At 40.7% G+C, this 131,185-nt stretch overlaps 5 protein-coding genes and 3 long non-coding RNA genes across 8 annotated transcripts; 6 read left to right on the top strand and 2 right to left on the bottom strand.

Moving 5' to 3' along the window:
• The first annotated feature begins 2,622 nt into the window (after positions 1–2,622).
• Positions 2,623–17,793, top strand: LOC143130961 (myosin-7-like). Its single transcript, XM_076290294.1, has 39 exons — positions 2,623–2,694; positions 2,963–3,014; positions 5,454–5,662; positions 5,944–6,087; positions 6,225–6,381; positions 6,561–6,588; positions 6,678–6,780; positions 7,735–7,827; positions 7,920–7,983; positions 8,062–8,160; positions 8,287–8,390; positions 8,476–8,614; positions 8,703–8,821; positions 9,070–9,219; positions 9,298–9,468; positions 9,670–9,979; positions 10,075–10,148; positions 10,293–10,498; positions 10,593–10,716; positions 10,893–11,029; positions 11,403–11,658; positions 11,828–12,070; positions 12,287–12,463; positions 12,550–12,695; positions 12,803–12,893; positions 13,007–13,396; positions 13,512–13,638; positions 13,741–13,859; positions 13,952–14,148; positions 14,241–14,424; positions 14,512–14,677; positions 14,773–14,897; positions 15,020–15,328; positions 15,935–16,138; positions 16,218–16,514; positions 16,632–16,736; positions 16,823–16,918; positions 17,057–17,191; positions 17,681–17,793. The coding sequence occupies exons 3-39, from the start codon at positions 5,462–5,464 to the stop codon at positions 17,699–17,701; spliced, it is 5,811 nt and encodes a 1,936-aa protein (XP_076146409.1). The 5' UTR covers positions 2,623–2,694; positions 2,963–3,014; positions 5,454–5,461; the 3' UTR covers positions 17,702–17,793.
• Positions 17,794–30,406: 12,613 nt separating this feature from the next.
• On the top strand, positions 30,407–44,888 carry LOC143130963 (myosin-7-like). The gene is made up of 39 exons (XM_076290296.1): positions 30,407–30,442; positions 30,712–30,763; positions 32,272–32,480; positions 32,735–32,878; positions 33,049–33,205; positions 33,353–33,380; positions 33,470–33,572; positions 34,124–34,216; positions 34,310–34,373; positions 34,461–34,559; positions 34,681–34,784; positions 34,875–35,013; positions 35,104–35,222; positions 35,513–35,662; positions 35,741–35,911; positions 36,043–36,352; positions 36,448–36,518; positions 37,239–37,444; positions 37,536–37,659; positions 37,835–37,971; positions 38,326–38,581; positions 38,778–39,020; positions 39,127–39,303; positions 39,390–39,535; positions 39,622–39,712; positions 39,850–40,239; positions 40,346–40,472; positions 40,576–40,694; positions 40,789–40,985; positions 41,081–41,264; positions 41,351–41,516; positions 41,602–41,726; positions 41,840–42,148; positions 43,234–43,437; positions 43,533–43,829; positions 43,942–44,046; positions 44,132–44,227; positions 44,367–44,501; positions 44,817–44,888. Exons 3-39 carry the CDS (start codon positions 32,280–32,282, stop codon positions 44,835–44,837), a joined length of 5,808 nt encoding a protein of 1,935 aa, XP_076146411.1. The 5' UTR covers positions 30,407–30,442; positions 30,712–30,763; positions 32,272–32,279; the 3' UTR covers positions 44,838–44,888.
• Positions 44,889–51,627: 6,739 nt separating this feature from the next.
• Positions 51,628–62,856, bottom strand: LOC143130983 (uncharacterized). The gene is made up of 4 exons (XR_012988024.1): positions 62,795–62,856; positions 56,820–56,977; positions 53,015–53,144; positions 51,628–51,745 (listed from the first exon to the last, which is right to left on the bottom strand). It is a non-coding gene; the product is annotated as an uncharacterized LOC143130983 (long non-coding RNA).
• Positions 58,534–77,911, top strand: LOC143130969 (myosin-7-like). The gene is made up of 37 exons (XM_076290301.1): positions 58,534–58,734; positions 58,937–59,080; positions 59,228–59,384; positions 59,553–59,580; positions 59,665–59,770; positions 60,314–60,406; positions 60,495–60,558; positions 60,645–60,743; positions 60,868–60,962; positions 61,053–61,191; positions 61,265–61,383; positions 61,603–61,752; positions 61,840–62,010; positions 62,122–62,431; positions 62,533–62,600; positions 62,753–62,958; positions 63,533–63,656; positions 63,793–63,929; positions 71,448–71,703; positions 71,900–72,142; positions 72,247–72,423; positions 72,511–72,656; positions 72,750–72,840; positions 72,939–73,328; positions 73,441–73,567; positions 73,679–73,797; positions 73,888–74,084; positions 74,177–74,360; positions 74,448–74,613; positions 74,696–74,820; positions 74,949–75,257; positions 75,925–76,128; positions 76,211–76,507; positions 76,608–76,712; positions 77,186–77,281; positions 77,418–77,552; positions 77,891–77,911. The coding sequence occupies exons 1-37, from the start codon at positions 58,534–58,536 to the stop codon at positions 77,909–77,911; spliced, it is 5,799 nt and encodes a 1,932-aa protein (XP_076146416.1).
• On the bottom strand, positions 63,888–79,289 carry LOC143130981 (uncharacterized). Its single transcript, XR_012988022.1, has 3 exons — positions 79,162–79,289; positions 77,171–77,256; positions 63,888–63,942 (listed from the first exon to the last, which is right to left on the bottom strand). It is a non-coding gene; the product is annotated as an uncharacterized LOC143130981 (long non-coding RNA).
• A 3,108-nt stretch (positions 79,290–82,397) lies between these two features.
• On the top strand, positions 82,398–95,947 carry LOC143130971 (myosin-7-like). The gene is made up of 38 exons (XM_076290303.1): positions 82,398–82,455; positions 83,946–84,154; positions 84,392–84,535; positions 84,793–84,949; positions 85,085–85,112; positions 85,202–85,304; positions 85,821–85,913; positions 86,006–86,069; positions 86,157–86,255; positions 86,380–86,483; positions 86,577–86,715; positions 86,806–86,924; positions 87,885–88,034; positions 88,113–88,283; positions 88,453–88,762; positions 88,855–88,925; positions 89,068–89,273; positions 89,368–89,491; positions 89,675–89,811; positions 90,156–90,411; positions 90,583–90,825; positions 90,927–91,103; positions 91,191–91,336; positions 91,452–91,542; positions 91,651–92,040; positions 92,154–92,280; positions 92,384–92,502; positions 92,592–92,788; positions 92,887–93,070; positions 93,157–93,322; positions 93,408–93,532; positions 93,646–93,954; positions 94,328–94,531; positions 94,633–94,929; positions 95,046–95,150; positions 95,236–95,331; positions 95,457–95,591; positions 95,835–95,947. The coding sequence occupies exons 2-38, from the start codon at positions 83,954–83,956 to the stop codon at positions 95,853–95,855; spliced, it is 5,808 nt and encodes a 1,935-aa protein (XP_076146418.1). The 5' UTR covers positions 82,398–82,455; positions 83,946–83,953; the 3' UTR covers positions 95,856–95,947.
• A 5,376-nt stretch (positions 95,948–101,323) lies between these two features.
• On the top strand, positions 101,324–114,875 carry LOC143130973 (myosin-7-like). Its single transcript, XM_076290305.1, has 39 exons — positions 101,324–101,341; positions 101,606–101,657; positions 102,148–102,356; positions 102,608–102,751; positions 102,880–103,036; positions 103,207–103,234; positions 103,324–103,426; positions 103,892–103,984; positions 104,077–104,140; positions 104,228–104,326; positions 104,450–104,553; positions 104,640–104,778; positions 104,869–104,987; positions 105,241–105,390; positions 106,213–106,383; positions 106,520–106,829; positions 106,925–106,992; positions 107,149–107,354; positions 107,449–107,572; positions 107,742–107,878; positions 108,242–108,497; positions 108,664–108,906; positions 109,016–109,192; positions 109,283–109,428; positions 109,515–109,605; positions 109,732–110,121; positions 110,228–110,354; positions 110,456–110,574; positions 110,670–110,866; positions 110,962–111,145; positions 111,232–111,397; positions 111,483–111,607; positions 111,720–112,028; positions 113,154–113,357; positions 113,453–113,749; positions 113,862–113,966; positions 114,053–114,148; positions 114,288–114,422; positions 114,733–114,875. Exons 3-39 carry the CDS (start codon positions 102,156–102,158, stop codon positions 114,751–114,753), a joined length of 5,805 nt encoding a protein of 1,934 aa, XP_076146420.1. The 5' UTR covers positions 101,324–101,341; positions 101,606–101,657; positions 102,148–102,155; the 3' UTR covers positions 114,754–114,875.
• Positions 114,876–122,500: 7,625 nt separating this feature from the next.
• Positions 122,501–124,365, top strand: LOC143131633 (uncharacterized). Its single transcript, XR_012988153.1, has 4 exons — positions 122,501–122,592; positions 123,232–123,600; positions 123,844–123,898; positions 124,007–124,365. It is a non-coding gene; the product is annotated as an uncharacterized LOC143131633 (long non-coding RNA).
• Positions 124,366–131,185: the final 6,820 nt, after the last annotated feature.

The raw sequence follows: 131,185 nt of genomic DNA, 5'->3' as shown, positions 1-131,185 counted from the left end.
TCCTCACAAGTTTCATATAGAAACCACACATCTGGTCTGAGTATTCATATTCCATGAGGAATATTCATTCATGTCCATAACAACAAAATAACTCAGTAAGCAAAATGGATTAACATTAGCATCTGCTGGGATTCAGCATATATCCCTGAGTACAGTTACATTGCAGTTCCTGTTTAGTGTAAATGAGTACGCCTATACATTTTCCAAACACATTAAACAAAAGTAGATATCACACAATACATAAATACAAAGCCTCTTCAGTGAGATTTACCTAAGTCAAAATAAAGGTACTTACTCAAGGTGTTGTGGTTCTTTGTGAGGGGTCAAAGGTCACCTTTTCATAATAGGAGACCATGAAACAAACCTAACAAAAGAAAAGAAAAAGACATTGCTTAATACACCACCATGAACAGAGTAAATATGATGAATAGATAGTTACATGTACTGAGTAAATCACTAAACTTGATATGATTTTTTTTAAAGTATATTTTTGGCACTTCTTTATTTGGACAGGACAATGAAGACAGACAAGAAGGGAGTGGGAGAGAAAGATGGGGTAGGATCGGGACATGACCGCAGGTCAGACTCGAACATTGGTCACCGTGGGCACTTGGACCCATTCATGGTATGAACGCTGTAGCCTGTTGCGCCACAGCGCCCCCCAATGAGGATATGAATAGAGAAACAAGCTCATGCATAGACAAGTCAACTTTATGATGCATTCAGTCAAGACACCTAATCCCGGTGGGCTTGAGCAGAATGTCACGGGAGTCTGTGTAGCCACCTGCCACAGCAAGTCCTCCCATGCCAATGATATCATTCCTCCAAGAGAAGATGTGATGACCTCCCGGCTGTAGTGGTGATGGCTCAAGGACTCTTGGCAGCTGAGACTGATCCCCATAAGGGTCACACAAGAGATGGAATGGCATGTCTGACATCTCACAGCTATCTAATTAAGGATTTTGGGAGAATAGAGGTTGCGTATCCTATGACCTCAAATGTCTCAGTGGGTGAAGAAAAATCACTCTCACTCATAGGACATCACAGTCACATTAACAGAACCTTGTGGGTGGCTTCACACTTTCTTTGGTGTGTAAACATGTCTTGACCCCAAGTCAAGTTACTTAACAGTGTAAGACCCAGTGGCCTATGGCTCAACACCTCGACTTCTTGGTGCAAACAGCTGAACTACTGTTCCTAGATGGATATCAGAGAGGTTAGGGGCCACATACCTAGTAGACTTAATGTCTTCAGTACTACGCAAGATGATTTTCTTGTGTAGTGGATTCAATTACATTTATTTCAGTTATCAGCAGACTTTCTGGATGTAGACACAAGGATTTGCATTGGTAGATTTGTAATTAAGCTAAGGCCAACTACCCAGTAGACTTAATGTCTTCAGTAGTATAATGGATGATTTCCCTTACATTTCATTTCAGATAACTAGTCTCTTATTTATAATCTTAATACACATTTGAACACAGACACAGAGCTTTTACATTTGTAGATCTGTAAGCACCTAGTGTGCATGTGTCACCATCAAATGCAAACATTTTGTGGTCATGTGAATCAGTTCAAAATGGCCAAACCCAGGTCTTCATCTCATTTTCAAATAAAATATGGATTAGGTATCTGTTCTTAATTCGTTTTTAATTGTTGTATGTGTTTCAGTACCATCTGTATAACACACAGAAGCAGCAGTTGTGTGTGCACTCAGACCTCTGAGTCCAAAGAGCAGCTGCTGTACAAATTCATAAGGGTGGGAAAGAACACTGACAAGTGCTCCAAAGGCTATCTACAGTTGATTGAGGAACCTGAGAGATACAATTCACAGGGTTATCTTTGTCCTCAAGGAAACAATGCAGTGACAGTAGGGCAGTGATTGGTCTACTGAAAAGACAGCTGTGGTTGTTGTTGTTGGACCAGTTTCAAAATTTGCAGAAGTTTAACGACTATAAGGCAAGATTTTTGTTTGTTATTGGTCCTCAAGAAATAATGATCTCTTACCCCCAAACAAAAGTTTGAGAGGGCAAAGGTCAAGCATCAGTTTATGTCAGCATCCATGCATTTGGCTCTATACAAAATTACAATAGTTGTTTCCAAAGAAACAGTTAACAGTACAATGTACATTTTAAAAATAACAAATCCACAAAAGAGAGATCCCGATGCATTTCTGTTTTCGAAAAATTACGTAGGCATCAAATAAAAACAAATGAATACAGACATAACTGATAGACTTTCAAAACAATTCTATGTCTTTTATGTACTGAAATGACGGCTGACCACAGACAACATGAGTGATATAGACAGTAAAAATTAAGTGCACATGGATCAGAAGGTTGGGATTTTCTGCTTGGCCAGCTAAACGTCAAGGAGGACACTGAAAGACAGAGTCAAAGATAAGGTCAGAGGGGCATCTCACAATAGCCAACTCCAAATAAGGGACCAAGTTCAGGTGCTGATGATGCTCTGCCAATCTCTCCCCCACTGTTTCTACATGTGCCTGCTCCCTCCTGTTTAGAGAAGCCTATTGTTGCCACATGCCTCCACCCTTTTGGCCAGTTTTCCTTTAACAAAACTCTGGTGTGGTGGGAGTCAGTTGATGCTCTGTCCATATTGGGATGGACCATCCCCTACAAAAAGGGTGAATCAACCATGGCCTTGACAGCAGATACAGCAAAGACCAACCTAAAGGTAAGTATTCAATCTGCTGCTACAGAGAGGAGCAGACAAACAGATGGATAGATAGACAGATAAATATATAGAGAGAGAGTTGGAGGAGAAAAGCAAGAATGATAGCTACATGTAAATGGATGGGCAGACATTTGAGTGGATGGCTACAGTCAGAGACAGACACATGGATCTGTTCAGTTAGCATTCTGTGCAAGGACTCAAAGTGTACCTGCAGCACTGCTGCTGTAACACTGTGTGATCTGATTGCTTCTTGTTTGTTCACTTACAGCAAGTGACATCATATCTGCGTAACAGACCGACTGAGGCTTGACGCAAACAAGGTGAGATTTACAACTGAAAATCACAACACAATAGTCAAGTCAAGTTTATTTATATAGCGCATTTCATACACAGGGATAATTCAATGCGCTTCACATAAGCGCATACAACAATGGGTTGTATTTCTCCTGAAACCTGAGAGGTCTGAAGGGTGTGTACTGGTAGACCATGTCTGATAGGTAATTTTGTCCAGTTCTATTTAGTGGTTTATAAACAAGCAATTCTGTGACTTACTGGAAGCCAGTGTAGGGACAGACTGTAGGTGTTGGAATAGTGTGGTCAGTTCTTTTTTAGTGAGTAATGTATTTTGTATCACCTGAAACAGTTTGATAGTCTTTAGAAAGGCCTGTGAAAAGCTTATTGCAGTAATCAAACCTGCCGGAGGTGATGAATGAGTTTTTCAAAATCATGTTTTGACATCAGAACTCTCAGTTTGGCAATGTTTTTGAAGTGGCAAAAAGCTGATTTAGTTATTGCTTTCATGTGGCTGTTAAAAGTTTGATCACTGTCAAGTGGCAACCCTAAGTCTTTCCTTCTTTTTACAAAATATAATAAAATAATAAAATAATACAATTATGAGACATCCATTTGATAATTTGATCAATATACTGAGGAAGAGATTCAAGAGGACCATAGTCATTAGGGGTAAATTTGGGTGTCATCAGCATAGCTATGAGGAAATCAAACTGTTCTTGAAGATTTCCCCAAGTTGAATAATAGTGGCTCCAAGATAGGCCCCTGGGGAACACCACAGGTCAAGGACGTTGGTGTTGAGGTACAGTACAGTTGCTGATGTTAACAAAGAAGATCCTCTGTTGTAGGTAGATTTTGAGCCAATTGATTACTTTACCTGTAAATCCAACCCAGTGTTCTAGTCTGTGTAGCAATATATTGTGATCAACAGTGTAAAAGGCTGCACTAAAGTATAATAACACTACATGTAGGAGTGATATTTTAAGATTAAGATTTAAGGTAAAACGCGGCCTCAGTGGACAGCCCAGGCTCCAAAAACGGCAACAAAAATAACCTGGTCCAGCCTGGACCATAAAATCATAACAAAGTGTTCCAGTCAATCACAGACGCAATTGCACAGGAGGGAGAGGGAGGGAGTAGCGAGCTAGCTGTATATAAGTATAAGTATAAGTATGTATCTTGAGTATGCCATTTAAAACTTTAATAAGAGCTGTTTCAGTGCTGTTTTTTTTGGCCTGAAAACCTGACTGAAGGTAATCAAAATACCCACTTGATATTGGGAAGGTTATTAGTTGATTAAAGGCTGTTGTCAATAATTATGACAACAAATGGTAGATTGGATATGGGCTTGTAATTGTTTAGCATGGAGTCATCAAGATTATTCTTCTTGAGAAGGGGCTTTGGAACAGCCATTATTAGGGACCTAGGAAAAGTGCCAGACAGCAATGATACACTTAAAATAGAAAGCACCTATGCTGCTATGAGATGAAAAACAGATTTAAAAAAAATGGTAGGTGTAGTGTCTAAGCCAAATCTGGAAGAGTTGAAGTCTATCAAGCTTAACTCTGACATCATAGCCAATGTCTGGATAGGTTTTAGAGCAGAGGTCTCCAACCTTTTATCCTCCAAGATCTACTTTGACCAGAGCTTTTATGTTAGTAGTAGCATGTGATGTATTCACATAGCTGATCTCCACCCAAAACTGCTGAATAAGATTTGTATGCTTTTTAAGGGTTCCTTTCAACTCATTTACCTTCTCTCTTTGTAGACTGTGAATTTGATTTCATAGGAATTTTAACATGTTTTCCCAAGTGACTGGGTTATCAGATTTACAGTATGAACATCTTCCTCAGACCTTTTGGAGAGCTACTTAGAAACAGGCTGGGAGCTAATGGTAGCTCGCGAGCTACCTGTTGGAGACCCCTGTTTTAGTACCAATAACTAAACCTTAATCATGAAACCAAGATACGTAGAACCTACTGGCTGTGGTTTATATTTTTGACCATTTTAACCTTTATGACCACACTTTTACTATAATATCTTATTTTAAACCAGGCAAACTTCACCAATCTGATTTTCCTGATCCACTTAATACATTTCAAATCTAAATATAAAACAACTCTCAACAACACTCATAGTATTGGACAAAGGACTAAAGGTCTGCCTGTCACATGGTAGTCTTAGGATTTAAAATTTAACTTTTTTGCCTATTCTGACTTCTCAGTGCTCTACATGTTGCTGTACAGTAATTTCCTGTGTATTAGCCGCATTGTGTATAAGCCACAGGGCAGTGTTTTATGCAAGTTAAAAGAAACAAAACCATATTAATACCATATTAACTGCCCCCATGTATTAACCTCATAGCTGAAGAAATTTTGCAAAATCAACGTATAAGCCGTGGCTAATAGTCTTCATCCATAAGGTCTCATGTTTTAGGAATTAATTAGTTCATATCATTTACATTGCAGACTTCACCATGGGTGATGCGGTGATGGCAGAGTTTGGGGGGGCGGCTTCTTTTCTGAGGAAGTCTGATATGGAGCGTCTGGAGGCCCAGACTCGCCCCTTTGACATTAAGAGGGCCTGCTTCGTGGTGGACCCTGAAGTTGAATTTGTGAAGGGCGTCGTCCAAAGCAGAGACGGTGACAAAGTCACTGTTCTTACTGAGTTTGATAAGGTAATGTATGGCAAATACTGTACATTTTAAACCTATTTCAGAGCTTTTACTTATTGACCTTACTGAATCACTTGCATTCTTATATATTTTCCCATTTAGTTTTTTTTTTAAAGAACTTACTGACAGCTAACTATATAAATGCAATTTTACGTTTTTTTAAGTTTTTTATACATTTCTTGGACTTGATTTGTGTTGAGCTGCTTAGATTTATAGCAAATATGTTACACAAAGATGAAGGAGAAAAAATTCTACAGAGACTGATTTTGCTTGTTATCACACAGACTGTCACTGTGAAAGAGGCAGATGTCCACCAACAGAACCCGCCAAAGTATGATAAAATTGAGGACATGGCGATGTTCACCTTCCTGCATGAGCCTGCTGTGCTGTTTAACCTCAAAGAGCGTTACGCAGCCTGGATGATCTATGTGAGTATAAACATGAGGCTCTGACCCATAGTAGCAAAAACAAATGTCCAAAATACCATATATTTATTTTTATAGACTTACCGGTACTCTGTTGCCTCAGTTGTTTTTCATAATCAATAGTATGTTCATTTGTACAGACCTACTCTGGGTTGTTCTGTGTCACTGTCAATCCCTACAAGTGGTTGCCAGTGTACGACAAGCAAGTCGTCGCTGCTTACAGAGGCAAGAAGAGGAGTGAAGCTCCTCCCCACATCTTCTCCATCTCTGACAATGCTTACCAGTACATGCTGACAGGTAAAGATATTCTGTTCAAGCAACCGCCTTAGCACTAAATGCGTATGCAGTATATTGAAAATTGATGACAAGGGGTCATCAACAATTCATAATGTTGAATTAAAATTAACAGCATTAATCATTATTATAACATATATTATTGGTTTTATATTGACATTTCACGCTTGTACATTACACAGACAGAGAGAACCAATCTGTCCTTATCACGTGAGTATAATTCAGTCTTTGATTCTAAATTTCTTGTTAACTTGCTGATGAGGGAGTGAACCTTTACATACTTTCATTTCCACCAACAGTGGAGAATCTGGTGCCGGAAAGACTGTGAACACCAAAAGGGTCATCCAGTACTTTGCTAGCATTGCAGCCTCTGGAAAGAAGGACCCCTCTCAGGAGAAAAAGGTAAATCACCTCAATGTGTGCTGGACATAATTTCCACTCCGGAGGCGTCTCCAAGTAACATGATTTCACCAGACTTACTTTGATAAAAGTGTCTGGGCACTCACAATTGGGAAATGTTTCCAACTTTAGCATCGTAATGACATTGATCAGTGATTCCTAACGTTATTTCCTACTTTGCCTAACCTCTACAAACTGCTAATAAATCACATTGGCAGTGAGGAAATAATGTATTTACCTTTGCTATATACACTGGATTAATGGGGTGTGGAGGAGGGGTAATGGAGTGTGTGTGTGTGTGGGAGGGGGATGATGAAATGGATCACACAAATATATTATTTCCTCACTGCCAATGTGGTTTATTAGCAGTTTGTAGAGGTTAGGCAAAGTAGGAAATAACGTCAGGAATCACTGATCAATGTGATGTCACCCCCCCCCCCCCCCCCCACACACACACACACACACACACTTACACACCATTACACCATACATCCCCAAACACACACACCATACCCACCCACACACAACATCCCCCATCCCCCCACGCACACTCAGGTATACCCCCATCCCCCACACACCCCATTATCCCCCCCCCACCCCCACACACACACACAAGCATTTCATTACTTATAATTCCTTTTATGAGTACATGACAATAAAACTACTTGACTTGACTTACATATTCTTCAAACTGCAAATTTTTGATGCAGGTATGGCTATTACCTTTTACCAAAGCCTTTTACTACACTTTTGATTACAAAATTAACATCATCCCCTCTCGCCGTTCATTGATCTGCCATCATGGTGGCTGAGGGAAACATAAACACATTGAAAGGAGCCAAACTAGTATCTCAGTAAAATGAAAATGAGCGGAGATGCTAGGTTGGTGGGGCCAGGCCAGTCTCCAAGACCTGGCATTTGAAAGGTGAGTTGATATATTGTGTTATATTTTGCCAGGGCACACTGGAAGATCAAATCATCCAGTGTAATCCTGCTCTGGAGGCTTTTGGTAACGCCAAGACCATCAGAAATGACAACTCCTCCCGATTCGTAAGCCCTCTATTGATTTTCAAATCGTTATCAACTCAAAATCCACTTTTCTATCACTGCCATGTTTAATTTTTATGTGTCACTCATGCTAGGGTAAATTCATCCGTATCCACTTCGGTGTGAGCGGCAAGCTGGCATCAGCAGATATTGAGACCTGTAAGTAAATAAGCCCTTTTTGATTGCCTTCATCTGTGGAGCCCGAATGTATGGCTTGAAAATTATTCAATCCCCCAGATCTTTTGGAGAAGTCCCGTGTCACTTTTCAGCTCAAGGCTGAGAGAGACTACCACATCTTCTATCAGATCCTGTCCCAACAGAAACCGGAGCTGTTGGGTGAGAAATGCATGTATATCTCTAGGCATTTGTTTGTGGGCATGAATGTGCAATAAGTGTCTACGTATTTGTTTCCTTAGCTCAGTTACAGTAGTGTTACTTAACCTTTGGTCTTGCTTTCTTCAGAGATGTTGCTGATCACCTCCAACCCCTATGACTACGCGTTCATCTCCCAAGGACAGACACAAGTAGCCTCTATTGTTGATGCTGATGAGCTGGTGGCTACTGATGTGAGTCGGCCTGCTTTCACTTTCTCATATACTCATAGAGAGGTACTTGGGCGATATTTGATTTGAAATATTTGATTTATTACAGGAAGCCTTTGATGTGCTGGGCTTTACTCAAGAGGAGAAGAACGGTATTTACAAGCTGACTGGTGCCATTATGCACTATGGCAACATGAAGTTCAAGCAGAAGCAGAGAGAGGAGCAGGCAGAAGCTGATGGCACTGAGGGTGTGTATTCATTTTTCATGTTGGATGTAATACCCACGTTATAGTTAAAAATGGGTAGAGAGGTGTAACTGTGAGGTTTTCACTACAGATGCTGACAAAGTCGCTTACCTCATGGGTTTGAACTCTGCTGACCTCATCAAGGGTCTGTGTCACCCAAGGGTCAAAGTAGGAAACGAGTGGGTCACCAAAGGACAGAATGTAAATCAGGTAATATCAGAATTCAGAATCAGAGCTCTTGTGATATTATGGTATTATAAATATTTATAGTAGTAAACTACACTGAGTCACTAATGTGTTATGTACAAGGTATAGCTATTAAATAACAGGGCTGTTATAAACCCATGCATGTATAACAATTTACTGGTAAGTGTTTAATTTTATACTATCATTATTACAGCTGCTACACCTCATCCATTGGCATTTTCCATGTTATGCATTTCCCCCTTCATCTTTAGGTGTACTACTCTATTGGAGCCCTGTCCAAGTCAGTGTATGAGAAGATGTTCAACTGGATGGTTGTCAAAATCAACATGACCTTGGAAACCAAACAGCCTCGCCAGCACTTCATTGGTGTGCTGGATATTGCTGGATTTGAGATTTTTGATGTGAGTCTTAAAGCTAAGACAAACACCATAATTTTAAGCAAAATATATAATATTAACAAAATCCCTATTCTCTTTCAGTTCAACACCTTTGAGCAACTGTGCATCAACTTCACTAATGAGAAGCTGCAGCAGTTCTTCAACCACCACATGTTTGTGCTGGAGCAAGAGGAGTACAAGAAGGAGGGCATTGAGTGGACGTTTATTGACTTTGGCATGGACTTGGCCGCCTGCATCGAGCTCATTGAGAAAGTAAGTGAAACATATTATTTACTTATTTCTCACTCACAGTTTTCTTTGACCACATAGATCACTACACTATTTTATTACTTGTCTGGTTGTAAAATGTTTTACATAGATCACTACATGGACCAACACTTTTGTGTTACTTGTCTTTAATAAATTAAATAAAAATGTTTTAATGTTGAATATTTCATATTCTTTTCTCCCTAGCCCATGGGTATCATGTCTATCCTTGAAGAGGAGTGCATGTTCCCCAAGGCCAGTGATTCAACATTCAAAGCTAAGCTTTATGACAACCACTTGGGCAAAAATGCCTGCTTCCAGAAGCCAAGGATTGTCAAGGGGAAACCAGAGGCCCATTTCTCCCTGGTTCACTATGCTGGCACTGTTGATTATAACATTGGCAACTGGCTGGTGAAGAACAAAGACCCTCTCAATGAGACTGTGGTCGGACTCTTTCAGAAGTCAAATCTTAAGATGTTGTGTGCTCTCTTCGCCAACTATGCTGGTGCTGATGCAGGTATTCTGTAAATATCTTACAAACTAATCCTGTGACATTAATGAATTAACATCATGTTTATGTGAAGATCTGATGAACATGTGATATTTTAATAGCCGCTGAGTCTGGTGGTGGTGGTGGCAAGAAGAAGAAGGGTTCTTCTTTCCAGACTGTATCTGCCCTTCACAGGGTAAGTGTGACAGGTTAAATTAACATACTAAAGTGAAGGCATTTATTAGTACCACATATCTTTCTTTTAAGTATATATAGATCAATACGCCTACTGGGATTCTGTGCAATCCTATTTGTTTTTATTTAAATGGCTGAACAACAGGAGAATCTGAACAAGTTGATGACCAACTTGAGGTCAACTCACCCCCACTTTGTGCGCTGCATCATCCCCAACGAGACCAAGACTCCTGGGGCCATGGAGAATCCTCTGGTCATGCACCAGCTGCGCTGTAACGGTGTGCTGGAAGGTATCAGGATCTGCAGAAAGGGCTTCCCCAACAGGATCCAGTATGCAGACTTCAAACAGAGGTAAAATCTGTTATGTTTTGTCCTAATAATTATATATTTCTCACAACAGTATTGGAAGAATACGTCTACACCAGGACTATTTTAACCTCTTCAGATACCGTATCCTGAATCCTGCAGCTGTCCCTGAAGGACAGTTCATTGACAACAAGAAAGGAGCAGAAAAACTGCTGGGATCCTTGGATATTGACCATGAGCAGTACAGATTCGGACACACTAAGGTGCTTTATAGTATAATGTTCCCATAATCCTTCCATGATAGAGCAAACACTGTGTGACAATCTGAAACTTTCTGAGGTATCTGTGTGTATGTCATATGTTTTGGTAGTTGAGGATTTCAGCTATACTTGTATAGTAAAATAGACTGTTATACGTTACCTGTTTTGACGCTTATCAGGTGTTCTTCAAAGCTGGTCTCCTGGGTGTCCTTGAGGAGATGAGAGACGACCGTCTCGCTCTTATCATCACTGGTCTACAGTCTAGTGCCCGTGGAATGATTGCCAGGATTGAGTTCAAGAAAATTGTAGAACGCAGGTAAGAATAACCTCTAAAAAAATAACAAATGGTATATAATATCAGTGGTACTAGGCACTCATTTGTACACATTAGAGTTATCCAATACCATACACAGATACAATGTATTGGTAACACTGCATTAATAACCATATGTTTTAAATTTATTTTTGATTGAAAATAATTTCCTGTTATACATTAATTTCATATTTATATTACGTTATTTTACATTACACTATCACTTTAATAACCACAACACATCATGGAAATAAAAACCTCTCTTCAAATTTGTTGAACATTGATAGTAATTACTATTTTAAAAGGTAGAAATACTGCCTACTCTTCAGAAGGAATCATCAGAGAAAGACTAATTTCAGCACAAATTATATTACAGGGATGCACTGCTGGTGATCCAGTGGAACGTCCGTGCATTCATGGGTGTCAAGAATTGGCCCTGGATGAAGATGTTCTTCAAGATCAAGCCCCTTTTGAAATCTGCTGATGCTGAGAAAGAGATGGCCAACATGAAGGAAGAATTCTTGAAGCTGAAGGAGGCCTATGCAAAATCTGAGGCTCGTAGAAAAGAGCTGGAGGAGAAAATGGTTTCTATTATCCAAGAGAAGAATGACCTGCAACTTCAAGTCCAGACTGTGAGTACACTAAACAATTTCACCAGCTAAAATGTATTAGTTGGTGAAAGATCTACTGATTTGAATTTAACTAATATTCAAAAGCACATGCAAATATGTCGGATATAGTACTAGTATATTTTATTTGGTAGCTTTAATCTATCAATCTACAATCTTTTCTTCATCCTAGGAACAAGACAGTCTTTGTGATGCTGAGGAGCGATGTGAAGGTCTGATCAAAAGCAAGATCCAGCTTGAGGCCAAATCCAAGGAGCTGGCTGAGAGACTAGAAGATGAAGAGGAGATGAATTCAGAGCTGACTGCAAAGAAGAGGAAGTTGGAGGATGAGTGCTCTGAGCTCAAGAAGGACATTGATGATCTGGAGCTCACACTGGCTAAAGTGGAGAAAGAGAAACATGCCACTGAGAATAAGGTCAGCAGGACTGAAAATCTTTCTAATCACCAAAGAAAATGTTCAAGTAATGAAGTCAAGGATACAAGGAGGTTTATTTGTCACATACATAGAAATACTAACGTAAAGCATGTAGTGAAATTCCGTTTGGTGTTCAGCTTTTTCTGTGCAAGTGTGAAGAAGTCAAGTGATCGAGTAATCAAGTAATCGTTTGACAATGGTCTACTTTACTTTTAGGTTAAAAACCTGACTGAGGAGATGGCAGCTCTTGATGAAATCATTGCCAAGCTGACTAAGGAGAAGAAAGCACTGCAGGAGGCTCACCAGCAAACGTTGGATGACCTTCAGAGTGAGGAGGACAAAGTCAACACTTTGACTAAGGCCAAAACCAAGTTGGAACAGCAAGTTGATGATGTAGGAAATACTAACAGGAACCTATGTCTCACTGCGTTAAATTAATGAAGACACTTACATAATTCCTTTTTTTTAATCTTCAATAGCTTGAAGGGTCCCTGGAACAGGAAAAGAAACTGAGGATGGATCTTGAGAGAGCTAAAAGAAAGCTTGAGGGTGACTTAAAGTTGACCCAGGAAAGTCTTATGGACTTGGAGAATGACAAACAGCAGCTTGAAGAGCGGATGAAGAAGTATGTACAAATCATCTATAATAAATAATAATTATACAGAGAAAAGATATATTCATGCCATTGATATTTTGCACTGGCCTGTTTTAACAAATCCTGTTTTAACACAGGAAAGACTTTGAGATCAGTCAACTTAATAGCAAGATTGAAGATGAACAAGCTATGGGTGCCCAGCTCCAGAAGAAACTGAAGGAGCTGCAGGTAAATTAAAAATAAAAATTGATAGGATAAAGAAAAATGTAAAAAATACATGTACTGTATGTTTCTCACAAGACAAAACGTTTTGAAAAATCTTACTATTTTACTATCCTTAGGCCCGCATTGAGGAGCTGGAGGAAGAGCTGGAGGCTGAGAGAGCTGCCCGAGCCAAAGTAGAGAAGCAGAGGGCAGACCTGGCCAGAGAGCTGGAGGAGATCAGTGAGAGGCTGGAGGAGGCTGGAGGTGCCACTGCTGCCCAGATAGAGATGAACAAGAAGAGGGAGGCTGAGTTCCAGAAGCTGCGCAGAGACCTTGAAGAGTCCACTCTGCAACATGAGGCCACTGCCTCCACACTGAGGAAGAAGCATGCAGACAGTGTAGCTGACCTCGGGGAGCAGATTGACAACCTTCAGAGAGTGAAACAAAAGCTTGAGAAGGAGAAGAGTGAGCTCCGTCTGGAGTTGGACGATGTAGTCTCCAACATGGAGCAGGTCTCCAAGGCCAAGGTTTGTACAAAATAGCTAAAGGCAGAACCTGTATAATGGTTGTCACTGAATTCTCTATACTGACAACAGTTTTCAAGAAATAGTATGTGAAAACAATGTTTTATTATTTTGTCAGACAAACTTGGAGAAGATGTGCAGAACACTGGAGGACCAGATGACTGAATACAGAACAAAGGCTGAGGAAGGCCAGCGCTCCATCAATGACTTCACCATGCAGAAAGCCAAGCTTCAAACTGAAAATGGTAAGTCAAAATGGTAAAACAACTTAGTGATTTGATACACGTATCAAGAAAAAAAGAAGAAAAGAAACAATATCATTGAAAATGTATATTCTGTTCATCAAGGTGAGCTTACAAGACAGCTGGAAGAGAAAGACTCACTTGTTTCTCAACTGACAAGAGGCAAACAGTCCTACACGCAGCAGGTTGAGGATCTCAAGAGGCAACTTGAGGAGGAAGTGAAGGTATTCATAACTGACTTGCAGAAGTCTTTTAATCGTTACTCTACAGCTATAATATACATATCTGATGGACTTGTATCTGATACTATCCACAGGCCAAGAATGCATTAGCCCATGCAGTGCAGTCTTCTCGCCATGATGCTGACCTCCTGAGGGAGCAGTATGAGGAGGAGCAGGAGGCCAAGGCTGAGCTGCAGCGCAGTCTCTCCAAGGCCAACTCTGAGGTGGCTCAGTGGAGAACCAAGTACGAGACTGATGCCATCCAGAGGACTGAGGAGCTGGAAGATGCCAAGTAAGGCCCCCTGAACTGACTGTATGAATTGTTTAAAATCAATGATTAGATATGGCATGCACATGTCAATTTCATTTTTTTTTTTTCCTCAGGAAAAAACTTGCTCAGCGTCTGCAAGATGCAGAGGAAGCTGTGGAGGCTGTCAATGCCAAATGCTCCTCCCTGGAGAAAACTAAGCATAGACTGCAGAATGAGATTGAAGATCTCATGGTAGATGTGGAGAGATCCAATGCTGCTGCTGCTGCTCTAGACAAGAGACAAAGAAACTTTGATAAGGTAAAAAAACCAAATGGTCAATACACCATTGTCAATATGCCTTAACACGGTTTTCAGACATGGACTTAAAGATTTTCGCCTTAACAGGTCTTGTCTGAGTGGAAACAGAAGTTTGAGGAGTCCCAGACTGAGCTGGAGAGTTCCCAGAAAGAGACCAGATCTCTTGGCACTGAGCTCTTCAAACTCAAGAACTCTTATGAGGAATCTTTGGATCACCTTGAGACCATGAAGAGGGAGAACAAAAATCTCCAAGGTCTGTTTGATCCTCCCTTAAGACAAACCTTATATGATTGTTTAAGTGACACAACAAATGATCACACAACTAACTACTGTTGGTCTGCTTTCCAGAGGAAATTTCTGATCTCACGGAGCAACTTGGTGAGACTGGAAAGAGCATTCATGAGCTTGAGAAGGTCAGGAAGACACTTGAGCAAGAAAAGGCAGAGATCCAGACTGCCCTAGAGGAAGCTGAGGTACATTCATGAAGATCAAAATAATTAGAAAACTAGTTTCCCTCATTCCAAGATAGCATAAGATGCTTGTGTTTACAGAAGTATATAACTAAGTAGATTATCCTGTTCCTATATCTCCACAGGGTACCCTTGAACATGAGGAGGGTAAGATACTCAGAGCTCAGCTGGAGTTCAATCAGGTGAAAGCTGACATTGAGCGTAAACTTGCTGAGAAGGATGAGGAAATGGAGCAGGCCAAGAGGAACCAGCAGAGAGTGGTGGATACCCTGCAGACCTCCCTGGAGTCTGAGACTCGCAGCAGGAATGAGGCTCTCAGGATCAAGAAGAAGATGGAGGGAGACCTCAATGAGATGGAGATCCAGCTCAGCCAGGCCAACAGGCAGGCATCTGAGGCCCAGAAGCAGCTCAAGGGTCTCCATGGACATCTGAAGGTAAAACAATGCAGCACAGAGCTCCATAATCCCATTGACTGTCAAGAAATCACTAACTGCATACTGTAGGTCTTATAGGAGTGCATTCCTACACCTGACGTGTGAAATATTCACCCTGTGAAAAGGCAGTCTCTCCGTTTTACTAAATAGTGCGCTCATTTCACTAAATTGTGCGCTCATTTCACTAAATTGTGCCCTCAATTTAGTAAATTGTGTGCATGTTTTACCAAATTGTGAGCACAATTCACTAAATTGTGCGCACGTTTTACTAAATAGTGCAGTCAAGAGGTCTAACCTGACCTGACCATAGGTCTAAATCTGACGTAACAGCTAATATTCACCTCTATCACTTTTTGCCCATACCCTACCAAAGATTTCCCTCATATATTTTTCCATCTTCTCTATTCACTTACTGGTAGTGGTGCATGTAGTCAAAGGTATCTTTAAAATAACCCATATACAGTATTAGCATATACCCCATACATCCATTTTGTCTGAAAAGTGCAACTTTGCTTTTTATTTCTGCTCTAGGTTAACTAACTTTTTGAATAAATAGCTGAATACAGAGAAATACAAGTTTGCATATTTAACATGTGTACATTGTAGGATGCTCAACTGCAATTGGATGACGCTCTACGTAATAATGATGATCTCAAAGAGAACACTGCTATTGTGGAGAGACGCAGCAATCTGCTGCAGGCTGAATTGGATGAGCTGAGGTCCCTGATGGAGCAGACTGAGAGAGGCCGGAAACTGGCTGAACAGGAGCTGCTGGACGTCAGTGAGAGGGTGCAGCTGCTGCACTCTCAGGTAAAATCTTAAATATAGTGTTTTTCAGATTTATTCATATGACTCAGACCATTGTTAACATTTCTGTCTTCCCACATAGAACACCAGCCTGCTGAACCAGAAGAAGAAGCTGGAGGGTGATACATCCCAGCTGCAGAATGAAGTAGAGGAGGCTGTGCAGGAGTGCCGGAATGCTGAGGAAAAGGCCAAGAAGGCCATCACTGATGCTGCAATGATGGCAGAGGAGCTGAAGAAGGAGCAGGACACCAGTTCTCACCTGGAGCGCATGAAGAAGAACATGGAGCAGACCATCAAGGACCTGCAGCACCGTCTGGATGAAGCTGAACAAATCGCCATGAAGGGTGGCAAGAAGCAGATCCAGAAGTTGGAGTCCAGGGTAAATGCTGTGTTTTTGCTAAAGAGCTTTTTCTAATAATCAGTGCTCAACTAGATATAATTACAGGTAGATATATCACCATTTTTTCCAATATTTGCTTTATTTGTCAACATTTAGGTGAGAGAGCTGGAAAGTGAGGTGGAAATAGAGCAACGGAAGGCCAGTGATTCTGTCAAAGGAATCCGTAAATATGAGCGCCGCATCAAGGAGCTCACCTACCAGGTATATTAAATTATACCATCCTAAAAATACTTTTTTATAATACATAATGCTAAATGATAAAATTCACCCACCTCTCCCATCTGTAGACTGAGGAGGACAAAAAGAATTTGAGCCGTCTTCAGGATCTGGTGGACAAACTGCAGCTGAAGGTCAAGTCCTACAAGAGAACATCAGAGGAGGCTGTAAGTGAACATTCTCTTCTCCTTAGTTTTTCCTTCTCTTCCTTGTTTTATCTATTATCAAAGTCTTTTAATCTATTAACTGCTGAACATGCAACTAAACAATAAACTAAAAACACTTCATTTGTGTGCACATTTCAGGAAGAGCAGGCCAATAGCAACCTGGGCAAGTTCCGCAAGCTGCAGCATGAGCTGGATGAGGCTGAGGAGAGAGCTGATATAGCTGAGTCTCAAGTTAACAAAATGAGAGCCAAGAGCCGTGATACTGGTGGCAAGGTGAGAGCAACAGTTGCCACTGTATTGAATATGAATATATTAATATCATTGTCATGACCAGCATACACATATTTCTATAATACATTGCACTATATTTGCAGCCTTTAGCAGTACTAAGCTCTCCCACAGTGACTATGAAATCATTCATAATCATGTCAAGTCAAGCCTACTTTATTTATAAAGCGCATTTCATACACAGAGGTCATTCAATATGCTTTACATAAACACAAGCAAACAGAAATAGCTAATAAAAGCATATAAGGGCAATAGTCTAGTAGAATAGTTTAAAAAATAAAGAATAATAATATAAAAAAGAAAACATAAAACACACAAGGTAATGGTAAGTCATGTCAACATCAAGGCTCAAAATTAGCCCTAGCCACCAGTGAAATGCTGGTAAAACGTGAAAGTGGCTGGTAGATTATTTTGACCCCTGTCAATCAAATTTATCCACATGTTGCTGAAATATTTTTTTTTGCTGTACCACAGAAAGGAGTCGCTGAAGAGTGAAGCTCTCATGATGGACATGTCTGAAAAGTTCTTGTTTGCTGTGTCTTAGTTTTCAGTATGGAATGCATTCCAATACAATCACTTAAAAAGTGTTTCTGTTGTTTGTATGTTCATAAGATACTTGCATGTAACATTCATCAAGGACCCCACCTATACATTCACAGCAGGCCTTCAGAGAACAAGACACATAACTCAAAAATCCTACTTATTCAGTACTAAGTACTACTACATTCACCTGGGACAAATATGGCAAAGATACAATCAACCATCACCCTCTAGACAACATGCATGCTCTCTCTCTCTCTCTCTCTCTCACACACACACACACACACACACACACACACACACACACACACACACACAAACCTTATGTTGAAAGGTCACAGGTTTTTAAAGGTACACTGTGCAAGATTTTTACCTTAATACACAAAGCCAATTTGATGGTAAATAAACTTGTAGTAGGGGAATCGTTCACCTAGCATGATTACCATAGAGCATAGCCGTAGCAGGTCGCTACCGAGAGAATCAGCAATGCAACTTCAAGAATTGCCGACCCGAAGAAATCTAATTAGAATCGTGAAACATTACCTTGTCAGTAGATATAGCAATTTGGAGATAGTTTTTGCCTGTTGTTAGTCCTATGCCTAAAGCATTTTCATTGTGTACAGGGGGGACAAGCCATGAGAAGTAGGCTATTTACAACGGCAAAATAATATATCGTGACTCTAAGGGGAGCTCTACAGTCGCCAAAAATACCTGAAACTGCATAGTACACCTTTAAAAGATGTGAGATCCAGCTCCCAACCGCCAGCTTTTTTCAGTCTCTCAAATATAAAGTGCAAAATGCACAAGTAGCCTTGGCATAGTGCATCTAGCTACAGTGCCCTTACCACAGTCAAGCTCAAGTTGCCACGGGGACCTGGGTTGTTTCCCGATCCCACCTGATCCCGCCTTCAAATGTGTTTGTAGACAGAGAATAACTGCAATAGGAATGTAAGTCAACTGTAAACATACATTACCGTGGCAATGATAAACGACTATGACAGAAATGTCAGACTTGGCAGTTGTCATCCACACATCAAGCTAATTCAATTAAAGATAAAATAAAAAGAATATACAGTATTTTACGATCAGCTTTGGTGAATTCAAAACCTGTCTGTAAACTTTCCGTAACAATCCATACTATCATTATTAAGACCTTGACTTACAACTGTTATCTAGGCTATTAACCTTGAGATAGTGGCCATCCCTGAGCAAGCAATGATGTTCAGGTTGTGTCCCTTATCTTCTGATGATATCTGTGATGTAGGAGCGCTTTTTAAGGGCTGCAACAGACAGAAAAAGCAAGCCATTATAATACATCATACATCTTTTAAAACACAATTAATATATAACAAATAATATTCAATACAATATTAATGCCCTGTATTGAAGCAGCTGCTCATTGCAGTCTTGTCAAGTTGCTGGATGCAGTTTAAATGCATGTAGCCAACGGAGATTCGCTTAGACTGGACTGAAACACAAGGGTCTTTGGAATGTCTTGGACATAGTCCTAAGACTGACATCACCTTCTACGGTTTCTACCAATAGCAGGCTCAGAAGAGCAAGTATGGCATGGCAAGGAGCATTATGGGCTTTTTTAATGGGGGTTAAGTCTGCTTTTGTTCTTACACCTCTAGTCTCCATTACTACTGAGGCCAAGGAGAGGTTACAGCTCCCTGACCTCTCGCTAGCTTGAGGAATCTGGTCATGCATTCTAGTGCTCATATAAAAGGAGCTATATAGAGAAGTGGGAGAGTGGGTGTCCAGTCTCCAAACATATTAAAATGTGCATTGCATCATGTACATCATGTATATGCATCTAAGATGTCGTATTGGTTAATACTGTACAGCAGTGTTACTAATTATATTGGGGATATACAAAGACCCCCCCCCCCCACACACACACACAATTGTATCTACTGTATATATTCAACAGGGAGAAATGATACGTTTTATGGTCTTATGGGCCCCCACCATCGACTTCAAGGCAGCGCCACCTGGAAGGCACTGGAGTTAGATCCCTTCAAGTTGACGGTAGCAGCGCTGCCGTAAAATCTACGGAGGGGGCCCAAAAGACCACCTAGCAAACGATAACAGGTGTGGGATAATGATGTCTGAAATACCACAACATTTCTAACGTTGGGAACGCAAGTTAATGCGAGGGTATGCAAAAGTATTGTGAAGGAATGCAGAAGAAGCTCAAAATAGGTACTGTTGGTGAATAGTAATGGTCATATAGTTTTACATTTATATCGCCCATCACTACTGTCAAACAAATGCAGTGGAGTAGAAAGTACATTATTTTCCACTGTAATGGAGTGTAATGTAACCTGCATTGTTGTTGACCATGCATTCTAGCCACACAGGGAGGTGGGCGTACTATAGCAAGTAGGCTTAAACCCATGAGTTAGTGGAGATATAAAATGGAAAAACTCCAGGTATAGGCACACAAGGACCTCAAAATGTTTTAGTATGTATAGTACTGGAATAAATGTACTGTACGTTGTACCACTGAGTAGGAGTATTGCTGTTCTTTAAGGAAAATAATACCACAGATATTTTTGTTGTTTTGTTTGCTTTTATGCTATTAATATCCAATCACAATAGGTTTGAAAAAACATGTTAAAACAAATCTGTTCTATTACATTCTTGAAATTATATGTTTATTACTGAACACTCTAACCACTGGTTCGAGCATGAGATTTTTACATGCAATTATAAACTTTACTTAGTGTGGGAATAACTATCACAAGTCTGCTTAAGTGATAAAAGGGTGAAAGGTCTTTAGAAATGATAATAAAACAATAATAATATTTTTAAAAATACTGCAAATTTAATAATACAAATAACATGTCATACTATTTTAAAAAGACTGAAGACATAAACTATAAACAAATTACCACAGTCAAATCAAGAACATTATATCACAGCACGTTTAATATAGTGAAGCTCTGCTACACTGACCTGATATTAAGTGAGCCCATCTGGTACGGGGTAAAAAGAATAAGAATCTCTACACGTCCTTGTGATTGTCTTAGGCTGATCCTACACTGAAATGTCTGTCCATTGAAATGAATGCTCTGTCTCCTCAGAGTGTCTCAAGGTGATGCTGAGGGTGACTGGTCACAGAGGAGGAGTCTATTGGCTGTAACAGCTGTTCCACTAAGACTCTCCAAGGAGATGACAAGGTGACACCTGTTGTGCTCCCCTTCACAACGCAGCTCTCAACACACACGCATACACACATCCAAGAATTTCACAGGGTTATCTTTGTACTCAAGGACAAAGGGAAGGAGACATTCATGTGCATCATAAACAAAACAGCACTAAGTCACTTTCTTAACAACTTTGGCTACAAGGCAACAGGGCCTCACTGTGTTCTATCTCACAAATTGCAGCATCCCATAAACACCACTGTACCCTAAACAATGCTGAAACCACACCACTTGACACATATTTGTAAAATGAATGTAAAAAATGTTGCAGTTAGAAATATACTGATACAGCAGTTTCATATAGAAACCACACATCTGGTCTGATAACAGTAAAATGACTCGGTAAGCATAAAACATTAACATTACCATCTGCTGGGATTCAGCATCCCTGTTGCATTGCAGTGTCTGTTAAGTGTTAACCCTGCTCTATTTTCAGGGCTTTCTCACTTTCTCACGTTTAGTTATAAGTATTTATCCTGGTCATTGTGCCATTCACACATGCTATATATTGTTTTTTTTTTTTTTTTCAGCAGAGTCTAGGCTATCCAGATCTGCCACCATCTAATATAATGCTACATAATACATAATACTTGCATTGATTTGATTTCACTTTTTGAAATGTATTTCATGACAGCAAGCTGCCAGCTGGACATGAATTTTATGGGTGTGTAAGGCAGACTGTCTTGAATCTGGCAATATAAGAACCATGGTGGATGGACAGTCTGGGGCTGAGCAATTTACAGAAATATGTGGTGTGTGCCTTACAGAAATAAATGCCATTTTTTTAATTTAGTGATGAAAAAATGTGATCAGTGTCTACTATCACTATGACCTTTCTGCGCTCCACATCTGTGACACAAACTGATCTGACCTGACTTGACCTCAGCATGTGTAGTAGCCTGTGTGTGTACTCATGACGATTCTCTGCTCAACACCTTTTTACTGCATTGCAATTAACAAAGTAAAGGCAAAAAAAGTGTTTCTTTGTCAAAGTGGGATGCCATGTGAGCCTTGAATTGGATACCATGCAGGAATTTGCTAGGATCTTAAACCGGATTATGAACATGCTTTTCCAGGGAGAAACACAGGAAAACATATGAAGTTATAGCTCAACCTACCCAACAGATTATGTCAGATTATGAACATGCTTTGCCATAGAGAAACACACAAAAACGTTGGGTAGGTTAAGCTATATGAAGTTATTATTTTGCTGTCACTTCGTCAGTTTTTATAACGTGATCCCTTTGCCGCAGAAGGATGTACTTGGTATCAATGGATAGCTCTGTCTCCTCTTTTATGTGACATGCGTGCCATATCTATCCAATCATTCGCGGGTAATTCAAATAAGAGCAATGGGTGCCCAGGTGAACGCAGAGTGGTATAAACTGTGAATATGATGCAATTTGATTTAATTTCATGATTTTTTTAAATTTAATTTAACAGAGAAGAATGGTGTAGTTTTTTGACACACTTTGTGTCAATAGGCGCGTAAGGGTTAATGAGTACGCCTACATTTTTCCAACACATTAAACAAAAGATATCATGCAATATATAATTACAAACCCTCTTCAGTTAGATGTATCTATTTCATGTAGTAGCAGTCAAAATAAAGGTGCTTACAGTACTCTACAGCATCAGCAGCTGAGCCGGCAAAGCCAAGTTCACTTGGTTGAATGGTAATGCTGTGGTTCTTTGTGAGGGGTCAAAGGTCACTTTTTCACAATAGGAGACCATGAAACAAACCTAGTGAGATAAAAAATTTAAAAATAATTAAAAAACAGTGTCTTACACCACCATGAGTATGCATTGAATAGAAAGTTACTGAAAACTGTACTGTAAATTCAACAACACTGAACTTATTATGGCCAGGCCAAATACTGTATGCTTATAGCCTAGAAATCTAGACGCGCCCCTAGCGGCAGCAAATTATATTTGCTGCCAGGGCTAGTCTAGCAACTCTCTGTTGGCTTGTAAGCTCCAGAAATTGAAACTCAATCAGGCCAATGAAATCGTGTATAGAGTCGTTAGGTGGGCTTAACATAATGATTGATGGCAGAGTTGCAACGGTTTGGCTTGAATTCCCTGCTACTTGAAAACAAATAAGATGGATGTGATGAACAGTGTGACACGAGTTAAGCTTTTATTAAGTTGGCAAACGTTTGAACTAGCCAACTAGCTCCGCTGGTGGGAAACGCATGGGTCTCATAGCGCTGCCGCTGTCCTATTGCGTGCAGAGGGGATATTTGAAAGACAACTGATTATCCCGCCCCTCGGACTGAGCACTGCGAACGGTGAGTGCCCAGACCCTACATTTTAATGTGGGTCTGGCTCATCAGGCTAGTATGCTTATGGTCCTTAGCAAACAAATTCCCACAGGATTACTACTTCTCTGTCCCTCTTCCATGGGTTAGTCTTTGAATTTATGTGGACATGGATAGAGAAACAAGCTCATGCATAGACAAGTAAACTTTATGATGCATTCAGAATCCAGACATCTTATCCCAGTGGGCTTGAGCAGGGTGTCACAGGAGTCTGTGTAGCCACCTGCCACAGCAAGTCCTCCCATCCCAATAATATCAATCCTCCAAGAGAGTATGTTGTGATGACCTCCCGGCAGTAGTGGTGATGGCTCTTGGCAGCTGACTGGTCCCCATAAGGGTCACACAAGAGATGGAATGGCATATCTAACATCCCACAGCTATCTAATTAAGGATTTGGGAGAATAGAGGTTGCGTATCCTGTGACCTCAAATGTCCCACAGTGGGTGAAGAAAAATCACTCTCACTCTTAGGCCATCACAGTCACATTAACCGAACCTTGTGGGTGGCTTCACACTTTCTTTGGTGTGTAAACATGTCTTGACCCCAAGTCAAGTTGCTTAACAGTGTAAGACCCAGTGGCCTATGGCTAAACACCTCCTTGATGTCTTGGTGCAAACAGCTGAACTACTGTTTGTACTGTAGATGGATATCAGAGAGGTTAGGGGCCACATACCTAGTAGACTTAATGGTGATTTCAACATCCATGTCAATAAGACCATTGATGCTAAAGCCAGTAAGTTCCTTAATGTATTGGACAGTTCAGACCTAAAGCATATTACAGGGTTCACCCATTTTCCAAAATGGCCACCATGAAAAACTCTAAAAATTGGTTTGTTGTACAGTATTGACAAAGGAAATTATGATACAGCCATGAAATTTGGCAGGTATGTGCTTAAGACCAACACAATACATTCTAACTGATTTTCCAGTTTAAATGACGGCCATTTTCCAAGATGGCCACCAAAAAATACCATAGAAATGGATTTGTTGCACAGAATTGATCAAGCAAGTTATTATACAAGCATGAATTTTGGCATGAATGTGCTAAAAAAACAATACAATCAAATCTACCTGTAACGATCCTGTGTTCCCTGTCCCTCCTTTGTTTACTTCCTGTCAGCCATGTGCTCCTTTGTTTGTCTTGCCATGTCCCAGTTCCCTGTGTCTCCGCCCCTCACCTGTTTGTCATTATTAGTCTGCTCATTTAATTATGATTTCCAGCCCTGTGTTCACCTGTCTCTCGTTTTACCTTGTTTCGTGTCCACCTGTGCCTTGTTAAGTCCCTGTGTATTTAAACCCTCTGTCTCCCCTCAGTCCCCTGTCGGTCTTTGATGTTGTTTCGTGGTTGTAGTGTGCATTTTGTATTAAAGATTCCTGTTCTGACGTTTACGTGTGCCTCGATCGCTACTTGCCCTGCGCCTCGGTCCAGCTCTCCATACTGCAACCCTGACAGAAAGACCGACCGACAAGCATGGAAGAAGGCAAGTTTTTTGATTTTAATTCTGACTTGCCACTGCACCTAATGCCCTGGGAGCTGTTCTGGGAGGATGAAGAGGAGGGGGAAACCTCTGAGGATGACTGGTCCTCTGAGGAGGAGGGACCAGGCCCCTCTCCAGTCCCAACTCCCCAACGCCCTGGGCCTGCAGTTCTTCCGGTAGCTCCCGCTCCAGCCCCGATTCCGGTGCCAGCCCCGCGCTCTCAGGCACCTCCGAGTTCCAGTCCCGAGTCCCTGCGCTCTGAAGCGCCTCCGAGTTCCAGTCCCGAGTCCCCGCGCTCTGAAGCGCCTCCGAGTTCTAGTCCCGATTCCCCGCGCTCTGAAGCGCCTCCGAGTTCCAGTCCCGAGTCCCCGCGCTCTGAAGCGCCTCCGAGTTCCAGTCCCGAGTCCCCGCGCTCTGAAGCGCCTCCGAGTTCCAGTCCCGAGTCCCCGCGCTCTGAAGCGCCTCCGAGTTCTAGTCCCGAGTCCCCGCGCTCTGAAGCGCCTCCGAGTTCTAGTCCCGAGTCCCCGCGCTCTGAAGCGCCTCCGAGTTCTAGTCCCGAGTCCCCGCGCTCTGAAGCGCCTCCGAGTTCTAGTCCCGAGTCCCCGCGCTCTGAAGCGCCTCCGAGTTCTAGTCCCGAGTCCCCGCGCTCTGAAGCGCCTCCGAGTTCTAGTCCCGAGTCCCCGCGCTCTGAAGCGCCTCCGAGTTCTAGTCCCGAGTCCCCGCGCTCTGAAGCGCCTCCGGCTCCAGTCCCGATTCTGGCTCCAGCCCCGGTCCCGATTCCGGCTCCAGCCCCAGTCCCGATTCCGGTTCCAGCTCCCTCTCCAGCCCCGAATCAGACTCCTACACTGGCTCAGGCTCCAGTCCCAACTCCGACTCCAGCTCCAGTCCCGACTCTGGCTCCAGTCGCGGTTTCGACTCCGGCTCCAGTCGCGGTTTCGACTCCGGCTCCAGCTCCCGCTCCTGATCCAGCTCCCGATCCAGCCCTGATTCAGACTCCTGCGCCGGCTCCCGCTCCAGCCCCGATTCTGGCTCCAGCCCCGATTCCGGCTCCAGCCCTGATTCCGGCCCCAGCCCTGATTCCAGCTCAAGCCCTGATTCCAGCTCCAGCTCAAGCTCTGATTCCGGCTCCAGCTTCAGTCCCGACTCAGGTTCCAGTCCCGACTCAGGTTCCAGTCCCGACTCAGGTTCCAGTCCCGACTCAGGTTCCAGTCCCGACTCAGGTTCTAGTCCCGACTCCGGTTCCAGCTCCCTCTCCATCCCTGAGTCAAGCTCCTGTGCCAGCTCGTGCTCCAGTTCTGACTCCGGCTCCCATGACTCCAGTCCCGGCTCCGCCTCCCGCGTCGAGTCCGGCTCCTGCTCCGGCTCCGCCTCCCGCGCCGGCTCCTGCTCCAGCTCCGCCGGCAGCGCCTCCTGCTCCAGCTCCGCAGAGTCCGGCTCCGGCTCCGAGCCCGGCTTCTGCTCCGGCTCCTGCACCGGCTCCTCCGGCTCCTGCTCCCGCTCCTCCGAGTCCAGCTCCCGCTCCGCCGAGTCCGGCTCCTGCTCCGGCTCCGCCTCCCGCGCCGAGTCCTGCTCCTGCTCTGGCTCCGCCGAGTCTAGCTCCTGCTCCTGCTCCGGCTCCTCCGAGTCCGGCTCCTGCTCCGGCTCCTCCGAGTCCGGCTCCTGCTCCGGCTCCTCCGAGTCCGGCTCCTGCTCCGGCTCCGCCGAGTCCGGCTCCTGCTCCGGCTCCGGCTCCTGCGCCGAGTCCGGCTCCTGCTCCTGCGCCGAGTCCGGCTCCTGCGCCGAGTCCGGCTCCAGTCCCCGCTCTGGCTCCAGCACCCGCTCCTGTCCTGGGTTTGACTCTGGCTCCGGCTCCAGGCCAGGCTCCGGCTCCAGTACCCCCTCCGGCTCCAGGCCTGGCTCCAGTCCCTACTCCGGTGCCTGCAGCCCAGTCGCCTGAAACGCAGTCCCTGACCGGCCATCCGCCCGGCCGCCTGCCTGAACCGCCGTCCCTGACCGGCCATCCACCCGGCCGTCCGCCCGGCCGCCTGCCTGAACTGCCGTCCCTGACCGGCCGTCCGCCCGGCCGCCCGCCTGAACCGCCGTCCCTGTCCGGCCGCCCGCCTGAACCGCCGTCCCTGTCCGGCCGCCCGCCTGGCCCTCCTGCCTTTGGCCCCCTCCACCCACCCTGCTTGGACTTCTTTTTTTTCTGTTGGGCCGTCTGGAATCCGGCCCTTAAAGGGGGGGGTACTGTAACGATCCTGTGTTCCCTGTCCCTCCTTTGTTTACTTCCTGTCAGCCATGTGCTCCTTTGTTTGTCTTGCCATGTCCCAGTTCCCTGTGTCTCCGCCCCTCACCTGTTTGTCATTATTAGTCTGCTCATTTAATTATGATTTCCAGCCCTGTGTTCACCTGTCTCTCGTTTTACCTTGTTTCGTGTCCACCTGTGCCTTGTTAAGTCCCTGTGTATTTAAACCCTCTGTCTCCCCTCAGTCCCCTGTCGGTCTTTAATGTTGTTTCGTGGTTGTAGTGTGCATTTTGTATTAAAGATTCCTGTTCTGACGTTTACGTGTGCCTCGATCGCTACTTGCCCTGCGCCTCGGTCCAGCTCTCCATACTGCAACCCTGACACTACCTGACTTGCCACTTGAAATGGAAGCCATTTTACAATATGGCCGCCAAAAGACTGAATGTAGCCCAGAAGTGAGCAAGAAAATGATGATACAAGTATGTAATTTTGTGTGTTTGTGCTAAAGAGCAATATAATGAAATCCACCTCATTTGCACCTTTTTCGCATGCCCAAATTTCCGTCAATGATTCCCGGGACACTGAAAGACCGGGGTACACAAAGCTTGGTGGGCATGTAACCCCACATGGATAGCATGGAACCATTGTTTTTTCGTTTTGATCTGTAGCCCCCCCGCTGGACTGGACCCCCCGAAAGGAGGGTAGGGCAGACACAGTTTTCTATGAATATCTCGAGAACCGTAGGGTTTAGGAGGACCATTTATTTTTTGTATGTTGATCTCAAGGGGCCATGTCAACTCATTACATAACCACTCATTTCATGTATAGCGCCACCTAGTTAAACACAAAAAAGTAAAAATGAGGTGTTGTAATCGCAGGTATCTGTGACCTAACATAGTCAAAACTGCACGAAATTGGAAGTGTAGGATCATTATGACACCCTCTGTATGCACGCCAAGTTTTGTGGAATTCCGTTCATGGGGGGCCACACAATAAATTCATTTATGTTACTATACACCAACTGGCCTGTAGGTGGCCGGAGACAGTTTTCTGTGAATATCTCGAGAACCGTAGGGCCTAGGAGGTCCACCTTTTTTATGTTGGTCTTAAGGGGGCACGTCAACCCATCCCATTACCACTTATTTCATGTATAGCGCCACCTAGTTAAAAATTAGAAAGCAAAAAAGTAGGTGTTTTCACCACAATATCTATGGCTGACAAGGTCAAAACTGCACGAAATTAAAAGTGTAGGATCATTATGACACCCTCCGAATGCATGCCAAGTTTTGTGTACTTTCGTTCATGGGGGGCCTTACAATAAAATAATTTATGTGTACATTTAGTGACGTACACCAACAAGGATTCCCGGGACACTGAAAGACTGGGGTACACAAAACTTGGTGGGCATATACCCCCACATGGATAGCATGGAACCGTCATTTTTCGTTTTGATCTGTAGCCCCCCCGCTGGACTGGACCCCCCGAAAGGAGGGTAGGGCAGACACAGTTCTCTGTGAATATCTTGAGAACTGTAGGGCATAGGATGACCATTTTTTTCAAGCACGCACACACACACACACACACACACACACACACACACACACACACTCACACACACACACACCCACACACATAACATAAACATACTGTAACACAAACAATCAAGAATTTCTCAGAATTATGAACAGGCAAGATGGAGGTGGGGTTGTATAAAATGAATTTTACATGTAAAATCTATGAACTAATCATGTTTTGGTACTTGTTGTCTAGCAGATACCAGTGAGAATTGAGTGTGGATAATGCAATTTAGTGAGACAGTTAGAATCATATAGGCCTTTCAGCGTGATTTCTTTTTGTGGAAAAAATGTGCTGGACTGGGCGGCGGTCATATTTTGTACCGCTCTGCGGTACATCTAGTTGTTGTTGTTGTTATTCTTATTATTATTGTTTTCTTCTCTATTATTGTGTTAAATGTTCCACATGAAAAGTACTTTGAGCTGCATTCTGTGTATGACAGGTGCTATACAAATAACACTTATTATTATTATTATTATTATTATTATTATTATTATTATTATTATCATTATTATTATTATTATTATAATGTATTCAGTAGTACGCAAGATGATTTTCTTTTGTAGTGGATTCAATTACCGTCCGGTACATTTATTTCAGTTATCAGCAGACTTTTTGGATGTAGACACAAGGATGTGCATTTGTAGATTTGTAATTAAGCTATGGCCAATTATCCAGTAGACTTAATTTCTGCAGTAGTATAATGGATGTTTTCCCTTACATTTCTACATAACTACTGTCTTTTATTTATAATCTTTATATATATTTGAAACAGGCACAAAGCTTTTACATTTGTAGATCTGAAAGCACCTAGTTTGCATGTGTCACTATCAAGTGCAAACGTTTTGTGGTCATGCGAATCAGTTGAAAATGACCAATCCCAGGTCTTCCTGTCATTTTCAAATAAAATATGAACTAGGTATTTGATCTATATTAATTCTGAAAAAATAATTGTTGTATGTGTTTCAGTACCATCTGTATAACACACAGTATCAGCATTTGGTGTGTGCACTCAGGCCTCTGAGTCCAAAGAGCAGCTGCTGTACAAATTCATAAGGGTGGGAAGGAACACTGACGGATACTCCAAAGGCTATCTACGGTTGATGGAGGAACCTGAGACTAAATCACAGGGTTATCTTTGTCCTCAAGGAAACAATGCAATGACAGTAGTGCAGTTCTAGGTCTACTGAAAAGACAGCTGTCGTTGTTGTTGGATCAGTTTCCAAATTGCAGAAGTTTAGGGGGTATGAGGCAAGAATTTTATTTGTTATTGGTCCTCAAGAGACTCTATACACAATGACAATAGTTGTTTCCAAAGAAACAATTAACAATACAATGTACAGTTTAAAAATAGCCTAACAAATCCACAAAAGAGAGATCCATATGAATTTCTGTTTTCTAAAATTACATAGGCATCAAATAAAAAAAAAAACTTAATACAGACCTCACTGATAGGCTTCCAAAAGGATGCTAAATCCTTTATGTACTGAAAGGACAGCTGACCACAGACAGCATGAGTGATGTAGACAGTAAAAATGAAGTGCACATGGATCAGCAGGTTGGGATTTTCTTCTTGGTCAGGCAGATGACAAGGAGGACACTGAAAGACAGAGTCAAAGACAAGGTCAGAGGGGCATCTCACAATAGCAAACTCCAAATTAGGGACCAAGTTCAGGTGCTGATGATGCTCTGCCATTCCAGCTCCCTCCTGTCTAGAGAAGCCTATTGCCACATGCCTCCACCCTTTTGGCCAGTTTTCCTTTAACAAAACTCTGGTGTGGTGGGAGTCAGTTGATGCTCTGTCCATATTGGGATGGACCATCCCCTACAAAAAGGGTGAATCAACCGTGGCCTTGACAGCAGATACAGCAAAGACCAACCTTGAGGTAAGTAGTCAATCTACTGCTACTGAGAGGAGCAGACAAATGGATGGATAGATAGATAGAGAGAGTTAGATGGAGGAGGATAGTAAGAATGATAGCTAAATGCATAGACAGACATTTGGATAGTGGATACAGAGGCATGTCTGACTACAGTCAGAGACAGACACATGGATCTGTTCAGTTAGCATTCTGTGCAAGGACTCAAATTGTACCTGCAGCACTGCCGCTGTAACACTGTGTGATCTGAATGTTTCTTGTTTGTTCACTTACAGCAAGTGTCATCATATCTGTATAACAGACCAACTAAGGCTTGACCCAAACAAGGTGAGATTTACAGGGACAAGGGAGATTTACATACACAGGGATAATTCAGTATGCTTCACATAAGCACATACAACAGCGGGTTGTCTGAACCATGTCTGATAGGTAATTTTGTCCCATTCCATTTAGCGATTTATAAACAAGCAATTATGTTACTTACTGGAATCCAGTGCAGGGACAGACTGAAGGTATTGGGTTGTTATACAAAATATAATTACTTTAGTTTATTCTATGTTTTGAGACAATTTTGAAAATTATGCGACATCCATTTGCTAATTTGATCAATACACTGAATACGAGATTCAAGACCATAGTCATTAGGGGACAGGGCCAATTAAATTTGTGTGTCATCACATAGCTATGAGGAAATCAAATTGTTCAACAAATTGTTCTTGAAGATTTGTCCAATCGGGAGCATATACACGTTGAATAATAGTTGCCTCAAGATAGACCCCTGGGGAACACCACAAGTCAAGGACGTTGGTGTTGAGGTACAGTTGCCGAAGTTAACAAAGAAGCTCCTCTGTTGTAGGTATTACTTGAACCAATTAATAATTGTACCTGTAAATCCAACCCAGTGTTCTATTCTGTGTAGCAGTATGTTGTGATCAACAGTGTCAAAGTCTGCACTAAGGTACAATAACACTAGGACTGATATTTTTAAACCTAAATAAGAGCTGTTTCAATGCTGTTATTTGCCTGAAAACCTGACTGAAGGTAATCAAAATACCCATTTCACATTAGGAAGGTTCAAGATTGTAAATTGATTAAAGACTGTTTTTAATCATTTCAATTTATAACAAATGGTAGATCGGATATGGGTCTGTTATTGTTTAGCATGGAGGCATCCAGATAAGTCTTCTTGAGAAGAGGCTTTAAAACAGACATTATTAGGGACTTCAATGATACATTCAAAATCTGAAGCGCCTATGTTGCTATGAGGTGAAAAGCTGATTTGAAAAAAAATTTGGTAGGTGACGGTGTAGTGTCTAAGCCAAATCTGGAAGAGTTGACATTACATTTTGTAGTCTATCAAGCTGAACTCTGGCTATGTTTTAGAGTATGTACCAATAACTAACCCCTCCTTGTGAAACCAAGATACATATCTACATACCATATACTAGTGTATATTTTTGACCATTTTAACCTGTATGGCCACAATTTTACTATACTATCTTATTAAACCAGGCAAACGTCACCAATCTGATTCTCCTGATCCACTTCATACATTTCAAATCTTGCAACTCAAACAACTCAACAACACTTACCTCAGTTTCTTAACAGTATTGGCCAAAGGACTTAAGGTCTGTAAGTCGCTTTGGTTAAAAAATGTGTCAGCCAAATGTAATGTAATGTCTGCCTGTCATATGCTAGTCTTAGGATATAAAGTTGAAATGTTTTGCCTATTCTGACTTGTCAGTGCTCTACATGTTGCTATAATCATGTTCTTCATCCATAAGGTCTCATGGTTTAGGAATTACTGTAATTAGTTTATATCATTTACATTGCAGTCTTCACCATGGGTGATGCGTTGATGGCAGAGTTTGGGGAGGCGGCTTCTTTTCTGAGGAAGTCGGATATGGAGCGTCTAGAGGCCCAGACTCGCCCCTTTGACATTAAGAGGGCCTGCTTCGTGGTGGACCCTGAAGTTGAATTTGTGAAGGGCATCGTCCAAAGCAGAGACGGTGACAAAGTCACTGTTCTTACTGAATTTGATAAGGTAATGCATGATACATTTTAAACCTATTTCAGAGTTTTTATTTACTGACCTTACTGAATCACTTGCACTTGCATTGTTATATATTTTTCCATTTAGCTATTCTTTTTCATTTGAAAGCTCACTTACTGACAGCTTACTATTTAAATGCAATTTTGCCAATTTTGTGTTGAGCTGCTTACATTTATAACAAATATGTAACATAAAGATGAAGGACAGAATTCTCTAAAGAGACTGATTTTGTTTCTATTACACAGACTGTCACTGTGAAAGATATAGATTGCCACCAACAAAACCCGCCTAAGTATGACAAAATTGAGGACATGGCGATGTTCACCTTCCTGCATGAGCCTGCTGTGCTGTTTAACCTCAAAGAGCGTTATGCAGCCTGGATGATTTACGTGAGTACAAACATGAGGCTCTGGCCCATAGTATCAATAACAAATGTCCAAAATTACCATATATTTCTGTCTTTAGACTTACTCTGATGCCTTATTTGTTCATAATCAATAATATGTTTATTTTGTTAATATAATATATGTTTATTATGTTAATATGTTTATTTGTACAGACCTACTCTGGCCTGTTCTGTGTCACTGTCAATCCCTACAAGTTTTTGCCAGTGTACAACAAGGGCGTTGTCAATGCCTACAGAGGCAAGAAGAGATCAGAAGCCCCTCCCCACATCTTCTCCATCTCTGATAATGCTTACCAGTACATGCTAACAGGTAAAGATTCTCTGTTAAAGCAACCACTTTAGCATTAAATGGGTATGCAGTGTATTGAAAATTGATGAAAATTAACAGCATGAATTTATAAATAATAACGTATGTTTTTGGGTTTATATTGACATTCAATGCTTGTACATTACACAGACAGAGAGAACCAGTCTGTCCTTATCACGTGAGTATAATCCATTCTTTGATTCTATATTTCTTGTTAACTTGTTGATGAGGGAGTGAACCTTTGCATACTTTCATTTCCACCAATAGTGGAGAATCTGGTGCCGGAAAGACAGTAAACACCAAAAGAGTCATCCAGTACTTTGCTAGCATTGCAGCCTCTGGAAAGAAGGACCCCTCTCAGGAGAAAAAGGTAAATCACCTCAATGTGTGCTGGACATAATTTCCACTTCAGAGGCATCTCCAAGTAACCTAATTTTACCAGTCTCACTCAATTTGTTAAGAAAGTCTGGGCACTCACAATTGTGAACTGTTTCCTACTTTAGCATCGTAATGGACGTAGATTTTACGTTAACTTAGAAATCACATTGATCAGTGATTCCTAACATTATTTCCTATTTTGTCTAACATCTACAAACTGCTAATAAACCACATTGGCAGTGAGGAAATAACATATTACCTTTGCTATATACGTGTACATATTTTTCAAACTGCAACTTTTTAATGTTTGCAGGTATGGCTATTACCTTTTACCACGGCCACTTTTGATTTCAAAATTAACGTCATCACCCCTCGTCGTTCACTGACCTGCCATCATGGTGGGAAACATAAACACATTGAAAGAAGCCAAACTAGTATCTCAGTAAAATGAAAATAAGTGGAGATACTAGGTGGGTGTGGCCAGGCCAGTCTCCAACACCTGGCATTTGAAAGGTGAGTTGATATATTGTTTTATTTTCCCAGGGCACACTGGAAGATCAAATCATCCAGTGTAATCCTGCTTTGGAAGCTTTTGGTAACGCCAAGACCATCAGAAATGACAACTCCTCCCGATTCGTATGCCCTCTATTGATTTTCAACTCGTTATCAACTCAAAATTCCACGCTTTTATCACTGCCATGTTTCATTTTTATGTGTCACTCATTCTAGGGTAAATTCATCCGTATCCACTTCGGTGTGAGCGGCAAGCTGGCATCAGCAGATATTGAGACCTGTAAGTAAATAATCCCTTTTTGATTGCCTTCACCTGTGGAGACCGAATGTATAGCTTTAAAGTTATAATTACTCTGCAATCCCCCAGATCTGCTGGAGAAGTCCCGTGTCACTTTTCAGCTCAAGGCTGAGAGAGACTACCACATCTTCTACCAGATCCTGTCCCAACAGAAACCGGAGCTGTTGGGTGAGAACTGCATGCATATCTCCAGTCATTGTGGACATGAATGTGAAATAAGTGTCTACTTATTTGTGTCCTTAGCTCAGTTACAGTAGTGTTTCTTGACCTATGGTCTTGCTTTCTTCAGAGATGTTGTTGATCACCTCCAACCCCTATGACTACGCGTTCATCTCCCAAGGACAGACACAAGTAGCCTCTATTGTTGATGCTGATGAGCTGGTGGCTACTGATGTGAGTAGCCCTGCTTTCACTTTCTCATTTACTTATACAGAGGTACGTTGGGAGATGTAGTTACTGAATGTAATATTTTACTTGTTACAGGAAGCCTTTGATGTGCTGGGCTTTACTCAAGAGGAAAAGAACGGTATTTACAAGCTGACTGGTTCCATTATGCACTATGGCAACATGAAGTTCAAGCAGAAGCAAAGAGAGGAGCAGGCAGAAGCAGACGGAACTGAGGGTGTGTATTCATTTTTCTTGTTGGATGTAATACCTACTTGTTACAGTTAAATATGGGTAGAGAGGTGTAACTGTGAGGTTTTCACTCCAGATGCCGACAAAGTCGCTTATCTCATGGGTCTGAACTCTGCTGACCTCATTAAGGGTCTGTGTCACCCAAGGGTCAAAGTAGGAAACGAGTGGGTCACCAAAGGACAGAATGAGAATCAGGTAATATCAGAATTCAGAATCAGATATTATAGTATTATAAATATTATAAATATTGATTGTAGTTAACTACACTTAGACAATAATGTGTTACGTACAAGGTGTAGCCATGAGAAGTAGGCTATTTACAACTGCAAAGTAAAATATAAATATATTGTGACTAGGGTCAGCTGTAGAGTCGCTAAAATACCTGAAACTGCATAGTATACCTTTAAATTACAGGACTGTTATAAACCCATGCCTGTTTAACAAATTCAAGTTTTCCATGTTATTCATTTCCATTTTATCTTTAGGTGTACTACTCTATTGGAGCCCTGTCCAAGTCAGTGTATGAGAAGATGTTCAACTGGATGGTTGTCAAAATCAATCTGACCTTGGAAACCAAACAGCCTCGCCAGCACTACATTGGTGTGCTGGATATTGCTGGATTTGAGATCTTTGATGTGAGTCTTAAAGCTATGACAAACACTATCATTTTAAGCAAAATATATGATATTAACAAAATTCCTATTGTCTTTCAGTTCAACACCTTTGAGCAACTGTGCATCAACTTTACTAATGAGAAGCTGCAACAGTTCTTTAACCACCACATGTTTGTGTTGGAGCAAGAGGAGTACAAGAAGGAGGGCATTGAGTGGACATTCATTGACTTCGGCATGGACTTGGCCGCTTGCATTGAGCTCATTGAGAAAGTGAGTGACACTTTATTTACTCATATTTTTCTTTGAAGGCATCGATCACTACATGGAGAACCACTCTTTTATTATTTGTGTGGTTGTAAAATGGTTTTAATCATCATGCTTCCATATTATTTCCTCCATAGCCCATGGGTATCATGTCCATCCTTGAAGAGGAGTGCATGTTCCCCAAAGCCAGTGATACTACATTTAAATCAAAGCTTTATGACAACCACTTGGGCAAAAACGCCTGCTTCCAGAAGCCAAGGATTATCAAGGGGAGACCAGAGGCCCATTTCTCCCTGGTTCACTATGCTGGCACTGTTGATTATAATATTGGCAACTGGCTGGTGAAGAACAAAGACCCTCTCAATGAGACTGTGGTCGGACTATTTCAGAAGTCAAATCTTAAGATGTTGTGTGCTCTCTTCGCCAACTATGCCGGTGCTGACGCAGGTATTCTGTCAATCCCTTACTAACTAATCCCGTGACATTAATTAATTAACATTATTTTTATGAGAAGAGCTGATGGACATGTGCTATTTTAATAGCCGCTGATTCTGGTGGTGGTGGCAAGAAGAAGAAGGGTTCTTCTTTCCAGACTGTATCTGCCCTTCACAGGGTAAGTGTGACAGGTTAAATTAAAATACTAAAGTGAAGGCATGTTTTAGTACCACATATCTTTCTTTTGAAGGAAAATTGTGGTATTTAGCAATTTGAGTCCCTTTTCTGGTTTGTTTTGGATGAACTGGAGTGGTGGACACCGAAATTTTGATGATTGGTCCTGTCTCGACTTTTCTGACTCGTTTTGAATCGCCTTTGACTACTCAGAGTGGCTGCCTACAGGCATGCTCAAACATGTCCTAAAATAACCATTATCGTTCGTTTTCAAAACTGTGCAACTCACCGAGTGGTTAGTGGTGTTCGTTGATGTTCCAAAAAGAAGTAGCGTAGCGAAATACAGTTTCTGTCGTGTTTTATTTGCCATTTTGTAAAATCCCATTGATTTCTGTTGGAAGACTCATTGACTCAAGACTCATTGCAGTTTTGAAAACGAACGTTAAGGGTTGTTTTAGGACATGTTTGAGCATGCCTGTAGGCACCACCCTGAGTAGTCAAAGGCGAACTACTACTCGTTCAAAACGTGTCAGAAAAGTCGAGACAGGATCAATCGTTAAAATCTCGGTGAACACCACTATAGTTCTTCCAAAACAAACCAGAAAAGGGACTCAAAGTGCTAAATACTGGAATTTTCCTTTAAGTATATATATAGATCAATGGTCCAACTTGGATTCTGTGCAGTCTTCCTGAAATTTTTTTTTATTTAAATGTATGGACACAGGAGAATCTGAACAAGCTGATGACCAACTTGAGGTCAACTCACCCCCACTTTGTGCGCTGCATCATCCCCAACGAGACCAAGACTCCTGGGGCCATGGAGAATCCTCTGGTCATGCACCAGCTGCGCTGTAACGGTGTGCTGGAAGGCATCAGGATCTGCAGAAAGGGCTTCCCCAACAGGATCCAGTATGCAGACTTCAAACAGAGGTAAAATCTGTTATTTGTCCTAATAATTATATATTTCTCACAACAATATTGGAAGAATATGTCTATACCAGGACTACTTTAACCTCTTCAGATACCGTATCCTGAATCCTGCAGCTATCCCTGAGGGACAGTTCATTGACAACAAGAAAGGAGCAGAAAAACTGCTTGGATCCCTGGATATTGACCATGAACAGTACAGATTCGGACACACTAAGGTGCTTTATAGTATAATGTTCCCATAATCCTTTCATGATAAAGCAAACACTGTTTGACAATCTGACACTTTCTGAGGTATCTTTTTTCTATGTCATACCGTATGTTTTGGTAGATGAGGATTTCACCTATACTTGTATAGTAAAATAGACTGTTACCTGTTTTGACTCTTATCAGGTGTTCTTCAAAGCTGGTCTCCTGGGTGTCCTTGAGGAGATGAGAGACGACCGTCTCGCTCTTATCATCACTGGTCTACAGTCTAGTGCCCGTGGAATGATTGCCAGGGTTGAATTCAAGAAAATCGTAGAACGCAGGTGATAATAACCTCTAAAAAAAATAGTATATAATATCAGTGGTACTAGGCTCTCATATATTTGTACATATACACTTACACATATTTGGTAACATTGCATTAATAACCATATGTTTTACATTTATTTTTGATTGAAAAGAACTTTTAATCTTTTAATTATAATATTTTATAATTTAATATTAATATTACGTTATTCTTTATTACACTATCACTGGAATTACATTACACATCATGGAAATAAATCCTCTTTTCAAATTTGTGGAACATTGATAGTAATTACTATTTTAAAAGGTAGAAATACTCTTAAGAAGGAATTATCAGAGAAAGACTAATTTCAGCACAAATTATATTACAGGGATGCACTGCTGGTGATCCAGTGGAACGTCCGTGCATTCATGGGTGTCAAGAATTGGCCCTGGATGAAGATGTACTTCAAGATCAAGCCCCTCTTGAAATCTGCTGATGCTGAGAAAGAGATGGCCAACATGAAGGAAGAATTCCTGAAGCTGAAGGAGGCCTATGCAAAATCTGAGGCTCGTAGAAAAGAGCTGGAGGAGAAAATGGTTTCTATTCTCCAAGAGAAGAATGACCTACAACTTCAAGTCCAGACTGTGAGTACACTAAACAATTTAGACAAGTATACTACTGTGAGTATACTAAACAATTTATTAGTCAGTGAAAGATCTACCTATTTGAATTTAACTAATATTCAAAAGCTCATGCAAATGTGTCAGATTTAGTAGTCGTACTGTATCTACTTTTATTTGTAGCTTCAATCTATCAATCCACATCTTTTCTTCATCCTAGGAACAAGACAGTCTTTGTGATGCTGAGGAGCGATGTGAAGGGCTGATCAAGAGTAAGATCCAGCTTGAGGCCAAATCCAAGGAGCTGGCTGAGAGACTGGAAGATGAGGAGGAGATGAATTCAGAGCTGACAGCAAAGAAGAGGAAGTTGGAGGATGAATGCTCTGAGCTCAAGAAGGACATTGATGATCTGGAGCTCACTCTAGCTAAAGTAGAGAAAGAGAAACATGCCACTGAGAATAAGGTCAGCAGGACTGAAAATCCTAATCACCAAGGAAAATGTTCCAGTAATGAAGTCAAGTAATCGAGTAATCAAATAATCGTTTGACAATGGTCTACTTTACTTTTAGGTTAAAAACCTGACTGAGGAGATGGCAGCTCTTGATGAAATCATTGCCAAGCTGACTAAGGAGAAGAAAGCATTGCAGGAGGCTCACCAGCAAACGTTGGATGACCTTCAGAGTGAGGAGGACAAAGTCAACACTCTGACTAAGGCCAAAACCAAGTTGGAACAGCAAGTTGATGATGTAGGAAATACTAACAGGAACCTATGTCTCACTGCGTTAAATTAATGAAGACACTTACATAATTCCTTTTTTTTAATCTTCAATAGCTTGAAGGGTCCCTGGAACAGGAAAAGAAACTGAGGATGGATCTTGAGAGAGCTAAAAGAAAGCTTGAGGGTGACTTAAAGTTGACCCAGGAAAGTCTTATGGACTTGGAGAATGACAAACAGCAGCTTGAAGAGCGGATGAAGAAGTATGTACAAATCATCTATAATAAATAATAAGTATACAGAGAAAAGATATATTCATTTAATTTTTTAATGGCCTATTTTAACACAGGAAAGACTTTGAGATCAGTCAACTTAATAGCAAGATTGAAGATGAACAAGCTATGAGTGCCCAGCTCCAGAAGAAACTAAAGGAGTTGCAGGTAAAACAAAGAATTGAAATTGATAGGAAAGAAAACATAAAAAAATATTGTAATAAAATACATGTATGTTTCTTATGAGGAAAATATTTTAAAAATGTACAAATAAAATATACTTCCTACTTCTTTACTTTCCTTAGGCCCGCATTGAGGAGCTGGAGGAAGAGCTGGAGGCTGAGAGAGCTGCCCGAGCCAAAGTAGAGAAGCAGAGGGCAGACCTGGCCAGAGAGCTGGAGGAGATCAGTGAGAGGCTGGAGGAGGCTGGAGGTGCCACTGCTGCCCAGATTGAGATGAACAAGAAGAGGGAGGCTGAGTTCCAGAAGCTGCGCAGAGACCTTGAAGAGTCCACTCTGCAACATGAAGCCACTTCCTCCACACTGAGGAAGAAGCAAGCAGACACTGTAGCTGACCTCGGGGAGCAGATTGACAACCTTCAGAGAGTGAAACAAAAGCTTGAGAAGGAGAAGAGTGAGCTCCGTCTTGAGTTGGACGATGTTGTCTCCAACATGGAGCAGGTCTCCAAGGCCAAGGTTTGTACAAAATGGCTAAAGAAAGAACCTGTATAATGGGTCTGACTGATTCTGACAGTTTTCAAGAAATAGTACACGAGAACAACATTCTGTATTATTTTGTCAGACAAACTTGGAGAAGATGTGCAGAACACTGGAGGACCAGATGACTGAATACAGAACGAAGGCTGAGGAAGGCCAGCGCTCCATCAATGACTTCACCATGCAGAAAGCCAAGCTTCAAACTGAAAATGGTAAGTCAAAATGGTAAAACAACTTAGTGATTTGATACACATAGTAAGAAAAAAAGAAGACAAGAAGCATTATCATTGAAAAATGTATATTCTGTTTATCAAGGTGAGCTTACAAGACAGCTGGAAGAGAAAGACTCACTTGTTTCTCAACTGACAAGAGGCAAACAGTCCTACACGCAGCAGGTTGAGGATCTCAAGAGGCAACTTGAGGAGGAAGTGAAGGTATTTATAACTGACTTGCAGAAAAAGTCTTTCAGATGAGAGTTACTTTAAAGCTATGAAATATCTGATGGACTTGTATCTGATATATCCTCAGGCCAAGAATGCCCTAGCCCATGCAGTGCAGTCTTCTCGTCATGATGCTGACCTCCTGAGGGAGCAGTATGAGGAGGAGCAGGAGGCCAAGGCTGAGCTGCAGCGCAGTCTCTCCAAGGCCAACTCTGAGGTGGCTCAGTGGAGAACCAAGTACGAGACTGATGCCATCCAGAGGACTGAAGAGCTGGAAGATGCCAAGTAAGGCCCCCTGAATTGACTGTATGAATTGTTTAAAATCAATAGTTAGACATGGCATGTAAATTCATCACTCACCTTTAATTATTTTTCCTCAGGAAAAAGCTTGCTCAGCGTCTGCAAGATGCAGAGGAAGCTGTGGAGGCTGTCAATGCCAAATGCTCCTCCCTGGAGAAAACTAAGCATAGACTGCAGAATGAGATTGAAGATCTCATGGTAGATGTGGAGAGATCCAATGCTGCTGCTGCTGCTCTAGACAAGAGACAAAGAAACTTTGATAAGGTAAGAAAACAAATGATCAAAACATCATTGCCAATATGCCTTAACACAATTCTCAGACTTGCATTTAAAGATTTTCACCTTAACAGGTCTTGTCTGAGTGGAAGCAAAAGTTTGAGGAGTCCCAGACTGAGCTGGAGAGTTCTCAGAAAGAGTCCAGATCTCTTGGCACTGAGCTCTTCAAACTCAAGAACTCTTATGAGGAATCTTTAGATCACCTTGAAACCATGAAGAGGGAGAACAAAAATCTCCAAGGTCTGTTTGATCCTCCCTTAAGACAAAGCTTATATGATTGTTAAAGTGACATCACACAACTAACTAATCTTTGTCTGCTTTGCAGAGGAAATTTCTGATCTCACTGAGCAACTCGGTGAGACTGGAAAGAGCATCCATGAGCTTGAGAAGGTCAGGAAGACACTTGAGCAAGAGAAGGCAGAGATCCAGACTGCCCTTGAGGAAGCTGAGGTACATTCATAAAGATCAAAATAATCAGAAAACTAGTTTCCCTCATTCAAAGACATCAAGGAAGCTTATGTTTACAGAACTAAGTAGATTATCATGTTCCTATATCTCCACAGGGTACCCTTGAACATGAGGAGGGTAAGATACTCAGAGCTCAGCTGGAGTTCAATCAGATCAAAGCTGACATTGAGCGTAAACTTGCTGAGAAGGATGAGGAGATGGAGCAGGCCAAGAGGAACCAGCAGAGAGTGGTGGATACCCTGCAGACCTCCCTGGAGTCTGAGACTCGCAGCAGGAATGAGGCTCTCAGAGTAAAGAAGAAGATGGAGGGAGACCTCAATGAGATGGAGATCCAGCTCAGTCAGGCCAACAGGCAGGCATCTGAGGCCCAGAAGCAGCTCAAGGGTCTCCATGGACATATGAAGGTAAAACAATGTAGCACAGAATTCCATAATCCCATTGACTGTCAAGAATTCACTTACTGTAACTCAATCACTTGGGGCAGCCGTGGACTACTGGTTAGCGCTTCGGACTTGTAACAGGAGGGTTGCCGGTTCGAACCCCGACCAGTAGGCACGGCTAACCCCTCACTGGTCCCCGAGCGCCGCTGTTGTTGCAGGCAGCTCACTGCGCCGGGATTAGTGTGTGCTTCACCTCACTGTGTGTTCACTGTGTGCTGAGTGTGTTTCACTAATTCACGGATTGGGATAAATGCAGAGACCAAATTTCCCTCACGGGATCAAAAGAGTATATATACTTCTACTTAACTGCATAGGTCTTACAGGAGTGCATTCCTACACCTGATGTAACAGCTAATACACACAGCTAATACAGCCCCTAAGTTTTACTCAATAGTGCGCTCATTTGACTAAATTGTGCTCTTTACTAAATTGAGCGCACAATCTACTAAAATGAGACCACAATTTAGTAAAACAAGAGCACTATCTAGCAAAATGAGCACATAATATATTACTGTAAATTGGCCACACAATCTAGTAAAATGAGACCACAAGTTAGTAAAATGAGTGCACATACTCTCAATATACAAAAATATTTTGCATTGACACCTCCCGTGCTCTATCCAACTCACCAAACAACACAACGCAAGCCCCATAGCATTGGCTAGTTTATGCCCTGTTTAGAAAAGTGTTGCGGGGAAGTTATTGATGCCATAGTAAACTTATTGTTTATATTGTAGCGTTATTATTATTAATAATGAAATTTATGTTTCAATGTAGGTTTAAACCTGTGATTGTGTACTGCACATGTACATGGGTTAGCTGGATGCCCTGTTAAGTTGGTTTCTACCAATTTTGTAGAAATATATTAGAGTATATCCCAAACATCCATCTTATCTGAAAGGTGCAACTTTGCTTTTTATTTCTGCTATAGGTTAACTATCTTTTTGGATAGCTAGCTGTATACACTCAAACAAGAGTTAACAAGGTTAGGCTGTATATTAGCAATCTATAAAATACAGGTTTACATTTCTAACATGTGTAAATTGCAGGATGCCCAACTGCAGCTGGATGATGCTCTACGTAGTAATGATGATCTCAAAGAGAACACTGCTATTGTGGAGAGACGCAGCAATCTGATGCAGGCTGAATTGGAAGAGCTCAGGTCCATAGTGGAGCAGACTGAGAGAGGCCGGAAACTGGCTGAACAGGAGCTGCTGGACGTCAGTGAGAGGGTGCAGCTGCTGCACTCTCAGGTAAAATCCTAAATATGGTGATTTTCAGTATTTATTCATATGAAACAGATTGTCACAATGTGACACAGACCATCGTGAACATTTCTATCACATAGAACACCAGCCTGCTGAACCAGAAGAAGAAACTGGAGGGTGATACAGCCCAGCTGCAGAATGAAGTAGAGGAGGCTGTGCAGGAGTGCAGGAATGCTGAGGAAAAGGCCAAGAAGGCCATCACTGATGCTGCCATGATGGCAGAGGAGCTGAAGAAGGAGCAGGACACCAGTTCTCACCTGGAGCGCATGAAGAAGAACATGGAGCAGACCATCAAGGACCTGCAGCACCGTCTGGATGAAGCTGAACAAATCGCCATGAAAGGTGGCAAGAAGCAGATCCAGAAGTTGGAGTCCAGAGTAAGTGCTGTGTTTTTGCTAAAGAGCTTTTTTCTAATAATCAGAACTAGATATGGTTACAGGTAGACATATCACCATGTGTTCAGTATTTGCTTTATTTGTCAACATTTAGGTGAGAGAGCTGGAATGTGAGGTGGAAATAGAGCAACGGAAGGCCAGTGATTCTGTCAAAGGAATCCGTAAATATGAGCGTCGCATCAAGGAGCTCACCTATCAGGTATATTAAATTATACCACCCTAAAAAGACTTTTTATAATACATAGTGCTAAATGCTAAAATCCACTCACCTCTCTCATCTGTAGACTGAGGAGGACAAAAAGAATTTGAGCCGTCTTCAGGATCTGGTGGACAAACTGCAGCTGAAGGTCAAGTCCTACAAGAGAACATCAGAGGAGGCTGTAAGTGAACATCCTCTTCTCCTTAGTTTTCTTCTTCTTTTCCTTGCTTTATCTATTATCAAAGTCATTTAATCTATTAAGTGCTGAACATGTAAATAAACAATAAACAAAATACACTTAATTTGTGTACACATTTCAGGAAGAGCAGGCCAATAGCAACCTGGGCAAGTTCCGCAAAATTCAGCATGAGCTGGATGAGGCTGAGGAGAGAGCTGATATAGCTGAGTCTCAGGTCAACAAAATGAGAACCAAGAGCCGTGATACCGGTGGCAAGGTGAGAGCAACAGTAGTCACTGTATTGAATACAAATACATTACTATCATTGTCATGACCAGTACTGTATATATTACTATAATACATTGGGCTATATTTGCAGCCTTTAGCAATACTACGCTGATTACAATGTTAAAATCCGGTTTGAAATCATTCACTATCATTGGGGCTAAAAATTGGCCCTATCCATCAGTGAAATGCTGGTAAAACGTGAAAGTGGTTCGTAGATTAATATAAGTTAATTTCAGACCCCTGACAATCAAATTTAGCCACATATTACTGACAATGTTCTTTTTTTTTTTTTGCTGTATCACAGAAAGGAGTCGCTGAAGAGTGAAGCTCTCATGATGGACATGTCTGAAAAGTTCTTGTTTGCTGTGTCTTAGTTTCTAGTATGGAATGCATTCCAATACAATCACTTAAAAAGTGTTTCTGTTGTTTTTTTGTTCATAAGATACTTGCATGTAACATTCATCAAGGACCCCACCTATACATTCATAACAGGCCTACATAGAAAGGGGGGTGGGGGCTCAACTAAGGGCTTTCTTCTTCTATGATGATGCTATGAAGAGAATTGGCCCATTAAACTTCATTAAACTGACAGTCATGCCTGCTGAGACCAAATCAGCAGTAGTTGTTATACCCATACAGCAGATTAACAGGTCAAAATGAGTTCCTTATTTAGATAAAATCTCATAAAAAATAAACCTTCTTACTTTTTTGCTCTCTATCTTCCTAATATAGGCACATGACTTGAAAAGCCACTTAATTGGTATTGTTTTTAAGTATAGAGTTACTTACCTAGCTCTCTCGTAAGATCATTTTGGCTTAATTTAATAAGAGTTTGACTTTTTTCAAGGCATCTTGTCCAGACAAATTATATTATAATTATAATTATAATATTAAAGCACTGACAGCCAAAATTACTTGTTGTCATGATGAGACGTCTTAAAAGAGAATTCCTGAGGTTTTTCACATAGATCTCTGTTCCTCGAGGTCACTGAGTACTGTCGGTACATGACAAAATACAATATAAGCAAGCAATAGAAATCATGGACCAGAAACCACTAAAATGGCATCACTGCCACATTTTAAGGAAACACAACTTTCTCACTTTTGACATTTTTACCAGTTTTAGTACTCTAAGATTCTTTTTTAAATGTCTAAATAATCATGTGTCAAGACTGTTTTCTGAAGTTGCCATCAGGCATCAGAGCTATCACAGAGCGATCACACGAGCCTCCACCTGTGGTGATTGTCTCATCCCAAGATGCAAGACTTCTTTCTGCCAGTCTGCTGTAAAGGGGGGCAAACTTTGGAACTCTCTACCCACTGAGCTAAAACTAGAAACCAACAGTAAAGCTTTTAACAAAGGACTCAAACAATGGCTACAGTCTAAACAACAGTGCTCACATGAATAGTCCTTAACCGGTTGATTGCTTGCTCATATTGCCTTTGCTCTGTATCCTATTTATGTTCCTTACATTTAAATTGCTTGCATTTCTTTGATTTCTTTTTCCTTTGATTTGTTGTTGGTTTTTTCTATCTTTGTCTGGTGTTTTCTCTTTCCTTTCTTGATATTTTAATTGCTCTATCTTTTCAAAAGCCGCCTATGGACAAGTGTTGCGAATTAGCACCTGTGCTAAAACACTCAAACAATGCATCTGGTTTGTCCAATGTAATTGCTATGTCCATATCAAATAAACATTAATAATAATAATAATAATAATAATAATAATAATAATAAAAAGGAATTAAAAAATCAGTATTACATAGCTTTGGGCATTCTTATGGGGGCCAAGTCTGCTGTGATCTTAGATGTCACATCTCCATTACTACTGAGGCCAAGGAGAGGTTATAGCTCTCTGACCTGTTGCTAGCTTGAGGAATCTGGTCATGCCTACTAGCACTGACTGTATATATACAGTCAATGCTTTCTAGTGTTCATATAAAAGGAGTTGCCTATATAACTGTTTCTTTAACCCTGAGGATGAAAACAATGCTAGACTAGCCATGACATTAGCGGTTCTTTGGTCATTTCTGTCAAACTTAGATACAGGGGTGTCCACACATATTTACCATTATACCATGCAGATGCAAGATGAAAAGGTTGATTTTTTAAGATTTCTTACTGGTTAATACTGTTTATACAGCAGTGTTACTAATTATTATAAAAACAAAGCATCTGCTAAATTAATAAACATATGGAAATGTTTTGGAAATTTGAAATGCATGCAAGTTGTTAACCTTAAAGCAACACTAAAGCACTTTTCCTCTGTCACACGCACGCTATTTGTTTATCTAGCACCGGCTTTGCAAATAATGATGTCCACAGACACGGTAGAGTATGTTGCATGATTTAATGAAAGTATGATGGATTGCGACATCAGAAGCAAGTCAAATTTGTAGTTTCTTATGTCTCATTCCATCGAACTACAGATCCGCTACCCGATCTGGCAAACTTACATAGTACGATATAGCCGATAGAGGGCCGCAAAGCGAATTGGATTTTGGAAACATTACATTAAGGTACAAAAAACTCTTTGGTGTTGCTTTAATATAACAGCTTCTAAGTCATTTTGATGGTGAACAAATTTGTAATAGGGAGAATCGCAGGCCCTCTACAGCTCCAGCCTAGCCAGCTACGGAGAATCGGCCTTTGCTCTCCCCGACCCAGAGGATCACGAATTGCTGTACGCCAATTGTGCAATAGCCTACTATTTGTATTACATTGTGTAATATTACCTTGTCAGTCGACATGGCTCTTCAGAAATGATCTTTGCTGGTTTGTAAACAACATATCCAAGAGAAAGTGTGCTAGTAAGAGTGGTATTTACAACCTTTGTGTAAAATACTCACATGGGGGAGCCCAGTAGCAAAACAAAAAAACCCTAGACTGCATTGGATACCTTCAAAAGAATGCTATATAATCCACTGTCCATAATATTTCTCTTAAAGGTAACTGGACCTAACTAAAGGTGTCAAAAAGGGATGTGGCATATTAGTGAGGGGAATCGTGTTATTTTAGAAACGGCTCAATATAGATTTTTGCAACTGGCAGGGATGGATTACTGCACGCACCTACCGGGCCCAGGCCAGGGGCCCAAGAAGTCAGGGGGCCCTGAAGCCCAAGCCTTTGCATGGAATCATTGCCTCAATATCAACAAATCAGGATGTAGGCTATGAATCTGATTGAATTTAGCATTGGCCATCCCCAAAATGCACCAGAATACAGGAAATAACATCAAACAAATTAAAAAAATTCTGGGGGAGGACCCCCAAACCCCCCCTCCCACATATATGACAATTAGTGGGGGGCCCTTAATACATCTGGGCCCAGGGGGCCGAAAGTTCATAATCCGCCCATGGCAACTGGTGATGTTTTACTTGCTAGGACCCCATTGAATACAAAACAACCTGTTTCCGATATTTTTTCTTCGCCAAAATTTAAGATGACAGACAATATATGCAGTCTTCTATAAAGGCCTTAAAACGGTCAACTTTTTGATAAATGTACTCCTAATAAGGTAGACAGAAAGAGTGCTATATTATCCATTGTCTATAGGCCTAATAGTTCTCTTAAAGGTATCTAGACTAACTAAAGGTGTCAAATAGGGATGTGTCATATCATATCAATATAGATATACTGTATACTGTACTGTACTGTAGGCCTACATATAATGTACTGTGTCTATACTGTGTCTGTACTGTGTCTATACAGAATTATTTCCTTTGGTAAGAGTTTGTCATATTGTGATATTAATGAAATAATTAATGACATTATTCACATAAATGCTGCAAGGTGGGCAGCTCACATGTAGACAAAGTAGAGCAAGAACAAGCATTAGGGCAGAGATCAAAGTATAGATGAGGAAGTTGAGTTGATTACTAATGTTGGTCTAGATCAAGTTTTACCTCTTTGTGTTTGCACATCTTTCAAGACTACAAGCCGATATGATTTGTGGCTGAGATAGCAGTGGTGAATAGTACCATTTTCATATTGTCATGTGTAATGTTATTGTTAAAAAATACTATGAAGTATGGTGATACACTATCTCAAATGGTGTGTATGAGTGCGTTCACACTGAAAATTCAGACGACGCTAAGTGAACTCGGATGGTGCACTCATAATAGTCAAAAAGTTGAGTGTGGAAAGATGGACACTTCTCGCCCTCAGCGGGCGCCATCTTGACTACATAGCGGAAAGGAGGGAGCATTTTCAAACACGGTTGAAGGAACTGGACCAGCAGCAGTGGAAAACACATTTTGAACTTTCTGTATTAAGGGCCCCCCGTTTATTGTCGTATATGTGGGAGGGGGAGGGTTGGGGGTCCTCCCCCAGAAAATTTTTCATTTGTTTGATGTGATTTCCTGTATTCTGGTGCATTTTGGGGATGGCCAATACTAAATTCAATCAGATTCATAGCCTACATCCTGATTTGTTGATATTGAGGCAATGATTCCATGCAAAGGCTTGGGCTTCAGGGCCCCCTGACCCCTTGGGCCCCTGGGCCTGGGCCCGGTAGGCCCGTGCAGTAATCCATCCCTGATTTTACCGAAGTACAAGTAACTTGACCATTGACCATGTCATTGATGAATAGAGTACACATAAGTTATATTTAAATGCTGCGATGGTCATTTCTGTTAAATGCACGGAGTTGGTGTTCGTTTTGAGACTACACTATTCTGTTGAATTTTACACACTATGGGAGGCGCTATGGGGCAACTGGTTACAACGCCCCTACTATATTCGTGTCCATGTGCCCACAGGGATCCGGGTTCGAGTCTGACCTGGGTCATTTCCTGGTCCCACCCCATCTCTCTCTCCTGCTCGCTTCCTGTCACTCTCTCTCCTGTCCTGTCCGATTAAAGGCATAAAAAAGCCCCCCACCCACCCACCCAATATATACACTACCAGTCAAAAGTTAAGACACACACACACACACACACTTATTCATAGTCCATTCCAGCTTACTAAATACAGTTGTTTAAGAGACTGAGCAAAAGGTCTGAACCTTAAAGAATTTAAAATATTGAAAATATAGCTTTATTTACACTTTTTGCTTGCTTACAACATGAATCCATGTGGGCTATTTCATAATAATAACCACCTACTCAGATAAATAAAGATACAGACAAAAAACAACACACCACCTCTTCCCTGCTTACTTGATCTATTTACTGAAAGATTGTTAAATAATGATATGAGATATTTCTGTGCTATTACTGAAATAACACTGATTTATTATCATAGATTTAAACATTTCTCAGTCTCATTGACATTAAGCAAGAATTTCATACTACTGTAGATGGTCTGGAAATTTCACATGAGTTTGTTTAAGACAATGACTAACCATATCTAAAATTAAATGAAATACAAAAAAGTCAATTGTTTCAACCACCATCATGACTAAGAAGCAACCTGCAGACCACTGTTATGGAGTGTGAGGTGCACATAATGATGCCCTGCCCACAGTGAAGCTGCAGTGTTGGATACATGATGGTCAGGGACCACTTGCAATGCCTTCGCAAACCACCAGAGCACTGCCTTGCAGCATATCAAAGCTCAACTTGATGGATGTTCACTCATCATGAGAAATTGCTAAATAAATACCTGAGATGCTACTGAGCTATTAATGAAATAACACTGATATATTGTCAAAGATAATATTATCATATATTGTCATAGATAATAAATAAACTAGATGTACCGCAGAGCGGTACAAAATATGACCGCCGCCCAGTCCAGCACATTTTTTCCACAAAAAGAAATCACGCTGAAAAGCCTATATGATTCTAACTGTCTCACTAAATTGCATTATCCACACTCAATTCTCACTGGTATCTGCTAGACAACAAGTACCAAAACATGATTAGTTCATAGATTTCACATGTAAAATTAATTTTATACAACCCCACCTCCATCTTGCCTGTTCATAATTCTGAGAAATTCTTGATTGTTTGTGTTATGTTTATGTTATGTGTGTGGGTGTGTGTGTGTGCGTGCTTGTGTGTGTGCCTGCGTATGTGCCTGTGCATGCAAGCGTACATATGTCTACTGTGTGAGTATGTGTCATACGTATGATTACTGTGAATGTGTGTGTGTGTGTGTGTATCTGTTTGTGCACATGTGTGCACATGGAATGGGTTAACATGACCCCTGGAGGCAAACATACGGAAAAAAATGGTCATCCTAGGCCCTACAGTTCTCAAGATATTCACAGAGAACTGTGTCTGCCCCTACCCTCCTTTCGGGGGGGCCAGTCCAGCGGGGGGGCTACAGATCAAAACGAAAAACGATGGTTCCATGCTATCCATATGGGGTTACATGCCCACCAAGTTTCGTGTACCCCGGTCTTTCAGTGTCCCGGGAATCATTGACGGAAATATGGGCATGCGAAAAAGAAAAAAAAAAAAAAAGAAAAAAAAAAAAAATCTGACTAAACCTATATGACCGCTGCTTCGCTGCGCGGCGGTCATAATAAATACATATTGATAAAGGCTGCTGATTAATCATCATCAATTCATCAATCTATTCTATTACAATCTTGAAATGATATGATTAACACTGAAGGCTCAGAATTTTAACCACTGGTTCAAGCATAAGATTTTTATAGACCCTTTCAACTGCATAAACAAACATATGCATTCCTATTTCCGGTGGTACATAAAACAACACTGAGCTAATGGTAGCTTGGCACAAACAGTTTTAAGGTCAATATTTTGCATAGCATTACGGTAATGTCTTATTCATTTTCATTTTAAAGTATGTGATGGTTTTGAACATGTCAACCGGAAACCCTCTCGAAGAAGATTGAAAGGGTCTATACAAAATAATAATAACAAAATAACACTACTTGGAGTAACTATCACAGTAACTATCACAATTTTAGGAGATCAAGAGTCTGCTTGGGAGTAACTATCACAATGTTAGGAGATATTCTAACTCTACTGAAGAGATAAAAGGGTACTATTACTATTAGGGTACTATTATTATTGCACTATTTTGAAAACACTGAAGACATAAACTATGAATATAGTCAAATTACTGAACTCAATTAACAAAGCCAAATCAAGAATTACATCACATCACATGCTCAACAAAGTAAAGTCTGCTTACTTTTACACCTATTGGCACTGAAGATTGAACTGCGAGGTTCCACCTCAAGGACCAGAGAAATCTTCCATTTGGGCTCTTTCAGTTTTACTGTCAAAGCTGTAAAAAGGCTCATCCACAAGGTTCTTCTGTATGACAAAGTGGGAAAGAGAGAAATAGTATAAATACATAGAATTTAAAATAGTATAGATAAAAAACCAATAAGAATCTTTCTAAGTCCTTGTGCTTGTCTTAGGCTGATCCTACACTGAAATGACTGTGTACTGAAATGAATGTTCTGGCTCTGGTCCCAGAGGAGGAGTCTGTTGGCTGCTGCTACCCTGAAATTCTATAAGGAGATGACAAGGTAACACCTGTTGTGCTTTAATTCACAACACAGCTCTACACACACACACACACACACACACGAGCACATACACACACACACACACATTACACATCCACTCAGGATGGAGGCAGGTCAAGGAGGCCATCATCTATACCCATCTTCATGTCTGTGGGAGGTGATGGACAGAGAACTGCTGTGATCTTGAAACTATTTCTTAACCTCAAATTTGACCATGGCATGCCATGATGTAGCCCTAAACTGAATATGTTAGCAACCTCCTTTAATGGAGGATCAAATCAGTCTTTTAATTTTCAGCAATAATCACATTTCATTGAAGCACATCATAATTTAATTTCAGTATATACTGGAAAAGAATGCACAGTCAATAAATACAACATGTAACTACCCAAAAAAAAAATTTCTCGTCTAGTCTTATAAGTTGTAACTCATGAAGCCTAGGAGAATAAAGAGAATAAAAAAGGAAAAGGAAAGAAATCTATGCCTTGATGTCTGTTTTATGTGCAATAACACCTGTTGCAGATTAGATTGAAATATTTCTCAGTCTCATTGACATTTAGCAAGAATTTCACAGGGTTATCTTTGTATTCAAGGACAAAGGGAAGGAGACATGCATGTGCACGGTAAACAAGACAGCACAAGGACTTGCAAGTACCTGTCCAGTCAGCAATTTGAGGGACAGCAACAGACCTTTGAGTCTAAATCCGATATGTCCCCACAAACTATAGCCCATGAACATCAAATAAAATGTGCTTATACATGCTTATACAGCAGTTTCATATAGAAACCACACATCTGGTTTACATGTCCATAACAGTAAACTGACTCAGTAAGCATAAAGCATTAACATTAGCACCTGCTGGGATTCAGCATATATCCCTGAGTACAGTTCCCATGCAGTGCCTGTTTAGTGTTAAAGAGTACGCCTATACATTTTTCCAAACACATTCAATAAAAGTAGATATATCACGCAATACATACAGTAATTACAAAGCCTCTTCAGTAAGATGTATCTATTTCATGTAGTAACAGTCAAAATAAAGGTGCTTACTCTACAGCATCAGCAGCTGAGCCGGCATGATGATGTTCAAAGCCAAGTTCACTTGGTTGAATGGTAATGCTGTGGTTCTTTGTGAGGGGTCAAAGGTCACTTTTTCACAATAGGAGACCATGAAACAAACCTAACAAAAGAAAAGAAAAAGACAGTGCTTAATACACCACCATGACAGAGTAAATATGGTGAATAGATTAGTTACATGTACTGAGTAAAACTAAACTTTGATCATGGCCATGCCACATCTGTTCATGGTCCTTAGCAAACAAAACTGTACGATTCACACAGGATTACCACTTCTCTGTCCTTCTTCCATGGGTTAGTCTGTGAGGTCATGTGGACATGGATAGAGAAACAAGCTCATGTACAGTATACACAAGGAAACTATATGATGCATTCAGATTCCAGACACCTCCCGATGGGCTTGAGCAGGGTGTCACAGGAGTCCATGAAGCCACCTGCCACAGCAAGTCATCCCATGCCAATAATACCTATCCTTTAGGAGAAGCTCTGACGTCCCGCAGGCCGAGGTGGTGATGGCTCAAGGACTCTAGACAGCTGAGACTGGTCCCCATAAGGGTAACGCAGGAGATGGAATGGCATGTCCAACATCTCACAGCTATCTAATTAAGGAAACTGTGACCTCAAATGTCTTACAGTGGGTGAAGAAAAATCACCTTCACTCTCTTAGGCCTTAACGGTCACATTATCGGAACCTTGTGTGTAGCTTCACACTTTCTTTGGTGTGTAAACATGTCTCGACAGTTTTCTTGACCCCAAGTCAAGTGATAATGTAAGACTCAGATGCCTTTGACTCAACACCTCCTTGACTTCTTCTTGGTGCAAACAGCTGAACTAGTGTTTCTAGATGGATATGGTAAGAGAGGTCAGCAGCCAGCTACCCTGTAGGCTTAATGATTTCAGTAATATAATGGATGATTTCCCTGTGTGCACGATTTACATTTCATTTCAGATACCTAGTCTCTTATTTATGACGTTAAATATTACATTTCAATATAGACACAACACTTTTACATTTGTAGATCTGTAAGCACGTAGTGTGCATGTGTCACTATCAAGTGCAAAAGTTTTGTGGTCATGCGAATCAGTTAAAAATGGTCATCTTCATCTGATTTTCAAATAGAATATGGATTAGGTATCTGTTCTTAATTAATTTTGCAATTTAATTAGCTTATGTGTTTCAGTACCATCTGTATAACACACAGTAGCAGCAGTTGTATGTGCATTCAGGCCTCTGAGTCCAAAGAGCAGCTGCTGTACAAATTCATAAGGGTGTGAAGGTACACTGACAAGTGCTTCAAAGGCCATCTGCAGTTGATGGAGGAACCTGAGATGCAATTCACAGGGTTATCTTTGTCCTCAAGGAAACAATGCAGTGCCAATAGTACATAGGCTCCTAAAAAAATCAGCTGTGGCTGTCTAGTTTCCGATCCATAAACAAAAGTTTGGGAGGGAAAAAAAAAAAAAGCATCAGTTTATATCAGTATCCATTGTCCTTGGCTCTATACACAATGGCAGTAGTTATTTCCAAAAAAAAAAAACAGTAAACAAATAAAATGTACGGTAACACCTTATTTTAAGGGGTTCTTGTTCCAGTGTATTTACATAATGAAGTGCAGTGTAACAACCCATGTAACAATATGTAATAACACATACTTATGTTGTCCATACATAATGTATTTTTGTGTACCTACAGATCATTAGTACACATGTGATAAAAAGGGCTTGTTACAATGAGTTGCCAAAGTGGCCTCTCTCTTTGGGGAAGGAAATCAAATTGGCTATGGGGTGAAGAGTCAAATCAGTGGGTGCGTTCGATCTTGCAGCACTGCGCAGATCTGGCTGAATCTTACAATACAAACATGTCTGACGTCGTGATTTGATGCTACCGGAACACGAAGCCAGGCAATTTGTTTCCTTCAGATACAGGTCTTGCTATAACCTCCTGTACACTTTCAAACTTTATAATACTTAAGTTTGTCTGTAGGGACCCTCACCACACTAGTGTAATTATATTTTGAGCATTGTCAGTGGTATAAAATAGCATTTGTGTTTTGATGTTCTAGCTGGCCCTCTTGGCTTTCACTATAAGCCCATTTAGTCTTAATCCAAAAAACGGTCTTGCTCAAAACTCAAGTAACGTAATTTTGCTCCCAATTAAATGTTTGAAATGGTTAACTACACCCTAGATTGTTTTTACTCCGGAGTTACACTTTAATGTTAGGGTGTCAAGAGTCCCAAACTTCAGCCCATAGCCAACTTTTTTCCTTCCCCAAAAAGAGAGGCCACTTTAGCAACTCATTGTAACAACCACTTCTTATTACACGCGTACTAATGATTTGTAGGTACACAACAATACATTATGTATGGACAACATAAGTACGTGTTATTACTTGTTCCATAAGTTGCTACACTTATGAGATACACTGGAACAAGGACCCCTTAAAACAGGGGTCTCAAACTCCCGGCCCGCGGGCCAAATCCGGCCCGTGCCCGGCCAAATTCCGACCTGCGGCCTATTTCAAAATAATAATGTAATTCGGCCCTTGAGGGTATTTTTTATTGCGACAAACAACGACACTGATTAAAATAGACGATAGATCCAAGTACGGTAACAAATCTCATTTGTACTCTCCTCCACTAGTTGCTAGACATCCAGAGCTTGATTCAAGCCCAAAATCGCTGCACACAGTTTTCAGGAAATACAGTGTATTAGCCTACACGCAAGAAACATGAAGACGTGCATTTGTTTGTAATGACGCAGAAGCGATGCAGGCCATAGTTTTGCACAAATTGAAGCAGAAATAGGCCTACACCAAATGTTGAAAAAACGTTCACGTGTGATGAAGTCTTGGGTAGGCAATGCTATTCACCTATTCTGATTCTGAAGGAGAATATCTGCCTTTTGGAGATTATATTATGATCGATCGTCTATTGACAGTGATAGTCACAGTGCGTCTGTGAATGGAGGTGCGTCTTTGCGTACGACGGTGTCCACTAAGCATACCATGCTTATTTCGACCCTTTGCCCAAAATAGCTCGAGGTGGCAGTGGTAATTGTGATGATAGTGTCCGTAATGGACGTGATACAGACAGCTCTGAAGAACTACAAAGTCACCCGCGATAGGAACTGATTTGACCAGGCTACTTTATTGTAGACCTATAATAACGGTTTGTGGAACAGGCTAGTAATAGTTTACTATTGTTACATCTTAAGCCTACTGTTTTCCTGTTAATTTGTTATTTGGGTAATATGACAAAAAGAAAGTAAACCTGCTCAAATAGTATTTACTGAAAGGTGCATAATTTGAGGTGCTTACCATCCAGTGGCAAATTAGATGGGTAAATTTACCCCCTTCATAAACTTTTGTTTATACTCAAAGATTTTTACATTTACACTAGGACTTTATCTCTGACCACTTTCAAGCCATGGCCTTTTGAAATTTTGAGGAAAATATTTTTATTGGGTGTGAAACACACACATACCTATTTTTAGGCTTTTTTGTTTGTTTTCATAATTTGTATTTATATTTATTTTATCATTATTTTATAGCACAGGTGTCTAAAGATAGATAAAAAGATTTGCACTTTTGTATTTGAAAATACAGTATTTGAAAAAAAAACATTGCATTTTAGGAAATAGCCATTATTTTTTGTATTATTCTTCAACACTGACGCGGCCCTCCAATCAGATGACGTTGGCAGAAGTGGCCCCCAGCTCATTTGAGTTTGAGACCCCTGCCTTAAAATAAAGTGTTACCAGAAAAAATCTAATACAGACCTCACTGATAGGCTTTCGATCCAAAAACCCGGCAATGTGCTTGATGTACTGAAAGTACAGCTGACCAGAGACAGCATGAGTGATGACGACCAGATGAAATGCACATTGATCAGCGGGTTGGAATTTTCTACATGGACCGGGAGACGTCAAGAAGGACACTGAAAAACAGAGTTGGAGACAGGGTGAGAGTGGCATCTCATAATAGCAAACTCCAAATTAGGGACCCAGTTGCTGTGCCATTCTCCCCCACAGTGCCTGCACCCTCCTTGCTAGATTAACCTATTGTTGCTACATGACATACATGGCTGCCATCAGTCAGCCATATGGTCTCATGTCCATTTTGGGATGGACCATCCCTCATAAAAAGGACAAATCAACCATGGCCTTGGCAGTGGGGGCAGATACAGTGAAGACCAATCCTGAGGTAAGTAGTCAATTTGCTGCTACAGAGGAGACCAAACAAACAGCTGAATAGATACATAGAGAGTTGGATGGATGAGGATAGCAAGAATGATCGCTAAATGGATGGACAGACATGGCTGACTAGTCAGAGTCAGACACATAGATGTTTTAGTTAGCATTCTGTGCAAGAACTCAAAGTGTGTGATCTGTGTGATTTGATTGCTTCTTGTCTGTTCACTTACAGCAAGTAACATCATATCTGCGTAACAGAACATCTGAGGCTTAACCCAAAGGTGAGATTTACAGACTGAAAATATCACAAAACAATAGTCAAGTCAAGTTTATTTATAGCGCATTTCATACACGGGTAATTCAATGTGCTTAACAAAAACAAAACCGAAGAAAAATAAAATCATAAAAGGGCAATATTTAAAAAATAGTTTAAAAAGTGAGGTAGATAAAATATAATTTTTTGATGCCATCCGTAAATTGGTTCCAGAGCTTAGCATAGCAGTTAAAAGTTGCTTTACCATAAACATTTCTAACAGTGGGTTTTACCAACAAGTGTTTGTCCAGAGACCTGAGAGGTCTGGAGGCACTCTGCTGCTGAAGCAAGTCTGATATAATGATATAAACAAGCAGTACTGCTTTAAAGTCAATTCTGTGACTTACTGAAAGCAGGTATTTGAGTAATGTGGTCAGTTATTTTTCAGTGAGAAAAAAACATATGCTGCCTACTGCTGTATATTGTATCACCTGAAGCTGTTTGATGGTATTTTTAGGAAGGCCTGTGAAAAGCCCATTGCCATAATGAACCTTGCTGGAGATATATGCATGCATGAGTTTTTGTAAATCATGTTTAGACATCTGACCTCAAGTTTGGCAATGCTTTCATGTGGCAATTAGGATCACTGACAAGGAGAGTGGTTTTGAGAACCTTTTGAAAAATTTGGGACATTCAGTTGTTAATTTGGTCATTACACCGATAAAGACATTCAAGGGAACCATAGTCATTAAGCGGTAGGGCAAAGCAAATTTCGGTGTCATCGGCATAGCTATAAAGAGATCAAAATCAAGATTTGTCCAAGTGTCCAATCCAACCCAGTGTTCAAACCACTATATATTTATATTTGACTTTACCGTAGTAAATAGTCTACGTCTCATGGCTTTAAAATCAAGTTTTTTTTGTTTCCCATTCCTGTCTTGTTAGTCCTCTTCTTCTTGCTATAATCATATTATTCATCCTTAAGGTCTCATGTTTTATCTGTGCAGGACTTAATTAGTTCATGTACTTCACATTGCAGACTTCACCATGGGTGATGCTTTGATGGAAGAGTTTGGGGCAGCGGCTCCTTTTCTGAGGAAGTCAGATATGGAGCGTCTGGAGGCCCAGACTCGCCCCTTTGACATTAAGAGGGCCTGCTTCGTGGCAGACCCTGAGGTTGAATACGTGAAGGGAATGGTCCAAAGCAGAGATGGTGACAAAGTTACTGTTGAGACTGAGTTCGGAAAAGTAATATTTTACTTACTGAATTACTAGTATTATATCAATATATATATTTCATTTTACGACTCACAATCTATACCCATTACAATGTAAATGTATTTTTTTTAATACTATTTCCAGACTATATTTCAGTTTAGCTGCTTAGATTAAGAACAAAAGACAGAGGAGGGAATTCTCCAAAGACACTGATTTTGTTTCTATCACTCAGACTGTCACTGTAAAAGATGCAGATGTCCACCAACAGAACCCGCCAAAGTTCGATAAAATTGAGGACATGGCGATGTTCACCTTCTTGCATGAGCCTGCTGTGCTGTTTAACCTCAAAGAGCGTTACGCAGCCTGGATGATCTATGTAAGTACAGAAATTAAGTTCTATCCCATTGTAGCAAAAACAATGGACAAAGCTTATCCTACGTATGATATATTTCTTACTGTAAACTTACTCTGATGCCTCATATTTTTACATTGGTAATAATTAATTGAATGTTTATTTGAACAGACCTACTCTGGGTTGTTCTGTGTCACCGTCAATCCCTACAAGTGGTTGCCAGTGTACAACCAGGAAGTTGTTGTTGCTTACAGAGGCAAGAAGAGGAGTGAAGCTCCTCCCCACATCTTCTCTATCTCTGACAATGCTTACCAGTACATGCTATCAGGTAAAGATCTTCTGTTAAAGCAACCACCTTAGCAGCACTAAATGGGTATGCAGTATGTTGAAAATTGATGACAAGGGGTATAAATACATCATGCTGCTTTAAAATATTCATGAATATAAAATAATGTTTCATGGTTTTATATTAATAATTTATGCTTGCATTACACAGACAGAGAGAACCAGTCTGTCCTTATCACGTAAGTATAATTCAGTCTTTTGTTCTAAATTTCTTGTTAACATGTTGATGAGGGAGTGAACCTTTTCTCCCTTTTTACCAACAGTGGAGAATCTGGTGCTGGGAAGACTGTGAACACCAAAAGAGTCATCCAGTACTTTGCAAGCATTGCAGCAGCCCCTGGAAAGAGGGACCCCTCTCAGGAGAAAAAGGTAAATCACCTCACTGTGTGCTGGACATAATTTCCACTTGGGATGTGTCTCTAGGTAACCTGATTTCACCAGATTCACTCACTTTGTGAAGAGTCTGGGCGCTCATCATTGGGAAATGTTTCCAACCCCAGCATTTTAATGGGTGTCGACTTTAGGTTAACTTTGGAATCATTGGTCCAGCCTAACCAATAATATTGACCAGTGATTCCAAACATTACTTCCTACTTCACCTAACCTTTGCAAACTGATAATAAACCGTATCGGCAGTCTGAAAAAATGTGTTTACATTTACTGTATAAATTTACACATTCTTTGAAGTGCACGTTTTTGATATATGCAGGTATTGACACTTTTAAAACAGCCACGTTCTATTTCCAAACTAATGTCATCCACTCTTGACCGGCAATCTTGCTGGCTGAAGGAAACATCAACACAATGAAAGGAGCCAAACAAATATCTTAGTAAAATGAACAGATACTAGGTGGGTGGGGCCAAGTTAGTCCAAGCATTGATCTGATGATATATTCTGCTATATTTTCCCAGGGCACACTGGAAGATCAAATCATCCAGTGTAACCCTGCTCTGGAGGCTTTTGGTAATGCCAAGACCATCAGAAATGACAACTCCTCCCGATTCGTAAGCCCTCTATTGATTTTCAATTCGTTATCAACTCAAAATCCACTCTTCTATCACTGCCATAATTTTCATGTGTCACTCATGCTAGGGTAAATTCATCCGTATCCACTTCGGTGTGAGCGGCAAGCTGTCTTCAGCAGATATTGAGACCTGTAAGTAAATAAGCCCTTTTTGATCGCCTGCATCTTTGAGACCAAAGATATGGGTTGAAAGTTATAATTACTATTCAATCCCCCAGATCTACTGGAGAAGTCCCGTGTCACTTATCAGCTGAAAGCTGAGAGAGACTACCACATCTTCTACCAGATCCTGTCCCAAAGGAAGCCAGAGCTGTTGGGTGAGAAATGCATGTATATCTCCAGGCATTTGTGGACATGAATGTGAAATAAGTGTTTACTTATTTGTTTCCTTAGCTCATTTACAGTACCGTTACTTAAACTATGGTCTTTCTTTCTTCAGAGATGTTGTTGATCACCCCTATGACTACGCGTTCATCTCCCAAGGAGAGACACAAGTAGCCTCTATTTGTGATGCCGATGAGCTGATGGCTACTGATGTGAGTAGGCCTGCTTTCACTTTCTCAAATACTCATACAAAGGTATGTTGGGAGATGAAGTTACTGAATGTAATATTTTACTTGTTACAGGAAGCCTTTGATGTGCTGGGCTTTACTCAAGAGGAAAAGAACGGTATTTACAAGCTGACTGGTGCCATCATGCACTACGGCAACATGAAGTTCAAGCAGAAGCAGAGAGAGGAGCAGGCAGAGGCTGATGGAACTGAGGGTGTGTAATCATTTTTCCACATGTTACGGTTAAATATGGGTAGAGAGGTGTAACTGTGAGGTTTCCACTACAGATGCCGACAAAGTCGCTTACCTCATGGGCCTGAACTCTGCTGACCTCATCAAGGGTCTGTGTCACCCAAGGGTCAAAGTAGGAAATGAGTGGGTCACCAAAGGACAGAATGTAAATCAGGTAATATCAGAATTCAGGTGATATTATAAGTATTATAAATATTGATAGTAGTTAACTACACTGAATCACTAAGTGTTATGTACAAGGTATAACAACTGGGCTTTTATAAACCCATGCCTGTTTAACAAGTTAAGTGTTAAATTCGATGGCATCATTATTACAGCTGCCACACCTCATCCATTGGCATTTTCCATGTTTTTTTTCCCCCTTCACCTTTAGGTGTACTACTCTATTGGAGCCCTGTCCAAGTCAGTGTATGAGAAGATGTTCTTGTGGATGGTAGTGAGAATCAACCAGTCTTTGGACACCAAACAGCCTCGCCAGCACTTCATTGGTGTGCTGGATATTGCTGGATTTGAGATCTTTGATGTGAGTTTTAAAAATAAGACTAACACAAAATAATAATTTTAAACAAAATATATAATATTAAAGAACATGCCATTTCATATCTTTTAGTTCAACACATTTGAGCAACTGTGCATCAACTTCACTAATGAGAAGCTGCAGCAATTCTTCAACCACCACATGTTTGTGTTGGAGCAAGAGGAGTACAAGAAGGAGGGTATTGAGTGGACATTCATTGACTTTGGCATGGACTTGGCCGCTTGCATCGAGCTCATTGAGAAAGTGAGTGACACTTTATTTACTCACATTTATCCTTGAAAGCATCGATCACTGCTATTTGTGTGGTAGTAAAATGTTTAGAATCAACGTGCTTCCATATTCTTTCCTCCCTAGCCCATGGGTATTATGTCCATCCTTGAAGAGGAGTGCATGTTCCCCAAAGCCAGTGATTCAACATTCAAAGCTAAGCTTTATGACAACCATTTGGGCAAAAATGCCTGCTTCCAGAAGCCAAGGATTGTCAAGGGGAGACCAGAGGCCCATTTCTCTCTGGTTCACTATGCTGGCACTGTTGATTATAACATTGGCAACTGGCTGGTGAAGAACAAAGACCCTCTCAATGAGACCGTGGTCGGACTCTTCCAGAAGTCAACTCTTAAGTTGCTGTGTAGTCTCTTTGCCAACTATGCCGGTGCTGAATCAGGTATTCTGACAGTCTCTTCCTAATTAATCCTGTTACATTAATGAATCAACACCATGGTTATGTAAAGTGCTGATTGAGATGTTATATTTTAATAGCCCAAGAGTCTGGTGGTGGTGGTGGCAAGAAGAAGAAGGGTTCTTCTTTCCAGACCGTGTCTGCCCTTCACAGGGTAAGTGTGGTAGTTAGGTTAACATATCGTATACAGTACAGAGTAACATACTGTATACAGAGTATAGATATTTATTAGCTTTTTTTAACAAAGGGATCAATGGGCCAATTTGGACTCTGTTCAGTCCTGATATTTAAATGTCTGAATAACAGGAAAATCTGAACAAGCTGATGACCAACTTGAGGTCAACTCACCCCCACTTTGTGCGCTGCATCATCCCCAACGAGACCAAGACTCCTGGGGCCATGGAGAATCCTCTGGTCATGCACCAGCTGCGCTGTAACGGTGTGCTGGAAGGCATCAGGATCTGCAGAAAGGGCTTCCCCAACAGGATCCTGTACGGAGACTTCAAACAGAGGTGGGGACAACATCTCTTTTAAGGGAGAATTCTGGCATTTTGTTGTTAGATGTCTTGAAGTATTTCTATTAGGGGAAAAGACTAAGAAAATCAGTGCTGTATTGAGTTAGCTATAATGTTAATAGCAAGAATGTCTGGGCGGCAACAATGCACTCATATAAAGGCAAAAGCTAACAGCAAAATACTTTTTCTAGGCTCAGTATGACATTAAACGTGCTGAGCAACATGTAAAGAATCACTATGGAGATATTCCAGTGTCTGCTGAACAATATCGGTGTTTCATCGGTGTCTCCTCAAAAGACAGAGGTCTATCTATGCAGGGATAATTTCCTTTATGTTAAATAGAAACATAGTACCCAAAAATAGTAACATAGCTCCCTACAATAGTGTCATAGTCAGTTCAGTTATAAAATGTATTGCCCATTGTTTTTGGAAATAAACTGTGCTGGTTTCTGTGTAAATGAGACAAGAAAGAGTGTGTTTTCGACAATCAGCAGTGCAATATTTCTACTTTAGGGTAGATGCTATACAGCATTAGAAATTCAACAATACAATCATACTTCTTGAATTTTAGATACCGTATCCTGAACCCCAATGCCATTCCTGATGGCCAGTTCATTGACAACAAGAAAGGAGCAGAAAAACTGCTTGGATCCCTGGATGTTGACCATGAGCAGTACAGATTCGGACACACCAAGGTATTATGGGTTTCAACTAAGGTCTTATTTATTGGGACACAGGGGTAGACTCTGGTATGTCATATGCTTTGGTAGATGAGGATTTAAGCTATAATAAAATAGACTGTTACACGTTACCTGTTTTGACTCTTATCAGGTGTTCTTCAAAGCTGGTCTCCTGGGTGTCCTTGAGGAGATGAGAGACGATCGTCTCGCTCTCATCATCACTGGTATCCAGGCTAGAAGCCGTGGACTTCTTGCCAGGATTGAATTCCAGAAAATTGTAGAACGCAGGTAAGAATAACCTCTAAAAAGAATAACAAAGTGTATAAAATATCAGTGGTACTAGGTGCTCATGTAGCTGTACTTCAATACAATGATAAAAGTTTTTGGCAAAATTATGAAAATGAAATTAAATTGTGTTATTCTACATTACATTATTTGTTTTAAAAACCCATAAACACAAATAAAAAATGGAAAAAAAAAATCTTCACATTTTTTTTCCCCTTACTTTGATAGTAATTGCTATTTTAAATGGTAGATTCACTGCTTTGTTAAATACTCTTAAGAAAGAATAATCAGAAACCAATGCAAGCGGAGACTTCCGGTTATGGCGCTGTGCTAGATGGACGCATGACAGAGCTCCTCCATGTAAAGTTTGGAAAATAGCAGCCAGGTAGTCTTTTGAAACTATATGTAGCCTCAGTTAACAGTTAACTCCGGTGTCTACAACGAAATACAAGCTAAAATGCCAGGAAAGCAAGTCAAACCTCCTAAGACGACGAAAGACGCCCCATCAAGCCCCACACAGCTAGCAAACCCAGATGCTATAGTAACTTAAACATAGCTAGCCAGAATGAGATTCTCGACGCCATTCAGACAATGAAAGCAACACCAAAGAACTTTTCCTCTGTCGCACGCACGCTATTTGTTTATTCAGCAACGGCTTTGCAAATAACGATGTCCATAGACAAGGTAGAATATGTTGCATAATTTTATGAAATTACGATGTATTGCGACATCATGCAAGTCAAATTTGTAGTTTCTTATGTCTCATTCCATCGAACTACAGATCCGCTACCCGATATGGCAAACTTACATAGTGCGGTTATAGCCGATAGAGGGCCGCGAAGCGAATGCAGAAGTGCCGTTCACCCTGTTAAGAGTTGATGAACCACGGAAACAATTTTGGAAACATTATTTTAAGGTACAAAAAACTCTTTGGTGTTGCTTGAAGGAAGATTTTGTATCGAGATTTGATAATCTGCTTGGCGCTATTCAAGGGTTACAAGGCGAATTGAAGGCAGTGTCAGCACGGGTGACAGAAGCTGAAGAGACAATTGGCACTAGTCAAGATGACATTAACTCCCTCAGAGCACAGTCCACTAGTATGAAAACTGCTCTGGAGGAGCTGGTGCTCAAAGTTGACGATTTAGAGAACCGTGCTCGTCGTTCCAATCTCAGATTGGTTGGTCTTCCTGAGCAGAAACAATGGATTCCTGAGGTGCTGAGTGAACACATTCGACCTGGGCCCATATCCATTGAGAGGGCGCATCGAATAGGCAGAACGAACGAGACCGACCGATCCTCTGTGCGTCCCAGGGTGGTGGTAATGACATTTCTGAACTTCGCTGACAAAGAGGGGGTTATGAAAGCTGCCAGGAGTGCAGGCAACATATTCTGCGACAACCACAGGATTATGTTCTTCCCTGATCTCTCATCTGATTTGGTTAAGCGACGGAAAATGTTTGACTCAGTGAAGAAACAACTGGCCGCCCTTTCTTGCCCAAATGTGCGCTATGGAATAGTTCACCCAGCTAAACTACTAATCACCTTCAAGGGAAGGCGACACACATTCGACTCGGCGTCGAGTGCGGAGGAGTTCGTGCAAGGGCTGAAGGCTGACGACGTTAACGTTACTCTGGAGGCCGGGACAACGGAGACGAGTCGACAGACTGATCTGAACTTTGACTGAATGGGCTACTTCCTTTTTCGCGGACTGCAATCAAGTCAGGTAGCAAATGATTCGTGGACTGTTTGAATATCGCGAAATCAATAATTGAGACTATTTGACTGCATATTTTAAGTATTCTTTTCTGATACTTTTGGGGCTCTGTGTAGTTCAGTTGGTATGCTGTTCCTCACCGTGATATGGGCATGGGTGGACCAGCGAAGCTCCATAATGTTCCCTGTGAAGTTTGAACTGTGGGTGGGTTTGTGTATCTCGTTTGGGGAAATACACGTAGTGTTGTACATGTTTATAGGCACGTATTTTGCTTTTTTGTTTATTACATTTTACTTTGGCTCAACAACTAATTTAACATTAATGCCTCCAGACTATTCAATATTGCAGCATGTTACATGATCTTCAGTTTACATCCTGGAATGTTAGGGGTCTAAATAAGCTTGTCAAGTTAAAACAAGTCATGAGCAGAATCAAGCAACTTAAGGCTAGGATAGTCTTTCTCCAAGAGACCCACTTGACTCCAGAGGACATAGTTAGAGTAAGGAAGAGATGGCCAGGCCGTGTTTTTTCAGCCTCATTCAGTTCACACTCACGTGGGGTACTAACTCTGATACATAATTCAGTGCCTTTTCATCTTATAGATGTCACTGAAGATAAGCTTGGCAGGTATCTTATTATTCAGTGTGAAATTTTCTCTGTAAAACTCAATCTAGTTAACCTGTATGGGCCAAATGATGACAATCCATCGTTTTTCAGACACCTGTTCTTAACTTTAGCTGAATTACCAGGTAGTTACATTATAGGCGGGGATTTCAATTGTACCCTAAAACCCGAATTGGATAGATCCACAGGGACGGATGCCTCTCACAACCAGACCAGAAGGGGTTGCTGCCAATTATTACTGATTTCAATTTGATTGATTTGTGGAGACGGAACAATCCTGGTCAGTTAACATTTTCTTGTTACTCAAGCACTTGTCAGACGTTCTCTAGAATTGATTACTTCTTAGTCTCAGCCACTTTATTGTCCACAATTTCACATGGTTGGTATGGTTGGTATGATAGTATAGTGATCTCTGATCATGCCTCAGTTTCATTCCTACTGAGTTTTCCCAAATCTTTTGTCAGTTCCCCTAGATGGCGTCTTCAGTCCTTTTGGCTGAAAGACCCAGAATTTATTCAATATATTGGACTACAAATTGATAACTACTTTGTGAATAATACCAACGAGACATCTGCTGCTATACGATGGGATGCCTTTAAAGCTTTTTTGAGAGGTCAGATGATTAGCTTTATTAGCTTTAAACATAAATCTTGGAGACTGGAGGTGGAACAATTAGATATTATTGAAACCGACTACTTTAAATCCCCCTCCCAAGAATTATTTAAAGAGCTTAATGAGCAAAGAGCTAAATATAATGTTTTATCAACAAACAAAGCAACCAAAAGTTTGATGAGGCTGAGGCAATCTTACTACGAACAAGGTGAAAAAGCCGGTAGGCTCTTAGCCTGGCGTCTTAAGCAAGCAGAAGCCGACAGAGCAATAAATGCAAATGAAAATGAGGAAGATCTGCAGACCAGTGACCCGCAGGACATCAATAAGACCTTTTTACATTTTTACCAAAAATTGTACTCCACAGATTATTCAGCTACAGCTATACAAAAACAGAAAGCGTTTTTGGACTCTCTACACTTTGCCACCCTGGGGGGAGACACAGTGGAGGCTTTAGAATCTGACCTGGATGCTGAGGAATTGTGTGAAGCTATAGCCAGCATGAATGGGGGGAAAGCCCCTGGACCGGATGGGATCCCCATCGAAATGTATAAAGTCTTTAAAGATAAATTAATACCTCCTCTACTTGAGATGTATCATGAATCATTGGACAGTGGTTCCCTCCCCCCTTCTCTTAATATGGCAATGATATCACTTTTGTTAAAACCAGGGAAACCACCTACTCGATGTGGGTCCTACAGACCGATTTCTCTCCTTAACAGTGATCTTAAGATTCTGTGAAGGGGTTAGCGAGACGATTAGAAATACTTCTACCTAGGATGGTGCACTCTGACCAGAACGGCTTTGTCCAGGGAAGACAGGGCTTTCACAATGTTCGAAGAGTGCTTAATGTCATCTTTGAGAAATCTGGTTGTAAGGATAATGCCATTCAAGGCTTTTGACAGAGTGGAGTGGCAATATTTATTTGATGTTCTGCAAAGATTTGGTTTAAAGACGAAATTTCTGGGCTGGGTTAGACTTCTCTATGCTGATCCACAGGCTGTAGTTGTAACTAATGGAATGACTTCTCAGCCTTTTCAGTTGCAGCGAGGAACGAGACAAGGTTGTCCCTTGTCTCCATTATTGTTTGTCCTCAGGGCTCCAGAGTGCGACCAATTTACTAATTTTTCAAAAGAAAATCGGAGGTCGCACCGGTGCGACCAGCTATTCGAGAGAGGAAAAAGTGTCCGCTTTGAAACTCTACCTTTGGTTCAATAACAGACACATATTTGGCCAATATCGTGGTTTATAAAATTACGGATAGTGAAGGGCGGGACCTCCCCTCTGATTGGCCGTGACCCAGTGCCTGTGTGTAAATTTGAAAATGCGTGTGCTGCAGAGAGAGAGAGAGAGAGAGAGAGAGAGGTCAAAGACCCATCAGATAAACAGAGTGGATGTAGTTGCATTACAGTGTGGTCACATAGGCCGAGATAAATGTCCCCTCTCCCCACTGCCTTTCGGCAGCTGGCAGCAGCAAACCGATCAGACGAGCCCGAGATGATGATCAAGTTTATCGTTGCCTACGATAGGCCTAGTGAAACTTCCCTTCGCCAAGTTCAGTCCGAAATAATTATTCACCAGAAAAATTGTTTGAACGTAAACCTGACGTACAGGAATGCCACTTGCGCCAAATTTATAGGAGTCATTGCAGATAAAAAGACGTCTTAAAATTTCGAACAATGCATACAAGGCCTTCCCGAACGACAGAGATACAGATATCGCCGAAAAGAAGTGCGTCATTGACCGCAGTTACATGCAGGGAGTAACCCGGTTTTCAACAGCAATATTCGTTTTGCGCGCGAGTTGCGTTCTCATTCTGATGGCATCAATCAATTTAATCCGGTATTTGGCGCAAACCGAATATCGCTGCTAGATTTAAAGCCCGAATATTCCCTGCATGTATAACTGTGGTCATTGTGTACGGTGAATTGAATGGACACATTTAGATCGAGCATGGCAAGTCATTGCAATAGCCTATAATAATAGGCCTACCATTTTGTTACTGGATTAACCATAGTGATGTTCTTATTGAAAATTTAAAAATACTAAAATTAAAACGTTAATTGCATTGTGGGGCTGTCAAATGATCACATAAAAATCCCCCAGGCTACTTGGAACATCTCTTTGAATTGTGCTCAAATACATTTCTATGGAAGATGCTATCATGGCGAGCTGGTTTAGCCAAGGCCTAAAGATCATGAAGGATAGTATGTAAGACATTGAGCCATGAGATGTGCAGTTTGAAGCCCTTAAAAGATGTGCACTGTTAATTTACTCACTGTTATTTTTATTTAATTCATCTTGAGATGTTTCATTAACTTCATTAAGTTACTTTTCTTGTAGAATTGTAAATCATAAGTCATAGGACAACCTATATAGGACAGTAATTAAGGGAAAAAAGTGAACCTGCTGTGGTGTTAAATGCGATGTGGTTGAAAATTTGGGTGCACCTAACTTTTGTGCTGGTGCACCTAAGAAAAAAAGTTAGGCGCACGAGTGCAACCAGTGCAAAAAGTTAGTCTGGAGCCCTGGTCCTGGCTATTGAGCCATTGGCTATGGCAATTCGAAAGAGTACCAATTTAGAGGGAATAAGGATTGGTGACTTCGATCATCGTATAGCTCTATATCTGAAACATACTCTGTCCACATTACTTGATCTGATTAGGTCTTTTGGCGTTTTTACGGGTTACAGGATTAATGACTCCAAATCAGTGATAATGTTTATGAATCAAAGCGAGACAAAAAATCCTCCAGTCTGTACTCCCTTTCAGGTCTCAACACAGGGTTTTACATACCTAGGTATTGCGATTTCTCCTACAATTGATAACATTGTCCCTAATAATTATAACCCCATGCTGGATAAGGTTACTCAGCTTGTGAACAGATGGACAAAACTTCCCATATCTATGATTGGTCGTGTGAATGTTCTTAAGATGTCTATATTACCTACGTTTTTGTATCTTTTCCAGTCCATTCCCCTTTCTCCTCCACCTTCTTTTTTTCCTTTTGTCAAAAAACTTTTCTCAAACTTTATATGGAACAACAGGCGTCCTAGGCTCAGGCTGTCTCTACCATACGATAGAGGTGGATTACAGTTACCAAACCTGGAGTGGTATTACTGGGCAGCTCAAAGCAGAGCAGCAATGTTTTACTTTGAAAAGGTTCATCCGCCATCCTGGGTTCCAATAGAATCTCACCGAACTGGTATGCCCCCTAATTTATACATATACTCTGCAAATAAAAAAGAGCTAATTAAACAGACAAAAATCCCTTTTTAAAAAACACTCTAATAACCTGGTTCACAGTTCATATTTGGGAGAGGATTTCAGGTTGTCTCAGTTTTCCCCTATATTTGGGAACAAGGACTTCCAACCTGGTAGAGCAGACCCAGGATTTAAAATATGGGCATTACAGGGTATAGCTAAAATTTCTGACCTGTATAATGATAGCTATGTTCTAATGTCATTTGCAGAACTTAAATCCAAACACGCAATTCCTGCAAAACACTTTTTTAAGTATTTGCAAATAAGAAGCTTTATACTGAGCAGGCAATGTAATAGTTTGACAATGCCTCCTCTCTCTACTTTAGAAAGATTTACACAGAACTTTTTGTACGCCAGGGGTCAGGTTTCTTTATTGTATAACCTCTTTGTAAGTAACTCCACAGAATCCTCACAGAACATCTTACAAGCTTGGAGGGCCGACTTACAGGAGAACATAACTGAAGTAGAGTGGTCAGAAGCATGTAGTTTAGCTCAAATACAAACCATAAACACAAACTCTAAACTGCTACAATACAAATGGTTTACTAGACTTTACATCACTCCAGCCAAGTTGCACTGCTTCAATTCTAACATTCCCGACACCTGCTTTAAATGTAAGCACCAAAAAGGCTCCTTGTTTCACTGCATGTGGGAATGCCCGCAAATATTAGCCTTTTGAAAGAAGGTGTTAGAGACTATCAGCGAAATAATTGGTGAGGAAGTACCCCTTAACCCAAAAATATGTTTATTGCAAATCTATCCAGAAGAATTGGCCTCCTCTAGCAATGTAAGATCTTTATTGAATATCTGTCTTTTGGAGGCTAAACGCTGTATAGCCTGTGTGTGGAAGACGGAGACAGCTTGTACCATAGCACAATGGCTAAAGGGAATGTGTTTTTACTTTGCTCTGGAGAAGATAAGTTACACTATAAAAAACAAACTAGACAAATTTTGGAAGGTCTGGAATATCTTTTGCTATTTTCTTGAAAACCATAATATTGAAATGGATGGCTGGAAAGATTAAGAAATGTATATTGAGCCCCCCCCCCCCCTTTTTTTGTTTGTTTTTTTGTTATTATTATTTTATATATTTTTTTATTTTTTATTTATTTATTTATTTGTATTTCATGTGCTTCTTGGTGATGTGCTGTAGTGCTAGGGCAATGTGATATAACACAGTATTAGTGTACTGTGATCTGTTTTGTTTGTGCCATGGGGTTGTATTGTTGTATGTTTGTAACGTGAACAAAAAGCTTTAATAAATAAAGGTTTAAAAAAAAGAAACCAATGCAAGCACTAATTACATTACAGGGACGCACTGCTGGTGATTCAGTGGAACGTTCGTGCTTTCATGGGGGTCAAGAATTGGCCCTGGATGAAGATGTTCTTCAAGATCAAGCCCCTGCTGAAATCTGCTGAGGCTGAGAAAGAGATGGCTAACATGAAGGAAGAGTTCCTGAAGCTGAAGGATGCCTATGCAAAATCTGAGGCTCGTAGAAAGGAGCTGGAGGAGAAAATGGTTTCTGTTCTCCAAGAGAAGAATGACCTACAACTTCAATGCCAGACTGTGAGTATATTCTACAGTTTAACCAGAGACTATTTCTGAGTCAGTGAGGGATGCATTGATGCATCAATGAGTGAGGGATGCACAAATTTAAATGTAACTCACATTCAAAATCAAATGCAAATATGTCAGATATTGTAGTCATATCTGCTATTTGTAGATATTTATCTGTCGATCTACAATTCTTTCTTCATTCTAGGAGCAAGACAATCTGTGTGATGCTGAGGAGCGATGTGAAGGTCTGATCAAGAGCAAGATTCAGCTCGAGGCCAAATTAAAGGAGCTGACTGAGAGACTGGAAGATGAAGAGGAGATGAATTCAGAGCTGACTGCAAAGAAGAGGAAGTTGGAGGATGAGTGCTCTGAACTGAAGAAGGACATTGACGATCTAGAGCTCACACTGGCAAAAGTGGAAAAGGAAAAACATGCCACTGAGAATAAGGTCAGCAGAACTGAAAATCCTTCTAATCACTAAGGAAAACGTAAAGAAAGCAATCAAGTCAAGTGATCAAGTAACCATTTGTCAATGGTCTACTTTACTTTTAGGTTAAAAACCTGACTGAGGAGATGGCAGCTCTTGATGAAATCATTGCCAAGCTGACCAAGGAGAAGAAAGCACTGCAGGAGGCCCACCAGCAAACGCTGGATGACCTTCAGAGTGAGGAGGACAAAGTCAACACTCTGACTAAGGCCAAAACCAAGCTGGAACAGCAAGTTGATGATGTAGGCAATAAAAAACAAATGTACTGTACATCTCACTGCATTAAATGAATGAAGATACTTAAACAATTTATTTTTTATTCTAAATAGCTTGAAGGGTCCCTGGAACAGGAAAAGAAACTTAGGATGGATCTTGAAAGGGCTAAGAGGAAGCTTGAGGGTGACTTAAAGTTGACCCAGGAAAATCTGATGGACTTGGAAAATGACAAACAGCAGCTTGAAGAGCGACTGAAAAAGTATGCACAAATCAAACACTCATCTATAAAATAATAATTATACAGAGAAAATATATATTCCATTAATATTTTCATTGGCATGTTTAAACACAGGAAAGACTTTGAGATTAGTCAACTTAATAGCAAGATTGAAGATGAACAAGCTATGGCTGCCCAGCTCCAGAAGAAACTGAAGGAGCTGCAGGTAAAACAAAAACTGATAGGAAAGAAAATGTAAAAATTCTTTAAAAAATACATGTATGTTTTATGTTTTAAAAATGTGTACTATTTTAATTTCCTTAGGCCCGCATTGAGGAGCTGGAGGAAGAGCTGGAGGCTGAGAGAGCTGCCCGAGCCAAAGTAGAGAAGCAGAGGGCAGACCTGGCCAGAGAGCTGGAGGAGATCAGTGAGAGGCTGGAGGAGGCTGGAGGTGCCACTGCTGCCCAGATTGAGATGAACAAGAAGAGGGAGGCTGAGTTCCAGAAGCTGCGCAGAGACCTTGAAGAGTCCACTTTGCAACATGAGGCCACTGCCTCCACACTGAGGAAGAAGCATGCAGACAGTGTAGCTGACCTCGGGGAGCAGATTGACAACCTTCAGAGAGTGAAACAAAAGCTTGAGAAGGAGAAGAGTGAGCTCCGTCTGGAGCTGGACGATGTGGTCTCCAACATGGAGCAGGTCTCCAAGGCCAAGGTTTGTGCAAATTGACTAAAGGAAGAACCTGTATAATGGGTATCATTGAATTATCACTGAACAGTTTTCAAGAAATAGTACATGAGAACAACGTTCTGTATTATTTTGTCAGACAAACTTGGAGAAGATGTGTAGAACACTGGAGGACCAGATGAGTGAATACAGAACGAAGTCTGAGGAAGGCCAGCGCTCCATCAATGACTTCACCATGCAGAAAGCCAAGCTTCAAACTGAAAATGGTAAGTCAAAATGGTAAAAGAACTGATTAATTTGATACATTACATGTATCAAGGAAAAAAAGAAGAAAAGAAGCATTATAGCATTGAAACATGTATATTCTGTTTATCAAGGTGAGCTTACAAGACAGTTGGAAGAGAAAGACTCACTGGTTTCTCAACTGACAAGAGGCAAACAGTCGTACACGCAGCAGATTGAGGATCTCAAGAGGCAACTTGAGGAGGAAGTGAAGGTATTCATAACTGACTTGCATAAAAGTCTTTCAATTGTTTCTCTTTAGTTATGAAATATCTGATGGACATGTATCTGATCCTATCCACAGGCCAAGAATGCACTAGCCCATGCAGTGCAGTCTGCTCGCCATGATGCTGACCTCCTGAGGGAGCAGTATGAGGAGGAGCAGGAGGCCAAGGCTGAGCTGCAGCGCAGTCTCTCCAAGGCCAACTCTGAGGTGGCTCAGTGGAGAACCAAGTACGAGACTGATGCCATCCAGAGGACTGAGGAGCTGGAAGATGCCAAGTAAGGCCCCCTGAACTGACTGTATGAATTGTTTAAAATCAATGATTAGATATGGCATGCACATGTCAATTTCATTTTTTTTTTTTCCTCAGGAAAAAACTTGCTCAGCGTCTGCAAGATGCAGAGGAAGCTGTGGAGGCTGTCAATGCCAAATGCTCCTCCCTGGAGAAAACTAAGCATAGACTGCAGAATGAGATTGAAGATCTCATGGTAGATGTGGAGAGATCCAATGCTGCTGCTGCTGCTCTAGACAAGAGACAAAGAAACTTTGATAAGGTAAAAAAAACAAATGGTCAATACACCATTGTCAATATGCCTTAACATGGTTTTCAGACATGGACTTAAAGATTTTCACCTTAACAGGTCCTGGCTGAATGGAAGCAGAAGTATGAGGAGTCCCAGACTGAGCTGGAGAGTTCCCAGAAAGAGTCCAGATCTCTTGGCACTGAGCTCTTCAAACTCAAGAACTCTTATGAGGAATCTCTGGATCACCTTGAGACCATGAAAAGGGAGAACAAAAATCTCCAAGGTCTGTTTGACCCCCCTAAAGACAAAACGTATATGATTGTTAAAGTGATATCATACAACTAACATCTTGGTCTGCTTTGCAGAGGAAATTTCTGATCTCACTGAGCAACTTGGTGAGACTGGAAAGAGCATTCATGAGCTTGAGAAGGTCAGGAAGACACTTGAGCAAGAGAAGGCAGAGATCCAGACTGCCCTAGAGGAAGCTGAGGTACATTCATGCACTAAAGACCAAAAATAATCAGAAAGCTAGTTTCCCTATTTCCTAGATAATATAGGATGCTTGTGTTTACAGAAGTATATAACTAAGTCGATTATCATGTTTCTTTATTTCCATAGGGTTCCCTTGAACATGAGGAGGGTAAGATCCTCAGAGCTCAGCTGGAGTTCAATCAGGTCAAAGCTGACATTGAGCGTAAACTTGCTGAGAAGGATGAGGAGATGGAGCAGGCCAAGAGGAACCAGCAGAGAGTGGTGGATACCCTGCAAAGCTCCCTGGAGTCTGAGACTCGCAGCAGGAATGAGGCTCTCAGACTGAAGAAGAAAATGGAGGGAGACCTCAATGAGATGGAGATCCAGCTCAGCCAAGCCAACAGGCAGGCATCTGAGGCCCAGAAGCAGCTCAAGGGTCTACACGGACATATGAAGGTAAAACAATGCAGCACAGAGCTCCATAATCCCATTGACTGTCTGGAAATCTCTACCTGCATAGGTCTTATAGGAGTGCATTCCTACACCTGACATAACAGCTAAGCACAGCACAGAGCTCTCATTGACTGTCAAAAGATCACTAACTAAATAGGTCTTATAGAAGTATGTATTTCTAAGATTGACGTAACAGCTAATATTCACCTGCAGCATTTTTTGCCTCTTTCTAACTTAAGATTTCCCTCATACATTTTCCATCTTCTCCACTTAAATAGTTGCTTAAATAGTGCATGTAATCTAAGGTTTCTTTAAATAATTCAAATAGTATTTTATTGTGGTAATATGGTGGCAACATGGCGCGTAAGCTAAGGTAAGCTAACTGGCTCATTTGTTTTGTCTGAAAAGTGCAGCTTTGCCTTTTATTTCTGCTTCAGGATAACAAGCTCTTTGGTCTGAAAAGTGCAGCTTTGCTTTTTATTTCTGCTTCAGGATAACAAGCTCTTTGGTCTGAAAAGTGCAGCTTTGCCTTTTATTTCTGCTTCAGGATAACAAGCTCTTTGGATGGCTAGCTGAATAAGCTCAAACAAGGGTTAATTGAAACAAGGTTAGGCTGTGTGTTAACAATCTAGAAAATAAATGTTTACATTTCCCATTGTGTACATTGCAGGATGCTCAACTGCAGCTGGATGATGCTCTACGTGGTAATGATGATCTCAAAGAGAACATTGCTATTGTGGAGAGACGCAACAATCTGCTGCAGGCTGAACTGGATGAGCTGAGGTCCCTGGTGGAGCAGACTGAGAGAGGCCGGAAACTGGCTGAACAGGAGCTGCTGGACGTCAGTGAGAGGGTGCAGCTGCTGCACTCTCAGGTAAAATCCTAAACATGGTGGTTTTCAGATTAATTCATAATATGACACAGACTATTATTAATATTCCTGTCTTCACACATAGAACACCAGCCTGCTGAACCAGAAGAAGAAGCTGGAGGGTGATACATCCCAGCTGCAGAATGAAGTAGAGGAGGCTGTGCAGGAGTGCAGGAATGCTGAGGAAAAGGCCAAGAAGGCCATCACTGATGCTGCCATGATGGCAGAGGAGCTGAAGAAGGAGCAGGACACCAGTGCTCACCTGGAGCGCATGAAGAAGAACATGGAGCAGACCATCAAGGACCTGCAGCACCGTCTGGATGAAGCTGAACAAATCGCCATGAAAGGTGGCAAGAAGCAGATCCAGAAACTGGAGTCCAGAGTAAGTCTTGCGTTTTTGCTAAAGCACTTTTTCTAATAATCAGTGCTCAACTAGACATACCACTTTTTGTTAAACATTTGCTTTACTTGTCAACATTTAGGTGAGAGAGCTGGAAAGTGAGGTGGAAATGGAGCAACGGAAGGCTGGTGATTCTGTCAAAGGAATCCGTAAATATGAGCGCCGCATTAAAGAGCTCACCTATCAGGTATATTAAATTATATTAGACATGTGCAACACACAGACAAACGAACAATAGCCTGTGCCACTGTGTTGCAAGCTAAGTGATGTCAAAAATGTGTCTTCATGAACAAGAGAGAATCAGCCTTGAAATTGTGCAAGTAACACAATGCAATGTGTTTCTTCAGCAATTGTCACATTTTCTGTTAAAATGATATGATGTGAAGTGGTAAATTATGAAATAGCTGTGATAGTAGCATACAGTAAGGTAAATATAGTTGTTGTAATCAATGACAACTCTCTGTAATAGGCTAGGTAGGATATAGGCGTACTGTAATCATGTAGTATCATTTAACGGCACAAAACATTTTCTTTCATCTTTTGTATGGCAACATTTTTCCCACCCCTGAATTATATCATACCAAAAAGAAATTAATACATAAAGAAATTAATATAATGTGAAATGCTAGCACAAAATTCACCCACCTCTCCCATCTGTAGACTGAGGAGGACAAAAAGAATTTGAGCCGTCTTCAGGATCTGGTGGACAAACTGCAGCTGAAGGTCAAGTCCTACAAGAGAACAGCAGAGGAGGCTGTAAGTTACATCCTCTTCTCTTAGTTTTCCCTTCTCTTCCTTGTTTTATCTATTATCAAAGTTGTTTGATCCATTAACTGCTGAACATGCACATAAACAATAAACTAAAAACACTTCATTTGTGTGCACATTTCAGGAAGAGCAGGCCAATAGCAACCTGGGCAAGTTCCGCAAGCTGCAGCATGAGCTGGATGAGGCTGAGGAGAGAGCTGATATAGCTGAGTCTCAAGTCAACAAGATGAGAGCCAAGAGCCGTGATACCGGTGGCAAGGTGAGAGCAACAGTTGCACAACTAGAACTCAATGTCATATAGTTAGACCACTGTATTGATATATAGTATTAATATATATGAATATCATTATCATGAATAGTATATATATTACTATAATACATTGTAATATATGTTGCAGCCTTTAGCAGTACTAGGCCCTCTCATAGTGTTTAAAATGATTCATAATCATCAGGGCTCAAGAATTGGCCCTAGGCACCAGCAAAATGCTAATGTAATGTGAAAGTGGCTGGTAGATTAATAGTAGTTTATTTTGACCCCTGACAAACATATTTATCCACATATTGCTGACAATATATTTTTTTTTTGCTGTATCACAGAAAGGACACGATGAAGAGTGAAGCTCTCATGATGGACGTGTCTGAAAAGTTATTGTTTGCTGTGTCATAGTTTTCAGTGTGGAATGCATTCCAATACAATCACTTAAAAATGTTTTCTGGTGTTTGTATGTTCATAAAATACTTGCATGAAACATTCTTCAAGGACCTCACCTATACATTTACAGCAGGTCTACATAGAAGAAGGAGAAAAATTAAACTAAGGGCATTCTTCTTTAATGATGCTATGAAGATAATTGGCCTCATAAACCTCATTAAACTGACAGTAATGCCTGCTGGGACCAGTATTTGATACGCCCATCCAGCAGATTAACAGGTCTGAGTTAACAGACATATAGAGATATAATCCCAGAAAATACACCTACAGTACTTGTTATACTTAAATGATATGCACTCTTTGCCTAATATAGGCCACTTAATCAGCACAAAGTACCACATTCAGTGGACAAGTAGCAAATATACAATCAATCCCCAACATTATCTTCTCCAATCTGAAGCTGCAGCCACTTCAATCAAACTCAAACCCCCTCCTGCTTTTTTGAAATCACCAGTGTGGAAATATTTTGAGGTTCACATTCCTTCACATCAATTAGCTCTAATTTAGGCTGATCAACTTTGCAAGTGTCTGCAATAAAAAGAAAAAAGGGTTTTCAAAGACCATTATGAGTAAGAGGCAACATGCAGGCCACTGTTAGGAGGTGTAAGGTGCACATAGTGATGCCCTGCCCACAGTGAAGCTGCAGTGTTGGACACATGGTCAGTGACCACATGCAACACCTTCAGAAACCACCAGAGCACTGCAGTGCAGACAACTGGAAGAAAAAACCCTGGCCTGTGGTCTAGAAAATCTCTACTTGACGAATATTAATCCATCTACTAAAAGCAACTGCCTAAAAGATTGCTAAATTAATACCTAAAATACTGCATTATTTCTATAGATAGATTAATACAAATTGACCACTGGTTCCAGCCAAAAAATTATAAACTTTACTTGGAGTAACTACCACAATAACTATCACAGTTTTAGGAGATCCCAAGTCTGCTTGGGATTAACTATCACAATGTTAGGATATATCCTAACTCTACTAAAGTGATAACAGGGTGAAAGGTGTTTAGAAATACTCATGTTTTCATAATATTTTGAAAACACTGAAGACAAACTATGAATAAAAACAAATTACCACACTCATTAACAAAGCCAAATCTGGAATATTATATCACAGTACATGCTCAACATAGTAATGTTTGCTTACTTTTACACCTTGAGATCTTCTTTTGTATTGGCACTGAACTTCAAGGGTCCACCTCAAGGACCAGAGAAATCTTCCATTTGGGCTCTTTCAGTTTTGCTGTCAAAGCTGTAAAAAGGCTCACCCACAAGGTTCTTCTGTATGACAAAGAAAGAAAGAGAGAAACATATTATTAATACATAGTATTTAGAAATGTAATAGATAAATGCATATTATTTAGGATAAGGCATTTTTAATGATTTAAGGTGATTTTTATCACTACTTCTACTACACTGACCTTAAATTAAGTTAGCCCATCTGGTACAGGGTAAAAACAATATAAATCTTTCCATGTCCTTGTGCTTGTCTAAGGCTGATCCGACATTTAGCAAGAATTTCACAGGGTTATCTTTGTACTCAAGGACAAATGGAAGGAGACATGCATGTGCATGGTAAACATGACAGCATTAAGGCTTGGAAGTCACTTTATTAGCAACTTGAGGGACAGCAACAGACCTACGAGTCTCCATGGCCGGAGGACACTCCCAAGAGAGGGCTACAAAGCAGTGCAGTGCAACAGAGCCTCACTCTGTTCTGTCCCACAAATATCAACCCATGAACACTATTGTACCCAAAACAATGATGAAACCACACAATTTGACACATAGTTGTGAAATTAATGTAAAAAATGTTGCAGATAAAATACAGTATGCTGATATTGCAGTTTCATATATAAACCATACATCTGGTCTAAGTGTTCACATGTCCATAACAACAAAATTAATTGGCAAGCATAAAGCATTAACATTAGCATCTACTGGGATTCAGCATATATCCCTGTACAGTTGCATTGCAGTGCCTGTTTAGTGTTAAAGAGTATGCCTATACATTTTTCCAAACACATTAAACACAAGCAGATATCACAATACATAAAACCTCTTCAGTGAAATATATCTATTTCACCTAGTAGCAGTGAGACCATGAAACAAACCTAATAAAAGAAAAAAAGACAGTGCTTAATACACCACCATGAACAGAGTAAATATGATTAATAGATAGTTACTGTACATGTACTGAGTAAATCCAACAATAGTAAGAACTTTGATCATGGTCATGCCACATCTGTTCATGGTCCTTAGCAAACAAAACAGTAAAATTCCCACAGAATTACCACTTCTCTGTCCCTCAGTCTGTGGAGTTCATGTGGACAGAAACAACCTCAGGCATAGAAAAGGAAATGATATGATGCATTCAGGTTGAGCGGGGTGTCACGGAAGTCTGTGTAGCCACCTCCCATGCCAATGACATCAATCCTCCAAGACAAGATGTTGTGAATGACGACCTCCCGGCAGTAGTGGTGATGGCTCAAGGACTCTTGACAGCTGAGACTGATCCCCATAAGGGTCACACAAGAGATGGAATGGCATGTCTAACATCTCACAGCTATCTAAATAAGGATTTGGGAGAATAGAGGTTGCGTATCCTGTGACCCTTAAATGTCTCAGTGAGTGAAGAAAAATCACTCTCACTAAGAGGGACATCACAGTCACATTAATGTAACCTTGTGGGTGGCTTCACACTTTCTTTGGTGTGTAAACATGTCTTGACAGTTTTCTTGACCCCCAAGTCAAGTTGCTTAACAGTGTAAGACCCAGTGGCCTATGGCTCAACACCTCTTTGACTTCTTGGTGCAAACAGCTGAACTACTGTTTCTAGATGGATATCAGAGAGGTCAGCGGACAGCTACCCAGTAGAATTTCTTCAGTACTATAATGGATCATTTCCCTCACATTTCATTTCAGATTACTTCAGTCTCTTATTTATAATCTTAATATCATTTGAACACAGACAAAAAAGCTTTTTCATTTGTAGATTTGTAAGCACGTTTTGTGGTCATGCGAATCAGTTCAAAATGACCAAACCCAGGTCTTCTTCATCTCATTTTCAAATAAAATATGAATAAGATATCTGTTCTTAATTTATTTTGCAATTAATTGTCCTATGTGTTTCAGTACCATCTGTATAACACACAGTAGAAGCAGTTGTATGTGCATTCAGGCCTCTGAGTCCAAAGAGCAGCTGCTGTACAAATTCATAAGGGTATGAAGGTACACTGACAAGTGCTTCAAAGGCCATCTGCAGTTGATGGAGGAACCTGAGATGCAATTCACAGGGTTATCTTTGTCCTCAAGGAAACAATGCAGTGCCAATAGTACAGTACTTAGGCTCCTAAAAAAATCAGCTGTGGCTGTCTAGTTTCCTATCCATAAACAAATGTTTGGGAGGGGGGAAAAAACAAGCATCAGTTTATATCAGTATCCATTGTCCTTGGCTCTATACACAATGGCAGTAGTTATTTCCAATGCAGTGACAGTAGTACAGTGCTTGGTCTCCTAAAGATCACAGCGTTGGTTGTTGTTGTTGGACCAGTTTTTAAACTTGCAGAAGTTTAAGGGTATAAGGCCAGATTTTTGTTTGTTTTTGGTCCTCAAGAGATTATGATCTCCTATCCACAAATATACGTTTGAGAGGGGAAAATCAAGCATCAGTTTACGTCAGCATCCATTGTCCTTAGAGCTAAATTTCTGTTTTCTAAAATTACACAGTCATCAAATAAATAAAAAAAACTGAATACAGACCTCACTGATTCCCAAAGCGATGCTATGTCTTTTATGTACTGAGAGGACAACTGACCACAAACAGCACGAGTGACAAGGTCAGAGTGGCATCTCACAATAGCAAACTCCAAATAAGGGACCAAGTTCAGGTGCTGATGATGCTCTGCCAATCTCTCCCCCACAGTGCAGGCACGAGCACGCTCCCTCCTGTCTAGAGAAGCCTATTGTTGCCACATGCCTCCACCCTTTTCCTTTAACAAAACTCTGGTGTGGTGGGAGTCAGTTGATGCTCTGTCCATATTGGGATGGACCATCCCCTACAAAAAGGGTGAATCAACCGTGGCCTTGACAGCAGATACAGCAAAGACCAACCTTGAGGTAAGTAATCAATCTACTGCTACTGAGAGGAGCAGACGAACAGATGGATAGATAGATAGAGTTAAATGGAGGAGGATAACAAGAATGATAGCTAAATGCATAGACAGACATTTGGATAGTGGATACAGAGGCATGGCTGACTACAGTCAGAGACAGACACATGGATCTGTTTAGATAGCATTTTGTGCAAGGACTCAAATTGTACCTGCAGCACTGCTGCTGTAACAATGTGTGATCTGTTTGCTTCTTGTTTGCTCACTTACAGCACAGCAAGTGACATCATATCTGCGTAACAGACCGACTGAGGCTTGACCCAAACAAGGTGAGATTTACATCTGAAAATCACAAAACAATAGTCAAATCAAATGTATTTATAGAGTGCATTTCATACACAGGGATAATTCAATGTGCTTCACATAAGCACATACAATAGCTGGTTTTACAAAGATGTATTTCTCCTGAAAGGGTGAAGGGTGTGTACTGTTGAACCATGTCTGATTTTGTCCTGTTTTATTTATTGATTTATAAACAAGCAATTATGTGACTTACTGGAAACCAGTGCAGAGACAGACTGTAGGTATTGGAATAGTGTGGTCAGTTCTTTTTTTAGTGAGAACCCTAGCTAATGTATTTTTCATTACCTGAAATAGGTTGATGATCTTTTTTAGAAAGGCCTGTGAAAAGCCCATTGCAGTAATCCACCCTGCTGGAGACAAATGCATGCATTTTTCTAAATCATGTTTTGACATCAAAACGCTCAGTTTAGAAATATTTTTGAAGTGGCAAGAAGCTGATTTAGTTATTGCTTTCATGTGGCTATTAAAATTTCGATCACTGTCAAGGAGTGGCAACCCTAAGTCTTTCCTCATTTTTACAAAATGGAATTACATAAGTTTATTCTATGTTTTGAGATACTTTTCAAAATTGTTAATTTGATGAAAAGATTCAAGAGGACCATAGTCATTAACGGACAGGGCCAAGAAAGTGTGGGTGTCATCAGCATAGTTATGAGGAAATCAACTTGTTCTTGAAGATTTGTCCAAGTGGGAGCATATAAACGTTGAATAATAGTGGCCCCAAGATAGACCCCTGGGGAACACCACAGGTCAAGGACGTTGGTATTGAGGTACAGTTGCCGATGTTAACAAAGAAGCTCCTTTGTTTTAGGTATAATTTGAGCCAATTGATAATGTTACCTGTAAATCCAACCTAGTGTTCTATTCTGTGTAGCAACATGTTGTGATCAACTGTGTCAATGGCTGCACTAAGGTACAATAACATTAGGAGTGATATTTTGCTTGCATCTAGAAGTATGTCATTCAAAACCTTAATATGTTTAGTGCTGTTATTTACTAAAGGTAATCAAAATACCCATTTGACCTTAGGAAGGTTGTTAGTTGATTAAAGACTGTTGTCAATATTTTTTACAATAAATAGTAGATTGAATATCGGATTGCAATTGTTTAACATGGATACATCCAGATTATTCTTCTTGAGAAGGGGCTTTAGCCGTTATCAGGGACTTGGGAAATGTGTCAGACAGCAATGATACATTTAAAATGTGAAGCACCTATGCTGCTATGAGGAGAATTCAGTAGGTCCCAAAAGTCAACAATCTGATTCTCCTAATCCACTTTATACATTTCAAATCCTAACTTTAAACAACTCAACAACACTCACCTCAGTATCTTAACAGTATTGGCTAAAGGACTTAATGTCTGGCTGTCACATGCTAGTCTTAGGATATACAATTGAACTTGTTCATGTCCTATCTGTGCAAGAATTAATTAGTTCATATCATTTACATTGCAGACTTCACCATGGGTGATGCGGTGATGGCAGAGTTTGGGTCGGCGGCTTCTTTTCTGAGGAAGTCGGACATGGAGCGTCTGGAGGCCCAGACTCGCCCCTTTGACATTAAGAGGGCCTGCTTCGTGGTGGACCCTGAGGTTGAATTTGTGAAAGGAACGGTCCAAAGCAGAGACGGTGACAAAGTCACTGTTCTTACTGAGTTTGATAAGGTAATGCATGGCAAATACATTTTAAACATATTTCAGAGCTCTTACCTATTACTGAATCACTTGCATTCTTATATATTTTTCCATTTAGCTATTCTTTTACTGACAGCTTACTATAAAAGGCAATTTTACACAGTTTTTTATACATTTCTCGGACTAGATTTGTGTTGAGCTGATTATCTTGCTCAAAGATGAAGGAGAGAATTCTACAAAGAGACTGATTTTGCTTGTATCACACAGACTGTCACTGTAAAAGAGGCAGATGTCCACCAACAGAACCCGCCAAAGTATGATAAAATTGAGGACATGGCGATGTTCACCTTCCTGCATGAGCCTGCTGTGCTGTTTAACCTCAAAGAGCGTTATGCAGCCTGGATGATCTACGTGAGTACAAAAATGAGACTATGTTCCATAGTAGCAAAAACATATGTCCAAACTTAACTTACCATATATTTATTTCTATAGACTTACTCTGTTCTCTGAATTTCCCCTTGGGGATCAATAAAGTATGTATGTATGTATGTATGTATGTATGTATCTATCTATCTATCTATCTATCTACGTATCTATCTATCTATCTATCTATCTGTTGCCTCATTTGTTGACATTGGTCATAATAAATTGTATGTTTATTTGTACAGACCTACTCTGGGTTGTTCTGTGTCACTGTCAATCCCTACAAGTGGTTGCCAGTGTACGACAAGCAAGTCGTCGCTGCTTACAGAGGCAAGAAGAGGAGTGAAGCTCCTCCCCACATCTTCTCCATCTCGGACAATGCTTACCAGTACATGCTGACAGGTAAAGATATTCTGTTAAAGCAACCGCCTTAGCACTTAATAGGTATGCAGTATTTTGAAACAAGGGGTCATCAACAATTCACCATATTGATGTTCTTGGCTTTATATTAACATTTAATTCTTGTACATTACACAGACAGAGAGAACCAGTCTGTCCTTATCACGTGAGTATAATTCAGTCTTTGATTCTACATTTCTTGTTAACTTGCTGATGAGGGAGTGAACCGTTACATACTTTTGTTTCCAACAACAGTGGAGAATCTGGTGCCGGAAAGACTGTGAACACCAAAAGAGTCATCCAGTACTTTGCTAGCATTGCAGCCTCTGGAAAGAAGGACCCCTCTCAGGAGAAAAAGGTAAATCACCTCAATGTGGGCTGGACATAATTTCCACTTCTGAGGCATCTACAAGTAACCTCTGAGCTCTCACAATTGGGAAATGTTTCCTACTCATCGTAATGGATGTAGATTTTACGTTAACTTTGAAATCATATTGATCAGTGATTCCTAACGTTATATCCTACTTAGCCTTACCTTTACAAACTGCTAATAAACCACATTGGCAGTGAGGAAATAATGTATTTACCTTTGCTACATTTACATATCCTTCAAACTGCAACATTTTGATGATTACAGGTATGGCTATTACCCTTTACCACAGCTACTTTTAATTTCAAAATTAATGTCATCCCCTCTTGTCGTTCATTGACCTGCATCATGGTGACTGAGGGAAACATAAACACATTGTAAGAAGCCAAACTAGTATCTCAGTAAAATGAAAATGAGCGGAGATGCTAGGTTGGTGGGGCCAGGCCAGTCTCCAAGACCTAGCATTTGAAAGGTGAGTTGATATGTTGTGTTATATTTTCCCAGGGCACCCTGGAAGATCAAATCATCCAGTGTAACCCTGCTCTGGAGGCTTTTGGTAACGCCAAGACCATCAGAAATGACAACTCCTCCCGATTCGTAAGCCCTCTATTAATTTTCAATTCGTTATCAACTCAAGATCCACTCTTCTATCACTGCCATGATTAATTTTCATGTGTCACTCATGCTAGGGTAAATTCATCCGTATCCACTTTGGTGTGAGCGGCAAGCTGGCATCAGCAGATATTGAGACCTGTAAGTAAATAAGCCCTTTTTGATCGCCTTCATCTGTGGAGACCGAAGGTATGGCTTGAAAGTTATAATTACTCTGCAATCCCCCAGATCTGCTGGAGAAGTCCCGTGTCACTTTTCAGCTGAAGGCTGAGAGAGACTACCACATCTTCTACCAGATCCTGTCCCAACAGAAACCGGAGCTGTTGGGTGAGAAATGCATACTCTCCAGTGATTTGTGTGTATGAATGTGACATAAATGTCTACTTACAGTAATTGTTTTCTTAGCTCAGTTACAGTAGCGTTACTTAAACTATGGTCTCGCTTTCTTCAGAGATGTTGTTGATCACCTCCAACCCCTATGACTACGCGTTCATCTCCCAAGGAGAAACACAAGTAGCCTCTATTGTTGATGCTGATGAGCTGGTGGCTACTGATGTGAGACGGCCTGCTTTCACTTTCCCATAAACTCATACAGAGGTATGTTGTGGGTGTAATTAATTACTGAATGAAATATTTGATTTGTTACAGGATGCCTTTGATGTACTGGGCTTTACTCAAGAGGAGAAGAACGGTATTTACAAGCTGACTGGTTCCATTATGCACTATGGTAACATGAAATTCAAGCAGAAGCAGAGAGAGGAGCAGGCAGAAGCAGACGGAACTGAGGGTGTGTATTCATTTTTCAAGTTGGATGTAATGCCCACATGTTATAGTTAAATATGGGTAGAGAGGTGTAACTGTGAGGTTTTCACTCCAGATGCCGACAAAGTCGCTTACCTCATGGGTCTGAACTCTGCTGACCTCATCAAGGGTCTGTGTCACCCAAGGGTCAAAGTAGGAAACGAGTGGGTCACCAAAGGACAGAATGTAAATCAGGTAATATCAGAATTCAGAATCAGAATTCTTGTGATATTATAGTATTATAAGTATTATAAATATTTATAGTAGTTAACTACACTGAGTCACTAATGTGTCATGTACAAGGTATAGTTATTAAAGGTACACTATGGAAGATTTTAACCTTAATGCAACCTCTACAAAGCCAATTTGATGGTAAATTAATTCGTAATAGGGGAATCGTTCAGGTCGCTTCTGATAGAATCAGCAATGCAACTTCAAGTATTCCTGACCCGAAGACATAATCGTGAAACATTACCTCATCAGTAGATATAGCTCTTTGGAGTTTTTGCTTGTGGTTAGTCATTTGCCTCCATAAGCATGCATTTTCATTGTGTAAAGGGGGGGAAAGTAAATAAAATATAAATATATTGCAACTCTAGGGGGAGCTGTAGAGTCACCAAAAATACCTGAAACTGCATAGTATATATACATAACAAGGCTGTTATAAACCCATGCCTGTTTAACAGGAGAAATCCGGCCGATTTTTACATGGATCTTGATCCCTAGACGTCGCTGGAGTAGCTGCAGCTAATGGTCAGTAAAGAAGCAGAGAGCGAGGAAACCATTGTCGGAGGAACAGGGAAAGAGGAAACGACAGACTGACCGATTGAGGAGAGGAGAGCTCTGCAGAGAAACCTGTGAAAAAAAAAGCGAAGAAATTGCCAAAAGTACATAGTTTCTCTTTAAGAGGCAAAAAAGATGATGCCCCCAGACCTAGTATTGTAGTTCAATGGGAGTACTGACCACTAGCTGCAGCTACTCCAGTTCGGTAGCACCGATTTTGGTCTTTATTTTTCCTATCGACAATACTCGGCAACGTGTAGTGATCAAGTCGGATTTCTCCTTTAAGTGTTTAATTCGATACCATCATTATTACAGCAGTCACACCTCATCCATTGGCATTTTCCATATCATTCATTTCCCTTTCATCTTTAGGTGTACTACTCTATTGGAGCCCTGTCCAAGTCAGTGTATGAGAAGATGTTCAACTGGATGGTTGTCAAAATCAACCTGACCTTGGATACCAAACAGCCTCGCCAGCACTTCATTGGTGTGCTGGATATTGCTGGATTTGAGATCTTTGATGTGAGTTTTAAAGCTAAGACAAACACTATAATTTTAAGAAAAATATAAAATATTAACAAAATCAATATTGTCTTTCAGTTCAACACCTTTGAGCAACTGTGCATCAACTTCACTAATGAGAAGTTGCAACAGTTCTTCAACCACCACATGTTTGTGTTGGAGCAAGAGGAGTACAAGAAGGAGGGCATTGAGTGGACGTTCATTGACTTCGGCATGGACTTGGCCGCTTGCATCGAGCTCATTGAGAAAGTGAGTGAAAAGTATTATTTACTCGTTAATTACACACAGTTTCCTTGGCAGCATAGATCATAATTATTTGTCTGGTTGCAGAATGTTTTACATAGATCACTACATGGACAAACACTATTTTGTTACTTCAAAAGTCATGTTTCAGTGTTCATGTTTTTTTTCTCCATAGCCCATGGGTATCATGTCCATCCTTGAAGAGGAGTGCATGTTCCCCAAGGCCAGTGATTCAACATTCAAAGCTAAGCTTTATGACAACCACTTGGGCAAAAATGCCTGCTTCCAGAAGCCCAGGATTGTCAAGGGGAGACCAGAGGCCCATTTCTCCCTCGTTCACTATGCTGGCACTGTTGATTACAACATTGGCAACTGGCTGGTGAAGAACAAAGATCCTCTCAATGAGACTGTGGTCGGACTCTTTCAGAAGTCAAATCTTAAGATGTTGTGTGCTCTCTTCGCCAACTATGCCGGTGCTGACTCAGGTATTCTGTCAATCCCTTACTAACTAATCCCGTGTCATTAATTAATTAACATGTTTATGTGAAGAGCTGATGGACATGTGATGTTTTAATAGCCGCTGAGTCTGGTGGTGGTGGCAAGAAGAAGAAGGGTTCTTCTTTCCAGACTGTATCTGCCCTTCACAGGGTAAGTATGACAGGTTAAATGAACATACTAAAGTGAAGGCATTTATTAGTACCACATATCTTTCTTTTAAGTATATAAATCAATGAGTCAACTGGGGTTCTGTGCAGTCCTATGATATTTTATTTAAATTTCTGGACAACAGGAGAATCTGAACAAGCTGATGACCAACTTGAGGTCAACTCACCCCCACTTTGTGCGCTGCATCATCCCCAACGAGACCAAGACTCCTGGGGCCATGGAGAATCCTCTGGTCATGCACCAGCTGCGCTGTAACGGTGTGCTGGAAGGCATCAGGATCTGCAGAAAGGGCTTCCCCAACAGGATCCAGTACGCAGACTTCAAACAGAGGTAAAATCTGTTATTTTTTGTCCTAATTATTACACATTTCTTACAACAAAATTGAGAGCATATGTCTATATCAGGACTATTTTAACCTCTTTAGATACCGTATCCTGAATCCTGCAGCTATCCCTGAGGGACAGTTCATTGACAACAAGAAAGGAGCAGAAAAACTGCTTGGATCCCTGGATATTGACCATGAGCAGTACAGATTTGGACACACCAAGGTGCTTTATAGTATAATGTTCCCATAAACCTTCAATGATGAAGCAAACACTGTGTGACAATCTGTCACTTTCTGAGCTATCGGTATATTTTTTGTATGTCTTATGTTTTGGTAGATGAGGATTTCAGCTATAATTGTATAATAAAATAGACTGTTATACATTACCTGTTTTGACTGTTATCAGGTGTTCTTCAAAGCTGGTCTCCTGGGTGTCCTTGAGGAGATGAGAGACGACCGTCTCGCTCTTATCATCACTGGTCTTCAATCTAGAGCCCGTGGACTTCTTGCCAGGATTGAGTTCAAGAAAATTGTAGAACGCAGGTGATAACTTCTAAAAAGAATGACAAATTATATAGAATATCAGTGGTACAAGGTGCTCATACTTGTACACATTAGAGTTCTCCATTACCATACACAGATGCAATATCTTGGCAACATTGCATTAGTAACCATATGTTTTATATTTATTGTTGACCAATAAAGACAAATGTAAGCACTAGTTACATTTTAGGGACTCACTGCTGGTAATAACCATATGTTTTACATTAATTTTTGATTGAAAAGGACCTCCTGTTATAAATGTATTCCATATTTGTGTGATGTTATTTTACATTACATTCTACATCATCAGAGAAAGACCCATTTCAGCACAAATTATATTACAGGGATGCACTGCTGGTGATCCAGTGGAACGTCCGTGCATTCATGGGTGTCAAGAATTGGCCCTGGATGAAGATGTTCTTCAAGATCAAGCCTCTCTTGAAATCTGCTGAGTCCGAGAAAGAGATGGCAAACATGAAGGAAGAATTCCTGAAGCTGAAGGAGGCCTATGCAAAATCTGAGGCCCGTAGAAAAGAGCTGGAGGAGAAAATGGTCTCTGTTCTCCAAGAGAAGAATGACCTCCAACTTCAAGTCCAAACTGTGAGTATACTCTGTAATTTAACCAGCAACTGTTTATTAGTCTGTGAAAGATCTACCTATTTGAATTTAACCAATATCCAAAATCATATGCAAATATGACATACATAGTATTGATATTTACTTTTATTTGTAGATTCAATATATCAATCTACACTATTTTATTCATCATAGGAACAAGACAGTCTTTGTGATGCTGAGGAGCGATGTGAAGGTCTAATCAAGAGCAAAATCCAGCTTGAGGCCAAATCCAAGGAGCTGGCTGAAAGACTAGAAGATGAGGAGGAGATGAATTCAGAGCTGACAGCAAAGAAGAGGAAGTTGGAGGATGAGTGCTCTGAGCTCAAGAAGGACATTGATGATCTAGAGCTCACTCTAGCTAAAGTAGAGAAAGAGAAACATGCTACTGAAAATAAGGTGAGCACAACTGAACATTGCACTAATCACCAAGGAAAAATTTCAAGTAGTCAAGTCAAGTAATCAAGTAACCATTTGTCAATGGTCTACTTTACTTTTAGGTTAAAAACCTGACTGAGGAGATGGCAGCTCTTGATGAAATCATTGCCAAGCTGACCAAGGAGAAGAAAGCACTGCAGGAGGCTCACCAGCAAACGCTGGATGACCTTCAAAGTGAGGAGGACAAAGTCAACACTCTGACTAAGGCGAAAACCAAGCTGGAACAGCAAGTTGATGATGTAGGCAATACAAACAAACAAGCACCTACATCTCACTGCATGCAATTAATAAAGACACTTACACAATTCCTTTTTTATCCTAAATAGCTTGAAGGGTCCCTGGAACAGGAAAAGAAACTAAGAATGGATCTTGAGAGAGCTAAGAGAAAGCTTGAGGGTGACTTAAAGTTGACCCAGGAAAGTCTTATGGACTTGGAGAATGACAAACAGCAGCTTGAAGAGAGGATGAAGAAGTATGTACAAATCAGACACTAATCTATCATAAATAACAAATACACAGAAAATATATGTACCATATATATATATATACCAATATATTGATATTTCCATTGACCTGTTTCAAAACAGGAAAGACTTTGAGATCAGTCAACTTAATAGCAAGATTGAAGATGAACAAGCTATGGCTGCCCAGCTCCAGAAGAAACTGAAGGAGCTACAGGTAAATGAAAAATCCTTAAGATATAAAATATTACATTTTGTTAAAACATATCTATATTTTTCACAGAAACAAATAAAATACACTTTTTTACTTCTTTACTTTCCTTAGGCTCGCATTGAGGAGCTGGAGGAAGAGCTGGAGGCTGAGAGAGCTGCCCGAGCCAAAGTAGAGAAGCAGAGGGCAGACCTGGCCAGAGAGCTGGAGGAGATCAGTGAGAGGCTGGAGGAGGCTGGAGGTGCCACTGCTGCCCAGATTGAGATGAACAAGAAGAGGGAGGCTGAGTTCCAGAAGCTGCGCAGAGACCTCGAAGAGTCCACTCTGCAACATGAAGCCACTGCCTCCACACTGAGGAAGAAGCATGCAGACAGTGTGGCTGACCTCGGGGAGCAGATTGACAACCTTCAGAGAGTGAAACAAAAGCTTGAGAAGGAGAAGAGTGAACTCCGTCTGGAGTTGGACGATGTAGTCTCCAACATGGAGCAAGTCTCCAAGGCCAAGGTTTGTACAAAATGGCTGAAGGAAGAATATAATGGGTCTCACTCAATTTTCTATACTGACAACAGTTTTCAAGAAATAGTACATGAGAACAACGTTACATATTATTTTGTCAGACAAACTTGGAGAAGATGTGCAGAACACTGGAGGACCAGATGAGTGAATACAGAACGAAGTCTGAGGAGGGCCAGCGCTCCATCAATGACTTCACCATGCAGAAAGCCAAGCTTCAAACTGAAAATGGTAAGTCTACATGGTAAAACAACTTATTCATTTGATACACGTTGTAAGAAAAGAAGAAGAAAAGAAGCATTTTCATTGAAGAATGTATATTATTTTCATCAAGGTGAGCTTACAAGACAGCTGGAAGAGAAAGACTCACTTGTTTCTCAACTGACAAGAGGCAAACAGTCCTACACGCAGCAGGTTGAGGATCTCAAGAGGCAACTTGAAGAGGAAGTGAAGGTATTCATATCTGACTTGCAGAAAAGTCTTTCAATTGTACTGTTCAGCTATGACATATCTGATGGACTTGTATCTGATACTATCCACAGGCCAAGAATGCACTAGCCCATGCAGTGCAGTCTTCTCGTCATGATGCTGACCTCCTGAGGGAGCAGTTTGAGGAGGAGCAGGAGGCCAAGGCTGAGCTGCAGCGCAGTCTCTCCAAGGCCAACTCTGAGGTGGCTCAGTGGAGAACCAAGTACGAGACTGATGCCATCCAGAGGACTGAGGAGCTGGAAGACGCCAAGTAAGGCCACCTGAACTGACTCTGTATGAATTGTTTAAAATCGATGGTTAGACATGGCATGTACATCTGTCCCTCACTTTCAATTTCTTTTTCCACAGGAAAAAGCTGGCTCAGCGTCTGCAAGATGCAGAGGAAGCTGTGGAGGCTGTCAATGCCAAATGCTCCTCCCTGGAGAAAACTAAGCATAGACTGCAGAATGAGATTGAAGATCTCATGGTAGATGTGGAGAGATCCAATGCTGCTGCTGCTGCTCTAGACAAGAGACAAAGAAACTTTGATAAGGTAAGAAAACAATGATCAAAACACCATTGTCAATATGCCTTAACAAGATTTTTCAGGCTTACACATACAAATGTTCACCTTAACAGGTCTTGGCTGAGTGGAAGCAGAAGTATGAGGAATCCCAGACTGAGCTGGAGAGCTCCCAGAAAGAGTCCAGATCTCTTGGCACTGAGCTCTTCAAACTCAAGAACTCTTATGAGGAATCTTTGGATCACCTTGAGACCATGAAGAGGGAGAACAAAAATCTTCAAGGTCCGTTTGATCCTCCCTTAAGACAAGACATATATGATTGTTAAAGTGACATCACACAACTAACTAATATTGGTCTGCTTTCCAGAGGAAATTTCTGATCTAACTGAGCAACTTGGTGAGACTGGAAAGAGCATTCATGAGCTTGAGAAGGTCAGGAAGACACTTGAGCAAGAGAAGGCAGAGATCCAGACTGCCCTGGAGGAAGCGGAGGTACATTCATAAAGATCAAAATAATCAGAAAACTAGTTTCCCTCATTCAAAGACAGCAAGGAAGCTTATGTTTACAGAACTAAGTAGATAATCATGTTCCTATATCTCCACAGGGTACCCTTGAACATGAGGAGGGTAAGATCCTCAGAGCTCAGCTGGAGTTTAATCAGGTCAAAGCTGACATTGAGCGTAAACTTACTGAGAAAGATGAGGAGATGGAGCAGGCCAAGAGGAACCAGCAGAGAGTGGTGGATACCCTTCAGAGCTCTTTGGAGTCTGAGACTCGCAGCAGGAATGAGGCTCTCAGGGTGAAGAAAAAGATGGAGGGAGACCTCAATGAGATGGAGATCCAGCTCAGCCAGGCCAACAGGCAGGCAGCTGAGGCCCAGAAGCAGCTCAAGGGTCTCCATGGACATATGAAGGTAAAACAATGCAGCACAGAGCTCCATAATCCCATTGACTGTCAAGAAATCACTAACTGCATAGGTCTTATGAGTGCATTCCTAAACTTGACGTAACAGCTAATATTCACCTGTAGCACTTTTTTCTCATTCTCTACCAAAGATTTCCCTCATATATTTGTCCATCTTCTCTATTCACTTACTGGTAGTGGTGCATGTCAAAGGTATCTTAAAAATAACCCATATACAGTATTAAGGTATATCCCATACATCGACTTTTGTCTGAAAAGTGCAACTTTGCTTTTTATTTCTGCTCTAGGTTAACTATCTTTTTGAATAGATAGCTGAATACAGAGAAATACAAGTTTACATTTTTAACATGTGTACATTGCAGGATGCTCAACTGCAACTGGATGACGCTCTACGTAATAATGATGATCTCAAAGAAAACACTGCTATTGTGGAGAGACGCAGCAATCTGCTGCAAGCTGAACTGGATGAGCTCAGGTCCCTGGTGGAGCAGACTGAGAGAGGCCGGAAACTGGCTGAACAGGAGCTGCTGGACGTCAGTGAGAGGGTGCAGCTGCTGCACTCTCAGGTAAAATCCTAAACATGGTGGTTTTCAGATTTATTCATATTACACAGATTATTTCACAATGTGACACAGACCATTGTGAACATTTCTGTCTTGTCCTATAGAACACAAGCCTGCTGAACCAGAAGAAGAAGTTGGAGGGTGATACATCCCAGCTGCAGAATGAAGTAGAGGAGGCTGTGCAGGAGTGCAGGAATGCTGAGGAAAAGGCCAAGAAGGCCATCACTGATGCTGCCATGATGGCAGAGGAGCTGAAGAAGGAGCAGGACACCAGTGCTCACCTGGAGCGCATGAAGAAGAATATGGAGCAGACCATCAAGGACCTGCAGCACCGTCTGGATGAAGCTGAACAAATCGCCATGAAGGGTGGTAAGAAGCAGATCCAGAAACTGGAGTCCAGAGTAAGTCTTGCGTTTTTGCTAAAGCACTTTTTTTAATAATCAGTGCTTAACTAGATATAATTACAGGTAAACATATCACCATTTTTTCAATATTGTCTTTATTTGTCTACATTTAGGTGAGAGAGCTGGAAAGTGAAGTAGAAATGGAGCAACGGAAGGCCGGTGACTCTGTCAAAGGAATCCGTAAATATGAGCGCCGCATCAAGGAGCTCACCTATCAGGTATATTAAATTATACCATCCCAAAAAGACTTTTTATAATACATAGTGCTAAATGCTAAAATTCACTCACCTCTCCCATCTGTAGACTGAGGAGGACAAAAAGAATTTGAGCCGTCTTCAGGATCTGGTGGACAAACTGCAGCTGAAGGTCAAGTCCTACAAGAGAACATCAGAGGAGGCTGTAAGTGAACATCTCTTCTCCTTAGGTTTTCCTTTTCTTCCTTGTTCTATCTGTTATCAAAGTCTGTTAATATATTAACTGCTGAACAATGAACAAAATACAATTAATTTGTGTGCACATTTCAGGAGGAGCAGGCTAATAGCAATCTGAGCAAGTTTCGCAAGCTGCAGCATGAGCTGGATGAGGCTGAGGAGAGAGCTGATATAGCTGAGTCTCAGGTCAACAAGATGAGATCCAAGAGCCGTGACGCAGGTGGCAAGGTGAGAGCAAATGTTGCCACTTTATTGACCGCAAATATATTAATATTACGGTCATGACCAGTAAACACATACAGTATTTCTAGAATACCGGTACATTGCACATCATTCATAATCAGGGCTCAAAATTGGCCCTAGACACCAGTGAAATGCTGGTAAAATGTGAAAGTGTCTGGTAGATTAATACTATGTCATTTTGACCCTTTATTTATTTTATTATAATATACTATTTTTGCTTTATCACAGAAAGGACACGATGAAGAGTGAAGCTCTCATGATGGACATGTCTGAAAAGTTCTTGTTTGCTGTGTCTTAGTTTTCAGTATGGAATGCATTCCAATACAATCACTTAAAAAGTGTTTCTGTTGTTTGTATGTTCATAAGATAATTGCATGTAACATTCATTAAGGACCCCACCTATACATTCACAACAGGCCTATGCAGAAGAAAAACTAAACTAAGGGCTTTCTTCTCTGATGATGATGCTATGAAGAGAATTGGCCCATAATAAACTCCATTAAACTGACAGTCATGCTGGCTGGGACCAAATCAGCAGTATTTGATACTCCCATCCAACAGATTAACAGGTCAAAACGAACAAAGTTCCAATCTCAGAAAATAAACTTACTTACTTTTAATGTATGCACTCTGTGCCTAATTCAGGCACTAGACTCAAGTACAAAGTACACTGCAAAAAAAAAAAAATCTAACCGTTATTAAATCTTATATTAAGATAAAAATAAATCTCTTTGGTATACCTAGCACTCTCTCATAAGAGTTTGAACTAATTCAAGACATGTTATTTCCAGACATCTGAACTCTGAAATCGAAACTGAAAAGAACCAACCACAACTTACATGAATTCGGAGCTCTCTTTGTACAGACTGCTGTCAGTGCAGTATGTCTATATTGTATCAGAGTTTGTTTATAGTTTGTTGCAAAGACCCACATTTAGTTCATGCTCTTCTCAACTGTAGGGGGACCCTTTATTGCTGCTTTAAAGTCAGTATCGTAAAGTCAAACTCGTATTAAATTAGATGAAAGGATTTTATCAGAAAGCATTAGGTAAGTGACTTTATATTAAATACAATACCAACTAGATTTTAATATACTGACATTTGTTTAGATAAGCAGTTTTTGCAGTGTACTACATTCAGCTGAGACAAGTGGCAAAGATACATGTATAGCCAACCCTCACCCTTCAGACATGCATGAGTGCAGTGCACGCACGCGTACGCACACACACACACACACACACACTGTGAACTCCCAGTGGGTTTGCCCTAGTGGGACAACAAGAGCAGCTTGGGGTACCACAACACACACACACGCACGCACACGCACACACACACACACACACACACACACACTTGAAAAGTCTGAGGTTTTAAAAGAAGTGAAATCCCCTCTCCAACAGACAGCTTTCTTCAGCTTCTCAAATATAAGGTGCAAAATGAAGAAGTAGCCTTCACCTACTAAGTCTCTGACTCTTCTGTCTCCAATTAAAGCCCTCTCATTCAATACCACAGCCACATGTGTTTAGCATTATCTGTTTAGTGTATTTGTAAAAACTAGAAACGGACATAATCTTCAACATCTTGACTAACTTGACGTTGACGTTGGTGGCTGATGACTCATTATAGAATACAACATTTAGACAATCATTGCTAGGATTCCCATCTTCCCCGTTAAAACCCCATTTGTCTGTTTAAAGAGAAGAAATGCAAAGGAAGGTTCAAGTTAACTAACAGAAATGTCCAAAAAATCTATTGAATGCACTTCAAGCTAATTCAATTAAAGAAAAATAAAGGTTGACTACTGATTTCTAAGCTATTAACCTTGAGATAGTGACCATCCCTGAGCAAGCAATAATGCTCAAGTTGTGTCCCTTCCCTTCTGATGATCTCTGTGATGGAGGAGCATCATTGTGATGGGCTGCAGTAGACAGAAATAATAATAACATCATACACCATTTAAAACACATTAATATGATATATTCAATACAATATTAATATCCTGTATTAAAGCAGCTGGTCACTGCAGTCTCGTCAAGTTGCTGGATGCAGTTGATACGCATGTAGCCAACAGAGATACCCTTAGACTGGACTGAAACAAAGGGTCTTTGGACATCCTTCTTTAGACTGACATCAATTAATTTATTCAATAAAAGATTGTTACATAAATACATGAGATATTGCTGTGCTATTGCTGAAATAACAGTAATCTATATCATAGATAATAGATTTAAACTTTTAGATAAATAGATGTTAACATTGTTCAGTATCATTGACATTTAGCTTGAATTCCACACAACTGTAGTTGGTCTGAAAATGTAATTTGAGTTTGCTTAAGACAATGACTAACTCAAATGAAATGAAATACAAAAAAGTCAATTGTTTCAACCACCATCATGACTAAGAAGCAACCTGCAGACCACTGTTATGGAGTGTGAGGTGCACATAATGATGCCCTGCCCACAGTGAAGCTGCAGTGTTGGATACATGATGGTCAGGGACCACCAGGAACGCCTTCGGAAACCACCAGAGCACTGCCTTGCAGCATATCAAAGCTCAACTTGATGGATATTCATTCATCATGAGAAATTGTTTAATAAATACCTGTGATGCTGAGATATTACTGAAATAACACTGATGTTTTATCATACATAATAAATAAATACCGTAAATATTGATTAAGGTGGCTGATTAATCATCATCAATTCATCAATCTATTCTAATACAATTTTGAAATTATCTGATTAATACTGAAGGCTCAGAATTTTAACCACTGGTTAAAGCATAAGATTTTTTTAGACCCTTTCAACTGCAGAAGACATAACATATGAATTAAACAAATTACCACACTCATTAACAAAGCCAAATCAAGAATTACGTCACAGCACATGTTCATCATAGCAAAGCTTGCTTACTTGTACACCTTGAGATATCCTGTTGTATTGGCACTGAACTGCGAGGGTCTACCTCAGGGACAAGAGATATCTTCCATTTGGGCTCTTTCAGTTTTACTGTCAAAGCTGTAAAAAGGCTCATCCACAAGGTCCTTCTGTATGACAAAGGAAGAAAGAGAGAAAAATAGTATCAATACATTGAATTTAAAAATATAATAGATAAACACATAGTTTTAAAGCTGTTTTAAATCGTTACTTCTGTTACACAAACCTAAAATTAAGCAAACCCATCTGGTACGGGGTGAAAACAATATAAATCTGTCCATGTCCTTGTGCTTGTCTTAGGCTGATCCTACACTGAAATGTCTGTGTACTGAAATGAATGTTCTGGCTCTGGATACAGAGGAGGAGTCTGTTGGCTGCTGCTACCCTGAGATAAGGAGATGACAAGGTAACACCTGTTGTGCTTCACTTCACAGCACAGCTCAACAGACACGCAGACAGACAGACAGACAGACAGACAGACAGACACACACACACACACACACACACACACACACACACACACCTCTACTTAGGATGGAGGCAGGTCAGAGATGCCATCTATACCCATCTCTTATGTAGCCCTAAACTGAATATGTTAGCAACCTCCTTCTTAGATGGATGATCAAATCAATGTTTTACTTTTCAGCAATAACCAAATTTCATTGAGGCAAATCAACATTTCATTTAAGTAATTACTGAAATGGATGCATACCGTCAGGTAAAGGGAGAATAAAAATATATATATGCCTTGATGTCTGTTTCATGTGAAAGACCATCTGTTGCAGATTATATTTAAATATTTATCAGTCTCATTGACATTTAGCAAAAATTTCTCAGGGTTATCTTTGTACTGAAGGACAAAGGGAAGGAAACATGCATGTGCATGGTAAACAAGAAAGCACTAAGTCTTGCAAGTCATTTTCTTAGCAATAGAGACCTCCATGGCAGGAGGACACTCCCAAGAGAGGGCTACAGTACAAGGCAGTGCAACAGTGCTGCAACAGAGCCTCACTCTGTTCTGTCCAACAAATATCAGACATTGAACACATTGTACCCAAAACAATGCTGAAACCACACCAAATGACAAATATTTGTGAAACGAATTAAACAAAATATTACAGTTTAAATATGCTGATTTTATAGCAGTTTTATATAGAAACCTGCCACAGCAAATCCTCCCATGCCAATGATATCAATCCTCCAAGAGAAGATGTGATGACCTCCCGGCAGTAGTGGTGATGGCTCAAGGACTCTTGGCAGCCGAGACTGATCCCCATAAGGGTCACACAAGAGATGGAATGGCATGTCTGACATCTCACAGCTATCTAATTAAGGATTTGGGAGAATAGAGGTTGCGTATCCTGTGACCTCAAATGTCTCAGTGGGTGAAGAAAAATCACCCTCACTCATAGGCCATCACAGTCACATTATTGGAACCGTGTGTGGCTTCACACTTTCTTTGGTGTATAAACATGTCTTGACAGTTTTCTTGACCCCAAGTCAAGTTGCTTAACAGTGTAAGACCCAGTGGCCTATGGCTCAACACCTTCTGGACTTCTTGGTGCAAACAGCTGAACTACTGTTTCTAGATTGATATCAGAGAGGTCAGCAGCCAGTTACACTGTACACTTAACAAGTTTGATGGTCTTTATTTATTTTAGTTATCAGATTTTTTTGATGTAGGCACAATAAGCTATGGCCAGCTACCCAGTAGACTTAATGTCTTCAGTAGTATAAAATGGATGATTTCCCTTACATATAATTTTTAGATAACTACATTTACCGGTAAACACAGGCACAAAGCTTTTACATTTGTAGATCTGTAAGCCCCTAGTGTGCATGTGTCACTATCAAGTGCAAAAGTTTTGTGGTCATGCGAATCAGTTCAAAATGGTCTTCATCCCAGACCTCTGAGTCCAAAGAGCAGCTGCTCTACAAATTCATAAGGGTGGGAAGGAACATTGACGAATGCTGTAAAGGCTATCTGCAGTTGATGGAGGAACCTGAGACTAAATCACAGGGTTATCTTTGTCCTCAAGGAAACAATGCAATGACAGTAGTGCAGTTCTTGGTCTACTGAAAAGACAGCTGTGGTTGTTGTTGGATCAGTTTCCAAATTGCAGAAGTTTAGGGTGTATGAGGCAAGATTTTTATTTGTTATTGGTCCTCAAGAGACTCTCTTCAAAATGACAATAGTTGTTTCCAAAGAAACAATTAACAATACAATGTACAGTTTAAAAATAGCCTAACAAATCCACAAAAGAGAGATCCAGATGAATTTCTGTTTTGTAAAATTACATAGGCGTCAAATAAAAAAACTTAATACAGACCTCACTGATAGGCTTCCAAAAGGATGCTAAATCTTTTATGTACTGAAAGGACAGCTGACCACAGACAGCATGAGTGATGTAGACATTAAAAATGAAGTGCACACATGGATCAACAGGTTGGGATTTTCTGCTTGGCCAGGGAGATGACAAGGAGGACACTGAAAGACAGAGTCAAAGACAAGGTCAGAGGGGCATCTCACAATAGCAAACTCCAAATTAGGGACCAAGTTCAGGTGCTGATGATGCTCTGCCATTCTCACCCACTGTGCCTGCATGTGCCAGCTCCCTCCTGTCTAGAGAAGCCTATTGTTGCCACATGCCTCCACCCTTTTGGCCAGTTTTCCTTTAACAAAACTCTGGTGTGGTGGGAGTCAGTTGATGCTCTGTCCATATTGGGATGGACCATCCCCTACAAAAAGGGTGAATCAACCGTGGCCTTGACAGCAATTACAGCAAAGACCAACCTTGAGGTAAGTAATCAATCTACTGCTACTGAGAGGAGCAGACGAACAGATGGATAGATAGATAGAGTTAAATGGAGGAGGATAACAAGAATTATAGCTAAATGGATAGACAGACATTTGGATAGTGGATACAGAGGCATGTCTGACTACAGTCAGAGACAGACACATGGATCTGTTCAGTTAGCATTCTGTGCAAGGACTCAAATTGTACTTGCAGCACTGCCGCTCTAACAATGTGTGAATGATTGGTTCTTGTTTGTTCACTTACAGCTAGTGACATCATATCTGCGTAACAGACCGACTGAGGCTTGACCCAGACAAGGTGAGATTTTTTTGTCCAGTTCTATTTAGATGTTTATAAACAAGCAATTCTGTGACTTACTGGAAGCCAGTGCAGGGAAAGACTGTAGGTATTGGAATAGTGTAGTCAGTTTTTTTTTTTGTGAGAACCTTACAGTAGCTAGCTGTTATCACCTGAAACAGTTTGATGTTTTTTTAAAAAAAAGACCTGTGAAAAGCCCATTGCAGTAATAACCCCTGCTGGACACAAATACATGAATGAGTTTTTCTAAATCATGTTTTAACATCAGAACACTCAGTTTAGCAATGTTTTTGAAGTGGCAAAAAGCTGATTTAGCTATTGCTTTCATGTGGCTGTTAACATTTCGATCATTGTCAATGAGTGGCAACCTTAAGTCTTTGCTCGTTTTTAAAAAAAAAAATTACTTGAGTTTGTATAATCATGTTCTTCATCCATATCCATAAGGGCTCATGCTTTAGGAATTAATTAGTTCATATCATTTACATTACAGTCTTCACCATGGGTGATGCATTGATGGCAGAGTTTGGGGCGGCGGCTTCTTTTCTGAGGAAGTCGGATATGGAGCGTCTGGAGGCCCAGACTCGCCCCTTTGACATTAAAAGGGCCTGCTTCGTGGTGGACCCTGAGGTTGAATTTGTGAAAGGAGTGGTCCAAAGCAGAGACGGTGACAAAGTTACTGTTCTTACTGAGTTTGATAAGGTGATAAATAGCAAATACACTTTAAACCTATTTCAGAGTTTTTACCTACTGACCTTACTGAATCACTTGCATTCTTATATATTTTTCAATTTAGCTATTCTTTTTAATTTGAAAGCTCACTTACTGACAGCCTACTATATAAATGCAATTTGCCAAATTTGTGTTGAGCTGCTTAGATTTATAACAAATATGTAACATAAAAATGAAAGACAGAATACTCCAAAGAGACTGATTTTGTTTCTATCACACAGACTGTCACTGTGAAAGATATAGATTGCCACCAACAGAACCCGCCAAAGTATGACAAAATTGAGGACATGGCGATGTTCACCTTCCTGCATGAGCCTGCTGTGCTGTTTAACCTCAAAGAGCGTTACGCAGCTTGGATGATCTATGTGAGTACAAACATCAGGCTCTGTCCCACAGTATCAAAAAGAAAGGTCCAAACTTACAATATATTCTTTCTATAGACTTACACTGTTGCCTCATTTGTTCATGATCAATAGTATGTTTATTTGTACAGACCTACTCTGGGTTGTTCTGTGTCACCGTCAATCCCTACAAGTTTTTGCCAGTGTACGACAAGCAAGTTGTCGCTGCTTACAGAGGCAAGAAAAGAACAGAAGCTCCTCCCCACATCTTCTCCATCTCTGATAATGCTTACCAGTACATGCTGTCAGGTAAAGATCTTCTGTTAAAGTAACTGCCTTAGCACTAAATGGGTATGCAGTATATTGAAAATTGATCATCAACAATTTATTATTAAAATATTAAAATTAATAGCATGAATCATGAATATAACATATGATCTTGGTTTTATATTGACATTTCATACTTGTACATTACACAGACAGAGAAAACCAGTCTGTCCTTATCACGTGAGTATAATTCAGTCTTTGATTCTAAATTTCTTGTTAACTTGTCGATGAGGGAGTGAACCTTTACATACTTTCGTTTCCACCAACAGTGGAGAATCTGGTGCCGGAAAGACTGTGAACACCAAAAGAGTCATCCAGTACTTTGCTAGCATTGCAGCCTCTGGAAAAAAGGACCCCTCTCAGGAGAAAAAGGTAAATCACCCCAATGTGTACTGGACATAATTTCCACTTTCCAAGGCATCTCAAAGTAACCTCATTTCACAAGATTCACTCACTCTGTTAAGAGGGTCTGGACACTCACAATTGTGAAATGTTTCCTACCTCAGCATTGTAATGGACGTTGATTTTAAGTTTGAAATCACATTGATCAGTAATTCGTCACGTTATTTCCTACTTTACCTAACCTCTACAAACTGCTAATAAACCACATTGGTAGTGAGGAAATAATGTATTTAACTTTGCTACATTTACATATTCTTCAAACTGTAACTTTTCCAGCCATCATAGTGGCTGAAGAAAATATAAACACATTGAAATGAGCCAAACTAGTATCTCAGTAAAATGAAAATGAGCGGAGATACTAGGTGGGTGGGGCAAGGCCAGTCTCTAAGACCTACCATTAGAAAGGTCAGTTGATATATTGTTATATTTTCTCAGGGCACCCTGGAAGATCAAATCATCCAGTGTAACCCTGCTCTGGAGGCTTTTGGTAACGCCAAGACCATCAGAAATGACAACTCCTCCCGATTCGTAAGCCCTCTATTGGTTTTCAACTCGTTATCAACTCAAATTCCACGCTTCTATCACTGCCATGTTTCATTTTTATGTGTTACTCATGCTAGGGTAAATTCATCCGTATCCACTTCGGTGTGAGCGGCAAGCTGTCATCAGCAGATATTGAGACCTGTAAGTAAATAAGCCCTTTTTGATCTTCTTCACCTGTGGAGACCAAAGGTATGGCTTTAAAGTTATAATTACTCTTCAATTCCCCAGATCTGCTGGAGAAGTCCCGTGTCACTTTTCAGCTCAAGGCTGAGAGAGACTACCACATCTTCTACCAGATCCTGTCCCAACAGAAACCGGAGCTGTTGGGTGAGAAATGCATGTATACTGTATCTCAAGTCATTTGTGGACATGAATGTGAAATAAGTGTCTATTTGTTTCCTTAGCTCAGTTACAGTATCATTACTTGACCTATGGTCTTCCTTCCTTCAGAGATGTTGCTGATCACCTCCAACCCCTATGACTACGCTTTCATCTCCCAAGGACAGACACAAGTAGCCTCTATTGTTGATGCTGATGAGCTGGTGGCTACTGATGTGAGTACTGTAGGCCTGCTTTCACTTTCTCATATACTTATACAGAGGTACGTTGAGGGGTGAATAAAATATCTGATTTGTTACAGGATGCCTTTGATGTGCTGGGCTTTACTCAAGAGGAGAAGAACGGTATTTACAAAATGGTTGGTGCCATTATGCACTACGGCAACATGAAGTTCAAGCAGAAGCAGAGAGAGGAGCAGGCAGAAGCTGATGGCACTGAAGGTGTGTATTCATTTTTCATGTTGGATGTAATGCCCACATGTTATAGTTAAATATGGGTAGAGAGGTGTAATTGTGAGGTTTTCACTCCAGATGCCGACAAAGTCGCTTACCTCATGGGTCTGAACTCTGCTGACCTCATCAAGGGTCTGTGTCACCCAAGGGTCAAAGTAGGAAACGAGTGGGTCACCAAAGGACAGAATGAAAATCAGGTAATATCAGAATTCAGAATCGGAGCTCTTGTGATATTATAGTATTATAAGTATTATAAATATTTATAGTAGTAAACTACATTGAGTCACTAATGTGTTATAATGTATAGCTATTAAATAACAGGGCTGTTATAAACCCATGCCTGTATAACAAGTTACCAGTAAGTGATTAATTCCATACTATCATTATTACAGCTGCTACACCTCATCCATTGGCATTTTCCATGTTATTCATTTCCCCCTTCATCTTTAGGTGTACTACTCTATTGGAGCCCTGTCCAAGTCAGTGTATGAGAAGATGTTCAACTGGATGGTTGTCAAAATCAACCTGACCTTGGACACCAAACAGCCTCGCCAGCACTACATTGGTGTGCTGGATATTGCTGGATTTGAGATCTTTGATGTGAGTCTTGAAGCTAAGACAAACACTATTATTTTAAAGAAGCACTATGCAACAATTTTAGCAAGAGAGTCGTTCTGATGGATCTACAACACTTTCTGGGTCATTTGGTGGGTGCTTCGTCTCCCCCTATCGCTTCTCCGCGGAAAAAACGAATATGCAACTTTCTGGACCCGGTCCGGGTAAATCCGGATGTGACTCAGCGGAAGTATCCAATCGCACCTCGAAAAATGTTTTGAAAATAATTTACGGCAGACACACCCCCAAACATGGGACCGGCTAAATATAAACAGCAAGCTGCAAGGCAATTGTTGCATTCATCATGGATCAATCGATAAATAAGAGACCCAAGAAGCAACTGTCGGAGGAACAGAAGAAGTAGGAAAGGGAGTATGACAAAAAAAGAGACTAGACATGAGTGAACATAGTGCTTTTGAGGAATGGTGTCAAGTGAGACTCTGAAGACTGCAAAACGGACGCCGACTTGGCTTTGTTGCTGTTGAAATTGTATGTAGCCTACCCTTGGGTGAACTTCGTCTTTGTAATGTGGTTTGATAGTCTCTTGAACAATGTGTTTGCTCGGCCGTTTTATTATGAGCCCTGTATGTGTTTAGCTTGGTTTGTTGATGGCTAGCTCGCTAGCTAGTGGGGGTTTAGCGTAGCAATCACTTGCTACCGAAGCTGCAGGGGGAGCTGTGTAGTGAAAAATGCGAGCCCAAATCCGGCGAAAACCCAGAAACAGTGAAGTAATAACCAGACCGGCATAGTGCTTCTTTAAGCAAAATATATACCGGTAATACTAACAAAATCCCCATTGTCTTTCAGTTCAACACCTTTGAGCAACTCTGCATCAACTTCACTAATGAGAAGCTGCAGCAGTTCTTCAACCACCACATGTTTGTGCTGGAGCAAGAGGAGTACAAGAAGGAGGGCATTGAGTGGACGTTCATTGACTTCGGCATGGACTTGGCTGCTTGCATTGAGCTCATTGAGAAAGTGAGTGACACTTTATTTACTCACAATTTTCTTTGAAGACAAAGATCACTACTGTACATGGAGAAGCACTCTTTTATTATTTGTGTGGTTGTAAAATGTTTTGAATCATCATGCCTCCATGTTCTTTCCTCCCTAGCCCATGGGTATCATGTCCATCCTTGAAGAGGAGTGCATGTTCCCCAAGGCCAGTGATACTACATTTAAATCAAAGCTTTATGACAACCACTTGGGCAAAAATGCCTGCTTCCAGAAGCCAAGGATTATCAAGGGGAGACCAGAGGCCCATTTCTCTCTCGTCCACTATGCTGGCACTGTTGATTATAACATTGGCAACTGGCTGGTGAAGAACAAAGACCCTCTCAATGAGACTGTGGTCGGACTCTTTCAGAAGTCAAATCTTAAGATGTTGGTTGCTCTCTTTGCCAACTATGCCGGTGCTGAATCAGGTATTCTGTAAATATCTTACAAACTAATCCTGTGACATGAATGAATTATCATCATGTTTATGAGAAGAGCTGATGGACATGTGATATTTTAATAGCCGCTGAGTCTGGTGGTGGCAAGAAGAAGAAGGGTTCTTCTTTCCAGACTGTATCTGCCCTTCACAGGGTAAGTGTGACAGGTTAAATGAACATACTAAAGTGAAGACAATTATTACTACCACATACTGTATCTTTCTTTTAAGTATATATAAATCAATGAGCCAACTGGGATTCTGTGCAGTCCTACTGATTTTTTGTTTTCCATGTAAATGTCTGGACACAGGAGAATCTGAACAAGCTGATGACCAACTTGAGGTCAACTCACCCCCACTTTGTGCGCTGCATCATCCCCAACGAGACCAAGACTCCTGGGGCCATGGAGAATCCTCTGGTCATGCACCAGCTGCGCTGTAACGGTGTACTGGAAGGCATCAGGATCTGCAGAAAGGGCTTCCCCAACAGGATCCAGTACGCAGACTTCAAACAGAGGTACAATCTGTTATTTTTTGTCCTAATTATTATACATTTCTTACAGCAATATTGAAAGAATATGTCTATACCAGGATTATTTTAACCTCTTTAGATACCGTATCCTGAATCCTGCAACTATCCCTGAAGGACAGTTCATTGACAACAAGAAAGGAGCAGAAAAACTGCTGGGATCCCTGGATATTGACCATGAGCAGTACAGATTTGGACACACTAAGGTGCTTTATAGTATAATGTTCCCATAATCCTTCCATGATAAAGCAAACACTGTGTGACAATCTGACACTTTCTGAGGTATCTTTTTGTATGTCATATGTTTTGGTAGATGAGGATTTCAGCTATACTTGTATAGTAAAATAGACTGTTACCTGTTTTGACTCTTATCAGGTGTTCTTCAAAGCTGGTCTCCTGGGTGTCCTTGAGGAGATGAGAGACGACCGTCTCGCTCTTATCATCACTGGTCTACAGTCTAGAGCCCGTAGAATGATTGCCAGGATTGAGTTCCAGAAAATTGTAGAACGCAGGTAAGAATAACCTGTAAAAAAATAACAAATGATATAGAATATCAGTGTTAGTAGCCACTCATATATTTGTACACATTAGAGTTCTCCAATACCATACTTTGGCAAAATTGCATTAATAACCATGTATTTTAAATGTATTTTTGATTGAAAAGAACTTCCTGTTATACATTCATTTTATATTTATATTATGTTATTCTACATTACGCTATCAATTTAATAACCAGAACACATCATGGAAATAAAACCTCTTTTCAAATTTGTTGAACATTGATAGTAATTACTATTTTAAAAGATAGAAATACTGTCTACTCTTAAGAAGGAATCATCAGAGAAAGAACAATTTAAGCACAAATTATATTACAGGGATGCACTGCTGGTGATCCAGTGGAACGTCCGTGCATTCATGGGTGTCAAGAATTGGCCCTGGATGAAGATGTACTTCAAGATCAAGCCCCTTTTGAAATCTGCTGAGTCTGAAAAAGAGATGGCAAACATGAAGGAAGAATTCCTGAAGCTGAAGGAGGCCTATGCAAAATCTGAGGCTCGTAGAAAAGAGCTGGAGGAGAAAATGGTTTCTATTCTCCAAGAGAAGAACGACCTGCATCTTCAAGTCCAGACTGTGAGTATACTCAACAATTTAACAACTATTTATTAGTCAGTGAAAGATCTACCTATTTAAATTTAACTAATATTCAAAACCACATGCAAATCTGTCAGATATAGTAGTCGTATCTATTTGTATCTTTTATTTGTAGCTTCAATCTATAATCTTTTCTTCATCTTAGGAACAAGACAGTCTTTGTGATGCTGAGGAGCGATGTGAAGGTCTGATCAAGAGTAAGATTCAGCTTGAGGCCAAATCCAAGGAGCTGGCTGAGAGACTAGAAGATGAAGAGGAGATGAATTCAGAGCTGACGGCAAAGAAGAGGAAGTTGGAGGATGAATGCTCTGAACTCAAGAAGGACATTGATGATCTGGAGCTCACACTGGCTAAAGTAGAGAAAGAGAAGCATGCCACTGAGAATAAGGTCAGCAGGACGGAAAATCTTTCTAATCACCAAGGAAAATGTTCAAGTAATGAAGTCAAGTAATCGAGTAATCAAGTAATCGTTTGACAATGGTCTACTTTACTTTTAGGTTAAAAATCTGACTGAGGAGATGGCAGCTCTTGATGAAATCATTGCCAAGCTGACCAAGGAAAAGAAAGCACTGCAGGAGGCTCACCAGCAAACGCTAGATGACCTTCAGAGTGAGGAGGACAAAGTCAACACTCTGACTAAGGCCAAAACCAAGTTGGAACAGCAAGTTGATGATGTAGGAAATATAAACAGAAACCTATGTCTCACTGCATTAAATGAATGAAGACACTTACAAAATTCCTTTTTTTTTTTTTATCCTAAATAGCTTGAAGGGTCCCTGGAACAGGAAAAGAAACTGAGGATGGATCTTGAGAGAGCAAAAAGAAAGCTTGAGGGTGACTTAAAGTTGACCCAGGAAAGTCTTATGGACTTGGAGAATGACAAACAGCAGCTTGAAGAGCGGATAAAGAAGTATGTACAAATCATCTATAATAAATAATAAGTATACAGAGAAAATATATATTCATTCCATTTTTCAATGGCCTGTTTTAACACAGGAAAGACTTTGAGATCAGTCAACTTAATAGCAAGATTGAAGATGAACAAGCTATGAGTGCCCAGCTCCAGAAGAAACTAAAGGAGTTGCAGGTAAAACAAAGAATTTAAATTGATAGTAAAGAAATATTGTAACAAAATACATGTATGTTTCTCATGAGGAAAAGTTTTTAAAAATGTAAAAATAAAATATACTTCCTACTTCTTTACTTTCCTTAGGCTCGCATTGAGGAGCTGGAGGAAGAGCTGGAGGCTGAGAGAGCTGCCCGAGCCAAAGTAGAGAAGCAGAGGGCAGACCTGGCCAGAGAGCTGGAGGAGATCAGTGAGAGGCTGGAGGAGGCTGGAGGTGCCACTGCTGCCCAGATAGAGATGAACAAGAAGAGGGAGGCTGAGTTCCAGAAGCTGCGCAGAGACCTCGAAGAGTCCACTCTGCAACATGAAGCCACTTCCTCCACACTGAGGAAGAAGCAAGCAGACACTGTAGCTGACCTCGGGGAGCAGATTGACAACCTTCAGAGAGTGAAACAAAAGCTTGAGAAGGAGAAGAGTGAGCTCCGTCTGGAGTTGGACGATGTTGTCTCCAACATGGAGCAGGTCTCCAAGGCCAAGGTTTGTACAAAATGGCTAAAGAAAGAACATGTATAATGGGTCTGACTGATTCTGACAGTTTTCAAGAAATAGTACACGAGAACAACATTCTGTATTATTTTGTCAGACAAACTTGGAGAAGATGTGCAGAACACTGGAGGACCAGATGACTGAATACAGAACAAAGGCTGAGGAGGGCCAGCGCTCCATCAATGACTTCTCTATGCAGAAAGCCAAGCTTCAAACTGAAAATGGTAAGTCAAAATGGTAAAACAACTGAGTGATTTGATACATGTATGAAGAAAAAAGAAGGAAATAAACATTATCATTGAAAAATGTATATTCTGTTATCAAGGTGAGCTTACAAGACAGCTTGAAGAGAAAGACTCACTTGTTTCTCAACTGACAAGAGGCAAACAGTCCTACACGCAGCAGGTTGAGGATCTCAAGAGGCAACTTGAGGAGGAAGTGAAGGTATTTATAACTGACTTGCAGAAAAAGTCTTTCAGATGAGAGTTACTTTAAAGCTATGAAATATCTGATGGACTTGTATCTGATCCTATCCTCAGGCCAAGAATGCCCTAGCCCATGCAGTGCAGTCTTCTCGTCATGATGCTGACCTCCTGAGGGAGCAGTATGAGGAGGAGCAGGAGGCCAAGGCTGAGCTGCAGCGCAGTCTCTCCAAGGCCAACTCTGAGGTGGCTCAGTGGAGAACCAAGTACGAGACTGATGCCATCCAGAGGACTGAAGAGCTGGAAGATGCCAAGTAAGGCTCCCTGAATTGACTGTATGAATTGTTTAAAATCAATAGTTAGACATGGCATGTACATTCATCACTCACTTTCAATTATTTTTCCTCAGGAAAAAGCTGGCTCAGCGTCTGCAAGATGCAGAGGAAGCTGTGGAGGCTGTCAATGCCAAATGCTCCTCCCTGGAGAAAACTAAGCACAGACTGCAGAATGAGATTGAAGATCTCATGGTAGATGTGGAGAGATCCAATGCTGCTGCTGCTGCTCTAGACAAGAGACAAAGAAACTTTGATAAGGTAAGAAAACAAATGATCAAAACATCATTGCCAATATGCCTTAACACGATTCTCAGACTTGCATTTAAAGATTTTCACCTTAACAGGTCTTGTCTGAGTGGAAGCAAAAGTTTGAGGAGTCCCAGACTGAGCTGGAGAGTTCTCAGAAAGAGTCCAGATCTCTTGGCACTGAGCTCTTCAAACTCAAGAACTCTTATGAGGAATCTTTAGATCACCTTGAAACCATGAAGAGGGAGAACAAAAATCTCCAAGGTCTGTTTGATCCTCCCTTAAGACAAATCTTATATGATTGTTAAAGTTACATCACACAACTAACTAATGTCTGTCTGCTTTGCAGAGGAAATTTCTGATCTCACTGAGCAACTTGGTGAGACTGGAAAGAGCATCCATGAGCTTGAGAAGGTCAGGAAGACACTTGAGCAAGAGAAGGCAGAGATCCAGACTGCTCTTGAGGAAGCTGAGGTACATTCATAAAGATAAAAAAACCAGAAAACTAGTTTCCCTCATTCAAAGACATCAAGGAAGCTTATGTTTACAGAACTAAGTAGATTATCATGTTCCTATATCTCCACAGGGTACCCTTGAACATGAGGAGGGTAAGATACTCAGAGCTCAGCTGGAGTTCAATCAGATCAAAGCTGACATTGAGCGTAAACTTGCTGAGAAGGATGAGGAGATGGAGCAGGCCAAGAGGAACCAGCAGAGAGTGGTGGATACCCTGCAGACCTCCCTGGAGTCTGAGACTCGCAGCAGGAATGAGGCTCTCAGGGTGAAGAAGAAGATGGAGGGAGACCTCAATGAGATGGAGATCCAGCTCAGCCAGGCCAACAGGCAGGCAGCTGAGGCCCAGAAGCAGCTCAAGGGTCTCCATGGACATATGAAGGTAAAACAATGTAGCACAGAATTCCATAATCCCATTGACTGTCAAGAAATCACTTAACTCAATCACTTGGGGGCAGCCGTGGACTACTGGTTAGCGCTTCGGACTTGTAACCGGAGGGTTGCCGGTTCGAACCCCGACCAGTAGGCACGGCTGAAGTGCCCTTGAGCATGGCACCTAACCCCTCACTGGTCCCCGAGCGCCGCTGTTGTTGCAGGCAGCTCACTGCGCCGGGATTAGTGTGTGTGTTTCACCTCACTGTGTGTTCACTGTGTGCTGAGTGTGTTTCACTAATTCACGGATTGGGATAAATGCAGAGACCAAATTTCCCTCACGGGATCAAAAGAGTATATATACTTATACTTAACTGCATAGGTCTTACATTCCTACACCTGATGTAACAGCTAATACACACAGCTAATACAGCCCCTGTAAGTTTTACTCAATAGTGCGCTCATTTGACTAAATTGTGCTCTCAATTTAGTCAATTGTGCACACATTTTACTAAATTGAGCGCACAATCTACTAAAATGAGACCACAATTTAGTAAAACAAGAGCACTATCTAGCAAAATGAGCACACAATATATTACTGTAAATTGGCCACACAATCTAGTAAAATGAGACCACAAGTTAGTAAAATGAGTGCACATACTCTCAATATACAAAAATATTTTGCACTGACACCTCCCGTGCTCTATCCAACTCACCAAACAACACAACGCAAGCCCCATAGCATTGGCTAGTTTATGCCCTGTTTAGAAAAGTGTTGCGGGGAAGTTATTGATGCCATAGTAAACTTATTGTTTATATTGTAGCGTTATTATTATTAATAATGAAATGTATGTTTCAATGTAGGTTTAAACCTGTGATTGTGTACTGCACATGTACATGGGTTAGCTGGATGCCCTGTTAAGTTGGTTTCTACTAATTTTGTAGAAATATATTAGAGTATATCCCAAACATCCATCTTATCTGAAAGGTGCAACTTTGCTTTTTATTTCTGCTCTAGATTAACTATCTTTTTGGATAGCTAGCTGTATACACTCAAACAAGAGTTAACAAGGTTAGGCTGTATATTAGCAATCTAGAAATACATGTTTACATTTCTAACATGTGTACATTGCAGGATGCCCAACTGCAGCTGGATGATGCTCTACGTAGTAATGATGATCTCAAAGAGAACACTGCTATTGTGGAGAGACGCAGCAATCTGATGCAGGCTGAATTGGAAGAGCTCAGGTCCATAGTGGAGCAGACTGAGAGAGGCCGGAAACTGGCTGAACAGGAGCTGCTGGACGTCAGTGAGAGGGTGCAGCTGCTGCACTCTCAGGTAAAATCCTAAATATGGTGATTTTCAGTATTTATTCATATGAAACAGATTGTCACAATGTGACACAGACCATCGTGAACATTTCTATCACATAGAACACCAGCCTGCTGAACCAGAAGAAGAAACTGGAGGGTGATACAGCCCAGCTGCAGAATGAAGTAGAGGAGGCTGTGCAGGAGTGCAGGAATGCTGAGGAAAAGGCCAAGAAGGCCATCACTGATGCTGCTATGATGGCAGAGGAGCTGAAGAAGGAGCAGGACACCAGTTCTCACCTGGAGCGCATGAAGAAGAACATGGAGCAAACCATCAAGGACCTGCAGCACCGTCTGGATGAAGCTGAACAAATCGCCATGAAAGGTGGCAAGAAGCAGATCCAGAAACTGGAGTCCAGGGTAAATGCTGTGTTTTTTCTAAAGAGCTTTTTTCTAATAATCAGAACTAGATATGGTTACAGGTGGACATATCACCATGTGTTCAGTATTCGCTTTATTTATCAACATTTAGGTGAGAGAGCTGGAAAGTGAGGTGGAAATAGAGCAACGGAAGGCCAGTGATTCTGTCAAAGGAATCCGTAAATATGAGCGCCGCATCAAGGAGCTCACCTATCAGGTATATTAAATTATACCATCCTAAAAAGACTTTTTTATAATACATAATGCTAAATGCTAAAATTCACCCACCTCTTCCATCTGTAGACTGAGGAGGACAAAAAGAATTTGAGCCGTCTTCAGGATCTGGTGGACAAACTGCAGCTGAAGGTCAAGTCCTACAAGAGAACATCAGAGGAGGCTGTAAGTGAACATCCTCTTCTCCTTAGTTTTTTTCTTCTTTTCCTTGCTTTATCTATTATCAAAGTCATTTAATCTATTAAGTGCTGAACATGTAAATAAACAATAAACAAAATACACTTCATTTGTGTACACATTTCAGGAAGAGCAGGCCAATAGCAACCTGGGCAAGTTCCGCAAAATTCAGCATGAGCTGGATGAGGCTGAGGAGAGAGCTGATATAGCTGAGTCTCAGGTCAACAAGATGAGAACCAAGAGCCGTGATGCAGGTGGCAAGGTGAGAGCAACAGTAGTCACTGTATTGAATACAAATACATTACTATCATTGTCATGACCAGTACTGTATATATTACTATAATACATTGTGCTATATTTGCAGCCTTTAGCAATACTACGCTGATTACAATGTTAAAATCCGGTTTGAAATCATTCACTATCATTGGGGCTAAAAATTGGCCCTATCCATCAGTGAAATGCTGGTAAAACGTGAAAGTGGTTCGTAGATTAATATAAGTTAATTTCAGACCCCTGACAATCAAATTTAGCCACATATTACTGACAATGTTTTTTTTTTTGCTGTACCACAGAAAGGAGTCGCTGAAGAGTGAAGCTCTCATGATGGACATGATGAAGAGTGAAGCTCTCATGATGGACTTGTCTGAAAAGTTCTTGTTTGCTGTGTCTTAGTTTTCAGTATGGAATGCATTCCAATACAATCACTTAAAAAGTGTTTCTGTTGTTTTTTTGTTCATAAGATACTTGCATGTAACATTCATCAAGGACCCCACCTATACATTCATAACAGGCCTACATAGAAAGGGGGGTGGGGGCTCAACTAAGGGCTTTCTTCTTCTTTGATGATGCTATGAAGAGAATTGGCCCATTAAACTTCATTAAACTGACAGTCATGCCTGCTGAGACCAAATCAGCAGTAGTTGTTATACCCATACAGCAGATTAACAGGTCAAAATGAACAGAGTTCCTTATATAGATAAAATCTCATAAAAAATAAACTTTCTTACTTTTTTGCTCCCTATCTTCCTAATATAGGCACGTGACTTGAAAAGCCACTTAATTGGTATTGTTTTTAAGTATAGAGATACTTACCTAGCTCTCTCTCATAAGATCATTTTGGCTTAATTTAATAAGAGTTTGACTTTTTTCAAGGCATCTTGTCCAGACAAATTATATTATAATTATAATTATAATATTAAAGCACTGACAGCCAAAATTACTTGTTGTCATGATGAGACGTCTTAAAAGAGAATTCCTGAGGTTTTTCACATAGATCTCTGTTCCTCGAGGTCACTGAGTACTGTCGGTACATGACAAAATACAATATAAGCAAGCAATAGAAATCAGTTTTCTGCTCTCTCTGTAAAGGGGGGCAAACTTTGGAACTCTCTACCCACTGAGCTAAAACTAGAAACCAACAGTAAAGCTTTTAACAAAGGACTCAAACAATGGCTAAAGTCTAAACAACAGTGCTCACATGAATAGTCCTTAACCGGTTGATTGCTTGCTCATATTGCCTTTGCTCTGTATCCTATTTATGTTCCTTACATTTAAATTGCTTGCATTTCTTTGATTTCTTTTTCCTTTGATTTGTTGTTGTTTTTTTCTATCTTTGTCTGGTGTTTTCTCTTTCCTTTCTTGATATTTTAATTGCTCTATCTTTTCAAAAGCCGCCTATGGACAAGTGTTGCGAATTAGCACCTGTGCTAAAACACTCAAACAATGCATCTGGTTTGTCCAATGTAATTGCTATGTCCATATCAAATAAACATTAATAATAATAATAATAATAATAATAATAATAATAATAATAATAATAAAAAGGAAACAAAAAAATCAGTATTACATAGCTTTGGGCATTCTTATGGGGGCCAAGTCTGCTGTGATCTTAGATGTCACATCTCCATTACTACTGAGGCCAAGGAGAGGTTATAGCTCTCTGACCTGTTGCTAGCTTGAGGAATCTGGTCATGCCTACTAGCACTGACTGTATATATACAGTCAATGCTTTCTAGTGTTCATATAAAAGGAGTTGCCTATATAGAGAAGTGAGAAACTGAAGTAGGGCTCTGTGAAAATATAACTGTTTCTTTAACCCTGAGGATGAAAACAATGCTAGACTAGCCATGACATTAGCGGTTGTTGGTCATTTCTGCCAAACTTAGATACAGAGGGGGTGTCCACACATATTTAAATTACCATTACACCACGCAGATTCAAGATGAAAAGGTAGATTTTTTAAGATTTCTTACTGGTTAATACTGTTTATACAGCAGTGTTACTAATTATTATAAAAACAAAGCATCTGCTAAATTAATAAACATATGGAAATGTTTTGGAAATTTGAAATGCATGCAAGTTGTTAACCTTAAAGCAACACTAAAGCACTTTTCCTCTGTCACACGCACGCTCAGGGTGCGATTTGTGTAAAAACCAGAGGGGGGGATGATTTTGAATAAGTTTGTAAACCCCCCCCCCCCCCCAAAAAAAAAAAAAAAAAAAACAATTAACGAACGATTCATAGCCTAATAATGTAATGGCTAATAATACCCTATATTATTTTTGCCACCTTTGTAACATTTTAGTTTTAGTTTACCGTGGTGTATGACTTTAAAAAGCGAGTGTGCTTGGGATGATCAGCTCCTCTAATGCAGGGTAGGACTACGTTTTGACAAGCATACAAATTCACCTTGTTCTTGCCCAATCTGAAATGACTCCTCTACTTTTGCTGCCTCCATCCTTTCTGTATTTGTTGTGTAAAAAACGTTGTATATGATGGCACTGAAGTCTTAAGTTAGTGAATTGGCTAACAGTGTTAGTTGGTAACCAAATACCCTACACATTGCGCTACACGCTGTGTATAGGCTACGTGCATTCTCTCTCCTGCTGATTTGCGTTCAGTAGCCAAGTGCGTAATATTGCAAAAGTTGAAAAAATAAATGTGTTTATTGTAGCCTACAGAAAATAAATAGCCTATCATATTGTCAGTTAATTGCCTACAGTGCAGTGAAGAGTTTGGAGAGTAAAGTTATAGGGCAACTTGAAGTTTTATGAAAATAATTTACGAACCAGGGCCCACTTCCCCGATAACGACGGAGACACGCTCTTAAGAGGGTTTTCTACGATTCATCTTACGATCGTTCGTTTAGTTTTTCCGACTGTTTCCCGAACATGCTCGTAGCGTGAACGCGCGTGCACTGCTCTTAAGATGCTCTTAAGGGGAGCTGTCCACGTTAATAGTTCTGAAATATCCTCTGATTTGACGGTGATGTCAGGTGACTGCACGTCACAGCTATAGGCCTACCATTTAAACTTCGGATCTACACATTAATTCACATCAATACGAAAATAGAAACACTTTGACATCTGCATGTAAGCATCCCAAGTAGGTTATATACCACACAGAGACATAAATAATTGTAATTATTTTAAGATTAGATTGTTGCACCATGCAATAATTTTTCGCGGTGCCACTTAAGAACACGTTTGAAGATAAGAAAGAAGTCGAGTAAGAAGAGTGGAAATGTAGGCTTTGATTTTGATGCAGTAGGCTACAGACTAAACCACATGTTGCTTTCTCTGCTTTTTACCTCATAGGCCTAATAAAATATTCACTTAGCAAAGATAATGTCAAACTATTCTGGCAACGTCTCGTTTCATAACTTGATTGCATTTTTGTCCGCTTTTCATCACATTATTATGACCATTAAATGTAGGCTATTTTGCACGCTAAAATCTGATTCATCACAGGTAAACACAATAAAGAATGGGAACCTAAATTGGATTATGTATTCTAAGTTGTAATTCCTCTGTATGTCCTGTTGGTGACCTCAGTGAGAAGTACTGTTAAGACGCTCTTAGCCGGTAACGAGTACTCTGGAGCACTCGTAGATCGATCTACGAGTGTTTTCACGACGCTCTTAAGCTACGATGGTTTCGGGAAACAGTCGGCAAATCTTAAGACGTTCGTAAGAGGGACTTTACGACGCTCTTAGGCTTAAGATGCTTTCGGGGAAGTGGGCCCAGGGCCCACTTCCCCGAAAGCATCTTAAGCCTAAGAGCGTCGTAAAGTCCCTCTTACGAACGTCTTAAGATTTGCCGACTGTTTCCCGAAACCATCGTAGCTTAAGAGCGTCGTGAAAACACTCGTAGATCTACGAGTGCTCCAGAGTACTCGTTACCGGCTAAGAGCGTCTTAACAGTAGGCTACTTCTCACTGAGGTCACCAACAGGACATACAGAGGAATTACAACTTAGAATACATAATCCAACTTACGTTCCCATTCTTTATTGTGTTTACCTGTGATGAATCAGATTTTAGTGTGCAAAATAGCCTACATTTAATGGTCATAATAATGTGATGAAAAGCGGACAAAAATGCAATCAAGTTATGAAACGAGACGTTGCCAGAATAGTTTGACATTATCTTTGCTAAGTGAAGGCTATATTTAATTATGCCTATGAGGTAAAAAGCAGAAAAAGCAACATGTGGTTTAGTCTGTAGCCTACTGCATCAAAATCTATAAGCCTACACATTTCCTCTCTTTCTTACTCGACTTCTTTCTTATCTTCAAACGTGTTCATAAGTGACAAGGCAAAAAAATATTACATGGTGCAACAATCTAATCTTAAAATAATTACAATTATTTATGTCTCTGTGTGGAATATAACCTACTTGGGATGCTTACATGCAGATGTCAAAGTGTTTCTATTTTCGTATTGATGTGAATTAATGTGTAGATCCGAAGTTTAAATGGTAGGCCTATAGCTGTGACGTGCAGTCACCTGACATCACCGTCAAATCAGAGGATATTTCAGAACTATTAACGTGGACAGCTCCCCTTAAGAGCATCTTAAGAGCAGTGCACGCGCGTTCACGCTACGAGCATGTTCGGGAAACAGTCGGAAAAACCAAACGAACGATCGATGAATCGTAGAAAACCCTCTTAAGAGCGTGTCTCCGTCGTTATCGGGGAAGTGGGCCCAGAACATAAAGAACATGAAGCTTCTATTTCTTGCAGCTGTTAAAACACCCGCTAGATAGGCTAGTTTAAATACCCACCAACATTCGTTTTTGCAGTAGGCCTACAGATTATTTCTAAAAGTTATTTGTCTACTAGCTTCACACTGAAAATTCAGACGACGCTAAGTGAACTCGGATGGTGCCCTCAAAGTCAAAAAGTTGAGTGTGGAAAGATGGACACTTCTCGCCCTCAGCGGACGCCATCTTGACTACATAGCGGAAAGGAGGGGGCATTTTCAAACACGGTTGAAGGAACTGGACCAGCAGCAGTGGAAAACACATTTTACCGAAGTACAAGTAACTTGACCATCGACCATGTCATTGATGAATAGAGTACACATAAGTTATATGTAAATGCTGCGATGGTCATTTCTGTTAAATATGCACGGAGTTGGTGGTCGTTTTGAGTCGACACTATTCTGTTGAATTTTACACACTATGGGAGGCGCTATGGTGCAACTGGTTACAACGCCCCTACTATATCCGTGTCCATGTGCCCACAGGGATCCGGGTTCAAGTCTGACCTGGGTCGTTTCCTGGTCTCTCTCCTGTCCTGGGGGTCGTTTCTAGAAAAGTTAGCAACGACGTTGCTCAACCACCATGGTACGACGCAACTTGCGACCAAACAACGACACTGTTACACCTGTTTCCAGAAAGCATCGTACCTGTGTCGCAATTCGCTACCTCCGACGTTCGAATACCATAGTTCCAACAACGTTGTTGATGATGCAGCGATACATATCATTGGTGGAAACAGTGGCAACGTGTAATACCCCACCCCCTAGAAATGTTCTGTCACGGCCTATGTCGACATGTTTCTAATCTAAACCGAGTGATTAATGCTGGTATTGTCATTGCCATCAGCCAAAACCTAAATCTATTGCAATCATATAAAACAGTTAAATATCTATGTGTTGGAAAAAATATATAGCCTGGACAAATATCTGGGTATCCTATAGGTTATCAACTGTCTCGTGGCTTAACGGCAGCGCGTTGGTGCACTGCGCGCTCGGCCGGAGTTCGCATCCTATTTCTTCTTTTCTTCTTCTCTTCATCTCTGAGTAAGAGTAGGCCTACGAGACACAACAATAGGATTTGACCATACATATTTATGTATATAGTTACTCTACATCGAGAGACCATAGGTACAAGACATCAGTCAAAAACAATTTAATCTACGTGTCACACAGTTCACCTGCAGGTAGCGAGAAGCAAGAGGACAATCTCACATCATAAGAAAATCGAACCTACAACGTTGGGATAACAAGTCTTCTGCTCTAGCCACTACACCATTTATCACTGCTGTTGTAAGAGTCTATGAAGATTATAATACTAAAAGCAAGGCAATACTCGAATTAACATAAAAAGCAAGAATGAGCCAAGTAGGGGAGTCAGTGTCTTAATCAAAATTAAGCTACAGGCAGTGATGCCAGTAACGCGTTACTTAGTAACGCATTAGTCTATTTGTACCACTTTTTTCAGTAACGAGTAATCTAACGCGCTACTATTTACAAACCAGTAATCAGATTAAAGTTACTTATCTAAATTACTGTGCGTTACTATTTTTGTCATTTTCCTTAATAAAAAGATATATTCTTTGCTTTCTTCTTGTCTTGGGGATTAATGTCATGTAGGCTATGCTCACGTTTTCAGCATGAGGACAATTCACGTGCAGCGACACAAACGAAAACAACAATGGAGGGTGGAGGGAGAGAGAGAGATGCACATTTCATCAGTCATTACTTTGAGCTTGTGTCAGTTAAACATGACAACATTAAGGTACATTGTACATTCTGTGCTGGCGACAAAGTGCTGTCTAGCTAGACATCCCAAGTCTCCCGAAGTTTTGGGAGTCTCCCACATATTGATAGCGGCTTCCTGACGCCCGCAAATTACATAAAATCTCCCGAAACCTAGAGCGAACAAGAGCACGCAAGCCCATAGACTGTATATATAGAACTGGACAGTGTGGTTGCATTCAGCAGTGTTCTATGGAATTGAAGCCGCCGAGGCGACGCCATCTTGGAAAATTTGCAACCAATTTGAAGTGCGGCTGCGCAGCAGAAGTTGAAGCATGCGCAGTGAAGAGGAGTCGCGGTCAGGCACGCCCACTCAGTTGCCACTCAGCGAGTTAAACACGCCCCTTGTCAAGTGAAACCCGCCCCCTTCTCCTTTCCACAACGCAGGTCGACTTGGCGCCGAAGGCTAGCTGGCTGGATGAATTTTTTGCGGCTGTGAGTTAGCTAAAGAGTACAATCAACAATCGGTTTGTTCTTGTCTGGTAAGTGTTGCGTATCAACTGAAAAGTTTTTTTTTGTCTATTGTTGTTCTTAAATACGTCTAAGAGAGCTTATTATGTTGATTATAGACTGTGACAATTTAGTATGGTGAATACTAATGAGCTAACAACAGAAATACGGACAGCGAATTACATGCTAACGTTAGCAGCTACAAGGCTAAGTTAGTCGTTGAAGTGAAGATTAGCACACAGCTCCCGTAACAGTCGATGCATGATATACTTGGTTTTATTAGTTGTTGCTGTTTTCAAATATCTCAATCTTAACATGCCATCTCAACATGGAGTAACCATTGACTGTACATGGGGATTAATAACACTAGACAGTCAGTACAGTATATGATGTGATAAAGCAACGGTATGATGTGATAAAGCAACGCAAGTTAACGTTAACGTAATGTGAAGCATGGACCTCATCAACCCGTCATGTTAATGTAACTACTAGCCAGTTTGCCAGCGTTGCATTTTTTCTAACGTTAACGACAGACACCTCTGTGTGATGGTAGGTCGGTAGCATAGACTGTAAAAAATAGATCGGTAGGTCGATAGTTGTAGACCGCATAAGTGAATGATTGATAAATGAAATGCCTGCATTAAACACTACGCCAAGAACCACCCAGATAGCAAGCATAGTCGGCCCGATTCTGGCTGAGTGCTGGCAGTGTCGGCTGAGGTCCGAGTCGGCTGAAGCACAGTAAACACAGTCGGCCCGATCCTGGCTGAGTGCTGCCACTGTCGGCGGAGTTTCAGGTCGGCTGAGGCACTGTCCCCTTGAATGGGCCGACACTGACACGCAGTAGTTGGGCTGATTACTGAGTGTCTTATTTGGCCCGATTGGGGTTTGATGGGCTACTGCCAGTTTTCGAATCTATCTCGGCAGACGGATTTCATACAGTGTGTGGCCCGATACTTCAGGAACGAACAATGATCAGTATCGCGGCTGTTGGCGGCAAAAATGAAAAATTTAGCGACAGCCGGACGCTAAACGTACATGGCCCAATTCTGTAAAGTGACTGTCGGCCCATTACATGTGGAAGAGCCACGAGCGAGCAACTGTTCATTTTGAAACCAGCAGGACGGCGCGAAACTGTCTCGTTTTGGACACTGCCTGTGGTAAGTAACATGCAACTTTACCTTTACCTGTTATTGCATGTAAATCATTATGAATGTACGTAGGCTGATTATTGCAGACAAAGTTTAACAAGTAGCAAGAATGGGTGTTTCAATCTAACCCCCTTGACGATGACGAAGCTAGCGGTAACATACGTTATGATTTCTTAGCCTACTTTGTTGGCCTAATTAGCTGCTACCGTTAACGTCAGTGTTGGTGGTCAAAAACGTTCAGTGCTGTAACGTTAGCTATACTTGCATAATTATGTGGTTTTCAAAGAAAAGTGTGATCTAATCATTTTAGAAATAGCTTAACAGTTAACCAGTATTGCATGACTTAGAATATAGCGATTGGTAATTGGGCATTTCATTGTTATCTATCCAACTTAGGCAGGCAGGACTGAGACTGTATGCCTTAAGAGAGTGTCTGTGTGTGTAAGTGTGTGTGTGAGAGAGAGAGAGAGAGAGAGATGGTAGCAGGGTGGGTCCTGTCCTGGTCATGTAAAGCTCATCAAAATCTGTATTTTAAGGTCGCTCTGTATTTTGTACTGAGGGGTTGTTTATGATCATATAATCATTTTGAACACATATACTTCCATTAACCTAACGTTACTGTGACTTTTTTTTAAATGTACACTTCAGAATCCAGGCCACACTGACCAGAGACCTGCCTGCACTCCTTTGGATGAAGAAGGCTACCCGTGTATACATGTGTGAACCATTTATTGTGTTGGAAAAACAGGAGACCTGAAGAGCTCTTGGTAAGTTGTACATTGATTTAATAGAATAAGTAATACGTTTTTGTTTAGATGAGCCAAATCATAGGAATCAGCTTTCATCTAGGCCTGTGTTTTGTGATGTGTCATTTTTAGATGCTTTTGGTTTGCCTCATCCATTATGTCAGCAAAGAACAGGGGTGGGCAGGAAACATGCGCTGTTGAAAACATGGCCAACCAACTGGAGCACCCACAAGGCTCTTGTGAAGGAAGTCCACAAGCCTTTGTGCTTCAGGTCTGTATGTGTTGACAAATATGTCTTGCTCTTGGTGATTGTCATTGGTAATATATCAGCATTTAACAATCACACAATGTCAATGTTGCCCAAAATAACTACCAGGGAGGTGTTACCAAGACAGCTGCAGAATGGCAAGACTGGGCTTTAGTAATATTTTGTCAGACAGTAAAGGATAAATTGTTTAATGATTTTTTTCTTTTCTTTTGAAATGACATGCTGTCCATGCATCTCAAATTGAAGGATGGATGGAAAGAACTCTTTGATCAACCCCCACAGAGAGCTGAGGTGGCTATCTGTAAGTATATTTGAGTGGACAAACAGAACTTCTCTGACAGATGACATGTTGAAATCTTGCTTTAGACCTCATAATGATCTTATAATATTCTTTTATACCTAAATGCAGTTTGGAGACACCCCCGGCTGGTAGTGCTGCTGAAACTGGTGGAGGCAACAATGAAGCGGCAACAGAAAGAGAAGGCAGGTGGCAAAGGTTGCTGTTATTGAAAAATACTTTGAGAGTGAGTATGTTTGCATGTATGTAGCTGGGTAGGTCATGGTACATGGTACAAAAATACAGAATTTAAAGCACCAGCACAACACTTAACTCACAACCCACAACTACTGACAATGGAATTACTCTTTTAGAGTGAGGGAGAGAGATAGAATATTTCTGTAAATGTTTAATGTTAATTTAGAATAATTTATTTCTTTGAATCATTATACAGTTTTAAAATGTTTAATTGTTTGTGTTTTTGTATATGAAAGATGTCGATTGTTGTAGATAAAAGTAGATTGTATATTTTACCTTGTTTAATTTCTAAAGTGTATGTAAAAGCTTGTATAATTTTTAAATGTTTGTTTTATTTGCAAGGTTGTGTTTGTCAAACTTGGTAATAAAAGTAGCTTGTGCTTTTAATTACTAGTTCTGGATTTGTGTTTATTTTCAAGTACTTTTGGTAGTTAATGGGCCACATGTGGCCCGGGGACCCAGCCGACATTCAGCCAACACTCAGTCAGATCAGTTTTATAGTGTGTGGGCCAGTACAGGCCCAGAGGCCCAGCCGACACTCAGCCAACACTCAGTCAGATCAGTTTTATAGTGCGTGGGCCAGTACAGGCCCAGAGGCCCAGCCGACACTCAGCCAACACTCAGTCAGATCAGTTTTATAGTGCGTGGGCCAGTACAGGCCCAGAGGCCCAGCCGACACTCAGCCAACACTCAGTTATATAGTGTGTGGGCCAGACCTGGGCCAACAGAATGCATGACAGTCATTTCACAGTGTGTGGGCCACACCTGGGCCAACAGTTCCAATAAGAGTCATTTTACAGTGTGTGGGCCAGACCTGGGCCAACAGAAACAATGAGAGTCATTTTGCAGTGTGTGGGCCACATCTGGGCCAGAGGAAATTCTTTGTGTCAGTTATCAGTAACTGGGCCATTGTTGGGCCGGAGGCCCAGCCAGAACTGGGCCAACACTCACAAAACCCTGAGGCAAGGTAGTGGGCCAGAGGTGGGCCGGTGAAATTTTGCTATCTGGGCAGTCACTTCCCAGGGATATCGGTGAACATTTGAGAAAGACCTTAGTTTGTCATCTAACGTCCATGATCAGTCATACTGATAACGTTATTTTTCAAGCTGACGCAAGTTAATAACATTCCCACCGCATATTTAAATGTGTAGTTAACATTAGGTAGGCTGTGAAGTTTATTGCACACATATATTTAATTAATTGGTATTAGTGGTGTTGAGTGCCTGATTAGATGCTTTGTAATGTTGTAAAATTGTCTGACTAACTTTATTGTAACTTTCCTTTTTGCAGGTAAGATGGCTGAATGTACTGGAGGTGGCGGCAAGGTGGTCTCCATGGTCTACATTAGTCTGCAAGCAAGGGAATGCCTACGTGAAGTGGTTTGGGTGGGGTGGTCTGAGGTGGCATGTCCTCCTCCTTTCTCCAAGTCCCCTGACATCCATCTCCCTGACATCACCCACCGTCACTGGATCAACCTGAAGCCCCTTATACATGGGACATGGCACAGCACCACTACGTTCTGAAAACACATGACTTTCAATAACTTGCGTGGCACCAAGAAAGGTCTGCCGCTGCTCTGAACCTTCTGTTAATGTGACATCATTCATACTTGAGGCTGTACACATCCCTTTGTTTCTATTTTCTTTATTGATGTCACCCAAACTTCAACTTTCTGTATGCCCCTGAACTCACACAAATTTTAAATTGCAATGCGCCATTTAACCAGTGGTGTAGTCTAGTTAGTTAGTTGCAGTGGTGGGTATACTGTGAGCAACCCCAAATGTTATTGAATACGTATCCTTGCCTATTTTAAATGGGTATACTGAGATGATGATGCTTTTTAAATGGGTTTACTGTGTAGTCCTGTGTATCACGTAGACTATACCATACCACGGTCATTTAACTGCCTTGGTATTTAAGTCAGAGGCCATTGCTTAGTATTTAACTGTAGCCTACACAAAGATGTAGACGTTACAAGAATATTAATATCAGAATAATTATTGGTTGATACTAAATCAATATTGAATGGGTTTTTTTTATTTCTTTTGTGTGATATATCATTCAGAATGTTGCAACATGACTGGTCTTCAATCAGCCAAAGAGGACACATCGTAACTCCTCTCCTAGTTACTCTCCATTGGCTCCCTACAGTAGCCAGAATTAAATTTAAATCTCTCACTTTGGCCTATAGGACACTGACTGGATCTGCTCCTTGTTATTTTAATTCAATGATCAAGATATACATCCCCAACCGCCCACTGTGGTCTTCTGATGAGCGTCTGTTGTGTCGACCAGTCTTAAACGCTAGGTCAAATTCAAGACTCTTTTCCTCAGTGGTTCCATGTTGGTGGAATGAGTTGCCCAGTGCTCTTCGTTCTTGTGATAGTTTTTGGTCTTTTAAGCAGTTCTTATACATTATGGTTTGTATGCAGTAGTACTGTTTTATTTTCATTATAGGCTGTTGATTAATTTGACATTGTTTATTATTGATATTCTCCTTAATGTAGTCTTACCATGTTATTGTTATTATATTATTGATTGAATGGGCATTGTTATTTATTATTGCTTTCCCCCCTCATTTTAATTGTTTATTTCATTAGGCTATTGATTGATCCCTGTTTTAAGTATTATATTGTTTTGTATTTGTTAAGGGTAACCATAACCATCATCATAATGTGGTATTTTCTTATGCACTTGAAACAAAGAATAAAAATCTTTCTTTAAACGTAGTACCACTTTAAACACATCACACACTGAACAGCAAAGTAGCTTCCTGATTATGTGTAAAATGTTTACAGAGTATCCTGATGTAGTAGGTCCATGTTCTCATATTTTTACAGCTGACATGAAGGCTGCAATATTACATTTTTGATTTATAATGGAGCACCCTCTCTGACTAGCAAACCTGTGGTAGAGGCATACGATTACAGACATATTGAGAGAGCCTATCAATGAATTGTCACAGTTTTACATTTAGACGTATTATTTTGAAATGATGTACGTCTACGAGAGGATTACACATCACTGGCAAGACCTGATCAAATCATACCAATGCAAAATGCTTCTCCAGCAGTGCAATCGCAGGTAACAACGATACCTTAACAGCATTTTCAGATACCGCTGTTCTGAGCATACTAAGCATTTGTAACTTTGAATCCCTCCTCACGTTAAGCTATGGTCCAATAATGTGTTCACTAAAACACAAGTAACGTTATTTGTCGGGCTGATTCATAAATGGGCATACCGAGGTTGTCGACCTAGCAGGCTAGGTGGCGTTTATTGCCATTCGCAAAACTAAGCAAGAGTTAACGTTAATGAAACTTAACATCGCCTTCTCCAGTGACTTAAGTGTATTCAAATGAAGTTGCAACGATGATGGCGGGAATCACTGGTTACGTTAAACCATTTGAAACAAGTAGGACTGTAAATGATGGTGACTGGCTAACGTCACTTCAATATAGCAGAGCCCTTTTACTTTACCTATCAACTGGCTAATGCTAGCATGATGTAGCATGCTATGAGCTAATATACTTAGCATCTACGAAAGAACAGCACATATCTTTTTTCACAAAGAATCTGTCACAACTAACAACGATGTCTCTTACAAACAACTACACAATGTATGACTATCAATTTTGTATTTAGTCAGACTGTGATAAGATATAGCCTAATGATAATGACAGCAACACTTATTTAGGTTAGATTATGTGTCGAAATCAGGTGTCGTTAAAATAAGTGAGCGATGACGTGGTAGTGTCTGCAGCCTAGACGTTAAAACATAATGGACAAAGCGTCGTGTCTGCAGCCAGGCAGCTGTCAATCATAGGTGTAAACACGCCCTTTTTAGATTTGTTAATATAACATTAAAAAAAAGAATTTCAGCGAGAAAAGAAAAATTGTGTGTATTGAAGCATCTTGAAAACTATTTTTTCGAATAAAAAGTTGTAGATACAAAAATAGTTTTAGGTGAGAAAAGTGACACGGAAAGTTGGCTACTTGGCCATTGAAATACATGGGGATGGGCGGAGTTACACATTGTACTGCAACCAGCCACCAGGGGGCTCTGGACTAGCGCTCGCATCACTCTTAACCAAAGATTCTAGCTCTAGAATCTTTGCTCTTAACAGACGGCACACTGTCCAGTTCTATATATACAGTCTATGCGCAAGCCAGACCGGACTTCAAATCAAAGATTCTAGAATCTTTGCTTCAAATCGCGTGTGCATAGCTTAATGCGCACACAACGGAGAGGGGGAGAGAGAGGAGTGGTGCGTTTGTGCCTGAAGTGCATCCAAGACAGAGAGCATCCTGGTCTGTTTTGCTAAATCAACCAATCCGTTTTCAGTGTAAGTGCTTATATCTCTTTTCTCCCAAACATAATTAATCAGTTCAGTCAGTGTATCTAGGAACAGAAGCGTCATGGCAGCGTCAGTGCCCCTCAAAAAGGAAGATTTAAGACCCATTTCACATCAGACTACACAAAAGTGTACCCAATTGTCTTAAAAGATTAAAACATAATGATAATCTTGCACACTGTACTGTTTGTAACAGCAACTTTAGCATTGCTCACGGCGGGTTAAATGATTGCAAAAGACTTGTTGAGGTGAGTTTAACAAGTGTAATTTCATTTGCATATTATAGGCTACAAGATGGCTAGTTGCCAAGGCTACATGAAAAAAAATCTACATATTTTACTATAACAATTTCTATCAATAGGCCTTCCTTATTTGGTGTACTTAGACATTATTGAACAAACATCTGAATTCTAAGTAGGTTAGGTTGGGATGTCTGCTATACATTGCTGTTAAAATGCACTTCCAGTATAGTGAGTATTGGCAAAACCGGTTATCATTTTTATGTTGAGGCGTTGGGGGTGTTGTCGGCAGCTGCTGAAAGTAACTAATAAAGTAACTTGTAATCTAACATAGTTACTTTTAAAATCAAGTAATCAGTAAAGTAACTAAGTTACTTTTTAAAGGAGTAATCAGTAATCAGTAATCAGATTACTTTTTCAAGGTAACTGTGGCAACACTGGCTACAGGATAGATCAATCATTGAGTCACGAGATAAACATCCACTTCGCAATTTTTGTTTAGGCGGTTGTGATTTTTGGTTAGGCGCTCTGGACACCAACAGGAACTACCAAGGAACGACACAAGTGCGACTGCCTAGGGGCAGTAGTTCAACTTCAAATGACCAAACTTTGCGTCCTTGTTTGCGATTGAGAGTTCGAACTACCCTTTCTAGAAACACCAAATCCAAGAACGATGGAGCGTACTACCAAGGTTGCGACGCAAGTTAGCAAACGACGCTTTCTAGAAACGACCCCCTGTCCGATTAAAGGCATAAAAAAGCCCCCCACCCACCCACCCATTATATACACTACCAGTCAAAAGTTAAGACACACACACACACACACACTTATTCATAGTCCATTCCAGCTGACTAAATACAGTTGTTTAAGAGACTGAGCAAAAGGTCTGGGGCCGGTTCCCCGATAACGCTCACTCTTAGCCCGCTAAGAAGACTCAAAAGATATATCTTTCCAAAGTTGTTTATGTTCCTAAGTGTGTTCCCCGAAGTGTCCCTTAGGACGCTTCTTAACACGCTGCCTCTTACGTTCGACGTTACAAAGGCGCTGTCCCAAGTGAAGGTGCTGAATTAGTTGGCATCGATTGCTCAGGAATCGATTTTCTACTTCACGCGAAGGTGCATGACGGCGTTAAGAAAGACAACACGTTCTATGCAAATAAAACATTCCTCAAATTATTCCAGTAACATTTATTTGAACATAGTTTAAGTTATCAGTAAAATATAAACTATTAACTAAATTATCAAATTGGCAGCCTAATATGTTCACACGATAGGCTATGTTGTGACGGGTAGACTAACCGGGTATCCCTCGCTAATCATCCACCCTCCTTATCCCGTTGTGCCACTTGTGCCGCTTCTTGATGGGTTTAAGGACTTCTAAAAATTATGTGATACACTTTTATATTAATGGTAAGGTACCTTACAATTAGAATTGATTGGCAAGCAGCTGCAGTTACTTCTGTTTAATGCGGTATTGATTGCCATTGGTTAATGTTTTCAATAAAAAGCAAATATCTACAATGAACAGAGAGAGAGTTAGATAGCCTACAGTATGCTGGGGAAGCAACGTAAAAAAGGGCACCAAGCTTCTCGTCAGAGGAACTTGAAATTGTGCTGGACGAGGTGAGCTTGCACAAGGTGACACTGTTTTCCAGCTTTCGGAATAACTTGTGCAACAGCAACAAAAAAGAGCTATGGAGCGACATGGACTACACGGCTCCGAGGCCGGCGCCGTTTTTGATTCAATACAAGGACACGTTGGATCGCTGCCATAGGCCTAGTTGGTCGCTTACTGGACACCACCATGCTTACCCATTTATAGATCTTAGCCATTTAGAGGCAAATTCTTTGCCAGCTTTTAATTATCAAAAGTGATTGCCAATTTGAACGCTTTAATGACATTACGAAATAGCCTAGGCTTACCACCATATTAGTTCTGATACCAAATAAAGTAAACTTCATAAATAGGCCTGCATCCATTGCGAACATATTTTATTATTAGTCTTAAAATGTCCATAACATAAAATCATCGTTGAGCCACAACATCATCAACATACTGTACCATAGTTTGACTTACTGATTAAAGACTGACTTACAGAAGATATACTTAGCGTACGAACGTGTCGGGAATCATGCCATAACGTTAAGAGAGAGGTTAAGGAATAGGTTAAGAACTACTTAGCGATAAGAACGTTTTGGGGAACCGGCCCCTGAACCTTAAAGAATTTAAAATATTGAAAATATAGCTTTATTTACACTTTTTGCTTGCTTACAACATGAATCCATGTGGGCTATTTCATAATAATAACCACCTACTCAGATAAATAAAGATAAAGAAAAAAAAACACACCACCTCTTCCCTGCTTACTTGATCTATTTACTGAAAGATTGTTAAATAATTATATGAGATATTTCTGTGCTATTACTGAAATAACACTGATTTATTATCATAGATTTAAA

Source organism: Alosa pseudoharengus, unplaced genomic scaffold (assembly GCF_046254945.1).
Source record: "Alosa pseudoharengus isolate Yale_2024_CS ecotype anadromous, Long Island Sound unplaced genomic scaffold, YU_APseudo_1.1 YU_APseudo_1.1_scf_18, whole genome shotgun sequence".
NCBI lineage: Eukaryota > Metazoa > Chordata > Actinopteri > Clupeiformes > Clupeidae > Alosa > Alosa pseudoharengus.
The sequence above is the reverse complement of the archived record's forward strand: the minus strand, read 5'-3'. Positions and strand labels throughout refer to the sequence as shown.

Bases quoted from the DNA above. Each gene is read 5' to 3' on its own strand.
- LOC143130961 (XM_076290294.1), top strand. From the start codon at position 5,462: ATGGGTGATGCGGTGATGGCAGAGTTTGGGGGGGCGGCTTCTTTTCTG. The intron at 12,464-12,549 runs GTAGGAAATACT...AATCTTCAATAG, and splicing joins TGGAACAGCAAGTTGATGAT to CTTGAAGGGTCCCTGGAACA. The intron at 14,898-15,019 runs GTACATTCATGA...ATATCTCCACAG, and splicing joins CTGCCCTAGAGGAAGCTGAG to GGTACCCTTGAACATGAGGA.
- LOC143130963 (XM_076290296.1), top strand. From the start codon at position 32,280: ATGGGTGATGCGTTGATGGCAGAGTTTGGGGAGGCGGCTTCTTTTCTG. The intron at 38,582-38,777 runs GTGAGTACACTA...TCTTCATCCTAG, and splicing joins TACAACTTCAAGTCCAGACT to GAACAAGACAGTCTTTGTGA. The intron at 44,047-44,131 runs GTATATTAAATT...TCTCATCTGTAG, and splicing joins TCAAGGAGCTCACCTATCAG to ACTGAGGAGGACAAAAAGAA.
- LOC143130969 (XM_076290301.1), top strand. From the start codon at position 58,534: ATGGGTGATGCTTTGATGGAAGAGTTTGGGGCAGCGGCTCCTTTTCTG. The intron at 60,963-61,052 runs GTGAGTAGGCCT...TACTTGTTACAG, and splicing joins ATGAGCTGATGGCTACTGAT to GAAGCCTTTGATGTGCTGGG. The intron at 63,930-71,447 runs GTAAGAATAACC...ATTACATTACAG, and splicing joins CAGAAAATTGTAGAACGCAG to GGACGCACTGCTGGTGATTC.
- LOC143130971 (XM_076290303.1), top strand. From the start codon at position 83,954: ATGGGTGATGCGGTGATGGCAGAGTTTGGGTCGGCGGCTTCTTTTCTG. The intron at 92,789-92,886 runs GTAAGGCCACCT...CTTTTTCCACAG, and splicing joins GAGGAGCTGGAAGACGCCAA to GAAAAAGCTGGCTCAGCGTC. The intron at 95,592-95,834 runs GTGAGAGCAAAT...GCTTTATCACAG, and splicing joins GCCGTGACGCAGGTGGCAAG to AAAGGACACGATGAAGAGTG.
- LOC143130973 (XM_076290305.1), top strand. From the start codon at position 102,156: ATGGGTGATGCATTGATGGCAGAGTTTGGGGCGGCGGCTTCTTTTCTG. The intron at 107,879-108,241 runs GTAAGAATAACC...ATTATATTACAG, and splicing joins CAGAAAATTGTAGAACGCAG to GGATGCACTGCTGGTGATCC. The intron at 110,122-110,227 runs GTTTGTACAAAA...TTATTTTGTCAG, and splicing joins AGCAGGTCTCCAAGGCCAAG to ACAAACTTGGAGAAGATGTG.